The sequence below is a fragment of the Neomonachus schauinslandi genome, chromosome 2 (assembly GCF_002201575.2).
Source record: "Neomonachus schauinslandi chromosome 2, ASM220157v2, whole genome shotgun sequence".
Taxonomy (NCBI): domain Eukaryota; kingdom Metazoa; phylum Chordata; class Mammalia; order Carnivora; family Phocidae; genus Neomonachus; species Neomonachus schauinslandi.
In genome coordinates, this window is record NC_058404.1 from 159,392,757 (window position 1) to 159,514,652 (window position 121,896).

The window sequence follows — 121,896 nt, forward strand, 5'->3', positions numbered from 1 at the left end:
AACATCACTTCCACTGCTAGCCACCAGCAGTGAAACCCGCCAAAGTATTTACTATGGCCTAAAGTTTGACTGCTTGCCAAAGAGTTAAACTGCTAAGATCATAAGAGATAGAGTTGGCTCATTTTGTATACATTTTAATTTGGGGTTATAATAAGTCACATCACTGCCATATGAAGATTCAGAAATCCAGCAAGGTGGGCTGGGGGGTGGGGGGAGGGGACCAAAGGAAAAAAGGAGAAGAAGAAGGAAAGATAAAGAAGGAGGGGGAAGAAGGAAAGATAAAGAAGGAGGGGGAAGAAAGAAGAGAGGAAGTAGAGAAAGGCAGAAGGCAAAGGGAGAATAGAAGAGAGGGGAGAAAGGAACAACTGAAATGGGTCATGTCATCAATTCAGCCAGTCAACCAGTCCATGAGTATGTATGTACAGTGAGGGCTTGGGAAAGGAGATGGCAATCTGCCTGGGACCCAATTTCTATGTGTACTGAAATTCTAGTGCTTAAAGGTAAGCATTTTTCTTTCTTTTCTTTTCTTTTTTTTTTAAGATTTATTTATTTGAGAGAGAGCACAAGTGGGGGGAGAGGGGCAAAGAGAGAGGGAGAGAGAATCTCCAGCAGACTCCCTGATGAGCTAGGAGCCCAAGGGCTCCATCTCACAACCCTGAGACCATGATCTGAGCTGAAATCAAGATCAGATGCTTAACTGATTGAGCCACCCAGGCGTCCCTAAAGGTAAGTATTTTTCAAATAGTAGAGCCCCTAAATGGAAGCCAATTCCTTCAGCTGGTGCTCAACTAAGGAAACAGCTAGGTAAAAAAAAACTGCCTGGTTTGGACCCATGAAAAATGGCACTTGATCTCCAACATTGCACCTTCCTAAGTATTTGCAAGGGTAATAGCACCTGTGTTTGTTTCGTGCCTTTCCCACAAACTTTATCACCTAATCCAATAAGACACAACTCCACTGTACACAATATAAATGCCCCTTTTTGTAACGTGAGTATTAAAAGGAGAGGAGTAAAGCCACATTAATCAAGACAGTGTGGCCCTGACATAAGAATAAACATACAGAACATTGGAATGGAATTGACAGTCTAGAAATAAACCCTCACATTTATGGTCAACTGATTTTCAACCAGGGTGTCAAGATAATTCACTGAGGAAAAGAATAATCTTTTCAACAAACGGTGCCAGACAACTACATATCCACACGCAAAAGAATAAAGTCGATTCTTAATTGCAGGAAACAAACTGAGGGTTGCTAGAGTGGGGGGTGGGGTGGGAAGGATGGGGTGACTGGGTGATAGACACTGGGGAGGGTATGTGCTCTGGTAAGCACTGTGAATTGTGCAAGACTGTTGAATCTCAGATCTGTACCTCTGAAACAAATAATGCAATACATGTTAAGAAAAAAAAAAGAAGAAGAAGGTAGCGGGAGGGGAAGAATGAAGCGGGGGAAATCGGAGGGGTAGACGAACCATGAGAGACGATGGACTCTGAAAAACAAACAGGGTTCTAGAGGGGAGGGGGATGGGAGGATGGGTTAGCCTGGTGGTGGGTATTGAGGAGGGCACATTCTGCATGGAGCACTGGGTGTTATGCACAAACAATGAATCATGGAACACTTCATCTAAAACTAATGATGGAATGTATGGGGATTAACGTAAGAATAAAAAAAATAAATTAATTAAAAAAAAAAAAAGAATAAAGTCGAAGCCCTTCCTTATACCACACACAAAAATTAACAAGAGTGGATCGAAGACCTAAAGGTAAAAGCTAAAACTATATAGCTCTTTTTTTTTTTTAAGATTTTATTGATTTATTTGACAGAGAGAGACAGAGCGAGAGAGGGAGCACAAACAGGGGGAGTGGGAGAAGGAGAAGCAGGCTTCCCGTGGAGCAGGGCACCCAATGCAGGGCTCGATCCCAGGACCCCAGCTGGGATCGGGACCTGAGCCGAAGGCAGACGCTCAACGACTGAGCCACCCAGGTGCCCCTAAAACTATATAGTTCTTAGAAGAAAACATAGGAACAAATCTTTCTGATCACAATTAGGTAATGCTTTCATAACTATGACACCAAAAACACAAATAACAAAATAAAAAATAGACAAATTGAAATACATCACAATTTAAAATTTTGTGCTTCAAAGGACACCATCAGGAAAATGAGAAGACAACCTACAGCATGGAAGAAAATATTTGCAAATCATCTGTCAAAGGACTTATATCTAGAATAAAGAACTCTTACAAAATAATTTTTGAAAAACCAAACATAAAATTGCTAAAGAATCTCAATAGATATTTCTCCAAAAAAGATATAGAACTTATCAAAAGATGCTCAGCATCATTAGCCATCAGGGAAATATAAATGAAAAGCACTGAGATACCACTTCATAGCCACTAGGATGGTCATAATTAAAAAGACCAATACTAATTACCGTTAACAAGGATACAGAGAAATCAGAACCTTCATATACCACTAGGAAGAACGTAAAATGGTACAGCCACTATGGAAAGAAGTCAGGTAGTTCTTCAAAACATTAAACATGGTTGGGGCGCCTGGGTGGCTCAGTCGTTAAATGTCTGCCTTCGGCTCAGGTCATGATCCCAGGGTCCTGGGATCGAGCCCCACATCGGGCTCCCTGCTCCACGGGAAGCCTGCTTCTCCCTCTCCCACTCCCCCTGCTTGTGTTCCCTCTTTTGCTGTGTCTCTGTCAAATAAATAAATAAAATCTTAAAAAAAAAAAAAGAAAACATTAAACATGGTTAATCATATGATCCAGGAACTGACTCTCAGGAATATTCCCAAGAGACAGAAAATATACGCCCATACAAAACCTATACACAAATGTTAACTGCATCATTATTTGTAATACCTAGAAAGTGGAAACAACCCAAATATCTGCCAACTGGTAAACAGATAAATAGAATGTGGTATATGCACATGATGGAATAGTACTCAGCAATAAAACAGACTGGATCACTGACTTTTGCTACAATATGGATAAACCTTGAAAATATCACGCTAAATGAAAGAAACCAGTAGTATGAAATGTCCAGAATAGGCAAATCCAGAGACAGAGAGTAAACTGGTGGTTGCCAGGGGCTGCAGGGACAGAGTAACGAGGGATGACTGCCAAAGGTTTCTTTTTGGTGATGAAGATATTCTGGAATTAGATAGTGCTAATAGCCACACAAGTCTGCAAACACACTGAAAACCACTGAATTGTGCTCTTTAAAAGGTGAATGTTAGGGGTGCCTGGGTGGCTGTTAGTTAAGTGTCTGACTCTTGGTTTGACTCAAGTCATGATCTCAGGGTCATGAGATTGAGCCCCTTGTCGGGTTCCAAGCTGGGCGTGGAACCTGCTTAAGATTTCTTTCCCTCTGCCCCCCCACCCCCCTCATGCACGCTCTCTCTGTCCCTCCCCTCCCCCCCAAAATTTAAAAAAATAAAAAATAAAAAAGCGAATGTTATGGTATGTGAATTAAATCTTTAAAAGCTGAGTTTTTTTTAAAGGGATAAAAGTAGAAATTACATGATAGAACATAAGCGAATTTTCTTTTCTGCTCTTGCTTGTTACCAGACATGAAGCATCACTGACATTAAAGCAAGTAAGTCTTCATTTCCATAAATCATCTTTCATTACTGTCAACAACTTCAAATGAATTACCTTCAAATTAAAAATTGTGAGGGAATACAACTGTGCTATGCTATCAAATATAATGTATCCATTCATTTACTCAGAGTTTAAATGAACACCTTTAAGGTACACAAGATAGAAAGCCTTAAATAAAAATAATTTATGAAAGTGAAAGTACAAACAGAAGCATAATTTATGTTTCTTATACTATGTTCCTTAGTCAGAGTTCATACTTTTTTTTTTTTTTAAAGATTTTATTCACTTATTTGAGCGAGAGAGAGAGAGAACAAGCGGGGGAAGGAGCAGAGGCAGGGGGAGAAGCAGTCTCCCTGCTGAGCAGGGAGCCCGATGTGGGATTCGATTTCAGGACTCCAGGATCATGACCCAAGCTAAAGGCAGATGCCCAACCAACTGAGCCACCCAGGCACCCCAAGAGTTCATACTTTATCTGGACTTAATACATCCCAATTCTGAAACTTTTATAAGAATTAAAGAAATAAATAAATGCAACCTGCACTAAGAGTAATTGTTACAATAACAACATATTAAGGTAGAGGAAAACAACTTAGATCATCTATTGACAAGGTAAATACAATTTTAGACAGAGGAGCTAAGGTAACTATGACCGATCTGTCATTATTGTTACCAAGGAACCTCTGGTATTAGTCTGCCCTGAAGCAAGAAAGCGTCCATCTGAAAAGACTCTGGTTACTGTGGGCATATCACAGTTATCTGTATCTTCCTGCAAGGAATCAAGTTTTTCTCCTTCTGGGTTACCCTAAGTTTATCCTAGTGCAAAAATTTTAGGAGAATAAGAGTCTTACCAAAAGAAGAAACCTATTTGATTCTTAGAAGCTGTCCGTTCAAATAGGGCTATTACACTAGCTATTTCAATTCATAATAATATTATGAAAGGGTCCAACTTTAAAGCCTTACAAGGTCTTTTCACAAGGTAATAATTGATGGCAAATGTTGCACAAGCTGTGCCAGACACAGCACAGAACTTCTGTTTGCAGGGCGTCTGCAGAGGGGCTGCCAAGCAAAAAAGACAGTTCTCGTCTCCTCAAGAGCCCAAAGGTACACAAACACACACGTTTACACACACACACACACACATGCACACGCACACACACTGGGCTGCTTCCCTCAGGATTTACCCAGCAAGCTCTGCTCTGCAACACAGGCTGGAAATGTCTGCAGGAGAGGTATGAGGGACTAGAAGCTAAGCAGTATCCAGACAGCGTCCAGGGAATCCTGCTAGAGAATTTTGAAAAGGAAGAGAGTAGGATGGCTAGGTAGGTCGGGAAAGAATTCACAGGTGTTGTTAGAGCTGTGAAAATGGGCAAGGAACTGGAGGGGGAGAGAGGAAGTGGAAGGGACTGCAGGCAAAGTGGAAAGGATTGAAGGCATGGAATCAAGAGGAAAGCACATGTGCACAGACGGGAGGGAGGTGACTGGACGCACGGAGTCGAGGGTGAGGAGAGCAGTGGGTAAGGAGTTGGAACAGAAATGGAGTTGCAACCAGAAAGCAGAGGGCCTTGGATGCCAAGCTAAGGACTCTTTGCTAATTTCTCCTTTCTGTGTAGATTGAGAGTCACTGTTGGTTCCTGGACATCTGAGTCTCAATTTCCTTATCTGCAAAATGGAAGTTTAGTATTAAAAAATAACAATTAATAATAGTTTCATAAGTTGCTTACCCATTATATGTCAAGCTGTATGCTGAGCTCATACACACATTACCACATTAATTAAGCCCCTTCTAGTCTCAACCTGCTTTGACTACTTGAAAGAGTCTATCTCTCTAATTGATTCTAATTCACCCTTTGATCGGGTACATTCTTTTGGAGTAGGAGGAGAGGGACCAAAGACACAGCTTTCCTGCTGCTCCAGCAGTATTCTGGCAGCTTTCTACTCAAGCTCCTTCTTGAGCAGGATTAAGGGTCCTCCCTCTCCTTTCTTCCTCTCATGATATGAAATGTTCCCTGGTGGAAGATATCTGAGGTTAGTATAGCACAAAAGCTTACCGAGCACCTTAAAAGTAGGAGGTCTCCAATGCAATACGTCATTTTTCCTCTTGGTACTCAGAAAGGGATAGAGTCAGAGCTTCCCTGCAGACTTCTGCCTGAAGGACCTCACCAGCTAGTCTTCCTAAATCCTCTTCACCTGCCCAACCTCTAAACATAGAAGCACCCTGGGGCTCAGTCCCTGGGCCTACTCTCTCGAGACACTTTTCCCTGGGGGTCTCATCTATTTTCACTGCTTTATTTTTCTTTTTAAGATTTTAAGTCATCTCCACACCCAACGTGGGTCTTGAACTCACAACCCTGAGATCAAGAATTCATTGATCCACCAACTGAACCAACCAAGCACCCCTACTCTCATCACTTTAAACATCAACTCTATACTAAAAACTAGCAATTCTATAACTCCTGCCCAGATCTTTTCCCTGAAGTTCGAACTCATTTGTCACATCAACATCACGACATTGATGTCTAACAAATTTCCACAAACTTGGTGGTTTAAAACAACAGAAACTTATTCTCTCACAGTTCTGGAGGCCAGAAGTGTGAAATCAAGATGTCAGCTGCACGGGCGCCTGGGTGGCTCAGTCGTTAAGCGTCTGCCTTCGGCTCAGGTCATGATCTCAGGGTCCTGGGATCAAGTCCCACATCGGGCTTCCCGCTCTGCGGGAAGCCTGCTTCTCCCTCTCCCTCTCCCCCTGCTTGTGTTCCTGCTCTCGCTATGTCTCTCTGTTAAATAAATAAAAGGTTTAAAAAAAAAAAAAAAAGATGTCAGCTGCGCCATGCTTCCTCCAAAGGCTCCAGGGGAGGATCCTTCTTGGCCTCTTCCAGCTTCTCACCACAGCATTCCTGGGCATGCGGCAGCACACCACCACCTCCATCTTCATCTGGCCTTCTCCCTTGTGTCTCTCTGTGTCCTCTCCCTCCAAAACATACCCAGAACCTAACACTTCTCCATCACTATCCCTCCACTATCCCTCCAGTACAAGCTATGAATAACCTTCTAAATGGATTCCGTGAGGGTGAGGACACCCTTAGTCCTTTCAAGTCATGTCACTCTAATTTATTATTATGCAGCACCTACCAAATGCCAACACAGCAGGCACTCAAAAAAAGTGTCTGTTAAAAGAACTGAGATCTTAAGGGAACTGAAATACCTGAGAAAGGTTTGAAAGGCAAGAAGACTATAGTCAGAGAAGGGAGCTCCAGTCTGTAGGATTTAGAACAAGAAGTCCATAGCATGCTGGTAGGTAGAATAAGATGCCCTACGAGTTCATAGCTCAATCCTGAATCCTGATTGCCTAAATATATTGTTTCTACCCTGTACACAGTGCAGAGATATTTAGAGATGTTCAGGAAATAAGGCCTGCTAAAGTCAGGGTCTGGAAGTTTCAATCTGCTGGGAATGGGAAAGTCCTTATTTATTTCTTCTCTTGTTGCAAGTATGGTGGGTGGTATGGAATTTATATTAAACTATTCTTAGCTCTAAGACAGATGCTAACACATTTGTCGTGGCTGAAGAAAGGAGTCCAAAAAATACTGCAAGACTCAATAACCTGAGGCTAGGTACAGAAATGGCTCATTGCCTTATACTGAAACACTACTCAGTGCAATAAAACTCTGAAATATTCTCTGAAGAAATACTTGTTTCCTTATTACCTTTCTGAAGATACTGGCTCTCTAATCAAATACAAATACTAAATTTTGAGAAACTATTTATAAATAAGATTGCATAAGAACAAAGTCATAGGGGCGCCCAGGTGACTCTGTTGGTTAAGCGACTGATTCTTGGTTTCCACTCAGGTTGTGATCTCAGGATCTTGACATAGAGCCCCATGTCAGGCTCTGTGCTCAGCAGGGAGTCTTCTTCTCTCCTTCTCCCTCTGCCCCTCCCCCTGCTTGTGTTCACTCTCTCTCACTCTAAAATAAATATATAAATTTTAAAGAAAATTTCTTTTAAGTCGCATGTATACATACACATTTATACATATAAAAATTTGGTTACTATAAAATTATTCTAGCAAAGCAGCTTTATGATGTTATTATTTTACTTACTAAAAATGAAGATTTGACTGCATCTGAGAACAATTCTTGTTCTCTTATAAAAAGACAAAATTGCCAAAAAAAAAATCTATACTCGTTGAATCTATTTTTGTAATACTGGCATCATGAAATTTATCTGTTTTTAAGAACTGAGATGGAACTCTGGGAGTGGAAAGAAGATGTGATTAATAGTTCCTGCTTTGATGTCAACCTATTTGTCAATGCTAACTCTATAGCAGACCACACTTGGAGTTGATCAGGTACACAAAAAGTGGGTTCTTATATGCACCCATCTTATTAAAAAAATAACTACAGAGGCTAGCTTTCCATCTTCCATGTTTGCACCGCTACAGAGAAACATCAGGAACCACGGCTATTTCTAAACTTCTTAATGACCTTCACTCTCCCTGAGCATTTGTTCTGTTTTGTTTTGGCTTTACTTACTAAAATTAAAAGACGAAGGATCATGTACTGAAAACTTATGCTATCACCTCATGCTATTTCTCCATCTTTCCTGAAAATCTGTGCCGCACGTTTTTTGCTCACTTACTCAGTTTCGCATAATCACCGCAGTCTTTGCCTGACTCAAAGAGCCAACAAGTGCACATTGGTGTTTTCTTCCCATTCTCCTAACTATGGGTTTGGGTAGAGTAGTAATGGCAATTTTCTTTAACAATGAAAACTATAAGCACACTACTGCAGCTTCAATTTATAAACAGTGACAACTCAGGTCAAAAGGGCAAGTTTCTCAAGAAAGTTGGATACAGCAGTTGCAAAAAGAAGACTTAATGAAAAACATCTTGTAGATGGAACTGTAGTGCACAACCCTGTCCCCAAAAGAAATAACCAGAGGGAAAGCTTATCTGTCTACGGACTGAAACAGTGGGTAGTTTTTCTCTCACCAACATGAGCTGCGGGCATACCAGGACAAATGTACAATTAGCAAAATGTACAACTAACAAAGAAGATATGATGGGGAAAACGGTGAATACCACAGGCAAAATATTAGTGCTGAATCAAAGTAGATAGAGATATGGAAGAAAATGAGAAGTATTGGGGTTATTAGCAAAGTTTTGGCAAGCAACATGGAGGAAAAAATACTTGAATTACCTAACTCAACTCCTGTCTATGTCAGATGGCTGGACTGTACGCAGCCCTACATTTCTCAGGATTCACCCTGGCCTTGCCCACTGGCTTCCCAGAAGAAGCACTTGTAAACTCTAAGGGAACATGAATCCAGACTGTGACTCAAAGACTTTGGTCATCTTGTCTTCTCCTGGGAGTCTTCATCAAACAGTGGCAATATTACCATCTACTTGTAGAGCTAGGTCTGTGCTTGCTGCTTGTTTTTTATATTAATCCCTTTTCACCTTAATGTATAACTGTTGTAGTTAAGAAAACATGTGAACACTATCAAGAAAGTGAAAAGACAACTCACAGAAAGAAAGAAAATATCTGCAAATCATGGATCTGATATGTGATTAATATCTAGAATATATAAAGAATTCCTACAACTCAAGACCAAAAAAAGCAAACAACCCAATTCAAAATTGGGCAAAGGGGAAAGGATTCTGGGAGGATGGCAGAAGAGGAAGCACGAGGAATCTGTCTCCCCACCTAGAAAACAACTCACTGTGGCAGAACCTGTCTGATGCAATTATTCTGCAACTCTGGAGTCTGTTGAAGACCTGAAACTTCCAGGGGTAAATCTGAACTATAAAACATAGTTAATTTTGGTCAATTTTAGTTCTTAGCACAGTAGCAGCTAGCCATCCTCCACCCCCAGCCAGGAGTGGCAGGCAGCTGTGCTTGCATGTGTTCCTAGAGCAGCTTGCACAACTGGGAGCTAGGGTGGGCAAAAAAGGACTCTCTCCTACGAATATTGGGGATCTGTGCTCTGATCGCTGACTGCGGCTTCTGACCACGTAAGTGCAGACAAGGAGGCTGGCAGCCACTGTTGTTGCACCTTCCCCTAGTACCGCAAGCCTCTCCCCTTCTGGCTGAAGTGACTTCCAGGGGATTTAAAGGGCCAATGTCTCCCCCCTTCCCCCACTTCACTTTTCACCCTTTCCGCTCCTCCAGGAGCTAGACATTAAAGACTAAGACATTCAAAAAAAAAAAAAGACTAAGACATTCAAAAACAACTGTGAGTTACTCCACACAATGCCAGGGCAGCAGCTCTTTCTCACCACGGGTCGTGCCCCCATGCTTTAATAAAACCACCATTTTGCACCAAGAAAACAAAACAAAACAAACAAACAAACAAAAAACACATACACGGGAAAAATTAGAAAACGATCACACATGCCCAGGGAAAGGCTCAGAAAAGACCTTCAGGTTAATCCTCAGCACAGACACTGCCTACAACAATCAAAAAAACAAAAAAGAGCAAACCCTAGGTAAAGGGGATAATCTGATTTCCAGAATTACCACATTATTAGATTAAAATGTCCAGTGTTCAACCAACCAACTAAACAAAAATCACAAGTCATACAAAGGAACAGAAAAGCATGATACATTCAAAGGAAAAAACAAATCAACAGAAACTGTCCCTGAAAAAAGACCTAATGGCAGATATATTAGACAAAGACGTTAAAGCAAGTGTCTTAAAGATGCTATAAGAACTGAAGGGAGATGTGGAAAGAGTCAAGAAAATGATGTGTTAACAAAATGGAAATATTAAAGAGAGATAAAACCTAAAAAGAAACAAAACAAATTTTGAGCTGAAAAGTACAATAACAGAAATGAAAACGTCACTAAGATGTATTCAAAGGAAGTTATCAGGAAGCAGAAGAATCAGTGGACTTGAAGATAGGACAATGGAAACTATTGTCACTGAGAAACAGAAAAAAAGGGAGCTGAAAGGAAAGAAACAGAGCTTAGGGATGTGTGTGTGTGTGTGTGTGTGTGCGTGTGTGTGTGTGTGTGTGTGTCACCATGGAACAGATGAACATACACATTATGGGAGCGCCAGAAGAAGGAGACAGAAATGAGCAGAAAGAATATTTGAATAATGGCTGAAACTTCCCAAATTTGATAGAAGACATGAATATAAACACTCAAGAATTTCAATGAACTCCAAGTACTTTGAACACTCAGAGACCCACACTATGACACATTATAATGAAACTTTCAAAACACAAAGAGAAAGAGAAAATCTTGAAAACAGTGAGAGAAGTGAATCACTACATACAAGGGATCCTCAATAAGATAACCAGATATCTCACCAGAAACTTTGGAGGCAAGAAGACAATAGACTAATACATTCAAAGTGCTAAAAGAAAAAAACTATCAAGTAAGAATCCTCTATCTGGCAAATCTTAAAAGGTGTGGGAGAAATTAAGACATTTCCAGATAAAAAAAAGTTGAGGGAGTTTGTGACCACTAGACCAGGCTTGCAAGAAATGCTCAAGGGAGTCCTACGGGTGAAATAAAAGACACTACACAGTAACTCAAAACTGTATGGAAAAATAAAGATCTCAATAAAAATAAATATATGGGCAATCATAAAAGCTAGTATTATTGTAACAACGGTTTGTATCTGTATTCTTTGTTTTCCACATGATTTAAGAAACTAATACATTTAAAGAAAAAAGATATTATTAACATGAGAGCTGCTATGACTGTAACTTTAGTATGTGATTCCCAATCTTGTTTTCTACATAGGTTAGGAGACTAATGCATTTAAAAGGATTATTAGTTTATGATTTGGGGCACACAATGTATAAAGATGTAATTTTGTGACAACAACTAAAAGGCGTGGAAACAGAGCTCTAAAAAAAAATGTTTTTGGATGTTATTAAAGTTAAACTATAAAATCATGTTAACATGTTATAACTTTAGAATGTTAAATGTAATCCTCATAGTAATCACAAAGAAAATAGCTATAGAAGAAATGAGAAAGGAATTTAAACACTTTAATACCAAAAAAATTAAACACAAAAGAAGACAGTAATATAGAAAATGAGGGACAAAAAGCTACAGGACATATAGAAAACAAACAGCACAATGACATAAGTCCCTCCTTATCAGTAATCACTTTAAATAAAATTGTATTAAACTCTCCTAATAAAAGAGAGATTGGCAGAGTGGTTAAAAACACAAGACCCAACTATAAGCTGTCTACGAAAGACTCACTTGAGATCCAAAGACACAAACAGGTTACAAGTGAAAGAACAGAAGAAATATTCCATACAAAAAGTAACCAGAAGAGTGCAATGGTAGCTGTACTAGTATTAGACAAAACAGACTTTAAATTTAAAAATACTACAGAAGACAAAGAAGGATATTAAACATTAATAAAAGCTTCAATACAGCAAGAAGATATAATAATTATAAACACATATCTAATGACAGACCACCAAGATATATGAAGCAAAAACTTCACATGGGACATTTTCCAGTATAGACCATATGCTGGGCCACAAATTAAGTCTCAATAGATTCAGAAAGATATATATCAGGGCACCTGGGTGGCTCAGTCAGTTAAGCATCTGCCTTCAGCTCAGGTTATGATCCCAGGGTCCTGGGATCAAGTCCCACACCGGGGTCCCTGCTCTGCAGGGAGTCTGCTTCTCCCTCTTCCCCTCCTCCCACTCAATCTCTTTCTCTTTCTCAAATAAATAAAATCTTTTTTTTTTAAGATTTATTTATTCATTTTGAGAGAGCGAGAATGAGAGAGAGTACATGAGAGGGGGGAGGGTCAGAGGGAGAAGCAGGCTCCCCGCCGAGCAGGGAGCTCAAATAAATAAAATCTTAAAAAAAAAAAAAAAAGATGTCATACAAAGTACCTTCTCTGACCACAATGAGATGAAGTTAGAAATCAAGAACAAAAGTAAAACTGGAAAATTCACAAAATTGTGGAAATTAAACACTACACTTTTTAAACAACCAATGGACCAAAGAAGAAATAACAAGAAAAATTAGAAAATACTTAAGAGATAAATGAAAATATAACACAAGACACCAAAACTTATGGGGTACAGCAAAAGGTGCTAAGAGAAATTTATAGCTATAAACACTTACATTAAAAAACAGGAAAGAATTCAAATCAACAACTTAATTTACAACTTAAGGAACTAGAAAAAGAACAAACTAAACCCAAAGCTACCAGAAGGTAGAAAATAAAAATTAGAGCAGAGATAAATGAAATGGAGAACAGAAAATTTGAAAAAAAAAATCAATGAAACCAAAATTTGGTTCTTTGAAAATATGAATAAAATTGACAAACTTTTAGCTAAATAAACTAAGAAAAAAAGAAAAGACCCAAAATTACTAAAATCAGAAATGAAAGTGGAAACATTACTACTGATTCCACAGAAACGAAAAGGATTAAGAGAGTACTATGAACTGTATGCCAAAAAATTCAATGACCTACATAAAATGGGCAAATTCCTTAAAACACAAAACCTACCAAGATTAAATCATGAAGAAAGAGAAAATCTGAAGAGAACTATGACAGGGAAAGAAATAGAATCAGTAATCAAAAATCTCCCAACAAAGGAGAGTCCTGGACCTGAGAGTTTCACTGGTGAATTCTACCAAACATGTAAAGAACTAATACCAATCCCTCTCAAACTTCTCAAAAGAACTGAAGAGGAGGGAACACTTCATAACTCATTCTATGAGGCCAGCATAACCCTGATACCAAAGCCAGACAAAGACATTAAAAGAAAACTACAGACTAATATCCCTTAGAATCACTGATGCAAAAATCTTCACCAAAATACTAGCAAACAGAATTCAGCAGCATATTAAAAGGATTATATACGTTGACCAAGTAGGATTTATCCCTGAATTGCAAGGATGGTCCAACATAAAAAAATTTATCAGTGTAATATGTCCTATCAATAAAATGAAGGAAAAATACCACATGATTATCTCAATTGATACAGAAAAAATATCTAACAAAACTCAATATTCTTTCATGATAAAAATATTCAACAAACAGAAATAGAAGGAAACTACCTCAACTTAATAAAAGTCATATATTAAAAACCCACAGCAGGGGCGCCTGGGTGGCTAAATCGTTAAGCGTCTGCCTTCGGCTCAGGTCATGATCCCAGGGTCCTGGGATTGAGGCCCGCATCGGGCTCCCTGCTCCGCGGGAAGCCTGCTTCTCCCTCTCCCACTCACCCTGCTTGTGTTCCCTCTCTCGCTGTCTCTCTTTCTCTCTGTCAAATAAATAAATATTAAAAAAAAAAAAAAAACCCCACAGCAGAGTTTTTTGTTTCATAGAGACAAAGACCATGAAGAGTGCTTGACAACTCCTCAGCTGGCTCCCTCCATGAAGGTGAGGGAAAGGAGGGGAGAATTTTTATGTTTTGATTTTAGAACTCTGAATTTAGAGTGATTAGCCTTTACTCAGAAAAATAAAGTGGTGGGGCGCCTGGGTGGCTCAGTTGGTTAAGCGACTGCCTTCAGCTCAGGTCATGATCCTGGAGTCCCGGGATCGAGTCCCACATCGGGCTCCCTGCTCGGCAGGGAGTCTGCTTCTCCCTCTGACCCTCCTCCCTCTCATGCTCTCTGTCTTTCATTCTCTCTCTCTCAAATAAATAAATAAAATCTTAAAAAAAAAAAAAAGAAAAGAAAAATAAAGTGGTGTTTTTATTTCCATTTAAAAAACACAAAACTCACAGCAAACATCATACTCAATCGCGAAAGACTGAAAGCCTTTCCTCTAAAATCAGGAACAAGGCGAGATGTTTGCTTTCATTACATTTATTCAACAAAGTACTGGGAATTCTAGCCAGAGCAATTAGGCAAGCAAAGGAAATAAAAACTAACCAAATTGGAAAGGAAGAAGTACAATTATCTCTGTTTGCAGATGATATGATCTTATATGTAGAAAACCCCAAAGACTACACACACACACACACACACACACACACACACAGAAAAGGTGTTAGAATACATGAATTCAGCAAAGTAGCAGGATACAAACTCAACACATAAAAATCAATTGTATTTCTACACACAATTAACCATGTATAAAGGAAATTACAAAAACAAATCCACTTACAATCATATCAAGAAGAATAAAATACTTAGGGGGCGCCTGGGTGGCTCAGTCAGTTAAGCATCTGCCTTTGGCTCAGGTCATGATCCAGGGTCCTGGGATGGAGCCCAGCATCAGGCTCCCTGCTCAGTGAGGAGTCTGCTTCTCCCTTTCCCCCTGCCCCTGCCTGTGCTTGCTCTCTCTCTCTCTCTCAATATCTCTGTCTCAAAAAAAAAAAAAGAATAAAATACTTAGGAAATAACTTAACCAAAGAGGTGAAAGACTTGTACAATTAAAACTACAGAACAGGGGTGCCTGGCTGGCTGAGTCAGTAGAGCATATGATTCTTGATCTCAGGATCATGAGTTTAAGCCCCACGTTGAGCACAGAGATCACTTAAAATAAACAAATAAAAATAAAACTACAAAATATTACTTAAAGAAATTAAGGAAGCCATAAATATGTGGAAACATATCACATGTTCAAGGGTTGGAAGACTTGATATTGTTAAAATGTCAATACTACCCAAAGTAACTTACAGATTCAATGCACTCCCTATTAAAATCCCAATGTTGTTTTTAGGCAGAAATTGAAAAACTCATCCTAAAATTCACATGGAATTTCTGGGGGCCAGAATAATCAAAACAATCTTGAGAAAGAAGAACAAAACTGGAGGACTCACATTTCCTAATTTCTAAACTTACTACAAAGCTACAGTAATCAAAACAGTATAGTATTGGCATAAAGAGAGACCTAGAAACCAATACAATAGAACAGAAAGCCCAGAAATAAACCCCTGCATATATGGTCAAATGATTTTGGCAAGGGTGCTAAGACCATTCAATGGAGGGAAAACAGTCTTTTCAACAAATGGTGCTAGGAAAACTTAATATCCACATGCAAAAGAAAGAAACTGGATCCTTACCTAACACCATATACAAAAATTAACTCAAAATGGATCAAGGACCAAATGTTTCAGGATGTAAGACCTAAAACAATAAAACTCTTAAAAGAAAACACAGGACAAAAGCTTCACAACATTGAATTTGGCAACAATTTCAACACCAAAGGCACAGGTAACAAAAGAGAAAATAAACTGGATTTCACAAAAATCTTTAAATTTTATACATCAAAAGACAGTATTCATAGAATAAAAAGCAACCACAGAATGGAAGAAAATATTTGCAAATCATACACTGGATGAGGGATTAATACCTAGAATATACAGAGAAATTCTAAAACTCAACAATACAAAAGCAAACAACCTAAATAAAAAACAAAGGACTTGGATAGACATTTCTCCAAAGAAGATATAGGAATGGCCCATGAGCACATGAAAAGATGCTCAACATCACTAATCATTAGAGAAATGTAAATCAAAACTGCAATTAGATATCACCTCACACCTGTCAGGACGGCTATTATCAAAAAACAAGAAAAAAACAAACAACCCCGGCCCCAAAAGACAACAAGTGTTGGCAAGGATGTGCAGAAATTGGAACCCTGTGCACTGTTGGTAGAATGTACAATGGTACAACCACTGTAGAAAACAGTCTGGTGGTTCCTCGAAAAATAAAGAATGGAATTACCGTCTGATCCAGCAATTCCACTTCGAGGTCTACACCCAAAAGAACAAAAAACAGGGTCTTGAAGAGATATTTGTATACCTATGTACATAGCAGCCTTATTTACAATAGCTAAAATATGGAAGCAACCCAAGAATGACTGACAGATGAATGGATAAACAAAATGTGGTATATACATTCAATGTAATAGTTATTCCCCTGCTTTTTTTTTTTTTTTTAAGATTTTATTTATTTATTTGACAGAGAGAGAGGAAACACAAGCAGCGGGAGTGGGAGAGGGAGAAGCAGGCTTCCCGCGGAGCAGCGAGCCCGATGCGGGGCTCGATCCCAGGACCCTGGGATCATGACCAGAGCTGAAGGCAGATGCTTACGGACTGAGCCACCCAGGTGCCCCTCCCCTGCTTTTCAAAAAGTTTATGATATGCCACTTTGCTTTTACCAAAGACTCACATCAATGCCTGTTTTCACTAACTGAAAGAAATTTGAGAAGGATTTTTTATTTTACTAAAAAAAGGCAAAAAGTAAAGATAGTGTTCAGCATCTGTTGTGCAGCGAGCCATTAGAGAGGCAGTGCAGAGCCTGAGCAGCGAGAGTGGTGCTGCCAAGCTCCTTCCCCAGGCACTACACTCAGCCTCTCGGCATCAAACCTCCATAGCTTTGAGCTGTGCCTGCGAGCATCCGTGTTTATCGTGATTTATTGCGTGCATCCGTCAGCAAGAGGTATCACAGGTAACAGTAAACGTAGAAGGTTATTTTTGGGGTCTGGGAATGCTCAAAATAATTTTCAAATTAATCGTAACTGCCTCTTCATTTTATGCCATTTCAGCTTACAAAGGGTTTTATAGGAATACTCTACTTTCGGACAGCAGGAGAAACCCGTATTACTATTATAACAAGTAATAACGAGTGAGGATGTGGAGAAATCAGAACCCTTGTGCAATTGCTGGTGGGATTTTAAAATGGTACGGTCATTATAGAAAACAGTATGGCAGGTCCTCAAAAAGTTAAACATAAAATTACCCTATGATTCCAGCAATTTTACTCCTAGGTAATATCCAGAAGAATAGAAAGCAACAACTCAAAAAGATACACAACAATGTCCATAGCAGTATTATTCACAACCCAAATGTCTATCAACAGATCAATGAATTTTTTAAGATGTGTTACATATATATATATATAATATATATATATGATGTAATTTTATTCAGCCATAAAAAGGAATAAAGGTCTGATACATCCTACAACATGGGTAAATCTTTAAAATATTATACTAAGTGAAGTAAATTAGCCACAAAAGGACAAATATTCTGTGATTCCATTAATTTGAAGTACCTAGGATAGGCAAAATCAGAGAGACAAAGTAGAATAGAGGTTACCAGGGGATGGGGGAATGAGGAGTTACTGTTTAACAGGCCACAAAGTTTCTATTTGGGATAATGAAAAAGTTCTGGAATTGAACAGTGGAGATGGTTGTATGACACTCTAAGTGTACTTAATACCAATGAACTATATACTTAAACTGGTTAAAATGGTGGGGCCCCTGGGTGGCTCAGTCGGTTAAGCATCTGACTCTTGATTTCAGCTCAGGTCACAATCTTGGGGTTGTGAGGTCGGTCACCCCATGTTAGGATCTGCACTCGGCAGAGAGTCTGCTTCTCTCCCTCTGTACTTCCCCCTGCTCACACACAGTGAGCGCACTCTTTCTTTCTCTTTCTCTAAATAAATAAATAAATCTTTTTAAAAAAAGTTTAAAATGGTAAATTTTATATTATATATATTTTGCCACAATAAATATATTTTTAAACATTTGAGAAAAAACAAAATATTGGGAATTCAAATATAATAATCACATACTAACATGACCTGTTAGTACTGTGTCCAAACAGAATTCCCCTTTCTCTCTCCTTTCTCCCCTTCCTTCCTTCCTTCTTTCCTTTCTTCCTTAGGTCTTTCCTTCCTTCTCGCCTCTATACCAAACAGCTAAACATTCTGAGGAAGAGAGATGCATGAGGGAATTTTAATGAGACTTGATAAATCATATTACAACAGGGACTGGCAGAATGAGGAAATCTAGAGCAGGGATTATAAACAACCAGCAGGCAGAACCAAAGACCCAGAAGGTACTTCTATCTTCAGTAAAAGGGAAAATGAAGAAAGAACAAAAATACACGTGCAAGCCCCAAATAATAAATCATTCAGTTCTGTAACAACTGCTTGTAACTATCTTAAAGGATAAGATGAGTTCAGTAATTCAGGCAAGGCCAGTTCCACTGGCTGTGAAGTACTGAGAAAGAAACAAAACCACATAGCCTGGATTCCAGGCCAGCAGAGTTCAGGGATCACATCTTACACCATCTCGAAAAGTACAGCCTACCACCCTGGCTTCCCAACACTGCAGACATCATTTGTGGGAAATCAATTTAAAACTCTTCACGGTCCTCAATAAATAGTAAGTCCAGATTTCCCAACCTAATATCTCATATAAAGAACAAGCCAGTTTTATGCATACTCTTCTGCTGATAACCACTCAACTATTTCACATCTCCAAGAAAAAGGTTATGAGCCAAAGAAAAATGTGTGCATTCTTCAGCCTTTCACTTGATTTGACAAGGATCATCTATCTATATATCAAACTTGGAAGACATCAAGATAGACCTAACTTATTAATGATTCTTTAAAAAAAATCTTAATGCCACTGTTACAATTATAACTGGCAGAAATGGTCTCCTAAGATGCGTTCCAGCCCTAATTAAAACAGGGCTGTCCCAGAGCTCCCACTTAATTTTAATTCATATTAAAATAACTCAGAAGAGCTATTCAATATATGAACAACCTCCTCAAATCCAGTTGGTTAAATGTTAGCATCTTCCCTTTCCATAAGTCGCAAGGTTTGAGATAGATCATGTGAGGAGGGAGAGAGGAGGCATCCAAATTACCAACACAAGTGGCATTTTTTCAGGACACCAAAGAAACTGTTTTCTAAATGAGATTATGCTGTACTAGTCAAGCTATTTAAAAGATGGAGTGCTAAAAAGATCCTGCCCATCAATAACCATATTGGTGGAATTAATCGAAACTGTAAGAACAACATCCATCTGGAAACTGATTTTAATCAATGTTGAAGAGACTGAACTCCCACAGCTTTTCACTTAATTATACCTATGATTTGAAAGCTGGAAGAGATTCCAAATATTCCCACGGCTCTTCTACTTCAAAGTACTCTGGGCTACTCTATCCAGAAACAGTGCCACGTTTCACTCCACTCACTCAGGTTTACTTTAAAGTACTTAGGACAGGGCGCCTGGGTGGCTCAGTCGGTTAAGCGACTGCCTTCGGCTCAGGTCATGATCCTGGAGTCCCGGGATCGAGTCCCGCATCGGGCTCCCTGCTCGGCGGGGAGCCTGCTTCTCTCTCTGACCCTCCCCCCTCTCATGAGCTCGCTCGCTCTCTCATTCTGTCTCAAATAAATAAATAAATAAAATCTTTAAAAAAAAAATAAAAATAAAGTACTTAGGACATTATATTATATACTTACATGTTTACTACTTACTGTCCCTCTCCCACTGGAATATCGCCTCCATCACAAAGGGCCCTGTGTGTCTGCTCTTGTATCCCAGCAACAACAACAGTCCTTGGCACAGACCAAGCCCTCGGTAACTACTGTATCTGTTTACTGACTGACTGGATAATTCTTGCCCCATACCCTTTGATTTTATACATGAGACGATCTGAGGCCCAGAGGAGTAAAGTGACTTGCGCAAGGTCACCAGGCTAATTAGAGGGAAAGCTGCCCTTAGAATCAGGCCTCTTAAATCCCAGTCATCCTTCCAAAGTCAATGCAATCATGCCACTTGCTGCTTAGGATAGCTCTCCATTGCCTAAAAAAATGTCAACGCTCCTTACCTTTTTCAAATCTCTCCAAATTTTGCCTGACCCACTTTTCTAGTCCTGCCTCTACCACTCCCTTCCACGCCAGATGTTCCTGCCACCTCAATATACCATGGCTTTCGTGCTTACTTTCCACCCCCTCTCCATCTGTCAAAATTCTCCCCATCCTTCAAGACCCAGCTCAAATATCACTTCCTCTGTAAGCGACCTCCTTATCTTTCTTTATTCAATCCTTCTTCACCAGAATAATCACTCCGAGTTGCCATAGCATTTTGATGCATCCTAGCACACTTTAAAGTCTGCCTTGTGTTTCTTCTTCACTAGACTGTGAGTCCTTCGTTTTCATATTCACTAGCCACTCCACACTGCCTGATAGAAACAGCTGGATCAGGAGGAAAAGGAGGGAATTCAGGGGAGGTGTACTACCCCTTCCATGCTCAATATGACTCCTGATGCAACAACAGCCTCCCAGCATCCCAACCGGCTGCCCCAATGACAAAGGAAAAAACTTAGTTATTGTTAAAAACGAGAGGTGACATTAAACATGACAGTACATGAAATCAGATAGTGGAATGTAGACCATAAATTATAATGCATTTGTTCTGCAACAGTGTAAAAATGCTACATTCTTAAGTTAGACTGAGACAAGGTGATTAGTACTTTTGCATTCAAGTAATCTGCACTCCCCCAACCTTTGTTCTTCTCATGCTTTACCCATGGTACCCAGCACATGGTGTGTACTCAATACATGTCTGGTGCTATAAGATAAAGTGGGTTTCCGATGACTCAGGCTGGATGGGATGTGGATGGTCATGGTACTTGTGAAAATTAATAAAAGGAGACCTCATTTAGAATGAAGTCTCGAGACCAGCAGGGGGAGTGCTCACACCCAGCACTCCTGCTCAATTTCAGGCCCAAGGGCAAGTGGCACATTGGAGGTGGATACTACTTCTACAATCTCAGCAGCCCAGCCAATGAGAGGCAGTCACAGTTCAGCCAATGAGAAGCACCTCCCAACTTGCCCCTTTCCTCTATAAAAAAGCAGTCCACTGCTTTGTTCTCCAGTCTTGTCTATAGTTCTGCCATAGCTTCCATGTCCCAAACTGCATTCTCTGCTCTTCCCAAATAAGCAAATCTTTTGCTGATAAAATAACTGGCACTTTTATTTTTAAGGTTAACAACCTTGGGCACCTGGATGGCTCAGTTGGTTAAGTGACTGCCTTCCACTCAGGTCATGATCCTGGAGTCCCAAGATTGAGTCCCACATTGGGCTCTCTGTTCAAGAGGGAGTCTGCTTCTCCCTTTGACCCTCCCCCCTCTCATGATCTCTCTCTCTCATTCTCTCTCAAATAAATAAATAAAATCTAAAAAAAAAAAGGTTAACATTCTTTTCATTAAGCTTCATACCACAGGGCACTGTTACATATTTTGGCCTACTCAAAGGTAACCATTAAGAGATTGCTATCTTGTTTTGTTTCTCTAGACCCAGGATCAACCAGGTTTTTGTAACAGACAAAAAGCATAGAAAAATGGTAATCGGGAAATCTTTTTATAAGCCAATCTTCTGGAAGTAATCACGTATCTTCTTTCAACCTCCACACCACCCTTACTTAAAAAGACAAATTCCTGGGGCGCCTGGGTGGCTCAGTCAGTTAAGAGTCTGCTTTGGCTCAGGTCATGATCCCAGGGTCCTGGGATCAAGGCCCATGTCAGGCTTCCTGCTCACGGGGAGCCTGCTTCTCCCTCTGCCTCTCCCGCTCTCCCTTTGCCTCTCCCCCCTGCTCATGCTCTCTCTCTCTCTCAAATAAATAAAATCTTAAAAAAAAACAAAGATAAATTCTTGCACATTTTTAGCTGGATGGATGTATGGATGATGAGATTAACTGAAGTGTCAGAGGTTGCCTGACAAAGTCACTGTTCACTAGCTGTCATTATAACAAACTGATCACTGATCACTGATAACAAACTGATGGTGTCTTAGAACTGTGTGGGCCAGAAAGACTAGATCTAAAGGTGCATAAAGTGAACATCTTTTAGATGTTAATCTGAGCTGCCTGTGCTGATTGAGAAAGCAAAAATCTCAATCAGAAATAATAAAGACAACAAATTTGGTCCTTAGGTTTTCTCCCTTTTTATCATTGCCAATTAAAGACCATAATGTTCACAAAACTGACAGAAAACCCACATTCTGGGGCCAAGGCTTTGTACCAGCCAACTCTGGCTAGTTCTTCCTCAACTGGCACATCAGGAGCATTCACGGTTAAGAGAGAATAACTAACAGCTCATAGCTCTTTCTTCAGAACACAGGCTAAGTAAGCAATGTCTCTTCACTTTAGCTCTTTTCCTTCCAAAAGGGGTACAGCCTGAAAATCTTGCTGCTTTGTCCATCAAGGTTCATTCAAAACTACCTGAAATTTTTATAATAAGAAATACATAGTGAAGTACCTCTTTAATGAGCACCATCTTATTTACCCAAGTTACAGCCGTTAATGTCTAATATCTTAATGCATTTTTCTCAGAAATAAATAAAGCTATAAGACCTCTGACCTACATAGGAAGCTAAAACTGAGTCTAAACACCAACATTATAAACAAACTTTCCCTCCTATATATGAGCGTGCGCACATACACACAAATTGGCATAACACCTAATGTACAGTGACTCAAGCACAGATCTTGCAACTTAATGATAATTGCCATGCACTAAATGGTCTTCTAATGGTTCAAAGAGTTCCATCTTCCAGAGCACCTAACCTATTAGCAAGAAGACATTACAGGCAATGGAAAGAACTCAGCTCAGTTACTTAACCTCTGAACCTTAGCCTTCTCATCTGTAAAATAAGGGGCTGGTTTAGAACAGTGCTTCCCAGTAGAATACAAGCCACAAATGTGAGCTGCATATGCAGTTTTAAATTTTCTAGTGGGTATATTTAAAAAAGTAAAAAGAAACAGGTAAAATTAATTTTAGTAATGTTTTATTGAACCTAACATAACTAAAATATTATTTCAACATATAGTCTATTTTGAAATTATTAATAAGGTACTTTACATTCTTTTTTCATACCAAGTATTTGAAATCTACACCACATCTCCCTTTGGACAAGCCACATTTCAAATACTCAGCAGCCACATGGACCATATGAGACAGCACAAATCCAGATGATCTTTGGTATTTCTCTTGTTATTAGAGGTAATTTCAATAAAGGGAAGAAGAGATGCGTACATCATCGGAGACTCAGAAAAACTGTAAGTGTTCCCCTGTTAAATTCAGTGAAGTTGGATCTGTAAACAACAGAGTAGGTGGTTTGATCTACTACTTGCAGATTTACCCTCTTCTCGCTACCATAGCCACCATCCTACAAACCTAAAGGGACATTAAGAACATTCAAGGAAAATGTACAACTGCTTAATAAATGAGACTCTTAGAAAATCCTAACTAGGAAAAAACAACTGCTAAAATGAGAATTCAACAGAAATGACAAAGAAAAATAACTGACAACACGTTATCTTCCACATATTAAGATAATGCTATGAAACCAATTTGCACATGCTTTTGGGCTTGTTTCTCTAATTACTCAACATCCACTGTTCTAGGAAGAGTCATGCTGCTCCTCTCACACTGTCTTGTTTATTAGTCCCTTTGTGATCAATGATCTGCCTTCGCCAGATGGCTAGTCTGGGTTAAGAGTACAATATGAGATCAGAGAACAAAGCAAAGCTAACTGGCCTTCCCAAGAATTGAACCTGTGACCCTGACCTCATTAACTCTAGAAAACAGTTAACCCAGCACAAACATGCCTGGGCAGCTGCATCACTAAGAGTGCCAAGAAAGTCCACTGCGTCTGTCACAACAATGCACGGGTAGAGAAAAAGTCACTCTATATTTATTAAGAACTTTTCAAAATGAAGAAAATCCTGCATGCATCATTGAAGCAGTCTGGAATTCACCAGCAGCGTCTTCTCTGCTGGATCAGTCACAAGCTTCCCTAAGAACATCAGCTGTGGCCCCTATCTAAGACCACAAATGGCTCTGTCAAGGGCATTCAGTGTACTGATGTTTCCTTTTCCAAAAGAGTGATCATAGGACTATGGCCTTTCCTTTCTATGTCTGTGTGAGGAAACCACTGGTTAACAGTTATAAACCATGGGTTAACAAGAATTTTCACAGATTACATATTGAATCCAGCTTATCTCAGATTTAAATAATAACTGAATTTCTCTATTGCATCCCCCCCACTGCCTGTTCCCTTTTCCCCCTTAGTGCCAGCCAGTCCCTCACCAGGGAGGCCAGTGGGCATCTGGGTGGATTGTTCTTGCCTTCCCTGGTAAAAGCCCGACACCTTTTTAGTAAATTGTCATTCCTTTCTTGTTACTGGGAATAATTCCTCCTAGCAGCTGCTACCTGTTTCACATCCTAACAACCTGTCTCTAATGAGCTGAGTACCTACTTCTGATTTAAATATCTCCCAGAGTGTTTCAGGGATGCAGTTTCTGTGTCTTTTCCTCAAACACTTAATATTTACTATAGTACAAGTTTTAGAAGCAAGTTTATTGAAATTTCCCCTTAAGCCTTAAAGTACGCTTTTGAAAAATTCTAAAAATACCCGAAAGAGCTGGTGAAGATTTTAAAATCTGATTGAATATATTTCTGCTTTTCATTTTCACATTTCAAATGGAATCACCTTTTCACATGCAAACTTATTACAATATAAAAGCTATTACACACGGTCGGCCTGTTTGGCTTCTTAAATGTTTCTGATAACATATAACTATAAGACATTCAACATCTTTTAAAGGTTTTTACTCTGTTTTTTTATTTCCACAAAGTTACTTAAGAATTTTTTAAATTTATGGATTAAGGGGCGCCTGGGTGGCTCAGTCGGTTAAGCGACTGCCTTCGGCTCAGATCATGATCCCAGGGTCCTGGGATCGAGCCCCACATCGGGCTCCCTGCTTGGCGGGGAGCCTGCTTCTCCCTCTCCCACTCCCCCTGCTTGTGTTCCCTCTCTCGCTGTCTCTCTGTCAAATAAAAATAAAATCTTTAAAAATAAATAAATAAAAATAAATAAATAAATTTATTGATTAAGAGTTTATAATCTTGCATTTCTCATATATCTGTAGAAATCACACATGTATGTAAATCTAATATATGCATATGGATCTGCCTCAAAGCCACTAGCATAAACATCTAAATTGACTATACTCTTATCTCTAAGAATTTTCACATTGAGAGTAATAGTTCTATCATTTTGTTATACATCTAAAACTAATAACATTGTATGTCAATTATACTTCAATTAAAAAAACAGTACAAAATGTAATGGTAACCAAGTTTAGTATCAAATTACAATTTGATAGTATCAAATTACAATTCGATAGCTGGAATGTTCCTTGATGCTCTCAGAAACTATACCAATTCACTAAGGGTCAAGTGTTAGACAAAAGGAATGTTAATAAAGCATAAGATGTGAGCTTATTAAATCTGTACGCATTTCACTAGTAGCAAAACAATTTTTTGAGGGCTAACCTAAGGATGAAATCTGATATCCAAAAATAAATAAAGCAATATATTCACTTTTATCTAATCTTAACAGAAAACGAAGACTAATGAACAGAAACATACAGATTTTCAAACCAAATAAACCATGAAACTGCTGTTCTTTGTCTAATATATCATGATCTACACAAACTCTGATTTTAAAATTATCAAATTTGAAAAGACTCACCTTAATTCAACAAATAAACTGTTCAAACATCGAGTTAAAAGTTAAAAGCTCCATGCACAGAGACACTCTAATGCAAAAGCAGGAGCATATTTCTATACTTAAAGGTAGAGAAGATACTTAAGCACCCGGTAATCATCTCGTTATTACACTCCTACATGTCCACAGCAATAGGCAGACCAGTTATAAGAGTCTGAATCTAGAAGATGCAAGTGTGAAAGAAACAGTGAAATCTGCTTTTCCACTGTCATTTAAAATCACCTATTTGTAAATTCTAAGTACTATTTATAAAATATATTCCCTTACAACATGCTTTAATTCTTCCTGACGATAGTTTTAAAAGAGGAAAGTCCCAAAAACCAAAAAATTAAAATTGAAATACTGCTAAAAATTAAGAAACACTTGCAAAGGGCGCCTGGGTGGCTCAGTCGTTAAGCGTCTGCCTTCGGCTCAGGTCATGATCCCAGGGTCCTGGGATCGAGTCCCGCATCGGGCTCCCTGCTCGGCAGGAAGCCTGCTTCTCCCTCTCCCACTCCCCCTGCTTGTGTTCCTGCTCTCGCTATCTCTCTCTCTGTCAAATAAATAAATAAAATCTTAAAAAAAAAAAAAAAACACTTGCAAAGAACTGAAATTAAAAAAAAAAATTTAATAGGGCGGTTAGTTGTGCTTCCTTATAAGTACTTTACAAAATAAATACTTTTACTGCCCGGTGAGTTTGAGACAAATCAATATACTATAAAATACTCTTCGTGGCTCTTAAGTCTTCATTTTGTGCCTTAACAAAAGCTGACATTCATTCGTAATGAAGTCTTTTCATAGTTACACAGCTATTTCATGTCTCTTTTGAAGACATATTAAACCTTTGGGTGCTCAATAAAACTGACCAATTAATTGACTCTATCGTAAAAACCCGAGAAGCTATTCCCAAATATTTACAACAAAGAACAGCCAAAGTCAAAATGAGTTACTAGTCTACCCAATATGTTTTCTTACGTTACTAAGTTGAAAATTTTCTTCAAATGGGTCCTTTCAAAGGAAACTACAAAAGATGTACCACAAGGGGTAAATTCTTGATATTGCCATTCAAATTTACATAAAAAGAATGATAGATCTACAGCAATCACTGTGACAGAATATCGGAACAGGGTAAGACAGCAGAGAACTCTGGGGTCAAACAGAACTCAGTATGAGTTCTTGCTTCATCTCTACTAACTTTATGACCCTGGGCAAGTTAATAAAACCTCTCTGGGTCTTAATCTCAATTATCAAATGGAAACACAGGGCCAAATTACAGGCTGTTGTGAGCCCTAAATTAGATAACATATATAAATAGACTGCTTAGCACAGTACCTAGATCATGATACTCAATAAATGATTGTAATTACTACGAAATATTTAAGAATCTATTTTCAGTTTAATAATACTTCCAAATGATGTAGATGATTAAAAGGAAAAATGTAAAGATTCAATAAAAGATTTTTCTTTCATTTAACTTGATCATCCTTTACATGAACGCTTTTCAAACTTCAGGTCCTACCCATTAATGGAATCTGAAATCATTCAGTGGTTCTTAACCAGCATTTTTAAGTAAGATAGAATAAAAATATAAGAATGAATTGCACATAGGAAGTTTAAGCTTGATTCATGAATTTCTTTTAAACATATTTGTAATGTGTCTGTACACTGGATGGCAACATAAAATTCACCTCTTACTGTGCCAAAAAAAAAAAAAAATTAAAAGCCACTGCTTTAAGGGCGCCTGGGTGGCTTAGTCAGTTGAACATCAGACTCTTGGTTTCGGCTGGGGCATGATCTCGGGGTCATGAGATGGAGCCCTGTCTGGGGCTCCCCGCTTGGCAAGAAGTCTGCTTGAGATTCTTTCCCCCTCCTTCTCCTTCCCTCTCTGCTCCTCCCGACCCCTCGCACGCGCGCTCTCTCTCTCTAAAATAAATAAATAAAATCTTTTTTTAAATAAATAAACAAAAGCCACTGCTTTACATTATAATAGTGGGAATAAAAATAATTAGTTGACACTGAATGCTTTGTTTGTGCTATGCACATACATGATTTCACCTGATCCTTCCTCAGACCCTATAAGATAGGTACTATGACTTCCACCATTTTACAGATGAGGAAACTGAGACTTAGAGATATTTAGTCACTTGCCAAAGATGCAGTGCTAGCAACTTGTTAATCCAGCGTTCAAATTTAGTCACCTGACTCTAGAACTTGCACATTTAACCATTTCAGTAATTACTAGGTTGTAAAATATGTTTTCCTTATATAAAAGTTATTCAAAAGTTTGACTTTCATGAAGCCTAATTTGAGAGTGATTTTCTGGAGTACACTATATCTTGAAAAAGGCAGTGTGGTTCAGAGGTGAAAACACTAGGCATGAGATCCAGCTTCTGTCCCTGGTATTGCTGCTTCAGTGGCAAGGAGTTGGCAAGTCATTTAATCTCACCATGTCTGGATTTCCTCACCTACAAAACAGGAGTGATAATATCTGGCCTGCCTTCCCATAGGCCATTGTGAGAAAGCACATGTACATACAACAAGTGAAATGCTTCAGCGTGCTACGCAGTTATCTGAGATGATCATTAATACCACCCAAGGGGCCCCATTCTTCATAGAAACATACATCAAAAAAGATCAAAAAAGGAAGGTCACCAGGCTTTTATAAACTATATGTGGAAACACTGTGCACAATTTTGACACACAGGAGGCCTTCAGTAATTGTTCATTAAACTAAAAGAAGCAAATCAATTCAATCTGCATGCATGTTGTATCCATTTTTATTTTTCATTAATTCATTCTTTCCGTAACTATTTATTGAACACCTACTATAAGCCACGTTAGAAATGTGGACTACAAAAAAAGACTATCAACTGTCCCTTGCCCTGGAGAATTTCATATTAATTTCAATTAATTTTTGTAAAATACTTCTTCATCCAGCAATAATAGCTTACATTTATTATAGTGTGTTACAGTTTAGAAAAAACTACACGGTAGCTTTTGTTTCCTGCACCAAATGCCTAAGTATGTCAAGTCAGTATTACTATTTTCTTGACTCCAAATTTAGTGCTAAGTACTAAATCTTTTTTTTTTTTTTTAAAGATTTTATCCATTTATTTGACAGAGAGAGAAACACAGCGAGAGAGGGAACACAAGCAGGGGGAGTGGGAGAGGGAGAAGCAGGCTTCCCGCTGAGCAGGGAGGGGCTCGATCCCAGGCCCCTGGGATCATGACCTGAGCCAAAGGCAGACGCTTAACAACTGAGCCACCCAGGCGCCCCAGTACTAAATCTTTAGAGTGAAAGTTTCTCAGTGTCAGAGGTGACTGTAAAAATAAGGTTTTGAAGAAAATACATTTTAATACTGGAAAGGGGCAATCTAGTAGCATGATTTATTCCCTTCACACTTCTGAGTTGAAGTAATCTATACCTACATATACCTACAACCATATCACCTACATAAGATGCATTTTTCTTTTAAAAACCTGCCTTTGAAATTTCTTTTCTTACAGGCAACTTTCTGTTGAATATATTGAACTGGGATTCAGTTTTCTCATAGAATAAAGGAGGCAGTAGTGAAGGTGTATTTCCCTTGTTGACATTTTAAAATAACTCAAAACTGATCGTTGTATTCGGATTCCCGAGTCACATACAATACCAAATAATTGTTAGGCATTTTATATATAATTCAACAACTAAGATAGGTGATTTTTACAGGTGAACATCGATTTACTGACAACTTAATGAATTGAAATTTGCTACAAGATATTTACTAAGAACCGTTTACTAAAATTGCCTTATCCTTTGTATTCTAACCACTCCCTCTCCATCACCACCACCCCCAACATTCTCACACTCCCTCACCTACACCAGATCAGTTTCCAGGCCATTATTCGTAAAACCATATTAAAATTTCACAACACATGGCCCTAGTTACTAGGTTCCCCCCCCCCGCCCCCCTCCACCTACTGAGTCAATATGTCTTTATATATACATTCTTTCTTAAAAATCCAGAATTCAGAAAACATTACGATGCCTCTTTTCTGAGAACAACAAACATAAAATGTAAACGTCTGCCCTTCTGCTTACTGATAACCATGAATAAAAGCCATACCCCACCTACCGTATCCGTAGGGTTAGGAGGTCCAATCTCACCACTACAGACCTCTGCAAGAAATGACGGTTACAGGACCAGGAAAACCATCGCAAGAACGCCTGGGAGAAGATAAGGAAAACACATTTTACACCACTGGCAGTGTGCAGTCTCCCGGCTCCAGCCCTTGGTAAACAGGGAGAACCTTTGTCTTGCCTCAGCCATCAAACTGGTGGCTCATCAGAATTGGGGCAACAAGAGTTTGTGCGAAATGGCTTGGCAGAGGTTAAACAAAGCAATGCAGCTCCGGCGTGGGGAGAGGGCTGAGCACGGTCGGCGTCTGAGATCCCAGACGGCGAGGTCTCGCTCTGCCCCCGCCGCAGCAGGCACCCGACCCCGGGACCCCGGGACAGGATGCCGCTGCGCGGGAAGTAGAAAGGGAATTAGAAGGTCCCACGCTCTCGGCAAGTTCCCGGGGCGCAGCCCGTCCGCAGGTTCCCTCGCGTGAGATCCAAAGCGGCGCACACCCAGCGCCGGTTCCTCGGGGAGGGTCCCTACCGTACCCGCGGGGACACCGCCCCAAAGTCCCCGGGGCGGCCACGCCGAGCCCACGTCCCCAGGGCAAGGGCAAGGTCGGGAATCCCGGGGCGTCGCGGGGGCGCAGCCTGGGGGATCGCGAGTGCAGGGGAGAAGCCCGCCCGCTGCCCCCATTGTCTGGCTCCGGCCGCGGGCCGACAGGGCGCTCACCTGAGTCTCCGCCTGGTGCCGTGGCTGGCGGAGCGACTGGACGGCGACCGGCGGTCCCGTGCGGGCGGCGGACGCGAGCAAGCCGGCGGCTGCCCCGCAGCACCGGCAGCCTCCACAGCAGCACCAGCAGCGCACCCGCCCATCAGGCGGCCGCGGCCTCCATTGCTCTCCCCGCCGCCGCCACCGCGCGGCACTGCGCGCCCAGCCCCGCGCGGCGTGGTCACGTGTTCCGCCGGCGCCTCGGGCGCTCGGACCCGCGCCGCCGCCCCGCCCGGCTTCGCCCCGAAGCGCCGGCAGCCGCCTGGCACTGGGCGCCCGAGCTCTCGCGCCCGCCGGGAAGGGCGCGCATCGGACAGCTCCCCTCCCTGGAGGTGCCCAGGCACCGCGAGCCGGCCGAGCGAAGGGCGTGGGATTGATGAAAGCCTTCCCGGCACTGCAGGGGATGGCTCGAGGGACCACCCAACGCCTGGGGTCTAAGGTTGCTGGCGGAGGGGGGGGGGGCTCGCAGGGAGGCTCGAGTGGGGGCAGAACCCGGGACCATCAGTCATGACCCCGCGACAGGCAAAGCCGCTCCCTGGTACCTGGGCGGGCCAGAGACTAATGGGAGCCACCGGGACTCCAGAGGGAGCTTCCCCCGCAGAGCCCCAGCAGTGAGAGAGAGCACTGGGACTCCTGGAAGTCAAACAAGTTGAAAGATGCCCCACAGAAATAGAAAGGCTCAAAATTGCTTTGCTGAGCCTCTGTACATCAGAACAGAGTGACATTGACGTTGGGCATTATTGTCCCCAGCCATAATGAAATTAAAGATTGAGTTTGATATTTTAAGGAAAATATGTTAACTTTTCATTTTGTGGCCTAACTGGAAACACTGAGACTCTTTCTCCATACTTTTTGCTATGACTGTTTTCAATGGAACTCGGCAATCGTTTTCTAGTGATCTTTTCCTTCACCATGCATGCAAAGATGCTAAAAGTAATTCAGTATCATTATTAGTCAGGAAATTGGAAACAAAGTAAAAAAATCCTCTGTGACAAAAGATGATAGGTCGGGCTTCCTGTTCAGCGGGGAAGCTGCTTCTCCCTCTCCCTCTGCCCCTCCCCCCTGCTAGGTGCTCTCTCTTTCTCTCTCTCTCTCTCTCTCTAATAAATAAATAAATAAAATCTTTAAAGATAACAGGTAACCCTCAGAGGTACTCAATATTCTTCCCATCGAGCAGAGAGCCTGATGCGGGGCTTGATCCCAGGACCCTGGGATGATGACCTGAGCCAAAGGCAGATGCCCAAGCACTGAGCCATCCAGGTGCCGCAAGAGTAAACTTTGATCCTGGGAGAACCTAGTGCATGTTGCTTTATCCAACTGGGTTTTTTTAAAATAAATATTTTAATTAGCAGCATAAAATATGGTTGTGTGTTTTTGTGAATATGGGTAAAATTCAGTTGTTCAGTGCTTGCATATTCTAATTGATGTCTGCTTTATTCCAAGTAAGCATAATGAAGAATTTTACAAGGGGCTGAGCAAGTGCCTTCTGATTTGAGAATCACTATATTGTACACCTGAAACTAACACTGTATGTTAACTATACTGGAATCGAAAAAAAAAAAATCTTTCTGATTTGATCCAGTAGCACTAGGACTTCTCAGAGCCAAAAATTAAATCTGTGTAGGACATATAACTGAGATCTTTTTCTTGACATATTTAGTCTTGCCAACTACATGAAAACATACTCTATAAAAATTCAAATTTGCATTAATCAAGTGTAGATCTACTATCTTTTAAATTTGCAGGGCAAGATACCCCAAATTACACAGCCTTCAAATATTGAAAGAGTTCTAGAGAATTTAATGCTCATGATAGAGCCTTCTAGTTGGACTTTGTGTCTCATGGGCCTCAGAAATCAGAAGCTATCGGGCACCACTTTTGACAGGTGCTGTTTTTTCCCTCACTTTTCAAACACATTGGCTCTTACTACATATGGGGCTATAATAATAGTGTGGCACAGCAAACCGGGTATCAGCCCATTATTCCACTTTTGAAATAACTGCCTTTCAGTTAAGATAGATTTTCAGAGACCATAATATAATACAAAAGATGAAGAACGTTAGGAATTTTTAAAAATATTTAACAACTCACTGCTGTATCAGGGGGTGTGGAAAGGATGTGAGAAAGAGATTATATAGTTAAATCAGTAGTTCTCAATTGTGGGGAATTTTGCCCTCTGGGAGACATTTGGCAGTGTCTGGAGACATTTTTGGTTGTCACAACTGATTAGCAGGCACCACCACGGGCATCTAGTGGGGAGAGGCCAGAGATGCTGCAAACATCCTGCAATGCACAGGACAGCCCCCTTAACCACTAATTATCTAGTCCAAAATGTCAGTAGTGCCAAGGTTAAGAAACCCTCAGTTAGACCATGGACTCCCGAAGCCTCTTGATTCTGTACTCCAGCATGCCTGCTTGTCAATCCTTTCCCTGTATACTAACATCGAATTTTCTTAGTGCTCAGTAAAGGAGTACAATAACAAAATCTTTCACTGGGTGGAGAGACTAATGAACTGAGTGGGACAAAAAATAATTGTGCAAACGAAAGTCATATGGATAATAAATAAAGACAAAAGATAGGAAAAAGCTAAGGTAGTAGAAATATTAGGGTGTAGGAGGATCTTAACTGTCCCTTGCAACTTTTTTTTTTTAAAGATTTTATTTATTTATTTGAGAGAGAGAGAATGAGAGACAGAGAGCATGAGAGGGAGGAGGGTCAGAGGGAGAAGCAGACTCCCTGCCGAGCAGGGAGCCTGATGCAGGACTCGATCCAGGGACTCGATCCGGGGACTCGATCCGGGGACTCGATCCGGGGACTCGATCCAGGGACTCGATCTGGGGACTCGATCCAGGGACTCGATCCAGGGACTCCAGGATCGTGACCTGAGCCGAAGGCAGTCACTTAACCAACTGAGCCACCCAGGCGCCCCTGTCCCTTGCAACTTTTTCAGAGCCCTCTTGTGTCTGCCCAATAGCCTTGACCTCCAAAGTGAGAAAATTGACGTGTATCATCATTTTGAAAGTTTCCGTTAATCAGGCATAAGGTAACTAATTACCTCCTGACCACTCCAGGGGATGAGCTGTTGTGAATATTCAGAATTTATTGTGAGCAAGGTGGGCTTATTTAAATGGCTCGGAGGCTAGGCAATAACTCCTGGGATGGGGTGGGAAATCAGAACGCTTATCCTATCCATTGTACTGACTTTCTGTCTCTCTGCATGGGTCTGTCATTCAACTAGACACTTCATCAAATCTGTAAAATGGGGATAACTGTTGTATCTCACATATCTAACATCTGAATAAAAAGTTATGAGGGTATTCAGGGTGCCTGGGTGGCTCAGTCGTTAAGCATCTGCCTTCGGCTCAGGTCATGATCCCAGGGTCCTGGGATTGAGCCCCGCATCAGGCCCCCTGCTCCGCGGGAAGCCTGCTTCTCCCTCTTCCACTCCCCCTGCTTGGGTTCCCTCTCTCGCTGTGTCTCTCTCTGTCAAATAAATAAATAAAAATCTTTAAAAAAAAAAGTTATGAGGGTATCTAAAAATAAAGTAATAGGTGCGTATACTAGGCAAATATTAATTTTTAAAAAGCCATATGGGACACCTGGATATCCAGATGCAAAAGAATGAAGCTGGACAACTATCTCACAGCACTTACAAAAATTAATTCAAAATGGATCATAAACTTAAAGGTAAGAGTTAAATTATAGAACTCTTAGGAAAAACCATAAGAGTAAATTTTTACATCCCTGGGTCAGACAATAGTTTCTTAGATGACACCCAAAAGCACAAGCAACAACAAAAAAATAAAATTAAACTACATCAAAATTAAAAATTTTTGTGCTACAAATGATACCATCGGGAGAGTAAAAATATATTTGAAAATCATATGTCTGATAAAGGGACTTGTATACAGAACATATAAAGAACTCATACGACTCAATAATTAAAAAGGCAGACATCCAGGGGTACCTGGGTGGCTCAGTCAGTTTAGTGTCTGCCTTCAGCTTGGGGTGTGAGCCTGGGGTCCTGGGATTGAGCCCCGTGTGGGGCTCCCTGCTCACCGGAGAGTCTGCTTCTCCCTCTCCTTCTGCCCCTCCCCCTGCACTCTCTCTCTCAAATAAATAAATAAAAAATCTCTAAAAAAAAAAAAAGGCAAACATCCTAATTTTAAAATGAGCAAAGGATCTAAATAGATATTTCTCCAATGAAGATACACAAATAACCAGTAAGAAAATGAAAAGATGCTCAACACCATTAACTATCAGGCATATGCAAATCAAAATCACAATGAAATACCTATTAAGATAGCTATAATAAAAAATATAATAACGTGTTGGCGAGACTGTAGAATAATTGGAACCCTCATACATTGCTGGTGATGATGTAAGATGGTGCAGCCACTTTAGGAAGCAATTGGCAGTTCCTTACAATGTTAAATATGGAGTTATCATGTGGCCCAGCAATTCCACTCCAAAGTATACACTCAAGAGAAATGAAAACATATCCATACAAAACATGTACATGAATGTTTATGGCCAAAAAGTGGAAACAATCCAAATGTCCATCAACTGATGAATAGATCGAACAAAATGTGCTATTAGCCATACAATGGAATATTATTTGGCCATTAAAAGAAATGAAATACTGATACATGATACTGCATGGATGAACCCTTATGCTAAGTAAAAGAAGCCAGACATAGAGGTCCACATATTGTATGATTCCATTTATACCAAATTAACCTGTATGACAGGTTAATCTATAGAGACAGTAATAGATTCATGGTTGGAGAAGGAAAGTTGGGGGGAAATGGTGAGTAACTCTTGGTATGAGGTTTCTTTGGGGGGTTGATGAAAATGTTCTAAAATTGATTGTGGTAAGGGTTGCACAGCTCTGTGAATATAATAAAAATCATTAAATCATACAATTTGGGTGGCTCAGGTGGTTAGGTGTCTGACTTCGGCTCAGGTCATGATCTCAGGTCCTGGGATCGAGTCTGACTTCAGACTCCCTGCTCAGTGGGAAGTCTGCTTCTCTCTCTCCCTCTGCCCCTCCACCCCACTCATGCTCTCTCTCTCATTAGCTCGCTCTATCTCAAATAAATAAAATCTTTTTTTTTTAAAGATTTTATTTATTTATTTGACAGAGAGATAGACAGAAGAGCACAAGCAGAGGGAGTGGCAGAGGGAGAGGGAGAAGCAGGCTCTGCACTGAGCAGGGAACCCGATGCGGGACTCCATCCCAAGACCCCGAGATCATGACCTGAGCCGAAGGCAGACGCTTAACCATCTGAGCCACCCAGGCGCCCATAAATAAAATCTTTTAAAAAATAATAAAAATAGGGGCGCCTGGGTGGCTCAGTCGTTAAGCATCTGCCTTCAGCTCAGGTCATGATCCTGGGGTCCTGGGATCAAGCCCTGCATCGGGCTCCCTGCTCGGCGGGAAGCCTGCTTCTCCCTCTCCCACTCCCCCTGCTTGTGTTCCCTCTCTCGCTATGTCTCTGTCTGTCAAATAAATAAAATCTTAAAAAAATAATAATAATAAAAATAAAAGATATCAAGAGATGTGTACCCGACAGACAGAAAATACACATTCTGTACAAAACTATTGGAAACAGTCACAAAGACTAATCAAGTTTTAGGCCAAAAAAACCCAAACCTCAATAAATTTTGAAAAACAAGATCCATGCAGACCACATTCATTGATCAAAATTCTATTGAATTTAAAATTTGTAACTACTATGTGAAAAATTAAAAACTTCCTTTTTAATAACTCTTGTGTTAAAAATAGGGTAACCATACGGGGCACCTGGGTGGTGCAGTTGGTTAAGCATCCCACTCTTGGTTTGGGCTCAGGTCATAATCTCAGCCTTACGAGATCAAGCCGCACCCCTCCCCCCTCCCCGGTTGGGCTCCGCACTCAGCGTGGAGTCTGAGATTCTCTCCCCCTTTCCTCTGCCCCTCCCACTCATGCTCTCTCTCTCTCTCTCAAATAAATAAATCTTTAAAAAAAAAAAATAAGGTGACCATATTTCCCAGTTCACTCCAAATAGTCCTGACTTTTACCTATTGTCCTGACATAATATATATATTTCATTGCAAAAGTGTCCCAATTTGGATGATAAACTAGTGATAAAGTAGTGACCCCAGTTAAGAAATAATTCAGAACTGAAATTGGAATCTATTTAGAAAGCAATGACAAATAATGATTAAAAACCCTGTAGGGGTGCAGCCTGAAGTTCTCAGAGGAAATGTTGTAGTCTTTAATGAATATATTAGAAAATAAGAAAGATTGAAAATGAACTAAGTAGGGGCACCTGGGTGGCTCAGTCGTTAAGCGTCTGCCTTTGGCTCAGGTCATGATCCCAGGGTCCTGGGATTGAGCCCCGCATCGGGCTCCCTGCTCCACGGGAAGCCTGCTTCTCCCTCTCCCACTCCCCCTGCTTGTGTGCCCTCTCTCGCTGTGTCTTTCTCTGTCAAATAAATAAATAATCTTTAAAAAAAAAAAAAGGAAAAGAAAAAGAAAATGAACTAAGTGTATAACTCAAGAATGAAAACAAAAACAAAACAAGCAGATATAAGGAAGGAATGAAAAGAGAAGTCAATGAAACAGAAAACAAATCAAGCAGTAGATTTGATCAACAAAAAGTTGATTCTTAGGGAAAAAAATGGCCAATCTCTGGTCAATCAGTGAAGACACACACACACACATTTCACAAGAAAAGAGAAATCACTAAGGTATGGATTTTTTAAAATCTAGATGAAACAGATTTTCCAGAAAAACTGAATTACCAAAACTGACTCAAGATGGGGGAGAATATCTAAATAGATCGATATTTGTTGAAGAAACTGAAAAGGTGGTCAAACATTTTCCTCAAAAAAAGATGGCTGCCCAGGTGAATTCATGAGTCAGCTCTAACAAACTTTCAAGGAGCCAACAATTCCCATGTAATGCAAAGGATTCCAGAACATGGGAAAAGAGACATCTCATAACTCATTCTAGGAAGTCAATATAACTATGATATCAAAGCCAGACAATGCTGCTTTCACGCAAAAGATGACTATGGGCCAGTCCCACTTACAAGCATAGATTAAAAAAAAATCTGAATAAATACTAGAAAATCGAAAGTGCATTAATCAGAGTCTGTATGGTACACTTAAAATGTGTTAATATGGTAAATTTTATGTATATTTTACCACAATAAAAGAAGTTAACATTACAAGTGTTGGGAGGTAATTTTCCACGGAGCTTTCCTTCTGCCTCTGCCTCAGAGGCCCTGACAGTTTTTTGTTCCAGACTATCTTTCAGGGATGTTTGTCTAGCTTTGGAAGATAGAGATAGTGTCACTCCAGACGAGGGAGCAGATCTGTTTGCTGTCCAATTTAAAAAAGATAATGTCTCCCCCCAGGGCAATGGTTGGGCAGGTTTGCTTGAAGCCTCATGTAGAAGATGGAAGTTTCCTAAATTGTCGTTCCTCAGCTGTGATATAAACCCACTCTATGTGCAGCACCCATCTAGGTCTACCTGTGTGGTCCCCATGGGATTTGAGGACATGAGCTTCCTGTTGGTCCCTGGGGGATGTGGGAACATGAGGAATTGGTGTAATTGCTGCCTGCTGTGTGTGCAGTAATAAAGAGCTTTGTTTCTGACCCAGAAGTCTCGTGTCTTCTGCCAGCACTCATGAACCTGTGAAGGCTAACCTGCCAGGTTGTGAACAGCACAGAATCTCAGACCACTCACTGTTCTTCACAGTTTGGACAGCAAGGATAGGCTGCTGTCAGACGTGGCTACCTGGCAGAGAAAGGACAAGGTGAGGGGATATGAGGAGATTACACAGAAACTGGTAGTGAATATTCTCACCCAACAGTCCTATAGTATTTTATTCAGTCCTGTTCGTGAATATTTAGAGTCTGAGCAATAAGAGGTGGGTTTGGAACAAGCTGTCTGAATGGTGTTCTTCTCCTCAGGTGGGCAACGAGACGTCATCTTGACACTGGAGCAGCAAGCCCTGGGGCCCCAGTTAAAAGGCAAATTGACTTTGGCTGCTAGGTCAAGAGAGCTCCAAAGCTGAGATAAATGATGTCAGTAGGAAGGATCCAGAATTTTGGTTTTGTTTGGTCGAGCCTGAGCCACCATCAGCCCCTTGAAAGTAAAAACCAACACAAGCCTTTGCCTGATGAAGAGAGCTGTTCTCTGTGCCCTCTGATTTCTCCCTCCTCTGTCCTGACCTCAGGAAAGTCCTGCTACTTTAAGGAACCAAACGATTGGGTCAAGGTCTCCCTGTTCCCATGGAAGACTGAAGACCATACACCCTCTGTACAAATATACTGAGAAACTTTAGGGACGGAAAGGACTCAAATTTCTTTAGCTCCCTTGGATATAGGCATCCAAGTCACCATCCTACCTGGTCCAAAGGATGCTTAGATTTAACAGATGTGATTTGGACGGGGTTCTGCATGGGGAAGAGAAGCTAATATGACTTATTAGTGAGACTTTTTGGTGTAATTCACTGCAGTGTTGTTGCTTGCACATCTGAATGAATAGTAGGAATTGAGGTGTTATATGCTTATATTCCCATCCTGTAAGTGTCAGAGGAGATTATCCGAATCAGGGAAGAGCAGAAAGTAGAGACACGCTTGTGGGACAAACTTGCTGCCATTTATCACAAGCAGGTGAGCCAAGATTTAGCATGGGTGCCTCTACCCTCTGATTTCACAGTTTTCCACCTGAGGATGATATCCCGTTGGTTGGCAAGTCAGAAGCCTCTGTTTCAAGGCCTCTGACTCTCACACCTTCACCAGCAGGGGTGGCCGATAACCCCCTACAAAATTCAGAGGCCTATTTGCTAAGTGAAGTTTCTTGGGACTGTAAGGGCAGGTTCACAATGCTCAATTCCTCTGGCACCTCAGGAAAAAGTGTTGTATCTCCAGCCATGCCCCAACCAAAAAGGAGGTTGAGCATCTTGTGGGACTTTTTGGGAACAGGAGACAGTATGTGCCTCTATTGGGCATTCTATTAGGTCCTTTATATCTGCTAATCCACAAATCAGCATTCTTTGAGCGGGCCCAAACCAATAGCAATGAATGCTCTCTTTGTCCCCTACAAAGAGCCTACACTGCAGCCTGGCAAAAAATCATATGGTCTGCCTGAATCAAGAAACTGCAGTGGCTGGCAATCTAACCTGCTTCTGTATCTGTCATCCCTGTCCACGTGCTGTGAGAACAGAAAAATTCACATAGGCATGGCTGCTCTTCAACCATCTTGCTATGCCTAATACCAAACATGGACTCTGCCTTGTCTATGTACAAACACACAGACCAGCACAATCTTCTTTTTTTTTTTTTTTTAGTACAATCTTTTAAAAATCTGATTGATGCAAACACATAGGCTTCTGACTGCTGAGCAGACTCGGTTTATGCCATGTATGCCTATCAAGGCTCCAACCACTCAGTGACGTGGTCCATGTTTCTTAACCAAACCAGTGTAATGATGATCCAAATTAAGTTTCAAAATAAACCCCAAACTAGAGTGACTTGTGACTCTTTGGGCTATCTGTAAATGGGGGAGAGATGGCCACAGCCTATCTCTCCATTGTGGATGAGGCTCATCTATTTTTTTGGCTCATCTATTGCCCCATTGACAATGATCCCAGGGATTAGCAGATCAGTCTACATTGCAAGAGTCATAACGAGTAACAGATTGACCTTAGACTATATCCTGGATGTCTAAAATAATACCCACTGCTCCCCATATTTATTCACAGTCGGCCGTGTGTGGGATCCTGGGAAGCATGATTGATGTCAGTACTGCTGGTTAGCCTCTTCCTGCTGCTTAGAATCTTTATTGATATTAGCCTTAACTAATACTATATGCGACAAATTGAATAGGTTTGGTCCCAGCCTCTGTTGGTCAGATTAAACAGCATGGCCAATGGAGTGGTATACTTACATAAAAACTTAAGTTTGGCCAAGAACATATACAGTCCAGGTGGGGGATTATCCTTGGGAGAGGCTGCCATGGATTCTGAACATCCCTGTATATTCCTGGGGGCATGCAAAGAATGCAAAGCCCTAATCGATCTTCACCCACACCATGTTTCAGCATTGTGTTTGCAGTGAGCATTGTGTTTGCAGTGAGCATTGTGTATGCTGTGAGCAACAGGGAGGGATGCGGCAATGTCTCCTTCTCAGACAAAGAGCAGGCTTACTTATTGCTTGTTGTAAAAGAAATGGATTCCCTAAACTTAGTGTTCGTGGGCTGTGACAGGAAACTCTGCATGTTGGTATTCATCTGGGCCATACTTCCTCCCCCCATCGTGTTTGGGGGGCAGTTAAGGAGAACCAGTACAGACATGATGCTTATGCTGCTTGCTGTGCCGTAAGTAATAAAGGCCTTTGTCTCTGACCCAGGAGTCTCCTATTTTCTACCAGCCTCTAGTAAACAGAGATATGTTAATTTATTAGCTTATAACTAAGAAATATACAACCCCACACATTTATATTTGATTGTCTCTCAATTTCTTTATCACATATTGTTCTAGTTGAGTTCTATATTATTTCCTGTACCAAATTTCAGCATTTTTTATTTTCATGGATTTTATGTATTTCACACATTATATTAGCATATAGCCATTCTTCATACTTTCATTTTCTTGATACCTGACATATTTGTAATTATTTTCCTTTTCGTTTTGAATTTTGCAATATTTTTCTTGATAAGTCTTATTTCAAATAAAGTTTATTGATCAGTCCTTTTATAGATCCAACTCTTGGTTTGTTCATCTCAACTTTTGTGGTTGATGTTATTGTTCTTTAACATTGTTTTCTGTTCTTCATTATTTATCTATTATTTTGAGGAGGGGGAGAGAGCAAGGGTCGCCATTACCTTTTCCTAATCTCTTGAATTAAATCCTTGCTCATTTGTTAACAGGTTTTTATTTCCTGAATAACATATTTAAGTTATAGTTTCCCTCTACTCCTACTTTAGCTGTGTCCCACAATTTTGATCCCAGTGGCTTTAATTTAGAAAGACATTTTTTAGTTTCCAAACACAATGATTTTCTAATTTTATGCACTATGGTCAAATAAATGATTTATATGATTTAATCCTTTTGAATTTGAGGCCTTCCTTTAAAGGCTAATATACTGTCTATTTTTATTTTTTAATTTTAATTTTATTTTTTCTAACATATAATGTATTATTTGTTTCAGGGGTACAGGTCTGTGATTCATCAGTCTTACACAATTCACAGCACTCACCATAGTACATACCCTCCCCAGTGTCCATCACCCAGCCACCCCATCCCTCCCAACACCCTCCACTCCAGCAACCCTCAGTTTGTTTCCTAAGATTAAGAGTCTCTTATGGTTTGTCTCCCTCTCTGGTTTCATCTTGCTTCATTTTTCCCTCCCTTCCCCTATGATCCTGTCTTGTTTCTCAAATTCCTTATATCAGTGAGATCATATGATACTTGTCTTTCTCTGATTGACTTATTTTATATGGTCTATTTTTATTTATTTATTTATTTTTAAAGATTTTATTTATTTATTTGCCAGAGAGAGAGAGAGAGAGAGGGAGAGTACAAGCAGGGGGAGTGGCAGGCAGAGGGAGAAGCAGGCTCCTCGCTAAGCAAGGAGCCCGATGTGGGACTCGTTCCCAGGACCCTGAGATTATGACCTGAGCCAAAGGCAGACGCTTAACCATCTGAGCCACCCAGGCGCCCCTATATGGTCTATTTTTAAATGTAAGAGGTGTACTTGAAGAAAATGTGTGTTCTGTTTGTTGGGTGTGAAACTTTCTATATGTACATATACACATATAGTTGTGTGTTTGTGATGGCTGTATCTTTATGTTCTATTGTTGTTCTTGTTCACCAGTATGTAACACCTTGATTTTTTCTTTTTTCTTTTCCCTAAAATCCTATCTAGTCAGATAAGATTAGTACTCTAGTTTTCTTTTGGTTCCCATGTGCCTGGTGAATCTTTTCCTTTTATTTTCAAATTTTCTATGTCTTTTTAAACATCTCTCTCTTGTAGCTGACATACTGTTTTTTAAATCCAATCTGACTCTGCCATTTAATTGAAGAAATTCATCCACTTACATTTATTGTGGCCACTCTTATATAAAGATTTACTTCTGCCATCTTGTTTCACATCTTCTAATATACTTTCTTTTTTTCTGTTTTCTTGCTTTCCACTGCAGGGATCATGTTTTCTTGTGCTGGTTTAAATGTTAAATCACTTAACAAATTGTCTAAAAGTGAATTCACTATTACTAGTTATATGTCCACAGGCAAATCTTGCCTGTGCTCTCGTCTATAAAATGAGAATAAAAAAGAATATGATTGTTGTGGGAATTAAATGAGTTAACATATGTAAAATTCTCAGAATAGCACCTGGGAAGAATAAAGTTCTAGGTAAGTGATTACTGTCATATGATAGTTGCTTTTAAGACTCATAGGTGTGTTATTTCACCCTGTTGACTTCTGAAATATTAGTATTTGTATCTTCTCCCAATAACACAAATATTCAACTTCTCATGTTCTTCCATCTAACATGTTGTCATTATCCAGTTTTGGTCTGAATTGTTACGGATTTTCCTTCCTTCCCTTGTTCCCTCCCTCCCTTCCCCCCTCCCTTCCTTCCCCCCTCCCTCCCTTCCTTTCTCTTGTTTTGTCCTTCCTTCTCTTTTTATTAGTAAAATAGATTTCACCAACAATTCTTGTTCCTTTTCAGGTGAACTGTTTCTCTCTGGGGCTTTTAAAATTTCTTTCCTTGTCTTTAATATTGTATCTAAATGTGGGTTTTTCCCTTCTCTCCTACTTGGCTTTTTCTGAGCCCTTTTAATAAAGACCTCAGACGGTATCCTTTGATTTAGTGACATTTACTTCCATTATTTCTTAAAATAGTTTTTGCATTCCTAATATTTCTCTCTTCTAAGGCTCATTATTGATGAGCCTTAGATGTTGGCACTCTGACACACATCCTCCATAATGCTTTTCTTTTACATTTGCAATCTCTTTTTCTGATGCCTTCTGGAAGAAGTCCTTAATCTTATCTTCAAATGCGTTTATTTTAAAGCTCTATCTATCCCCAGTCCTTCCTCAAAGGAGGACAGAAGCAGTATCAAGTAAGAACAAAATATAGCAAAAAGCACTAATTGGAGACATTATGTGTGAAAAAGGAAATAAAGAACACATAGGGGTTCTTAGTACCTTGACAAAAATGGTTTGGAGTAATGGGAATAAAGCTTGATTGGATAGTTTAAGAAGGAAAGGTGGGTATAAAGAGGGGATGAAGTGAGTATAGATAACACCTTTTAAAGATTTTTTTTTGCTCTGAAGGGTGCAAAAAATGGAATGGTTGGGTCTGGGAGGGTTTTAAAATGGGAGATTAAAAATGGGGGGTATGCACTCAAGTTCGAACAAGCCAATAGAGCCAAAATGACTCAGGAACGTGGGGTTAAATGCAGGAGTCTTTTGAGTAGTAGAAGGAATGAATGCTGATCACAACTAGATAAAATAGCTAGAGGTAGAGATGGTTTGTGTTAGAATAGGAAGTTATAAAGATACGGATGTCTCCAAATCTATTGTTAATAGATTTGGGAGGGTGAGAAAGTTTCCTTACTGTTTCCATTTTCTCAGTGAAAAAGGAAACAACCTGAGAGCAAGAAAGAGGGAGGACTGAAGGTCTGAGAGAAGAAGGTGTGAAATGTTTGTTGAGAGATTGTGAATTGACCAGGAAAATGTGTACAGATCCTCACACAGTGCTGTGGGCCCTTGATTTTCAGGGCCTTAAGTTTCAAGTGAAAAGAGTCCGCATGGTTGGTTTTTTCTCTAGTCCCGTTCAGCTGCTTAGGTACAGATGCAGCGTAGTTGGAATAGTTGGATACAAACAAGATTTGAGTTTTCAGTTTAGAGGGATAAGAGAATTTAGGGTATATGCAAAGAAAATGATGCCTATGCTAGATAAAAAGGAAAGCGAGGGACTTCTAGACAAAGGATAGGTGAGAGAATCGATTGTCTGGAGATCCTGGGAGAGTCAAAGAATTGTTAGACTACGCATGACAGAGTGACCCAGAAAGGGGGGTAAGTAGCATGCTGGAAGTTGAGATTTTTGGAAGTAATGATAAGATCTAGAGCAGTGTTTTCAAACCATAGGTTGAGTCCCATTAGTAGGTGATGAAATCAGTTTGGTGGATCAGTTTCTAAATTAGCATTTTAAATCTGGTGACACATTAGAATCACCTAGAGAACCTAAAACTAAACAAACAAACAAAACCAAAATGTCACACCTAACCCCCAGAGATTCTTATTTGGACTAGTGTAGGGCTCAGAAATCAGTTTTTCATTAAAATTGTCCAGGTAACTCTAATGTGCAGGACTGGTCAATAACCACTGTTCTAAGAAGATACATAAAAAAGACTGATGATAGAACTAATGGTAGAAAGACAGTAAGTCAGGTGCTAAAATCTTCTAAGAACTGGGGAGAGCCTGTTTAATCACTTTGTAGATGGATTTCAAACAACCTTTGACTTCATTTCTTATATTTGAACTACCTAGAAATAAATCAAAGTCAGGAAAAAAAAAAAAGTACCTGGTACATAAGCACAGCAATTTCCCCATATCCTATCATGATAAAGTTTGATTTGAATTAATTGTACTTAACTTTAGAATTAAGAATATTGCTAAAATTTAAGAAAAAACTATTTGTAAGAAAGAGAAAATAAATTGACCGGAAGGTTTATTGGAAAATCTATATCAAGCATAATTTAAAATTACTTGAAACAAAAACATCTATAAAAGGTCAGAACATTCGGTATTTTAGGATAAAACTATTTTTTATTTTTATTTTTATTTTTAAAGATTTTATTTATTTATTTGACAGAGAGAGACACAGCAAGAGAGGGAACACAAGCAGGGGGAGTGGGAGAGGGAGAAGCAGGCTTCCCGCGGAGCAGGGAGCCCAATGCGGGGCTTGATCCCAGGACGCTGGGATCATGACCAGAGCCGAAGGCAGACACGTAACGATTGAGCCACCCAGGCGCCCCAGGATAAAAATAATTTAGAAAAATTGTAACATGGTTAAGAAAATAACAATTAAAGCTATACATTTTTAAATTATGGAAAACATTAAAAATATTAACACAGTATGTCTTGCTGTTGCTTGGGGGGAAAAGGTGGGGACAGATATTTTTAATTTATTTACATATATTTATTAAAAGATTTTTCCGTATGACATTGCAAATAGTCCCATTTCTCTTGTATTTTGCTACATAATACATGAATTCACACAAAGAAGGTGGAATACATAAAATTACAAAGATGGTAGAAAAGTAAACCACATCACAACCAAATATACAGTGAATTATTGCAAAGAGCATAACCCGAACATATAAGGCATATTAGTTTTGGAAAAACAACAGTGCCCACCCCCAGGTACACACTAACACACACACACAAACTCCACTGTAGTAAAGCACAAGAGGAAACAAAACGTATCATAAATAACTGCTCTTCAACTTTCCTATGTTAGTTCTTAAGTTCTTCTTTTTCAATCATAATGAAACCTACAGAGAACAGAATTTTCTTCAAATGTGTATGGTTCAAACACGATTAGTTTTTGTATCTGACATTCTATTTTGTACTTCTGTTCTTCTATTGATGTATGTATATATTTAAATTCCTTAAAATTACAACTTTGAAAATTAATTGTAAAAAGTTGTTTTCTATTTAACATGCCACAGTTCAGTGTTTACTACTATTCTGCAAGACTCATAAATTACAACACACAGGTTTAGAAGCAAAAAACTGCTATTACTGAATGTATATTGGCATTTTAACAGAATACTATATTTACTCCATATACTTTTATACGTATACTGAGATTTTCAATTAATACAGGGAGAAATTTTATTTACTGAAAAAGTGTCCCAAATTTCTGTTCTACTGTCTTACAAAATTCTGAATGCAGCTTTTAGTTTGATTTTGATAGAATCTGTATTATATGAAAAGTCCATGTGATAACCAAAATAATATACTGTATATAATATATAAATGCATCTTTTCCATCACAGTTCTTCAAGTGAGCAATAACAAACTACATATGGTAATCATTATTTTATCAAGACCTCTACTATTTTAAGAATAGACCTGAATATATTACCCTTGATGACAGACAACATACTGGTGAATAATTTTACATTTAGAAGAAAAAAGTTAAGTGAGAGAGCATAGCATCAAAGTTGATAATCCTTATGTGAATGCATTAAAGATATGGGTTATAAACACAGGCATGAAAACTAAAAACACTTTGTTAGAAGTACTGTAAGAATATTTATATACACATTATGAAAAAGATTATTAAAGCATAATGTGAACAATACATTATATTAATTCACAGTATAAACACACACTTTGAGGAGTAATTTAAGTCAGGAATAGTATAAATACAGATAGAACATTAGCACTATTAATACATATTTTGTTCTGTCATATATATAAAAATATACACATAGATATGGCTCTTTTAAACCAAATTTTTTACATAAATATTCACTGATCTAAATAAAAGTTGACAGAGGTAGAATTTGTGTCAATGTTCATGATTTTCAGGAACAAGTACTTGAAATATTTCATTACTGTTCCGTCCTTTAAAAAATCCATATAGCTAACTCATTGATAGCCATCATTCTGAAAAAGAGCGGACAAGAAAGGTGAGTTAAGAGAAAAACGACAAAATTACTTAGAACATTCACAAAAAACTGAGATTGTTTTCAGTTTTAACTGAAACTGTAGTCTCCAATAAAGCCTTTGCCCATAATCAAGTTATAGTTAATAGCTCAGAAGTACTGCTCTACACTTCAAAAAGATATTCCCCTCAAACCACCGAAGTACATCAAAGTATATGAGGACTAAATGAATAGTGAAAAGAAAGGGATAACACAGCATGTTAATTGAGAAAAATCACTCAAACTGAGGAACAATATGACATTTAGGATAATATACAAGTACTGTAAATTGTGTTGAGTCTTAAAACAGCATAGTATGGATAGTCAAATATTTTTTCAAATATTTTAACCTTATGTGCTATTTAATCAGCCTCCCAATTAAAACACACACACACACAAACACACACACACAAATATGAAAAATTCCACAATGGAAACACTGAGAAAGTAATCTAAGTAAATCATGGAATATTCATGTGATGAACTGTTACATAATGATTTTAAAATGGCATTTTTGAAGATTTTATTTATTTATTTGAGAGAGAGAGAATGAGAGAGAGCACATGAGAGGGGGGAGGGTCAGAGGGAGAAGCAGACTCCCTGCCGAGCAGGGAGCCCGATGCGGGACTCGATCCCGGGACTCCAGGATCATGACCTGAGCCGAAGGCAGTCGCTTAACCAACTGAGCCACCCAGGCGCCCCAAAATGGTATTTTTGAAAATACTTTCAATGGTAAGAATAGATGCTCTCGGGACGCCTGGGTGGCTCAGTTGGTTAAGCGACTGCCTTCGGCTCAGGTCATGATCCTGGAGTCCCGGAATCGAGTCCCGCATCGGGCTCCCTGCTCGGCAGGGAGTCTGCTTCTCCCTCTGACCCTCCCCCCTCTCATGCTCTCTCTCTCTCAAATAAATAAATAAAAATATTAAAAAAAAAAAAAAAAAAAGAACAGATGCTCTCAACAATTTATTAAGGGGGAAAAACCCCAAAGAACAAAACAAAACAAAAAATAGGATAAAAACTATTTCGAGTATGATCTCTATTAGAATTATATGTCTATGAATGTGTGTATTTATTACACATCAAACACACGAAGAAAGTATATACCAAAATGATAATTGCTAATTTCTCTGGGTTGTAGGATTAAAAGTGATTTTGATTTGTACATCCATTTTCACAACAGCCAAAAGACAGAAGCAACTTAAGTATCTATCAACTCACGAATGGATAAACAAAACGTGGTGTATTCATACAACAGAATATTGTTCAGCCTCAAAAAAGACGGAAATTCTGACACATGCTCCAACTTCGATGAACCCTGAAAACACTGTAAGTCACAAAAAGGACAAATACTGTATGATTCCAATTATATGAGGTAAACAGAGTAGTCAAATTCATAGAGACAGAAATTTGTAATGGTGGTTGCCAGGAGCTGGGGGGGAGGGAAGGATGGGGAGTTAGTGTTTAATGGGTAAAGAGTTTCAGTTGAAGAAGATAAAAAAGTTCTGGAGATGGACAGTGGACATTATTTTTGCATAATAATGTGAATGTACTAATTGCCAGAGAAATGCACACTTAAAAATGGTTAGAATGATACATTTGATGTTATATATATTTTATAACAATAAAAAAATGTTAAAAAAAGTGATTTTGTTTCCTTCTTTATATTTTTGTATTTTATGTTTTCTCAGTGGGGATATATTATTTAAACACAGAATTACCATATGACCCAGAAACTCTATTCTTAGGTACTCCCAAAAGATTTGAAAACAGGGACTAAAACAGATACCATACACCAATGTTCATAGCAGCATTATTCACAATAGCTAGGAGGTGAAAACAATCCAGGTGTCCATCAACTGATGAGTAGATAAACGAAATGTGGCACAAACACACAAAGGAATATTATTCAACCATAAAAAAGAATCAAGTTCTGACACACACTACAATATAGATGAACCTTGAAAACATGATCCTAAGTGAAACAAGCCCAACACAAAAGGACAAATATACTATGATTTCACTTACATGAAAATCCAGAATAGGCAAATTCATAGAAAAGTAGATTACAGATTTCCAGGGCCTAGGGAGGTAAAGTCAGGCGACTGGAGAGTTATTGCCTAATGGATATAGAGTTTCTGGTTGGGGTGATGAAAAAGTTTTGGAAATAGTGGTTTTGGCTGTACAACATTGTGAATTTAATGCCACTGAGTTGCACACTTTCAAAATAGTTAAGATGGCAAAATTCACGTTATATATATTTTATCGCAATTAAAAAGTTTTGGGATGCCTGGCTGGCTCAGTCGGTGGAACAGGTTACTCTCGATCTCGGGGTTGTGAGTTTGAGCCCCATGTTGGGTGTAGATATTACTTAAAAATAAAAAATCTTTAAAGCAAAACAAAACAGGGGTGCCTGGGTGGCTCAGTCGTTAAGTGTCTGCCTTCGGCTCACGTCATGATCCCAGGGTCCTGGGATCAAGCCCTGCACTGGGCTCCCTGCTCAGCAGGAAGCCTGCTTCTCCCTCTCCCACTCCCCCTGCTTGTGTTCCCTCTCTCGCCGTGTCTCTGTCAAATAAATAAATAAAATCTTTAAAAAAAACAAAAACAAAAAGTTTTCTAATTCAGCTTTAGAGATTGCTGAAATCCAGTATGTTCTATATCAGTGGTTCTTAAAGTAGAATCTGGGGATCTCGTCCCCAAGACCCTTTTGGGGGGTCTTATAAGGTAAAGCCTATTTTCATAAAACTAAAGATTTGTTTTTTCACTCTACTATCTCACGGGTGTACAGCAGAATTTTCTAGAGGCCACAGGATGTGAAAGGCCAGGTAGTAAATATTTTAGATTTGTGGGCCATGGGGTCTCTATTACAACTACTCAATTCAGCCACTGTAGAAAAGCAGTCTTACACGATATATAAACAGCTGTGGCTATGCTCCAATAAAGCTAAATTTACAAAAATAGGCAGTGGAGTACAGTTGGCTCACAGACCTTAGCTTACCAATCCCTGATCTAATATGTAGCTGTGAATCTAGTATGAGAAAATGTATACGTCACAGCTGTTACAAGGCTTTATAAGGAGAAGCTGAACCTCCATCTAATCACATTCAAATTAATACAGCAAAGCTTTGAAGTTCTGAGGACACAGTGTTTGCAGCCAGCATGGAGAAGTGATCTTCAAAGTGAAAAGAGGAAAATACACTTTCTAATCAAACAAACAAACAAACACAAAAGCAAAAGCACAGCAATCAGGCATCATTTAAACCTAGGTCTTACAGGGGTGTGTGGGTGGCTCAGCCGTTAAGCATCTGCCTTCAGCTCAGGTCATGATCCCAGGATCCTGGGATCAAGCCCCACAGTGAGCCCCACAATGAGCCCCACATCGGGTTCCCCACTCGGCGGGAAGCCTGCTTCTCCCTCTCCCACTCCCTCTGCTTGTGTTCCTGCTCTTGCTATCTCTCTCTCAGTCAAATAAATAAATAAATAAAATCTTAAAAAAAAAAACGGGTGCCTGGGTGGCTCAGTCATTAAGCGTCTGCCTTTGGCTCAGGTCATGATCCCAGGGTTCTGGGATCGAGCCCCACATCGGGCTCCCTGCTCCGCGGGAAGCCTGCTTCTCCCTCTCCCACTCCCCCCTGCTTGTGTTCCCTCTCTTGCTGTGTCTCTCTCTGTCAAATAAATAAATAAAATCTTTAAAAAAAAACAACAACAACAAACCTAGGCCCTACAAATACCAATAAACCCTGGGGGCATCAGTATGTTAAAGCACAGCACATAATTAATGTACATAATGAGGATTCTGAGTCATTGAAGAAATGCTTAATTATCTTCTATATACTTCTATTTAAAAAAAGACGAAGAAATGCATATTTTTTAAAAAGACTGACTTTACTCTTTTGGTCAGGGAGCTTGCATTTTTCACAGTCACCTACCTTTCAAGCCCTGGGTCTGACATACTTCTTTCCCATTCATTCCCATCTCCAGTGAATCAGCACATCCCTTTGGCCCTTCCTCTGTCAAATGTATCCTAGCTCTTTACAACCACTTTGCTATAGCTACTTAAATTTGAACATCTGCATGTCCAGTGACCAAACAACCTCAGTCCTGAGTGCATACCCAAAGGAAATGCACATGTCTGTTCACCTACAGGTACTAGAATGTTCATCATAACTCTGTAAGAGCCCAAACTGGAAATTACCAGAAGCCCATCAACAATGGAATGAGTACACACAATGCAGCAACAAGACTGAACAGCCTACAAATACACACAACGGTATGAATGAATCTCACAAATATACTGTGGAAGAAAAGAAGCCAGAAATGTATGATTTCATTTAAAAAATGTCCAAAAACAGGCAAAAGAAATCTGTTTTTAATAGACAGGACAGTTACTTCTGGAGCAGGGCTTACGACCAGGAGAGAGCCCGAGAGAGATAGATTTTGTTTCTTGGTCTGGGTGTAGGTTATACATAGGTGTGTTCTATTTGTGAAAACTCATTGAGCTGTATACTAGGATATGGCACTTTTCTGTATATATATTACAATTTGTTTTTTAAAATCTGTCCTAGCTTTCAATATTATTATACAGATCCTGAGCTGAGTATACTGTTCATTTCATATCTCTTTCTGGTCTCCTTCTGATTTCCACCCTCCCCAATATGGCCCAAATATGAAGTTGATCCACCAGGAGCAGTTCTTTCATCTTAATCCCTCCCTTGTATTCATCCTATACATAGAAGGACCTTCAATGGCTCCCCTTGACTCACAGAATCAAGACTACATAGAATCTCTAATTTTGCCTCACATTCAATATAGCCTGTATGTTCCACCCTACCTTCCATGCCTTCTTCCCTCATCATTTTCCAACCTGCCAATCCTGTCAGATTGAGTCTACTGTGACATGTGCATTCCTATTTTTACATTTTTTTTTTTAAAGATTTTATTTATTTATTTGAGAGAGAGAATGAGATAGAGAGAGCATGAGAGGGGGGAGGGTCAGAGGGAGAAGCAGACTCCCTGCTGAGCAGGGAGCCCGATGCGGGACTCGATCCCGGGACTCCAGGATCATGACCTGAGCTGAAGGCAGTCGCTTAACCAACTGAGCCACCCAGGCGCCCTATTTTTACATCTTTGTCTACACTTCTACCACCTATTATTTGTACCTTGAATTTGGCACTTCATCAAATGTGGTATCTCATACTGTCATTTAGTGTTCTGTTGTGGATGTCTTCTCTTTTTTAAAATGAGGTATAATTTACATACAATAAAAGCATGAACTAATGTTCAGGTCACTGAGTTTTTACAATCATATATACCCATGTAATCATCACCAAAATACAGAACATTCCATTACCTCATAAAGTTCCCGACCACCTTTTCTTTTTTTTTTTTAAAGATTTATTTATTTATTTGACAGAGAGAGACACAGCGAGAGAGGGAACACAAGCAGGGGGAGTGGAGAGGGAGAAGCAGGCCTCCCGCCGAGCAGGGAGCCCGATGTGGGGCTCGATCCCAGGACCCTGGGATCATGACCTGAGCCGAAGGCAGATGCTTAACGACTGAGCCACCCAGGTGCCCCTCCTGACTACCTTGTAGGCAATTTCCCCTCCCCCCATGAGGAAAACTACTTTCTGAATTTTTATAACTACGGATTAGTTTTGCCCGTCCTTGGTGTTACATACATACCTTCTGATAATTAACAGTTTATATGTTCAGGAGAATGTAAAGGAGACCTCAGAGTAGAACAAAGAGGTGGTGTGGGAAGACCATGGCGACGCATCTCTTGGATTGCTCGTTCTCTGTCAGTAAAAAACAAATAAGAGATTATACCAAAAACTAAATTTAAATCCTACGTCCTTATATAATTTTTAAGTACTGAATAAAAGATTTCAATTAAAGGAATATGTACCATAAGAGATTGTTCAAAGCCTCCCTGAATACAGATTTTCAAAGTTGGCTGGTTCCCTCCTCTACCCCACCCCGCTTCCTTTCCCACCTCCTCTTGCACATAAGCCTAGCCTCCTTCCTAACAACTCCCAAACTTTCAGAAGTGAAAGCACTATTTTCTCTGTTATGGTCTCCTTCCCTGTGTCTGAGTCAGCCCCACAAAGCATGGTGACTCTGTTGCTCCCTCTTTTGTGGGCTATTTTGTCTCTGGCCTAGACTTTCTGCCTTATGTTCTTCAGTATCCAGGATTTCTACCTAGTTGGGTGTTTCACAAACTTTTTTTCATTATTATCCCCCTAAAGAAACTTTTTAAGACATTCCCTCCTCCCGGGACGCCTGGGTGGCTCAGTTGGTTAAGCGTCTGCCTTCGGCTCAGGTCATGATCCCAGGGTCCTGGGATCGAGTCCCACATCGGGCTCCTTGCTGAGCAAGGAGCCTGCTTCTCCCTCTGCCTGCCTCTGTCTCTCTCTCTCTGATAAATAAAGAAAATCTTAAAAAAAAAAAAAAAAAGATATTCCCTCCTCCCAAATTAGCTATCTCTCCCCCTGAAATTTTAATACATAGATACGCTATTTATGTACTGAAGCCCTTTAGAGGGCTATAAATCATTGTAATACCTAAAGGTTTTTTTTGCCACTCTCTATTCCCCCAAGAACCAATATTGTTCCCTGGGTGGTGTAAGAATGTATAATCTAGTTGGATGGTAAGGAAAAGGAGACATGGTCATGTCAGCCAAGGTTTCTTTGGGGACCAGGGGCAATGGAAAAAGAAGAATTAATGGGGTCTTATAACCCTAGGCAAAAGACGGCTTGATTTAGGACCCTTGGATTTAAGAAAATTTAAATCATCATTAGGAAATGGAAATCATCATGTATGTACAGTTTAGCACACTGAGAAACTAAATCTTCCCAATTACGAGAAATTAATAACACTGCTTTTATGACACTGATGCATTTCTTCACTACTCAGGCTTCATTTCTCTTTAAAATCATAAATACTTCCTAGCAAATTCTGTCTATGCTCCAAATAGCATATCACTCAAAGTTCTGATGCCAATGGATAATAAGAGAACTCAAAAAATTGACCTGATAAGCAATTTTACCAACTATTTGAGAATGAAATCTCAGGAATGTTGATGTCTATGGTATTAACATAGCAAGAAAGAGTAATGGAGGGGCGCCTAGGTGGCTCAGTCATTAAGCATCTGCCTTCAGCTCAGGTCATGATCCCAGGGTCCTAGGATCGAGTCCCGCATTGGGCAATTTGTTCCATGGGAAGTCTGCTTCTCCCTCCCCAACTCCCCCTGCTTGTGTTCCCTCTCTCGCTGTGTCTCTCTCTGTCAAATAAATAAATAAAATCTTAAAAAAAAAAAAAGAGTAATGGAAGAAAAGTAACTTAAGTGATCTGCAAACTAGATTTTGATTTTAGCTGTGAAAGCAGGTCTCATTTCTCTTTGTAACACTTGGGGATTCAAATTTTCAATATAATAAAGCAAATGAACTGGAATATAAGTGAGTATGAAAATTACTAAGCTATAGGGAATACACTGTATATAAGAGTATGGGATATAAAATTAGATCTGCCTTTCCTTCATTTTAATTAGTTATAATTAATTTTTAAGTAGACTCCACATCCAGCATGGAGCCCAATGCAGGGCTTGAACTCCTAACACTGAGATCAAGATCTGAGCTGAGATCAAGAGTCAGATGCTTAACCGACTGAGCCACCCAGGTGCCCATTAAATTTGTATTTATTTTTTTAATTCAAGTATAATTAATATACATGTTAGTTTCAGGTATACAAGATCTACCCTGATTTTAGTTTTGGTTCTACCATTTACTATTTGTGTGACTTTGGTTTCCTCTAATATAGGCATAAAAATAGATTATTGGTATATGGTATCTGGCACATATTTATCAATTTTTTTTTTTTTTTTTAAGATTTTATTTACTTATTTGTCAGAGAGAGAGAGCACAAGCAGGGGAAGCGGCAGGCAGAGGGAGAAGCAGGCTCCCTGCTGAGCATGGAGCCCGATGTGGGACTTGATCCCAGGACCCTGGAATCATGACCTGAGCCAAAGGCAGACACTTAACCGACTGAACCACTCAGGTGTCCCTTATCAATTGTTCTTATGATCATCATCACTTTTGTTGATGATCTATATTTAGAGTTTCCTATTGGACCATATTGTTTTGGGTTCTTGTAGAATCCTTACCACCTTGCTGATTCCCTACCTATACTCTTTCAAATAATGCCCTAATATGGCCCTGAGAAATGCTATAGAAAACACTGAGACAACACCTGCTACTTTATTTACTATAAGGATATTATCTTCCACAACACTTGTTGCCTTTTTAGGAAGAAATATCAGAAGAAATTTACTTTTGTATAAATGCTAAAAGGAAGTTGTCTTTTTTTTTTAAAGATTTTATTTATTTGACAGAGAGAGACACAGCGAGAGAGGGAACACAAGCAGGGGGAGTGGGAGAGGGAGAAGCAGGCTTCCCGCGGAGCAGGGAGCCCGATGCGGGGCTTGATCCCAGGACCCTGAGATCATGACCTGAGCCGAAGGCAGACGCCCAACGACTGAGCCACCCAGGCGCCCCGGAAGTTGTCTCTTTTTAAGCTATATTAAATCCTTTTTGAAATAGGATAGGGAATAAATAAAAACACTGTCCAGTGCTAAGAATTTTTCTTACCGTTCGTATCTTTCAGTTGAAATCTGCCTTTTCAGAGCATCGTGATCGGTTTGTAATTGTGTCACTTTAGCCCGAAGCATGGTGTTTTCCCGGCCTTGACTAGTTCTTAAAAACAAATTTTAAAAATCAAAGAAATAAATAAATGTGCTGTTTTGTAATCAAGTACTATGGATTTTTGTTTTTGTTATTAATAAATACAAATGGAGGTGATACTTAAGGACAAAAAAAGAAAAGAACAAGACTTTTTAACACAAATTTTCTCAACTTCAGGAGCTTATTTTTTTCAGGGGCTTCTATCACTAAGTTTTCCTTTTCATTCATTCATTCATCTTATTTATTTAACAAATATTTAAACTGAGCTTCCAGTATGTGCTAGGCACTGCAGCAATGTTGGAAATATAAATTTGAACAAGACATGAATTATAACATCAAGATGTAAAGTATCTTCGTTGACTCTTTCTTAACTCCTGCCTCAGAAATATTTTTTTCTTTTCTTTTTTTTTTTTTTAAAGATTTTATTTATTTATTTGACAGAGAGAGAGAGCACAAGCAGGCGGAGTGGCAGACAGAGGGAGAAACAGGCTCCCCGCCCAACAGAGAGCCTGATGTGGGGCTTGATCCCAGAACCCTGGGATCATGACCTGAGCCATGCTTAACCGATTGAGCCACCCAGGCACTCCGAAAAAGAAATATTTCTTAACTTCTTTTAAAACTGTTCTGCTTGTACTATCCGCTCTGGGTTTCTTCCCCTCTTCCATCAAGTATATCCAAACCTGTCCATCTAAAAGACTATCATCAATCTCCTAAAAGGTAATATCACACAGCCTTTTTGAAGTCTTTTTCCTAGTCCATAGCAAGAGACACAGATGGCTCTCCCCATCCTGAAATGCTCTCTCCTTTGCTGACTCCTCTTTGTTCCTCAAATTTAGACATTTTTCTAAAGTTCATTCATTCACTTCCATGGGTGCCATCTCTATGGAGACAGACAAATCTACATTTCCAAACACAATGTCTCTCCTGAACTAAACCCCTAAATTCCAAAAGCAGCCACCACGTAAGTAAGATATTTTGGTTTTGTACCACATTATACACTTCCATCCCCCTCTCCCACCAAAAATTGAAAAATTATTTTTGACAAGCTGTTTTCTTTACATAGGTTGATTTATGGCACTTACAATTTACTTTCTGAAAGGGTTAACTTCTCTTTAAGTAGCTGAATTTCTGTATCCTTCTCGTGGGATGTTAAATGAGAATGAAATTCCTTATCTCTATTTGTAGCCAACAATGATTCAAGGTTTTTAATTGTATGTCTCTCACTTGACAGTTGTTTTTTTAACAGTTCTGCTTCTGATTTTGCATTTTCTAATTCTGCCATGACCTACAGGGAAAACAAAGGAAGATTACTTCAGTAGAATTTTAGACTTATTCTGAAAAATTATTTGCAGAGCTATACACCCATCAGTTATTTGTTTTGGGTACCAGTTAAAGATTTTGAACCATTTCTTTAAGTGTAAGAAAAACTCCAGCCCTCAAATAGTTTCCATTCACACTACCTTGTCAAGAGACGGTCATTAACATAAAATCCTAAAATGTGGCCCATCTTATCAGCAAGGATAAGCCCTTCTGATCTATTTTGTGTCCTCTGACAACAGTCAAACCAGCACTGGGGTTTCTCAGTACCTGAAAATAAACATACTACTAAATGAATGAAAACTGAAAACACCTATGTTTGAAAACACACACTGGGTTGTTTAAAGTAATGCCTCAGTTTGAGAATGGGAAGTTCCAGCTAACTAGACTTTTAAAATTAACTAAGACTTAAATGCCTTGGGATTTTTTTTTTAAGATTTTATTTATTTATTTGAGAGAGAGCGCGCGAGGAGGTGGGGGCAAAGGGAGAGGGAGAAGCAGACTCCCCGCAGAGCAGGAAGCCAACTTGGGGCTCAATCCCAGGACCCGGAGATCATGACCTGAGCCGAAGGCAGTCACTTAACCGACTCAGCCTCCCAGCACCCCTAAATGTCTTGGGATTTTTATAAGAAAAACTACTCCATTTAGGAAGTAATAAACTGCTCAATCCATCATTTAAATCTTACCTTCAAATGGAGAAAAGAAATGTACTGGGATAGGCTCCTATTCTATAATAAGAAGACTCCTATTTTCCTAAATATCCATCTACTCCAAAATGGAGAGCACCTAGTTTCATCACCATGTTTGCCAGAAAAATCCTGGTAAAGAATCTAGTTGTCAAAATCCTGTAGTCAAAAGTAACTCCTTAAAGGGGAACAAATATATTGGGCAGTGCATGATAAAGTAAAACAATGAGGGGAGGGCTTAATAAAATAATGTGCTACAAAACAAAATCTTTTAAGTTCCTACCCTCTCTAACTCCAGGCTTTTGGAATTCAGTTGTTGGGTCATAATATCTTTGCCTGAATCAAGCTTAATGCAAAGTTCTCTAAGAGACGACAGATCATTCAACACCGCTGCTTTTGCATCTTCTTGATGTCTCAGCTCTTCTTCTAATCTAGACATGGTTTTTGCCATTGATGAGATCTGAGATTCATAAGCATGATGTGCATTTATGTGCTGAAAGTAGAAAAAGAAACCGGTAAAAAGTTGAAATAACCCAATAATCTTAAAGGCTTGAGTCTGTGCAGCCACGACCTCCCTTTATGCAAATATGAGAGCCAATTTTTGCATATTTTAAGATACTCTCAGGAAGCTGCCTGCTATTTAAAGGCGGCCTATTTAATGCTTAACCAAATGAATTGTATATAATTATTAGCCACAGTACCTAAGAACCTCATGTATATATTTGGAAGATGCAAAAATGAAAATTATTGTTTTAGGGTGAACAAGAGGGATCTTTGCAGTTAGGTTAAATTTTATCTTTATAAATTGTTATAATACCTTCTCAAGAAAAAGTAACATATATAATCACTCCTTAGCTGTCTTTAAATTTTAAATTTCAAAATGGAGTTTGCTTTAAAATGAAATACCTGAAGTTGTACTTAAACTTAATTTAACCTAATAGTAATAAACAACTTTATAAGATTTTAATAACTGAAATAATAAAGTTTGAAATACTGATACAGCTTTTTCTAGAATAGTCCACATTTTAAGTTTCTCAATTTAAACTGAGTGATAAATACAAACTGATATAAACTCTACTATAGAGTTTAATAAGACTTCCATACTTGAAAAATAAAATTATTTTAATAGGTAATAATGAAATAAGTTGACATTAAAAATCTATCTGTGCTGTGAAGATTTAATAAATTTCAACAGTTACATAAAAGTAAATATTTGGATTTTCCAAGTTAATTAATTTAAAATCAAAGTTCCCTAAACCTAAATATAAATATGTAAAAGTCAATTTTATATACCACATAAAAACATAAACAATGACATAGAACAAAAAAATTAAAGAACAGTTTCTTCTGAGAATTTTTCTGAAGGTTGAAAGCATTCCTTCAGTTATTATACTCTTAATAGGAAAACTCAGAGAGAGAGGGTAGTTTCCTAGCACTGCTGCAACCAATCCCTGCAAATTACTGGGTGGTTTTAAACAACAGAAATTTCTTGTCACAATTCTGGAGGTTGCAAGTCTGAAATTTAGATGTTAGCAGAGCTGGCTTCTTCTGGAGGTTCTAAGAGAGAATCTATTCAATGCCTCTCTCCCAACTTCTGGTGGCTGCTAGCAATCCTTAGTGTTCCCTGCCTTGTAGACACTTCACTCCAGTCTCTGCCTCTGTCTTCATCTGGGGTTCTCCCTTGTATCTTCTGTTTCAGATTTCTCTTACAAAGGACACCAGTCGTTGGATTATGGCCTGCCGTAGTCCAGTATGACCTCATCTTACCTTGATTATACTTGCAAAAACCGTATTTCCAAAAAAGGCCACATTCACAGGTGCTGGGGGTTAGGATTTCAACATAACTTAAGGCCCATAATTCTATCCACCCTTTAGCTCCCCAAAATTCATGTCCTTCCTTTGTGCAAAATATAGTCACTCCATGCCAACATTCTAGCATCAATTCTAAGTCCAACATCTCATCTAAGCATCATCTAAATTAGATATGGGTAAAACTCTGAGTATGGTCCATCCAGGGGCAAAACTACTCTCCTTCCCGAGATCTGTGACACTGGTAAACAAGTTATTTGCTTCGAAAAACAATAGCGAAACAAGCACAGAATAGACATGCCCACTCTGAAAGGGAGAAAACAGAAGGAATGAAAGGGTTACTAGTCTAAAGTAAGTTTGCAACCAAGCAAGGAGAATTCCATTCGGTTTTAAGGCCTAAGAATAATTATCTGTGCCCTGATGGTCTGCCTTCTGGGCCTGCTAGGGTGGCCCCACCTTCTCAACCCTCAGCTACAGCCCCACCCTCTTGGCCCTCAGGGGCAGTGGCCCTGCACTCTGGAACAAGAAGGCAGTATCCCCTGGGCCTGTGGTGACAACAGCAGCCCTGTCAGCCTTTGAGATACCTACAGAGCCACTCTTCCTTTTTCTCTAAGGAGAACTGGTATTTTTAGTCAAGTAACTCTACTAGCCTGTTTTCTGCTGGTAGGATCCCAGATATTCAACAGCCTTCCTTCATTTCACCTTGTTTTTGTCCCTGTTAGTACAAGCTGGCAGTATTTCTCCTGAGATGACTGACTGGCTACGTGAGTCATAGACCTAATGTGTTCACAGAGGGGCTGTGGAGCCACACACCTGGCCCTGTCTTAGCACACTGTCTGGATAGGCTAAGAATTTTCCAAATCATCAAGACCTGGTTCCATTTTTCCTCCTGAATTTTAAGTCTACTATACTTAACATACAGTGTTATATTAGTTTCAGATGTACAATATAGTGACCCAACAATTCTATATACTACTCAATGCTCACCATGATATGTGTACTCGAAATCCCCTTCACCTATTTCACCCCTCCCCCCACCCACCTCCCCTCTGGTAACCATTAGTTTGTTCTCTAGAGTTAAGAGTCTGTTTCTTGGTTTGTCTCTTTTTTCTTTGTTCATTTGTTTTATTTCTTAAATTCTACATTTGAGTGAAATCATATGGTATTTGTCTTTCTCATTTTGCTTAGCATTATACCCTTTAGATCCATCCATGTTGTAAATGGCAAGAATGAAAAGATTTGTTCTTTGTTACGGCTGAGTAGTATTTCATTGTGTGTGTGCGCGTGTGCACGTGTGTATATATACACACACACACACATTGTATATATATGTATATACATACACCAGATCTGCTCCTCCCCTGCTTGTGCTCGCTCTCTCTCTCTCAAATAAAAAAAAAAAAAAATTCTACTTTCCTTCCAAGAGTAGACCATAATTAATTCAGCCGAGTTCTCTGCCATTTTATAACAAGGATCACCTTTCTTTCGGTGTCCAATAACATGTTCCTCAATTGCATCTCAGACCTCACTAGAAGAAACATTAAGATTTCTGGAAAAATTCTGTTCTTGACAATTTATGTATTTTGTAAATGACAGAAGTTTTGTCAATAGCTCTTCTTTCTTTTTTCTGAGCCCTTACTAGAATCCCTTTTATAATATGCATCTTTCTACCAACAAGTTTTTCAAAGCAATCTAGGCTTTTTCGATCAAACACCTCAAAATTCTTTCGGCCTGTATCCATTACCAAATTCCAAAGCCACTTTAATATTTTTATGTTTGTTATAATTTTCCTTGAAGAAAAAAGTATGGCTGGGGTGCCTGGGTGGCTCAGTCAGTTAAGCGGCTGCCTTCGGCTCAGGTCATGATCCCAGGGTCCTGGGATTGAGCCCTGCATTGGGCTCCATGCTCAGTGGGAAGCCTGCTTCTCTCTCTCCCATTCCCCCTACTTGTGTTCCCTATCTCGCTGTCTCTCTCTCTGTCAAATAAGTAAGTAAAATCTTAAAAAAAAAAAAAGGAAAAAAGTATGGCAATTTTTGAAAAAAATCAAACATAAAAAGTTTCACTTCCAGGTATATCCTAAATAACTGAAAGCAAGAACTTGAATAGATATTGTACATTCATGTTCGTAGCAGCATTATTCCTGGTAGCCACAGATGAAAACAAATGAAATGTCCACTAACAGATGAATGGATAAAGAAAATGTGACATATATACACAGTGGAATATTATTCAGCCTTAAAAAGAAATGAAATTTGGACACATGCTACAACATACATGAACCTTGAGGTTAACTGAACCTTAAGCCTAAGTGAAATAAGCCAGTCACAGAAAGACAAATATTGTATGATTCCACTTATATGAGGTACAAAGAATAGTCAGATTCATAGAGAAAAAGTAGGATGCTGGTTGCCAGGGGCTGAGATGGGGAGGGAGGGCGGTGTGAAAGTGAGGAATGGGGAGGAACGGGGAGTTAGTGTTTAATGGGTACAGAGTTTCAGTCAGGAAGATGAAAAAGTTCTGGCGATGGTGGTGACAGCTGTATAACAATGTGAAGTTACTAACTGCCAGAGAACTGTACTCTTAAAAACGGTTCAAGTGGTAAATTTGATGCTATGCATATTTTACTACAATTTAAAAAAAAAGTAATGGGGCTCCTAAGCAAATTATCAGAATTGATAAAAGATTACATTGAACTTGATGTTATCAATGCTTAAATCTCACTTCAATAAAGTATCTTTGAATGCTACTGTTTTAGTAAATAATGTCATCACAAGATAAATGAATATATTACCTCCTGAATTTCTTTTTCTAATAGCTCCACCCTTTCTCGAAGGTGTCTCCTCTCTGTGTCAATAGAAAGAAGTTCCAGTCGAACTGAGCTGCTTTCTCCCTCAGCTTGATGGGCTTTGACCTCCCAGTCTTCAGCACGGTTATGAAGCATCTGAAATCTATCTAACAAATCTTGATTTTCCTTTTCCTGGTTTTAAGCAAAATTAAATTGTTTCTAAATTAGTGACTGTCACCCACTGGAATACTCATATCATAAACATATATAGACACTGGGATTTTTGTTTTAATTAGGAAGCATACACTATTAGCATACTAAGTAAGATCTAGGGGGAAATATAAAAATACAGTAGGCAAGATCTCCACTCTCATATCTTAACATCTAAGAGAGGAGACAGAAAAAATAAATATATAAATGAGGAGACAGAATAAATACACATGAAAATATTTTTTAGATATCAATCTTAAATCCAACCTAAACCATGTTTTTTTACCTTAGCAGCCATTAAGCTCTCCCATCGCGACACCTCAGTTATGTAATTATGAACTCTACTCTTCATTTCTTCTTTTTCTTGCACTGCTGCTTCCAATTCCAGTGAGATTTCCTATAAATCAGAAAATTGAAGACAGATAAATCTACAATGAATGTGGCACTTAATAATGAATTATATTTATATTCAAATAGCTCCTTTTGAATTGGGGGAATAAGAGTAGGAAAAAGGAAAACTGTTCCTAAGAGTTATTTTCACATGTTTTTCCTGACCTCGACTTTTTAATCATATATTACCACCCATCTCCCACAATAGTCTTGACCATGTATCTGGCATTTGTATTATGGGGCTAGCTATGCTCATGGGTTGACATTTTTAAAAATTCATATATCAGCAATATGCTGTATACTGAATACTAAAAGTAATTTTTAAAAAATTTAAAATATTTAAAACAGGAAAACCATTCATCTTCTTGGTATAATCCTTTAATAAACCAGCAGAAAGAAAACCAATACTTTTCAGTATCTGCCATTCTAAAATAGTCATTAATTTACTTATAGGTATATCCCTAAGCTGCTGGCAGGAAGTATGAAAAATTAAAATCTATCCTGGGTCTTTAAAACACATCACTTTGCCCTTGGAGTGAGGCTGAGGGTGACAATGGTATCTGCCACAGAGAAAACCACGCTCTCAGCTTTAGGATTCCCTGTAACACAGACCAAAATGGTACGGAGACCACGGTTGATCAATTAGACACGCTGTGAAATACAGGAGCGTTCTAAACCACATTTTTTTTTTTTTTAAAGATTTTATTTATTTATTTGAGACAGAATGAGAGAGAGAGAGCTCACGAGAGGGGGGAGGGTCAGAGAGAGAAGCAGACTCCCCGCTGAGCAGGGAGCCCGATGCGGGACTCGATCCCGGGACTCCAGGATCATGACCTGAGCCGAAGGCAGTCGCTTAACCGACTGAGCCACCCAGGAGCCCTAAACCACATTTTTTAAATACTCTTATAAATTCCATTCTCCTCAAAGAATTATTTATGTTGTTGATATTTAGATCATTAATATGTTTAAAAAACATATTTAGAGCTTTAAAATTTAGCAAAGAATGAATATGCTGTAAAACAAAGTTTATGCATTGTGCTCATACCTGGTTTTCTCTTGCCATTGTAGCCAGATCATCTTGTAATCTTCTGTTTTCCTTGAAAGACATTTCTTTAGATTTTCCTACCTCATCAAGTTCTTTGTGAGCTGCATCAAGCTGGCGCCGGAGGCTGCTTATTTCTCGGTCCCGATTCGTCAACGTTTCCTTTAGCTGGCTGTTAATACGAGGGATGTGGAAATAATAAAGAAAGCTCTTTGGAATACTGTAAATCATTTAAAAGAAAACTGTTGTACTCTGAATTAGGTATACTAAGAATACAAGAAACCACACTGCCTTAAGATACTGATTAGGTAAAGCAGATATTTTAGATCTCTACCAAACATTATTTAGAAATAGTCATAAAATAAATTTATAATTCCAAAAGTCAAGGAAAAATAGAGGACTTTTTTTTTTTTCTTTTTAAATAGAGGGCTTTCAAATGTTAGGAGCAAAACATAATAGATTGAATTGGCAAATGTTACTTAAGTCCCCACTACTATGAAATGTGTAAGGTATATAAAATAATAATTAGTGACTTTTGTTTTAAGTAGAGACGAGACATAAAATGAAAAATTTTGTAACTGTTCAAGATAGGCTTTGATGTAGAACAAATTCCAGACTGGCTACTAAAGTAATCTAAGTTTTAATGATTAGGGTCTGAACAGAGTAATTATAGTAGAAATAAAAAGCAAATAGGTATGTAAAAGAATCATGAATCAGACATAACTGTTGAGATGCTGATGATGGAGGAGGGGAGAAAGTTGAAGAGGATGGCATGTTCATGTAATAGATTCAGATGCTGTCACAGGCAAAACTGAACAAGGAAATTTTCCTATTGTCAAATTGCTACTTAAAGACATAAACTGCTCTTACTGAAAATTTCTTTAAAGAGCTGGATGCCATTTCATTGATTACTTACTTCATAGAAGATTCATACTCTGAGATTGTCTTCTTCATCTGAGCAATAGCTTTTTCCTACAGAAATTATGAAAATACAGGATTCTAAAACATTCATATAAAAATGTCTTTGCTTGAATTTATAATTTATCACGTTTATATAAATTACGCTATAAAAGAAAGTTTCAAAGTAAACATTTCTATGTCCCAACTGTACTTCACATATTGGCATGTTTCTACCCACTCTAAGAATCTGAATTGTTTCCTTGAGTCTGCTATAATCACATCTGATAAAATTACGTTCTATAAATAGAATTTTTTTTTGAGAGAGAAAGTGCATGCACCCATGACAGCTGGGGAACAGGGGCAGAGGGAGAAAGAGAATATCAAGCAGGGTCCACACCCAGTGCGGAGCCCAACACAGGGCTCAATCTCACAACCCTGAGATCATACCCTGAGCCGAAATCAAGGGTCTGATGCTTAACTGACTGAGCTACTCAGGCACCCCTATAAATAGAATTTTTGCAGATCCGAATTATTGGCATGAAATGAAATTTAAGCATATTAGAAGATATGGCTCTGGGTCTTAGGAACTTGCATATGGAGGAAAGAATTGCATATTTGAGAGAGAGAATGAAATTGTTTCTGCTGAGATGCCGGATAAAGGTATTTAAAAGTCACATACTTTACTAGCCAAGTTTTCTTGCAAGTTTGCAATCTTTTCTGTCTTCTCATCTACAGTCTCCTGAAGAAAGTCTTTTTCTTTGTCAATAACACCAATGGTCTTTTTCATCACATGAGCCTCTTCATTCTGCGAAGTCATCTGAAGGTGCAGTTTACCTATGAATAAAGAGAAATGTTCATTAGACAAAGTAAATTAGGTTTAGCAAAAGCAAAATTTAAAAACACTTACCTATTTTTTCCTCCAGTATGTTAATTTGGGCTTGGGCTGATTCAAGTTCACCTCTTTTCTTGGACAGCCGGTGCTGACAATCATCAAGTGACCTCTGTAGCTGCTCATTTACTATCCTAAAGTATACGGACAAAAACAAATGACATTCTTTATCTCTGGTAGAAATAATTTTCAGAGATCTGAAAAAAGTATTTTCTTATTTTTAAAGTTTCTTTTATTTTTTATTTTAAAGCTCTTCCAGTATAATCAATGATAATTATATTATATATTATTTCTTGCTGTCCACCATTCTTCTCCAAAATGGTTCCACTTCCTAAAAATAATATAGTATGAAAATCAAATTAATTGTATACTCTTTTCTAGAGGTTTTTTGGTAGTTTTAAAGCCCTCCTCAGTTTCCTAATATCAACATTTTCCCTTATAAAATCTATTTGCAATAGCGGAGATAAAGGTGTAGTCATTTTTACAGTATTCCCTGGCACTTCCAAGGATTATCCATAAATCCTGAGCAGTGAGCTTTTAATTTTGCTTTCTATTTTGACTTTTTTGGTGGGTAGTCAACTGGAGGTCATAGTAAACAGGGAAAGTGGACATTTATTGTAGTGCAATGAATATTTAAGAGTAAAGACTTGTTTCAGGGAACAAAATAAAGAAGAAATAAAGACAATTTCAGAGGAATGACTTACTCATCAGTGAGATTATTTTTCAGAAGTAACAAGAATTTGCTCTTCTGTCATCTAGTTCTGGGATGCTTTTAGCCCTAGAGTACTCAACCCTGCTCAGCTGGAAAGAAGTGGTTCTCACCTCAGGCTATTTATTGGGAACTCCCAAATGTTCCTTTTTAGAGTTCTTTTGAGGATAAGACAGGGAAGTAACTACCAAGGGTGGCTCAGTTTAGAACTGCCTAAGGGGGAGGGGCTTTCAATTTCCGAAGCCACAAGTAAGATGGGACATACGGATAGAAATGAGGAAGTTTTACTGGCAATACGAAGTATTCTGAAAGACAAAAGACATGACCTTGATTGCTCTGACCACAGGTGAATAATGGCCCAGACGCAGGGAGGAAAGATGAACTGAGACTGGCTTCTTTAGGGTTGCACAATCAAACAGAACCAAGTCAGAAGGACTCTATGTTCAAGGAATGTTATTTCAAAAAAATTACCTTTGAGGTCCAGGTGACTGCACTGTATTCAAGCTGTTCCTGAAAGCTACAGCTATTGCACTGAGGGATATAACCACAGGGAGCAGAGAAAAAAGAAAGCTAATATTCATTGTATTGATACTTTATACACATTAGCTCTTTCATTCCTAGAACAATCCCATAATTAGAAATATCATCCGAATTTTATAGAAACAAACTAATAACTTGTCCAAGGTGACAAAGCTATTAAAGCAAAGATGTAAATCCAGGTGGGCTAACCTGATATCAATGTTATTCTACTACATGACATTGCCTTCTATGAAGAATTCAGGGAGACCAATATCCTCTATCTGGAAGGGAAAATGTTCAAAATGGAATGGCCCACAGGGTCCCTATGAAGGACACCAAATGGTTGGCAGTGTTTGAAGTCCTAAGTAGAAAGGTAAAGATGTCTTCACATTTAAGGTTCATAAGGAAGGTTAATTCCTAATAAAAGTAGGACTGATAAAGGAAGACAGAGTAACATCTTCACTGTACACAAAAAGTAGGCCCTTGGTGAGTCCTAAAAATAGCTTTACCTTTTCATACTCTAGTGTAGCCAGGAAGGAGCCAATAGAGATTCTATAATTGACCCTGGATGTAACTTTTCTGACAGAAATACTGCTGCTAAGAAAAAGGTCTGCTTAATGAAAGAACCAAGGTATAAATTTCATAAGGACAAATAGTTGAGTGACTATCAAACTATTTGTTCATCATGGTATTTGGAAAGGAAAATTTGAGAACTATGTTGTTAGGAGAAATGAACCAATTTCTTAGCTTTGAAAGTGTCATTAACATAACACAGGGAGTGATGACTTAGCACAAGACAGTGAAGCAGTAAAACAACTTAAAATCAAAGTTCTAGCTCTCTACTTACCAGCCATGTGGCTGGATAGGACCATCTCTCTGAGCCTCAAATTCCTTAGTTATACTACATTACATAGAGGTATACATGATTTCATTTTAGGGGGCAAAAGCGATTACTTCCCTTCATGATGAAATATATTTTATTTTATTTATTTATTAAAGATTTTATTTATTTATTTATTAGAGAGTGAGAGAGAGAGAGAAACAGCATGAGAGAGGAGAGGGTCAGAGGGAGAAGCAGGCTCCCCGCTGAGCCGGGAGCCCGATGTGGGACTCGATCCCAGGACCCTGGGATCATGACCTGAGCCGAAGGCAGTCGCTTAACCAACTGAGCCACCCAGGCGCCTGATGAAATATATTTTAAAGACAGCATCTTAAAGAGTCCTTATTCATAACAAGGGTTCAAGTTCTAAAATGGAGCTGAAGCTCCATCTTACAGGGGTAGGTCTGGAATTTTAATGGTGTATTAGAGGAAAGAGAAACAGTAATGATATCCCTGGTTTGGGTTTTTTTTTTTTTTAATTTGTGGAATATTTACCAAGTTAACCATCTGTAAATGTAAATCAGTGGCATTAAATACATTCACAATCCTGTATACCCATCACCACTATCTATCCAAAACTTTTTCATTATCACCAATATAAACTCTGTTTATATAACCCATTGAACAATAACTCCTCCTCCTCTCTTCCCATTCCCTGGTAACCTCTAATCTACTTCCTGTCTCTATGAATTTGACTACACTAGGTAACTCATATAAGTAAAATCATACGGTATTTGTTCTTTTGTATTTGGCTTACTGCACTTAGTACAGTGTGTTCAAGGTTAATCTATGTTGTAGCAAGTGTCAGAATATCCTTTCTCTTTATGGTCGATCCAGTGTATGTATATACCACAATTTGTTTATCCATCTATTGATGGACATTTGGGCTGTTTCTTTCTTTTGGCTATTGTGAATAGCGCTGCTAAGAACATTTGTGTACATACACTGGTCTGTTTTTAATTCTTTTAGGTATATACCTAAAATTGCTGGGTCAGATGGTAATTCTGTGTTTAGCTTTTTAAAGACCTGATAAATTGTTTTCCACAGCGGCTGAGCCATTTTATATTCCCACCAGCAATATGAGAGTTTTAGTTTCTCTACATCCTTGCCAACACTTGTATTTTCTTTCTCATTTATAGCCATGCTAGGGGATGTGAAGTGGTACCTCATTGTGGTTTTGGTTTGCATTTTCCTAATGAGCATCTTTTCATATGCTTGCTGGTTATTTACGTATCTTCCTTGGAGAAGTGCCTGTTTGAGTCCTTTGCCCATTTATTTTTTTAAAGATTTTTTATTTATTTATTTGACAGAGAGAGAGTGAGCACAGGCAGGGGGAGCAGCAGGCAGAGGGAGAGCGAGAAGCAGGCTCCCTGCCAAGCGGAGAGCCCGATGTGGGGCTCGATCCCATGATCCTGGGATCATGACCTGAGCCAAAGGCAGACACTTAACGACTGAGCCACCCAGGTGCCCCAAGTCCTTTGCCTATTTAAAAAAGACTGGTTGCGTCTTTTTGTTCAGTTATAAGAGTTCTTTATACATTCTGGACACTAGACCCTTATCAGAGATATGATTTGAAAATATTTTCTCCCATTCTGCAAGTTGTCACTTTCTTGATAAGGTCCTTTGATACACAAAATTTTTTATTTTGTTGGAAGTCTAATTTACCTACTTTTTCTTTTGTTGCTCATTCTTATTAGTGTCCCATCTAAGAATCCATTGCCAAACCCAAAGTCATAAAGATTTATTCCTATGTTTTCTTCTAAGAGTTTTATGGCTTTAGCTCTTCTATTTAGGTCACTGATCCATTTTGAGTTAATTTTTATAATTAGTGTGAGGTAGGGGTCCAGTTTCATTCTTTTGCATGTGGATATCCAGCTATTCTAGCACCATTTATCAATGAGACTACTCTTTCTCTATTGAATGCTCTTGGCACCCTTGTTGAAATCCATAGATACATGGGTTGGCCATAGATACATGGGTTTATTTCTGGACTTTCAGTTCTATTCAATTGGTCCATCTTTATGGCTATCTTTTTGCCAGTTACCACACTGTTTTGAATACTATACCTTTTTTTTTTTTTTTAAAGATTTTATTTATTTGACAGAGAGAGAGAGAGAAAGCACACAAGCAGAGGGAGGGTCAGGGAGAGGGAGAATCAGACCTGCTGAGCAAGGAGCCCAACATTGGGCTTGATTCCAGGCCCCTGGGATCATGACCTGAGCCAAAGGCAGACGCTTAACCAACTGAACCACCCAGGCACCCTGCTTTCTTTTTGATATACAATAGTATATTAGCTTCAAGTATACAACATAGTGATTTGACAGTTTATACATTACAAAATGACCACAATAGATCTGGTTCCCACCTGTTACCAAAGTTATTACAATATTGCTGATTATATCCCCTCTGCTGTACTTTCCATTCCTGTGACTTATTTCTCTTTCTCTGTCTGCCCTTCGTCACTTAGTATAATAGCCTCTAGGTCCATCCATGTTGTCACAAAATGACAAAATCTCATTCTTTTTTATGGTAATATTCAACTGTATATGTATATACCATATCTTTTTTTTAAACCATATTTTCTTTATCCACTTATCTATCAATGGACACTTGGGTTGCTTCCCTATCTTGGCTACTGTAAATAATGCTGCAATAAACATAAGAATGCATATATCTTTTTGAATTAGTGCTTTAGTTTTCTTTGGGAATCACTGGATCATATGGTATGTCGTTCTTAGTTTTTTGAGGACCCACCATACTGTTTTCCACAGTGGCTGTATCAATTTACATACCCACCAACAGTGCATGAGAATTCTTTTTTTCTCCGCATCCTCACCAACACTTATTTCTTGTCTTTTTGATTCTAGCCATTTTGACTAGCCTGAGGTGATATCTCACTGTGGTTTTGATTTGCATTTCCCTGATGATTAGTGACGTGGAGCATCTTTTTATGTATTTCTTGTGTATCTTCTTTGGAAAAATGTCTATTCATGTCCTCTGCCCATTTTTTAATCGATTGCTTTTTTTGGTGTTCAGTTGTATGAGTTCTTGATATTATTTTGGATATTAACCCCTTATGAGATATATGATTTGCAGATATTTTTCCCATTCAGTACACTGCCTTTTCATTTTGTTGATGGTTTCCTTTACTGTGCAAAAGCTTTTGTCTGATATAGTTGCAAGTGTTTATTTTTGCTTTTATTGCCCTGTCTCACACAGATCCAAAAAAATACTGCTAACACCAATATCCAAGAGTTTCCTGTTTTAAGAGTTTTATGGTTTCAGGTCTTACATTTAAGTCTTTAATCAATTTTATTTTTTGTATGTGGTATAGGAAAGCAGTTCAGTTTCCCCAACACCATTAATTGAAGAGACTATCTTTTCTCCATTGTATATTCTGGCCTCCTCTGCCATAGATTAATGGACCATAGAAGTGTAGATTTATTTCCAGGCTTTCTATTCTGTTCCATTGACCTATGTGTTTTTGTGCCAGTACCATACTGTTTTGATTACTATAGCTTTGTAGTATAGTTTGAAATCTGGGAACATGATACCATCAGCTTTGTTCTTTCACAAAATTGCTTTGACTACTTGGGGGCTTTGCGGTTCTGTACAAATTTTAAGATTATTCATTCTAGTTCTGTAAGAAGATGCTTGTGGTATTTTGATTAGGATGCACTGAATCTGTACATTGATTTGGGTAGTATGAACATTTTAACAATATTCTTCAAATCCATGAACACAGTGTATCTTTCCCTTTATTCTGTCAATCTTCAATTTCCTTCATCAAAGTCTTACAATTTTCAGAGTATAGGTCTTTTACCTCCTTGGTTAAATTTATTCCTAGGTATTTCATCCTTTCTGATGCAACTATAAAAGGAATTGTTTTCTTGATATCACCTTCTGCTTGTTTGGTATTAGTGTACAGTAACCCAACAGATTTCTATATATTAATTTTGTATCCTGCAACATTACTGAATTCATTTATTAGTTTTTTTTTTTTTAAGAGTTTGTCAGAGAGAGAGAGAGAAAGCACAAGCAGGGGGAGAAGCAGGAAGAGGGAGAAGCAGGCTTCCCGCTGAGCAGGGAGCCCAATTTGGGGCTCGATCCCAGGACCCTGGGATCATGACCTGAGCCGAAGGCAGACGCTTATCCAACTGAACCACTCAGGCGCCCCGAAGTCATTTATTAGTTTTAATAGTTTTTTGTTTCTTTAGGGTTTTCTATGTATAGCATTATTTCATCTGCAAACAGTGAGTATTTCTTCCTTACCAATCTGGATGCCTTTTATTATTAATCCTTTTCTTCTCTGGTGTGTCTGTATGAGGAGGTGAGCTCAAGATCCTCCTACTCTGCCATACTGATTGGGATCTCTCCTTTGTTTTATTTCAGATGTCTCCCAAGAGTCTATGTTTATGGCCCTCCACTAATTGAGATAGGCTGGCTAGTATGAAGCATCATCTCTTGGTGAGCCAGAGAGGGGAAAAGGGATCAGCACTGGCTTTTCTTTGCCTTTTTACAAAGGGATGATGATTTGAATACGGTGACCCTAATTTCCCTTGGCCCTTCCAAGTCCATCTCCATGAGCTCATTGTCCTCACTTGGGGCTCTGGCTCCTCTTCCTGTCTTTGTAGAAAAAAATGTTAGCATGCCCAGAAGACACTTGGTAGGCATTCAAAGGAGTCTGTGAACCTTCCTTCCCATATCTAAAATGGTTCTCAGTTCCTTTAACAAATAAAAACTTCTCAAGGGAGACCAGTTATATTTGGTTGTCTGAATATACCTAAATTTTCCTGTAACAACTGATACCCATTGCCATAATATTAACTTCAACCAGAGTTTTCTGGGCCCTTTCCAGGAAAATCTGTTAATGCATTTATTTGATACTGGATAAGTATATAACCTTCTAGTTTTGAAAAAGGTACAGAGATAACTAAAGACTAAGGTAAACTGAAAACAGTCCGAGGGTATTTTCAGCTGTAAGAATCTAAACGTTTAGAGCCTCATTGCTAGCAGTTGTAGGAACTAAGGCTTTTTACTATGGGGTTGATTGAGAAAAGTCAGTTGTCTAATTGGGCGGGAAACTATCCCCAAGCAGGGGTTGGCAAAACTACAGCCTGCTACCTGTTTCTGTAAGGCCCAAGAGGTAAGAATGATTTTTACATGTTTACATGATTGACAAAAATTTCAACAGAAGACTGATATTTTGTGACATATGAAAATTATATGAAGTTCAAATTTCAGTGCCCATAAAGTCGTACTGACCATAGCCACACTCCTCCAGTTATATATTGCCTGTGGTTGCTTTTGTGCTATAAAGGCGGGATTGAGTAGATGAGGCAGGGACTGGGTGGTGCGTAGAGTCTGAAACACTGACTCTCTGTTCCTTTACAGAAAAAGTTTACTGACCCTAGCTCCCGAGGATGGCTAACATGCTCTGAGGGACTAAGACCATCTTCCCTGGGTAGAATAAAGTCGCTTTATAGCACTATGGAGTTTTGAATTGGGGCATTAAATGCCAGGTCTCATTAAATGCTAAAATTCAAAGAAGACAAGAATCATTTGTTTAACGTTAATGGCAGTCTTAAAGTGGGATTTTGTATTACATCCTCAGATGCTGTATTTGAACAATTAGAAACTGTGCTTGATACAGAAAAGACTGTTTGGTGGCACTGAAATTTGTTTAAAGATGCCTGACCCAGGACAGGGAAAAGAAAATGGGTCACCAGGTGGATGAAAAGGAACATATGCTTCATCTATCTGAGTATCAGCTGCTGCTTTTTTTTTTTTTTTAAAGATTTTATTTATTTATTTGATACAGAGAGAGAAAGTACACAAGCAGGGAGAGAGGGAGAAGTAGGCTCTCCACTGAGCTGGGAAGAGCCCCACGTGGGACCTGATCCCAGGACCCGAGATCATGACCTGAGCTGAAGGCAGACGCTTTACCAACTGAGCCACCCAAGCACCCCTGAGTATCAGCTTCTTAAATGTCTCCATGTCAAGGTAAGATAACTTTATGTGATTAAAGGAGCAGAAAGATCTCTACTAATGGTATCGAAAGTGGCATGAGGTTTGGGTAATGTGGCTTTGCTTGCACAGAGTGCTTGCCATCATGGTTTGTATTCGGTTTACAATTTGGATTGTACCTGAAGCTAGAGCTCATGGTTCTACTAGGAGAATGATATGGAGAATGTGACTGACAAACTTTTCTCAGAGATAAGTCAGTTTTTTCTGTCAGAGCAAAATAAAGTTATGGAACCATGCAATTTCCCCAGGTGGTACAAGGTAGACAGTAAAGTCTTCACAATCCCTTCCTATAACACAGTGTCTATGAGGGAAGTAGCATATTGAGCTCACAAGAGAAAAGGACATTATTATAACAGAAAATGTGAAAGGAACTGTAGGCTAGGGGATCCAAGAAAGGGCACTGAAAGCTCTGCCTTATAAGACTGAGAAGGGCCTTCTGTGAGGAAAGGAAAGGAGAGTTGCGGCTACAGTCTGAAGGAGAAAGCAAAATGGATTAAATGCAGATCCAGCCAGCTCAACACAACAGGGAAACAGGTAGACTAGTAATTCTGGGTGACAGAAATATACCATAGTATCTATACTTTGGAGTTGAGGATAGGCATGAACCAGAAGAAGAGAGGCTGGTCCATTCAGCTAGCTTTCCAGAGGATGTATGTAGCTCTCACAAAAAGAAAAAAGTAAAAATGCAGCTTTCACTTTAGTTCTTCCTAAAGTCTAACTTATCAAGACTTGTAGTCAGAGCAGCAAAAGGGCAAAAATTAGAGATACCCTACATGAGTCCCTAAAATAGTATTCCTTAATTAATCAGACACAACGAGCTCTTGATCTTATTTCATTAAATTTGTTTGATAATCACAGACCCCCTTATGAACAAATTCAGGCCTTTTTTTCCCTAATTATTCCTCGGATTTTCAATCCTACTGTTTATTTTACTATATATTTTGCAATTCTCAGTATTTGTATATTAGATCTGTGTCTTTTCTCTCATTTCTTTTTATTCTTCCTGGTTCTGAATTCTAGATGAATTTCTTGAGTTTGTTTTTCTATTTCACTAACTCAGTTTTCAGAAATATCCATTCTACTGTTCACTTACACTTTCAGTTCTAATTTATCAATCTTCTTTTTTTTTTTTTTTAAAGATTCTATCTATTTGAGAGAGAGAGAGAAAGCACTTCTGCGCACGCAAGCACAAGAGGGCACGAACAAGGGAGGGGGCAAAGGGAGAGGGAGAACGGGCTCCCTGTTCAACAGGGAGCCCACACAGGACTCAGTCCTGGGAGCCATGGATCTTGACCTGAGCTGAAGGCAGATGCTTAGCTGACTGAGCCACCCAGGTGCCCCTGTCAATCTATTTTTTTTTTCCCAATCTTCTTTCTAATCATCACTGCTACAATCCTTTCTGATCTCAAGTTGTTATTATTTCATGACTGATTTAGTTTCACATATGCAAGGTCATGTTGGCATCTGAAAATCTTTTCCTGATCTTTACTGCAAATGTAATTTAGAGAGGAATATCTCTTCTGATTCTTCAGTGATCTCCTTCTTCTGATCATAAGTTTTTACTTATTGCAGCTACGCAGTCCAGAGAAAAACTTGAATTTTTGTTTCCTTCAATGTTCTGTATTTTAACTTTACTAATGGCTAACCAACAACCCCGACTCCTAAGGCAAACACTTTCTGCATTCTGTATCTTTCTTTCATTCTCATATAAACCATCCAATCCTTTCGATTTTATGAAGAAATGTTTCCTAAATCTAGCCTCTGTTCATGTTCATTGTCACTGTTTCTAGTCCAGACACATGGTCTCCATCGTTTGCCATCAGTCTCTTAACACTCCAAATCCATCTTCCCAATTTCTGCCAGAGTTCATCCTAAAAGGCATGTTAATAACATTACCTCTTCGGTTAAAAATTTGTTCTCCATATTTATAAGGTAAAATCCAGACACTCCTGGTTATCATACCATATTCTTCATAACCTGACTCTAACCTATAGATACAGCCTATTTTTCCATAGTGACTGTTTTACCTTTCAGACACCTCAGCTTTTTAGACTCTGTATATGCATATTGATTTTACATTTTTTAAAAGAGAAAGGACAGCTCTCTACTCTCCAGGCATCCTTGTGAGAGTGACATTGTGGCAATCCCTGACGCACCGCCGTGATGCCCAGGGAAGACAGGGCGACCTGGAAGTCCAACTACTTCCTTAAGATCATCCAACTTTTGGATGATTATCTGTAATGCTTCATTGTGGGTTCATAGCAGATACAGCAGATCCGCATGTCCCTCCGCGGGAAGGCTGTCGTGCTGATGGGCAAGAACACCATGATGTGCAAGGCCATCCAAGGGCATCTGGAGAACAACCCAGCTCTGGAGAAACTGCTGCCTCCTATCCGGGGGAATGTGGGCTTTGTGTTCACCAAGGAGGACCTCACTGAGATCAGGGACATGCTGCTGGCCAATAAGGTGCCAGCTGCCACCCGTGCTGGTGCCATAGCCCCCTGTGAAGTCACTGTGCCAGCCCAGAACGCTGGTCTGGGGCCCGAGAAGACCTCCTTCTTCCAGGCTTTAGGCATCACCACTAAAATCTCCAGAGGCACCATTGAAATCTTGAGTGATGTGCAGTTGATTAAGACCAGAGACAAAGTGGGAGCCAGCAAAGCCACACTGCTGAACATGCTGAACATCTCCCCCTTCTCCTTTGGGCTGATCATCCAGCAGGTGTTTGACAATGGCAGCATCTACAACCCTGAAGTGCTTGACATCACAGAGGAGACTCTGCATTCTTGCTTCCTGGAGGGTGTCCGCAGTGTTGCCAGCATATGTCTGCAGACAGGTTACCCGACTCTTGCATCAGTGCCCCATTCTATCATCAGTGGATACAAGGGGTCCTGGCTTTGTCTGCGGAGACTGATTACACCTTCCCACTTGCTGAAAAGGTCAAGGCCTTCTTGGCTGATCCATTGGGGGCAGTTCCTGCTGATCCAGTGGGGGCAGTTCCTGCTGCCCCCACTTCTGCACCTGTTGCCGCCACGGCCCCAGGCAAGGTTGAAGCAAAGGAGGAGTCGGAGGAGTTGGACGAGGATATGGGATTTGGTCTCTTTGACTAATCACCAAAAAGCAACCAATTCAGCCAAGTTTATTTGTGAAACAAGGAAATAAAGGCTTACTTCGCTTAAAAAAAAAAGAGAAAGGACAATGACAAGCAAAGAATTCTGTAATTTTCAGCAATCCTACAGTAGGGAGTACAAATAATCCTAAGTATCTAAGGGGAATTTCTGAAGGAAGTAGGTATAAAAACTTGTCTGCAATCATATCTGTGAGAGTCTTTAAAAATATAGATACTCAACACCTACCCAGGTTTGCTCAGTGAATAAGAACCTCCAGAGACTTGCCCTTAAATTCATACTTTTCAAAATCTCCACAGGTGGTTCTGCTGCAAGGCCAACTTTCACTGCTTAAAGGCCTAATCCAAAATGCCATCACTAAGAACCTTACATAGCAACTAATTTGTTCCCAGAAGTGAAATAACAAAACTTTCAATAAACTTACCTAAGCGAGTTCATCTCTGTCTTCCGATGAGATGAGTCACCAGCCACATGGCTAAGTTTTTGAGCTTGGAGTTTTGCTTTGTTCTCTAATGACTCTACTGTTTCTTTCATTATTAACACTTTAGACTTTAAATCACATTTTTCATCCTCAAGCTATAATTTAAATTAAAAAAATTAATAGATGTCTCAGTTTTGTCTTCCTTCAGCACTCTTTAAAATATTTCTAGAGAAAAACTAAAGAAATAAATTATATTTATTTAACAATACTTCAAAAGTCATGTGTACAGTTTAGGTTCTAGATGTCAGAATGGGCATACACATTTATTCCTCCTTATCAATATCAGTGAAATGAAAATAAAGGATACAAAATAAAAAAAAAACAAGAAAGGAAGAAAAGAATATATCCACAACAGCAGTGAAAAAAGGAAGGGAAACAATTAGTCAACAGAGCAAACATTGTGAAGAATTTCTAAAAAACAGTAAGTACATAGGACTAAAAGAAAAATCAGAGCAGAAAATACTGTAACCCAAACAAAAAATGGGTAAGATTTAGATGAAGAAACAAAAATTTTCCTGAAAGACATAAAACACAACCCGATTTAATGTAAAGACATAACACATTTCTGAATGGAAACACAATATTGGAAATGTATTAAAAGTTCCTGAAATAATCGTAAATTCAATGAAATTTCAGTAAGAATCCTAACAGAACCTTTTTTAAATAAGGAAGGTTGGCTCAGAATTCATTCTAAAGTTCATTTAGGAAAAAAAGTTAAGAAAACAGGAAAAATTGTGGGGGATTTATGAAATATTAGAATAAATTACAAGCTACTATTAAACAGTGTGGATTTCACATGAATGAGCAAATTTACACAGATGTAAATTCAGAAAAGGTGGAATTTTAAGGGATGTGGGAAAAGAAAAAGCTCTTTAAAAATAGAGTTGGGACAGCCACTCATTGAAGAAAAAAAACGAGATTTCTATTTTATTTTATATACAAAAATAAAATCTAAATGGAATAATGATCTGTATGTACAACTCAAAATCAAGAAATATTTGTGGGGTGCCTGGATGGCTCAGTCGTTAAGTGCCTGCCTTCAGCTCAGGTCATGATCCCAGAGTCCTGGGATCATGCCCCGCATCGGGCTCCCTGCTCGGCGGGAGGCCTGCTTCTCCCTCTTCCCACCCCCTCTGCTTGTGCTCCCTCTCTTGCTGTGTCTCTCTCTCTGTCAAATAAATAAATAAATAAATCTTAAAAAAAAAAAAAAAAAGAAATATTTGTGTTAAATAGAAGTCTTCCAGTTAAAACTGTAGACTGACTATACACATTTGATCTTCCCTCCCTCTTGAAATGACAGTAAAGGAACAGAAAGTTATACACTCATAAGGACATAGAGAACAAGAAAGAAAACAACAGTGGATAAATGATGTCAATAACTTGTGGAAGACAAAGAGTAGATAGAATAGTGATGCAGAGTGGAAGGATACAATCTAAAGCAAAGCTTCTGAACCTAGGAACTACTGATATTTGGGACCAGATAATCCTTTGCTGTGGGGGGCTGACCTGTGCATTGTGCACTGTAGGATGTTTAGCAGCATCCCAGTCTCTTGAGTAGGCAAGACCCTCTAGTAGAATTTCTAGGTATGAAAAGCACTTTTTCCTCTAGTGTCAACCGCATTCTCCAGGTATTGCCAAATATCTCCTAGGAGGCAAAACTGACCCCAGTTGAGGAACACTGATCTAAAGTGACCACAGTTAGCAATCAGCTGATCTGCCTTGAAGAAACTCAACACATGAAGGCACCAGGTGGTGGGCTGGGGTCAAGAACAGAACAAGGAGACTGGCTGAAAATCTATACTGGGAGCATCACACCCCAGAGAGCTATCTCTTTCTAGAAAATTCTCCTGGAAACCAAAAATATAAATTTTAAAATAAATCAATAGAAGAGTTAGAAGATAAAGTTACGGAAATCTCCCAGAAAGAACAAAAAATCAAAGAGAAAATAAGGGAAAAAGGATAAGAACCTCAGATCTCTTTAGGAGGTCCAAAACCAACTAATAAAAGTTCCAGAAGGGTGCCTGGCTGGCTCAGTAGGTAGAGCATGTGACTCTTGATCTCGGGGTCATGAATTCAAGCCCCATGCTGAGTGTAGAGCTTACTTAAAAAAAAAGAGTTCCAGAGAGAGAAAATAGTACAGTAAATTACCCAAGAAATTGAAAATAAGAAGGAGGAAATTCTAAAAGTTTTCAGAAATAAAAACATGTACAAAGGACTAGGATATAGAATAGCATCAGACTTCTCAAAGAAAGTTAAGAGACAATGGAAGACAGTATTCAAAATTTTTAGGGAAAATAATTTTCTAATCTAGATTCCCATATACCAAGCCAAATCATAAATCAATTATGAAATCTGAATAAAGACATTTTCAGACACGTAGTGTACCAAAAAAATCTCCTCCCATGTACTTTTTTCCAGGAAACCACTGGAGAAGGTGCTATACCAGAATGAAGGAAAGAAAACACGAGATTCAATACAGGAGAGGGGCAGAGAGAAATTCTTAAGAGGAGGACATAGTCCACAATGGAGCAAGATGATGGAAAGCTCAAGGGAAGTCTTCAGTGGAAAACAACAGAACTGATAGGTTTGAGCATGTGCTAGAGATATTGGAGTTCTTGACAAAAATTAGCAACGGGTTTAATGAAAACAGAAAAGAAAAAATAAAATGAAACAAAACAAAAGCAATTATTAATTCCAGGAAAAAGATCTGTAAGAGAAAAGGCAAGAGTAGTACTATCTCATTTGGCTGACCCATGGGCCACTAGAAGTCATAATAATATAAACAGTTACTACTAAAGTAAGTATAATATGTAATAAAACTATGAAGTAATGGAGGAAGAAAAAGGAAAGAGTGCCAAGTCATCATCTAACATCACAGATACTCAAATAATCTTGAATCGATAAAGTAAGGCAAGTAAGACTAAGCAGTTAGAAGCACATTATTTAGGGGCACCTGGGTGGCTCAGTTGGTTAAGCGACTGCCTTCAGCTCAGGTCATGGTCCTGGAGTCCCGGGATCGAGTCCCGCATCGGGCTCCCTGCTCAGCGGGGAGTCTGCTTCTCCCTCTGACCCTCCCCCCTTCTCATGTGCTTGCTCTCTCTCATTCTCTCTCTCTCAAATAAATAAATAAAATCTTTAAAAAAAAAAAAAAGAAGCACATTATTTAGAAACAGGGAGGAATTAGAATTGTGGGTAGTAGTTTTGGGGATAAAGAGGTGGGAAATGAAACTGGGTGTTTATTGCATTAAAAATCTTCCAAAATCCCTTGGGTATACCTTGTACAAACAAGAATATATGTATAGTATAAAGAACAACAACAACAAAAGTTACCTGGCTTAAAAATATTACCTATTACCTGAACCTTGAAACTACTGGTGAGCAGTCTCCAATCACCAATCACATCCCCCAAACCCTGCCACAATAACCATTATCATGAGTCTCGTGTTTCTCATTTCTTACTTTTTTGTTAGTGTACCATATCCGTATGAATCCCTAAATAATATACAGTTTAGGTCTGTATATTTTTGAACTCTACACAAGTAGAATCATACTGCATGTTCTTTGACACTGTATTTATAAGATTCAAGTACACTGATGTTTGCAGCTACTGCACACTCATTTTCACTGCTCTGTAATACCTCACTGTATGAATTATTACCACTATTTCTCTATTTTCCTCATAACTGACATCAAGATTGTTTCTTGTTTTCTACCAGGGAGTTAAATATTTTAGGCTTTGTGAGCCCTGTGGTCTGCTGCCACCACTCCGTGGTAACATAAAAACAGCCATGGGCAATGTGTAACAAATGAATATGGTTGTGTTCCAATAAAAATTTTACTACAAAGACAAACTAGAGGCCAGATTTGGTCTGGGGGCCACAGTTTGCTGACTTCCAACCAGGGTTCTTACCTAGAAATGGATTTGCTGGCTCACAGAATATGCCTTTGCTAGGCAATGCCAAATTATCCTCCAAAGAGGTACCAATTTGCATTCCCTAACCCTACATGTATTTGCTAAATTTGTGTGTTATAACTTGTTAATTTCTTTTTTTAAAATTTTTTAAAAAGTAATCTGTACACCCAACATGGGGTTGAACCTATAACCCTGAGATCAAGAGTCACATGCTCTACTGACTGAGCCAGCCAGGAGCCCCTAACTTTTTAATTTCTGATGCCCTGATGGATATGAAATGTTTTTACTATGGTTTTAATTTGTATTTCCTCTCTTATTGATGTAGAACACCTTTTTATGTTTATTAGCCATTTGTAATTTCTTCTGCCATGAAGTGTCAATTCATATCTTCTGTAAGTTTTTTTTTAGGTTAAATGTATAGCAAATCCTCTGTTAGTGGCCTGTTTTTTCAACCTATGACTATTTGATGAACAAAGAAGTTCTTGTCAATATAGTCCTATTTATTTGTTTTCTTTCATTTGTATTTAGGAGCTTACATTCTGGCAACAGACACTTGCTAGCTGTGTGATGTTAGGCAAACTGTCCCCCCCACCCCCGCCCTCAGTTTCTTTATGTGTGAAATAAGGATAATATTAGCCTTTACTTCATATGATTGTTATCAGAATTAAAATTATATAAAATGTTGAGAAAGTGCCTGACACAAAGTAAATGCTATATGAATTGCTATTATTATTATTTCTCCAAAGTCACAAAGATTTTCTCCTGGACATGGAGCTCAATATGGGGTGTGAACACACGACCTGAGATCAAGACTTGAGCTGAGATCAAGAGCAGACCTTTAACCACTGAGCCATCCAGGTGCCCCATCTCCTGTATTTTCTTTAAAAAATTGTAGCTATTTCTTGAACATTCAAGATTGCAACTATTTTTGGATATGGTATACTTGAAGTAGGATGTAATTCCTTCTTAATATAGACATATACATATATATATGTGTGCGTGTATATATATACACACACATACATACACATGAATAGCCAATTTTCCCAGAAATAATTATTGAATAATCCTTTTCCCATTGATCTGAGTCCTTGATAGATCAAGTTGCCATATATTTGTGGTTTTGTGGGTTTGCGCTCTACTGGATTTTATCATTTTCCTTTAATCCTTGTGAACTACCCCTTTATATTAATTACTAACTCTAAAGCTTTCATACTTGGTAGGCTAAGTTCCACACCATGTTCTTCTTTAAAATTTCTTTGTGATTCTTAGCTCTGTTTCCATGTAAAATTTAAATCCATTGTTAGGGGCACCTGGGTGGTTTAGTCGTTACGAGTCTCCTTCAGCTCAGGTCATGATCCCAGGGTCCTGGGATCCCAGAGCCCGCATCAGGCTCCCTGCTCAGCAGGAAGCCTGCTTCTCCCTCTCCCGCACCCCCTGCTTGTATTCCCTCTCTCGCTGTCTCTCTCTGTCAAATAAATATATAAAATCTTAAAAAAAATAAATGAATAAAATAAATAAAATCCATTGTTAATTTACACACACACACACACCATCTTGGAATTTCAACTGGAACTACATCAATTCTACAGATCAATTTGGGGAGAATTTATATTCTTTTTATAAACATGTCTGTCACCTTTTTTATAAACCTGATATATCTCTTCACTTATTTGGGTCTTCTTTAATGTCTTTCAATAAGGTTGTATTATATTTTCTATTAAGATCCAGCAAATTCATACATAAGTATCTTACATTGCTTATCTCTAGTAAATGGTTTGGATTTTTCTTTTTTTTTCTCTTCTTTGGGATCTGTTAAACTTCCAGCATTCATTGTGCATTTTGAATCTGAGAACTCCTGTGTTTTTATAAGACCTAGAAAATTATCAGTCATTATCTTTTCAAATACTGCCTCTCTCACACATTCTATTACATTCTCCTAGAATTTTGACAAATATATGTTAGACTTTCTTACTTTATTCTCTAAAGCTTTAACTTATTTTACATTTTCCATATCCTAGTCTCTTTCCAATGACTTCTAGTACTTTAGATATATTTTTTATATTTTTCAGTTCATTAATTCTCACTTTCAGCTTCTGGGCAAGCTGGACCGTTCTACCTGAAATAATTAAAAATTGGACAAGATACATAAAACAATGGTTTTCAAGACACTGAGCATCAGGTAGTGATGGACAGTGACCCCTAAGGGACAAGAAATAAATGAGGTGAGCCCTATGACAGCTCCAGCTTACTGCTTCAAGAATTTCTAGGCTGTGGCACAGGGAAAGGAACTCAGGTGAAGCCTGGTGGTTCCCCTAAGTTCAGAAGACACGACTGAAAGTCAAGGGAGGCCAAGGCAGTTAGGGTTTGCAGAGCAGACACTGGAGGAGAGCTACACAGACAGAGCTCCAGAGATCTATAAAAGGTGCCCCTTGAGTGTTCAGCTGAGCAGAGCTCAGCACAGAGGAAGTTACCCAAGGCCAGAGAAAGAACCATCAAAAAGTTAAAGGGAATACTCAGGGCTCATGTAGGCCAGGAGTAACTCCTGTTCCCATCAGTCATTTGAAAACCTCATAATTCATAGGGCAATAGATAGCATACTCAAAACAGTTTTGTCCCAGTAATGAAACAAAATTAGTCCAGGACTAAATGCTACTCTGGTCCCACCTAATGAAGCTTAAAAGCAAAACTGAAAGGGCTCAAGCTACTTCCATCTGCCTTAACTGTATCCCAGAACAAACCTCAAGAGTATTTATAGGGATACAAGCCATCCAGCAACCAAGAAGATAAAACTCACAATGTCTGACATCTAAAATTACCAGGCATGCAGAGAATCAGGAAAATATAACCGATGAGGAGGAGGAAAAAAAAAAATCAACTGACTCAAAGTTGATAGAAACAGATGATAGCATATGTAGACGTAAATAAAAGCAGTGAAGACATAGTAAAGGAAACTAGTCAAAATGAAACACCAAGAAAAAAAAAGGATTCAGAACACATAATAATTTGATTAAAAAATTCTATCTCTAGAGAGAGCAATAAGGAATGAAAATGAATTTCATTTTTTCCACTATGTCTGTATTATGATTTTTTAACAAGAACAAAACAACAATAATCATAACTAACACCTACTGAGTGCCTACAACATGCCAGCAACTCTTCTAAGTTCTTGACATGTACTAACATGTTTAATCGTCACAAAAACTTTAGAAGTACTACCACCATTCCATTTTACAAATAAAGAAACCGAGGGATAGGAAGTTTGAGTAGCCTGTCTACAGGTAATAGGTGACAGAGAAGGATATGAACGCACGTAGTCGACCTTCAGAGTATATACTCCTAACCAGCATCTCTAGCATACTATTTTGTAATTTTAAAAACATAGAGCATATTGAAACTATAATTGAAATTCATATAACATAATTTACCCCAAATCTAGTTTGATAAATTACCTGATGGTTAATACATGTCAAATGTTCAATAGTTTTCTCTAATTTTGATTTTTCAAAAATACTCATTTCCTGGAGATCCTGAAAAAGAATTTTATGGAAGATGTTTATTCACAGCAGATAACAAAACAAAATTAGCAAAGTAAGCAACACAAGTCTACAGGATTATTCTATTTGTCTTTTTAATAACATGGAAATGATTTAGAAAGAAAATCATTAGACATTTTATGATAATGATGCTTTTGGTTGAAAAAAAAAAGGGACAAGAGTTTCTTACCCTTTATATACAACTTCCATGTGCAATTGTAATAGAAGACACAGAATGGCATGGATTTGTTTTTAAAGATTTATACAGGTCAATCCATTAGTACAAGTATAAAAGGAAAAAGCAGCAGGTTAAGTCTGATCAGGAGTACACCCTCATGAGAAGTGTGAGAGGAGCACAGGGCAAAGAAGAAATGAGGTCACAAAGACACAGGAAGGACTACTACAGGGCCATGCAAGAGATGAGAATTTCAAGAATAGGCTGGTCAACAGTGTAAACACAAGCACTATTTCTTTGGTTAGGTTACCTTATCCAACTCTTGCTGATGCTAAGTGTAGGACAAATGATATAAGCTGGTATTCCCTGAGAATTTTTCTAGTGCAGATTCATACTTCTATCCATGTTACTCATTAAAAACAAATCAATTAAGACACCTGGACACTTGAATTATATATCTGGTTGGAAGGGTCACTGTGCTATATGCATTTTTTATTAGATCATTCAACCAGTATTGAGTACATACTACATATCAAGCACCCAGCAAGGTGTTAGGAAAACATAGTGAGTAAAATGGATAAAGCCTCTGACATCACAGTTACTAAAGCCTAGTAGAAAAGACAAACCTTAAACAAGATACCATAATAAAACCATGAATATTCTGCTAGAAAAAATGAACTTTATGGCAACATACTGAAGGGAATCTAGAGTCCTGGGTTCATTGCTTGTGTGAGGAAACGATGTTTAACCTGGCTCTAAAGGATGTATAGGAATTAGCCAGGTGAAAGTACTGTAAGGGGTAAAAGATTTTTCAATAGCCTATGCAGAAAATTGGGGGTAAGAAAAAGTCCATTAAGCTTGGAGTTGAGAAAATGAGATGTGGGAAATGGGGGAGATGAGTTTGGGGAAAAGAAGCTAGACCTTGAAGTAGGCAAAAGCCAATCACTGAAGTCTTTGAAAACAGTTCATATATATATATATATATATATATATTTAAAGATTTATTTGTGTGAGACAGAGAGAGAGAGCACAAGCAGGGGGAGCGGCAGGCAGAGGGAGAGGGAGAAGCAGGCAGAGGGAGAGGGGGAAGCAGGCTTCCCGCTGAGCAGGGAGCCCGATGTGGGACTTGATCCCAGGACGCTGGGATCATGACCTGAGCTGAAGGCAGACACTTAACCGACTAAGCTACCCAAGCGTCCCCAGTTGATAGATTTTAAATCTGATCAGATTTATCTCTCTGAAAGACAAACTCTGCCTTTGGTGTAAAATACAGATTTGAGAGGCTGCTGATACACTAATGCAGTTGGGAGAAAATAATGGCCAGAATGGGATGGCAGCAGGGGAACAGAAAAAAGTACACAGAGTCGAGAGAAACTAACGTAAGCTCAGGAGTCAGACTCCATCTGACTTCACCGTTAGGTGATCTTGGACAGATTATTTAAACTCTGTAACTCAAAGACCACATCTGTAAGCATTAGCTATCTGAAAAGGTAATTGTGAAGATTTACTGAGATAGCCCATGTAAAAAGCACTTAGAACAGAGCCTCCCACATGAAAAGACCTCAGTAAGTGTTAAATATTATTTAAGAGGTAGCACACATAGGACTTGGTGATTAGTTGAGAGAAAAGAGCTTTACAGGAGAGAGGAGCAGTGATGATGCCTGGTTTGACAACTGGGTAGGGTAGATAGCTGAATAACAGGAAACTACTAGAGGAGGCTTTAGGATTGAGATGATTAATTTAGTTTTTAAGTAAAAGACCTACTGTAAACTCATAAATCTTGCCTTCTACAATCTAGAAAGATTCTGGTAATAGGAATTTCACTTTTTCTGAGCTTTCAGTACTACTGCATTTTAAAATCCTGTTTCTACAGTCCTTGGTCCTTTCAACAAATATGGAAAAGAATAAATCAGAAGCTTGTGCTAAACGCTGCCATATTGCACAGAAATTTTCCATTTGGTAATTTTAACACTTATTTTTATAAGAAAGCACATTCTGCAGGGCAGTATTCCAAAAGAACCCAATTAAAAATATTCCGCTGGGGTAAAATTTCAACTGAAAATGTATGACATAAAGACTACCCTTATAATGCTTAAATATTCTTATTCCTAACTTGAGCTGCTAATTTCTAAGTATTAATTCAATAATACTTATTGGAAGCAAACTATGAAACCAAAATAGTAACAGTAATAGCTAACATTGAGTTCTTATAATGTTCTAGGCACTATTAAGTGCTTTATGTACTTTCACACATTTTTTTGGAGATTATAAAAGAAAGTATAAGATATTGCCACTAAATAGCACACCAAAAGCACAAGAGACAAAAGAAAAAAATACATAAACTGGACTTTATCAAAATTAAAAACTCTTGTGCTTTAAAGGACTCCATTAAGAAAATGAAAAGGCAACCCACAGAATGGGGACAAGTACTTGTAAATCATGTATCTGATAAGGAGCTTGTATCAAGAATATATAAAATACTCTTACAGTTCAGTAACAATGAGGCAATAACCCAATGTAAATATGGGCAAAGGATCTGAATAGACATTTCTCCAAAGAAGATACACAAATGGCCAAATAAGCACATGAATAGATGCCCGATGTCATTAGCCATCAAGGAAATGCAAATCAAGACCACAGTGGATACTACTTCATACCCACCAGCATGATGATAACAAAGAAGACAGATAATAACAAGTGTTGGTGAGGATGTGGAGAACCTAGAACTCTTATACACTGCCGGTGAGAATATAAATGGTACAGCTGATTTGGAAAACAGCCTGGCAGTTGCTCAAATGGCTATGGTTATCATATGAATCTAGGTATATACCCAAGATAAATGAAAACCTACATCAACAAAAAGTTGTACATGAATGTTCACAGCATCATTTTTCATAACAGTCAAAAAGTAAAAACCACATAAATGAAAATTAAAATGTTTTCTATCTATCCATAGAATGGAATATTATTCTACAATAAAAAGGAATAAAGTATTGATACATACTACATGGATGAACTTGAAAACATTATGCAAAGTGAGAGAAGCCAAGAGATAAAAAACTACACACTAAGTGTTTCAATTATATGAAATGTTCAGAGTAGGCAAATCTGTAGAGACAGAAAGTAGTTTTGTGGCTGCCTAGGCCTGAGGAGGCTAGGGTGAAATGGAGAACCGCTACTAAGGGGTTTCAGGGTCTCTTTTCGAGGTAATGAAAATGCTCTAAAATTGACTGTGGTGGTAGGCTGAACAGGTCTATGAATATATTAAAAAGCACTGAACTGTACACTATAAATGGGTGAACTGAATGTTATGTGAGTAACTCAGTCAAGTTGTTTTACATTTAAAAAAAAAAGATAATGTCCTTCCACATGACGAAGGAACCTCCTATTGAGATCAGAGGTCAGTAATTTTCTCTAAAGAACCAGATAATAAGTATTTTAGGATTTGTGGGCCACTTTCTGCTGCAAATACTCAATTCTGCCACTGCAGCACGACAGAAGCCACACAGAAAACTATGGGCCACAAATGAGCATGGTATTCCAATAACACTGACCGAAGATGCAACCTGAATTTCACAGTTTTCATGTGTCATGAAATACTCTCCTTTATTTTTCAATGACTTAAAATGTAAAAACCATTTTTAGCACATGGTCATACAAAAACACAATGGTCTAGATTTGGTTCATGTGTCATTGTTTGCCAACCTCTTGATCTAGCTGTACATCCTAAATAAGTCACTTCACAGGAAAACATAAAGGCCTCCCTTTTCCCTATAAATTACCTTTCAAAAATAAGTCAATCTTATTACTTACTTTTAACTTTTCTTTTAAAGCTTCTTTTTCTGACATAATCCTTCTTAAGTCAGATAATGCAAGTTCTTTTTCTTTCTCCATAAGACTCACAATATTATGCGAGACTGTGGTTTTGGTAGACTCTTGTCTTAGTGCACATAACTGTTCCTGAGCCTTAAAGAATTAAAAGATATAAATAAAAAACATTTTGGATATGCTCCAAAGGTTAAAAAAAAAAAAAAAAGGCAAACTAAACACATACTACCCTTGCTCTCTTCCCAAATCCCAACAAAATGAGTAAAAGGATTAAAACAACAACAAAATCCCAAAAGACAAGGAGATTGAGGGGAAACGCCAGCTACAAAATTTTGGAAACCAGACAGCAGATGGACAATGAGTAATTAACTAAGCAGACTCGAGAAAGCTGAAATCCAAGTCAATAGTGGGGAAAGCCCAGAAATGAATCAATTTGCAAATGCAGATTCCAAGAAAAATCTCCAAAAGTAAGAACAGCTTTTTCAACTTGACCTTTTAACTTACATGTCCTTCTCCCTCTCTCAAAGTAGCATTAGAACCTCATGGGAAATTGGTATGGAACAAATTTAGACACTTTGCTGTGTTTATATTCACCTTGCTCTCTGACAACTGAGGCTTTGAAACTGGGCCAAGCTGTATCAATTCTCAAATTACAGGCTAAGTCCTTAATATCCAGTATCTCCAAATCGTGGGCGCTACCCACTGTTTGACAGACTCCTAACATGTCTGAATCCCAAGGATAAACTTGGCTCAGAGTAGGCTAAGACCTGTTTCAGGTAGCTTTAGAAGTAGGAGATTATTTCTAACAGACTTAACACAGAGATAAACTGGAAGAGAAGAAGAATAAATATGGAAAAAATTATAGAAATCTCTGCTTTGGGAACAGGACAATAACAGAAACTACTACCATACTTAGATAACTCTAATTACGAAGGAATATAACAAGGTCCATATATTACAGTAATTTAAAAGATTTATACTGGTTCCCTTATATTTAACTTGTTCTATATAATGTTGGCTTAATCAATTTCTTACTTCATTATATAAGACACTTAGTTTATCTCTTTCTGCTGTCAATAATTTAACATTGGACTGTATGTCCTCCATATGTTTTTCAAATCTTTCCAGCATACGCTGAAGTTCATCTCTTTCTCTTGTGACCAGATGAATTTCTGAGTTGTAATCACCCTGAAACATAATTTAAAAACAAGTTATCATTGTTATAATTATCACCATATGGTTGTCACAGGATGTTGGTAATGACAGTGACTGAATAATGTTAACAGACAAAAGGAACACAATTTTTTTATCCATAGTGAGAGCAGCAGATGATAGAGTGCAGGCAGTACTGGGGCAAATTTCCCAGCCTTCAAATGCCCAAAAGGACCCCCCCACCCCCACCCCCCGCTGCCAATAATACCACTTGATCAGATCCTGTCAAACACTTCAACTGTCATTCTCCTGGAGTTATAATGGTAGTAACTAAAGTGTAATCCCCAGAGCAGAAGCATCAGCAGCATGTAGGAACTTGTTACACATGCAAGTTGGTGGGCCCACCCCAGACATACTAAATCAGAAACTGTGGGCATAGGGCCAGTAACCACGGTCTATCAAGCCCTCCAGGTGATTCTCACGCATGCTAATTGTTGGGAACCACTAGTTTACAAACCTCTCCAGGGAAGAGACTAGGAGGATATGTGTGTGCCTGCTCACCCAGTATAAGTAACTATTATAGCCTAGCACATTCTTCAGTGTTTTCTGATTGAATCTAAGATCAATTTCCCAGCCACACCAACCTCCGCAACCATCCCAGCCCCAACCTATGTGAAGTCTATTTTTGCAATGAGAGAAATATAAACATTTCTACCAGGCAGTATACACTAAGGATGTTCACCAAATAAGCAAATACTTCCAACATTTCTAAAACAAGATGATGCTTATTATTTTAGTCCGATTCAACAGATCCACTATCTTCACAACTATGTGGAAAATAAAGGTGATAAATGTAGACTTGGGATCTAGGTCTTTTTTTTTAGAGCATGAGCAAGCAAGCGAGCAATCAGGGGAGAGGGAGAATCTTAAGCAGGTTCTAGGCCCAGCACAAGCTTGACGCAGGGCTTGATCTCACAACCCCGAGGGGATGTAAGGTACCTTAATATTAAAGTACTAAATGCAGAAGCCCCAGGAAGAGATAATCTGATATATGTTAAGCATCCTGATATATGTTATTCATTATCTACTGTGCACATAACCATGTCTAATGTAGACTTGGTATCTGTGAGGTAAATTTAACCTGCCACTTGGAAGTAAGTTATCATCTTGGTAAACAAGCAAAACCAAAGCATAATGGATGAGGTCAGTTATCTGGACACCTTAAAGGGTAAGATATTTTATAGGACAAAAGCAGATTAGGGGGGTGCCTGGGTGGCTCAGTCGTTAAGTGTCTGTCTTCAGCTCAGGTCATGATCCCAGGATCCTGGGATCAAGCCCCGCATCGGGCTCCCTGCTCCGCAGGCAGCCTGCTTCTCCCTTTCCCACTCCCCCTGCTTGTGTTCCCTCTCTCGCTGTGTCTTTCTCTGTCAAATAAATGAATACAATCTTAAAAAAAAAAAAAAAGCAGATTAGGGTTTGAGGACTTAAGGCTTAGATAGCTATAAAAGAAAATCTGTAACCTAATTATATCTACATAAAAATATCTTACAAAAAGGAGGTGGTCTGCATAGATTTTAGAAAAGGAGTACTCAGTAAATAAAGATTTGACAGTAGTGCAGATGTGGTCACTGAGCACTGGAACAAAGCAGAGCTGAGCCTTGTACTGTCCCACTGCCCTGGAATCACAGAGTTTGCCCATGGCTGACAAAATTCAGCGGGCTAGGGCAAAAGCCCAGAGGGGCTCCTGAGCTCAAGGCTTGGCAGAAGTGTCACTGCTCATCCAGCTTCTCCCCCAGAGCTAAGCTGAGGACCTGGGATGGGGTGGGAGCTGGGGGTCTGGTTATAAATAAAGTTGGGACATTAAAAAACAAAAAAGATTTGACAGTCTATTTTCATTACTGTCTAGGTCTCAGCTTAAATGTCACTTTCTCTCAGGAGTTTCTGACTCTTCAGTCTAATTTAGATCTCCCTCTTTGTATTCTTAAGAGCATTCTGAAACCTTGTATCCTTTTTTCACTAACACTTACTATAAACGAGCTTATAAAGTTATTAACATGATTAGGTGTTTAATATACGTCTTTACCACTAAAATGTAAGCTCAATGAGAGACACAGTAGGTATCTGGTCTGACCACACCACCTTCAGTGCCTAGCATGGTACCTAAAATGAACGAATTCTCCAACATTACTGACTGGCCTTCTTAAGCAGGAACTCTAGCTCTTTTCTAAATATATCCTATACAGACATAAATATACAGATATATTTGTGTTCATATGTAATTGTTAATAATTCCCTTTTACCATTCCATTGTTCCTGACAACACACACACACAAGCTCATGCACATACATACACAATACTAAAGGCTACATGCACAGAAACTATGTCTTCTTTATCTCACATCCAGTGCCTCATTCAGAGCGGGCACTTAATATGTACCTGTTGAACTGAATTTAACTTTGTACCTAGACCTGATGTGTTTTGAACCAGCAAATAATAAGGGCATGAAATATTTACTAGGCACTGGGTGTAATGCTGGGCCCTTATTATCTCATGTAACCTTTGGAAACGGGTTTCATGAAGTGAGGTAACCTGTCCAAGGTCATAAAGGCAGTTTGTGTCTCTAACTCCAAAGCCCTTTCAACTCTACTATACTTGAAACTCATGATTGGAACCATAGTGAATATAAGCACAAGGAGAAGGAGGCAGTGCTCACGCTACACACACAATAGAGTATCAATGGGTGTATCTTTGACAAAGATCATTGATATTAAAAATATCAATATTTTTTTCTGAGTACTGCAATCCTAAGGAAACTGTGCCTAACAGTTTGCCATAAAGCAGGATTTGAAAACTCATGTGTACCATAGTTTGCTATGTAGTTTCTAAACATGTTTAAAATACCCAAGTTTAGGTGCAGATGCACACTTCACCCATTTCACTCACGTACACACCTACTCTTCCCTGCCATTCCTGCAACTTATTACTGGAACTCTAAAATGCTCTGAATACCCTACCTTTCTAAACTTTAGAAAAGGAATTCTTGATCTGTGTCAGGTAACATTAGAACATTTTAAGAAAATACGTAAGTTGAAAAGGGATAAAAGTCTCTTCTAATTTTACCAGTACCTCAAACATACCTCATTTGTTTTTCAACTGGAAATCCATACTGAGGAGTTAAATCAAATATCTAGGTTAAAAGCTTTAAGATATTTGTCTACTCAGTTTTACTGAATAAATACGTGATTAAACTAATCAACCATTTTATGGAAGATTCTCCTATGCAATAAAGGTGATCAATTCAGTGATTCATTTTTTCTGAGTCCTAAGTATATATGGGGCTTAAAAAACAACTCAGTAACACAAAGATTAACTTATACAGCATTTTCCCACCAATTCATTCTGCTTATAACAGATAACATAGGGTAGTGTTTTTACTAACACCTGTAAATCAAATTCAGCCATTAGCCAATGAAGTTAAAAAACAGTCCAATCAGAAAACAACCCCAAACCATCTGACAATGGACACAGGATCTTCAGGAAAAAAAATGATGAAACTAGTAAACTCAGCCAAGTCTGAATTTTTTCTAACCTATTATCTTCATGTATATGTCACAGTGACTTGGTATTTTTAAACATTTGAAATTAAATGTTTTGAGTTTTAATTTTAGTCCCAACTTCCCCTAATTTTATCTAGTGTGTAGATAATGTTAGAATCATAAGTCTCCAGGACTCCTATAGCTCCGAAGCTTAAAAAAAAAAGAAAAACATGAATGAAGAAGTCAAATGATACTCATAAAACACTGAAAATAATTAAGACCGAAAATAGAGATACATGATTTTAATCTCTCAAGAAACATGGTTAACTTTACCTAATATACATCTTTAGACTACCAACTTATAAATGTGTTGTAGCAGACAAATGGGAAGACCTGCCCTGCATGCACTTCCACACTCTACCTGCTCCCGCTGAGTGGTTAACATGGAAGATGTCTGGTGCGCACAATGTGACCAGCCCTTCTGACTGGTCCAAGGCTGGGAATAGCAAGAAGCCATGTCATCTGCCATGTGGATGAAGCCACTCTGCTTTGAGAGAAAATGCAGCTGATACCAAGAGTAAAGGATAGAAAGAAAGGAAATGTCCAGTAGCATGAATTACTAGTTCCAGTTTCTGGAAGCCCAGATGTCCCTGTACTTACCCTACATACATAATGAACTATTCATCTTTCCTTAATTTCCAAAAATCAGTATGTTATGCTTTGTTCTTAAGTAGTTTTCCTAATAAATGCAATGTTTCTACAGTACAGGTTGTGTAAAAAAAAATCAAAATTGAGAAAAACCTTTTTTTTTGAGAGAGAGTAAGTGCATACATGAGCAAGGGGGAGGGGCAAAGGGATAGAGAGGAAGACTCTGAAGCAGGCTCCATGCCCAGCGAGGAGCCCGACTTGGGGTTCAATCTCACGACCCCGTGATTATGACATGAGCCTTTAAAATCAAGAGTCTGATGATGCTTAACCAACTGAGCCACCCAGGTGCACCACCCCACGCTTTTAAGTAAGCGCCACATCCAGCACAGAGCCCAAGGCAGGGCTTGAACTCATGACTCTGAGATCAAGACCTGAGCTGAGACCAAGAGTCAGACGTCTAACTGAATGAGCCACCCAGGCGCCCCAAGAAAAACTTTTAAAAAACAAATATTATAAGTTATATTTAATATAATAATCACATCAGAAAAGTTTGTTCATAAAGACACACTTTTGATTATCAATCATCCTTAAAAAGAGATATTACCTTTTCTAGTGTTTTAAATATTGGAATTTTTTCACGTGTAGAATAATTTATAGAGCAAGATCTTCGCTGTATTATATGTTGGAGTCTTTCTAGTTCTTTCTTATAAAAATCTCGTTCTTCTTCTATACCTTTCAGAAATGTATCTAAACGAGAGGGTGACTTGTCTCGACGTTTTATTCCATGTTCTAGCCTCATCCTTTCAACTTCCAGAGTAAGTTCTCTTTCTGTAAATTAAAGTAATTAAATATTAAAAGTGTCGCATATAAATTATACAATTACCCAAATACATTATATCAATAAGTTTTAGAATACAAGCTATTAAAAATCATTAACTTTTGTATATCACCTAGCACTGGCTGATATCAAAGAGGTAAATATTGAGAAAAATGAAGAAAAAGAGCACAAATTACATTAAAAGTTTAAATAAAATCTAGTAAGTCAAAGTCCTCCTACTTTTGTCTTCTCACAAGGTTGGTATCATTTAGTACTATAGAATGAATAAACTACCACATGGTACTTTCTGGTGACCTGAAAATGCATTAAAAGAAAATTTATCTAAAAGCAATTAATCATAATATGCATGATTTTTAACATTAAGTTTGAATTTAATACAGTATTACACAAAGAGATCAAAACAGCTCATCTTTCTCCAAATAAGTACAACTATTAACTTTTACAACAAAAGTTACCTTTTCATGAGTCACAAGTACGCTAATACTGGTAATTTCACATGGTTCAATCTAATTTAACTCTGAGGCATGAAATGATTTTCTAGACATATTCTGATTCACTCATCTCTTCTTTCATTCATTTGACAGGTATTTGTGGAGCATTTACTCTATGCCCACACGTATGAAAAATATAGCTAAGGTCAAACAGTTATTCTGTGTAGTGGGATAAAATCTACAAAAGAATAGCATGCAATGCAATCTGGAGGATGAATTGGCAAATTCATCTCAAGGAGTGACCAGAGAGGTAAGAAGAAAGTAGGAGAGTGGGAAGGAATGGGCTACTGGGTTAAATGCTAAGAAGTCAAATAAAGTAATGAATGAAAAGTGTCCACTGCATTTAGCATAATGGGGATGAGAGAAGCCCTTCCGAGAGTAGCTCAGGTGGGGACGGAAGCCAACTGGAGCAGATTGAGGAGCTAAAGGGTAGTAGTGATCAAGCAGAAACAGCAAAGGTGGATGACCTTTCAAAATGTTAAAACTGTGAAAAAGAAAAAGGGTGGCTGGAGGGGAATGGGTCAAAGTTTTTGTTATAGAATGGGAAAAGGGTAAGCATGGGTTTGTTGTTTAAATTTCAGTTAGTTAGCATACAGTGTAATATTAGTTTCAGGTGTACAATACAGTGATTCAACACTTCCATACATCACCCCATGCTCATCAAGACAAGTGCACTCCTTAATCCCCATCACCTATTTCACCCATCCCTCCACCTACCTCCCCTCTGCTAACCAGCAGTTTGTTCTCTTGAGTTGAGTCTGTTTCTTTTTTCTTTTCTTTAAAGATTTTTTTTAAGTAATCTCTACACCCAACGGGGGGGGCTCAAACTCACAACTCTGAGATCAAGAGTCACATGCTCTTGTGACTGAGCCAGAGAGGTGCTCCAAGAGTCTGTTTCTTTGCCTCTCTTTCTCTTTTTCCCCTTGCTCATTCGTCTTCTTAAATTCCACACATAAGCGGGGCGCCTGGGGGGCTCAGTCGGTTGGGCGTCTGCCTTTGGCTCAGGTCATGATCCCAACGTCCTGGGATCGGGTCCTGCATTGGTCTCCCTGCTCAGCGGGGATTCTGCTTCTCCCTCTTCCTTCTACCCCTCACTCCTGCTTGTGCTCTCTCTCAAATAAATAAAATCTTTAAAAAAAAATCCCACATGAGTGAAATCATATGATATTCATCTTTCTCTGACTTATTTCACTTAGCATAATATTCTCTAGCTCCATCTATGTCATTGCAAATGGCAAGATTTCATTCTTTTTTATGGCTAATATTCCATGGTATACAGATACACATTTTCCTCATCCACTCTTCAGTCGATGGGGCACTTGTGCTGTTTCCATAATTTGGTTATTGTAGATAATGCTGCTATAAACATCAGGGTGCATGTATCCCTTTGAATTAGTATTTTTGTGTTCTCTGGGTAAATACCTAGTAGTGCGATTGCTGGATTATAGGAGAGTTCTATTTTTAACTTTTTGAGGAAGCTCCATACTGTTTTCCACAGTGGCTGCATCAGTTTGCATTCCCATCAACAGTACAAGAGGGTTCCCCTTTCTTCACATCCTCGCCAACACCTGTTGTTTCTTTTGTTGTTGATTTTAGCCATTCTGACAGGTTTGAGGTGATATCTCACTGTAGTTTTGACTTGCATTTTCCTGATGGCAAGTGATGATGAGCAGCTTTTCATGCATCTATTGGCCATCTGTATGTCTTCTTTGGAAAGATGTCTATTCATGTCTTCTACCCTTTTAAATGGATTATTTCTTTTTCAGGTGTTGAGTTTTATATGTTCTTTATATATTTTAGATACCAATCCTTTGTCAGATATGTCATTTATAAATATCTTCTCCCATTCTGTAGGCTGCTTTTTAGTTTTGTTGATTGTTTTCTTTGCTGGGCAGAAGCTTTTTATTTTGATGTAGTCCCAGTGGTTTATTTTTGCTTTTGTTTTCCTTGCCTCAAGAGACATATCAGGGTAAGTATGCTTAAATGCCAATGGACAAAAACAGTACAGACTTAAGTTATAGAAAAGAGATAATTAATATGCGAGGTTTTAAAATTAGAAAGGACAGGACCCAGAGAACATTCGGAGGCAGTGGCCTTTCCTAAGAGGGACACACTTCCATAGTAACAGGAAGGAAGATAAAAATGGACAGTTTAAGATCTTGGGACAGGAAAATGACAGAAAGCCTCACTGATGGCTTCCATTCTCTTAGGAAACCTGAAGATCGCCCACTCAGAATGGGAGGTGGAATGAGAGTCATAGGCTTATTGAGAATGGAAAACATTTGAAATGTTCCCTGCAGAGAGTAGGAGATCAAGTGGTAAGAAATATAGAGTAAAATTTCCATACATCACTGAGTGCTGGACCATCTAATTTACAGTGCTACTGATGTGTTTGGTGCACACACAAGCAGTACTTAGTTGCTCATGTGCAAATGTGTAGAAGGTAAATATTTTGGTTGACCTGTGGTTGGATTTTTGGTAGGCTGGTGCATTTGCAACACAGAGAAGCAGGGAGTTTCAGATATGAAAGATCACACTGAAATGATAGGTCACAGCTAGGTATGAAAGGAAGTAAATTACAAACTTTTATACATAGGTCTAAGCACTTTAATGTATTAACTCATTTAATCCTCAGAATAATCTTTTGGGTAGGTGCCATCATTAACCCCATAGACAGGGAAACTAAAGCATAGAGAGGTTAAGTAATGTGCTCAAGTCATAAAGGCAGTGAATGGAGAAGGGGTCAAACAGATTATCCATATGGATGCTGAAGAGCCTAGGATATAGCCTCTTTTTAACACAGCACACTGGCTTTCTTTTACTTCTGAAGACGCATGGGGCTTCTGCTCTTAAGTAATCTCTACACCCAACGGGGGGGCTCTGCTCTTGACAGCACCGGGCTTCTGCTCTTGCCATTCCCTTTGTCTGGAAAAAACTGCCCCAAATCTTCATTTGGCTGGTGTCTTGTCTCTGAGACCTTGGGTTAGTCAATCTCTAGCATATCTTCCCCCATTTTCATACCTCTTATCATCTAAAATTGGCTTTTTCATTTATGTGCTACTAATTTGTCCAACTGGAACAAAGGCTCCACAAGAGCAGGGACCTTGCGTATTTTGTTTACCATCATATACGCCAGTACCCAAAACAGAGCCTGGCACACGAAAGGCTCATAAACATTTGTCAAATAGAATGGATGAGTGGATGAATTCTTACATGTTTCTTAAACTAGCTTATTTAGGGCTGATACCTGGCAGAAAGTTGCCCTACTGGGAGAAAGAGAGAAAGAGAATATGTTCTTTCAGGTGATATACGTGCATCTCCTTATAAAGATTCTGCATTTCAATTTTTCACCATTTCAGAAGTTTTCCTCTTAGTCTTAATTAATTCTATTATCTGCTTCAAAAAAGCATATACTTCTATTGGAAAATACTCAAGCAGGGTGTCCTGTACCAACTAGTCAAAATATAAAAGAATCCTGTAAGGTCGTTGAAGATTTTCCACTCTATCTACAGCATCCAGTATGGTTTCTGATATATTAACAAGCACTCTACAAATATTTATTGAGTGAATGAATGAATGAAAGATAATCTACTAAGAAAAATAATATGTTAAGAGGAAATAACACTTTTTAAGTTATCAACATTTTATATTTTACCTGTAACTGCAAAACTTTCCATTTTTTTGTTAAGTCTTTGCTTTTCTTGTTCAAGCTGATGAACAACAGTTTCCAGGTCTGACTTTATAAGTAGTTCATCACTCAGTCTCTCCTTTTCTTTATGGCATAAGTTTAATTCCTGCAAATTTTAATACTATAATTAAGATTTCTAACAACTTGATAAAATATTATAGAACTTAAAGTAGATATTCTGGTAAGTACATTTAATTAAGAGTAAGTCACAGACACACTTTTAGTTAGTAAAATATATGGGTTCAACTAAAGTTCATTCTCAACTGTGGCTAAAAGGACCATAAAACCCAAATATGAATAGGGCTCCTTTCTGAGTAGAATTATTAGATTTTATTTTCTCTTAATTTGTTTAGCATACTGTCTACTTTTTAAAATGAATATGTACTTGTGCAATAAAAAGCTTTAAAGCCTTTTTATTTTTAAAAGAAGGCGGAAGGAAGCCATAGTGCTCTCAGACTATCATAGGTATCAGTAACTATGCTGGTTATTGTCTCAGGCTCATCTGGACAATGGGGATAAGAGCAGTATCTGGACACCGAGGACTCACTGGTGAGGATGAAACTAAGGATGTGAAGCACTCTGCACAGTGTCTAGAACATGGCAAGTGCTTAATAAATGCTAGCTATTAATATCATTAGTATTTATCCTAAAAATACATAATATCATACTAATGAAAAAAATAAGAAAGGTCAGAAAGTAACTATAGCATCTGACTGTCATCCAATACTACTGAGACTTGGTCAGAGTCCGAGACAAGCATTACGAATCACACTCAACTGTTGATAGGATACATACAATGCAGCGAACAAAAATTCCTGCCCTCACGGAGTTTACGCTGTCAGTAAAAACATCATCAAAACATCTACTTTCTGTTTACTGACCTCATGGAAGATTTTCACAATATCTATGAGACTCAAGAGTAGACAACATCAAAAAAAAAAAAAGAGTGGACATTTATCAGGTTTAGTTAATTCAGTTATTTAATACTGAATTGAGTAGCTGCAAGTGAATAAAAAGGAAGCCACTGTGATTCACAGTGAGCATATAAAAGTCAGCAAGTATTCAAGCACCTACAGTGTGGCAGCATATCATAATGGCTTCATTTTTTAATTTGCCTTATGCCACCAGAACATTGCTGCTATACTGTATAAGACTATAAATAATAAGAAAACTTGAAAATTAGTATTAGTCTTAGTTTCCAATCTTAAAAGAAACTCATCCAATTTAATAAGCTATTAAAAAAAAATCCCCAATCATCTTTTAGGTGACCACCCAGGAGTTTCTAACTGGAAGCAAGGCATGACTATAGAACTATATGCTACATCTAGGCTTATGCTGGGACGATTACTATTTTTCTTATTTGAAGAAGACTACCAGAACAAATATTATCTAGAAAGATGGTTTTCACTACCAGACAAAGCTATTTTTATAAGAGGATGGAATTTTTTTTTTTTTTAATTTTATTTTTAAGTAATCTCTATACCTGACGTGGGGCTCAAACTCACAATCCTGAGATCAAGAGTCATGTGCGCTCTAGAGGCGCCGGGGTGGCTCAGTTAAGTGTCCAACTCTTGATTTTTGCTTAGGTCATGATCTTAGGGTTGTGAGACTGGGCCCTGCAATGGGCTCGTATCTGTTTGTTATCCTCTCCCAGACTCTACCTTTCCCCCCACTCACATACACACGTGCTCTTTCTCTAAAATAAATAAATAAAAAAATCTTTAAAAAAAAAAAAAAAGAGTTGCATGCCTCAACTGAGCCAGCCAGGTACCACAGATTGAGTGCTTTTAATAAAAGTCAACAATTTTAACAAGTAATTATCAATTTCTAATTTTAATATTAGTAAACTTACAAGTCATGAAGTAGTTAAAAGAATATAAAATTCCTAACAGGTTTTCCAAATTCAAATTTAACTTGCCATCTACTGTATATAAAATTAAAGAATTATAAAAACAGAAATGAAATTAAATACATCCATACAGTGGAATATTACCCAGCCATAAAAAGGAAGTACTTGGATACATGCTACAACAAGCATGAAACTAGAAAACACTGTGCTAAATCAAAGAAGCCAGACACAAAAGGCCACATATTGTATGATTCCATTGGTATAAACTGTCCAGAATATGCAAGTCTATAGAAATAGAAAGATTAGTGGTTGTCAGAGGCTGAGCAGAGGAAAATGGGGAGGGACTGCTAAATGGGTATAACGTTTCTTTTTGGAGTGATGAAAATGTTCCTTTACTTGATGGTCAGAATGGTTGCAGTACTTCATAACTACACCAATACCAATGAAATAAATGCTTAAGAGTGAATATTATAATGTGTAAATTATATCTCAATTAAAAAATATATGTAAAATACAGCATGCAGATTTTCTTACCAAAAGTTCTGGCAATTTAACATGACATCTACTTACCAGTTGAAGTTTTGCCATTGTTTCTTCAAGATCCCGCATTTCAGAAAGCTTTCTTTTAATCTCTTTCTAGGAATAAAAAACTTATTAGGTACAGACCTAAAAGTCAAGAATATTTATCACTAAGTCACAATGCAAATAAGACCAAGTCATTTTTTTGAGTAGTCTTCCTTCTCAGCAGTGAGATGGGAGGTTTTAGCAGTTTTAAGGCTCAATTTCAGTGAAGAGGAGACAAAGTCCAGGCTTCTCTTTAATTTCTTGGTATCCTGAATGCTTAGAGGGAGCTATTTGTAACATCTGAAACAAGAGGGCCCACTTAAAAACCTATTTTGCCTATATACTTGCAGGACCTTCCTTGAACCTTGATTTTTGGGCTCTTCTTATGGCACTGTCATTTCCTAATTTTCCCATCTTATTTGATTTCCCTCCACCTGCTACTACCAATGTGGAACCTCTATACAGCAAATAAGAGCACTGAATGCCAATATTAAAATATTTTGACCCAACAGGAATCTTTTGCGAGCCAAACTGTCATTCTTTTTTTTTTTTTTTAAAGATTTAATTTATTTATTTGAGAGAGAGAATGAGATAGAGAAAGCATGAGAGGGGGAGGGTCAGAGAGAGAAGCAGACTCCCCGCCGAGCAGGGGGCCCGATGCGGGACTCAATCCCGGGACTCCAGGATCATGACCTGAGCCGAAGGCAGTCGCTTGACCAACTGAGCCACCCAGGCACCCCCAAACTGTCATTCTTGAGCACTGCCAATGGGACCTGAGAAGCTATATTCAGTATGTTGTGTGCATGAGCAGAGAAGATGTAAAAGAAGTGGAAAAAGAGAGGAATGAGATATAGGAATGTTGCAATGAAACTAGAGCCGCCAAAAATTAAAACTGCACTAATTATGTTCTTCATTTTTCTTAAGTTTATTTTTTTTAGTAGTCTCTATACCCAATGTGGGGCTGGAACTCATGACCCTGAGATCGAGAGTCACATGCACTTCCAAATGAGCTAGGCAGGCACCCCTATATTCTTCATTTTCAAGACTCTTTTGGCTATCCTGGGGCCCCTTGAGATTTTATAATTTTTTTCCATTTCTATAAAAAATGCCGTTGGGATTTGGATAGGGATTGTACTGAATCTGTAGATTGCTTTGGGTACCATGGACATTTGAACAATATTAAGTCCTCCAATCCATGAACATAGGATGTCTTTCCATTTATTTCTGTCTTATTCAAATTTTTTCAAGAATGTTTTATAGTTTTCAGCAGTCTTTCACCTCCTTGGTTAAGTTTATTCCTAAGTTATTTTATTCTTCTTGATGCTACTGCAAATGGGATTATTTTCTTAATTTGCTTTTGGATTTTAATTATTTGCATATTGAAACACACCTGATTATTGTGCATTGATTTTTGTATCCTGCAACTCTGCTGAATGTATTAGTTCTATTTTTTTGTGAAATCTTTAGGATCTTCTACATACAAGATCATGTCATCTGGAAACAATTTCAGTTCTTTCTTTCCAATTTGGGTGCCTTTTATTTCTTTTTCTTGCCTAACTGCTTTGGCTAGGACTTCCAGTACTACACTGAACAGAACTGGTAAGAATGGGCATACTTGCATTGCTGCTGATTCTAGAGGAAAAGCTTCAATCTTTCACCACTGGGTATGATATACTGTGGGCTTTTCATATATGGCCTTCACTATGTTGAGGTATGCTACTTTTATTCCACTAATTAGTGGAAATGACATGGTACAAAATTGATTCAATGATGAAGAGTACTGATCCTCAGGCTAGCTTATATCCATTCCTGGGATAACATAAATACTTCCCAAGTATTATGTAAAACTACTGTATACGTGCAGTTTTAATGTATCCATATCTGCATTCTTAATTTGCATGTACAGTCCTTTTTAAGAATTATCTACCTGAAAACCTGTGTGTGGTCTAAGTATCTCATGATCTTTCCTCTCTCACCTTCCCTTTCACAACTGTTTTCCTCCCACTTTTTAAAGCAAAGTCATGCATCTAATGTCACTCAAAATATGAAAAATTTCTGAAGCACCAAACAAAAAGATAATTGAAGTTTATGAAAGATATGTATTAAGAAATGTATTAATAAGATATGTATCTTATTAAGAGATGTATTTCCAATAAAATTTTACTTTTTAATTCAGTAAGTATCAACATTTGTGCTGTATTTGTCACTTTGATCCACTAATTACTAATAATTATAATGATAACACTATTCAAAGGAAAATGTTAACACTTTGAACCTTGTAGTCAAAGGACATTTTTTAAAGTAAAAAAATTTCTAAATAAATAAATGCTTTCAATTTATGTATTTTTTTATTGCAGAGATGTTTGATAGGGTGATCATGAAAAGATATCCAAGCATAAATATATTAAAATAGGATAAAACTTTGTGAAGATTTCAAGAAGAAAGGGTCATTTAGCTATATTTAAAAGAACGATGTGACAGTTTAAGAGATCAATACTTACAATACATTGAAAATTACATCTTTCAGAATATCTATTTATTTACTCATTATTATTTTTAAAAGATTTTATTTTTAGGTAATCTCTACACCCAATTTGGGGCTCGAACTCACAATCCTGAGATCAAGAGTTGCATGCTCCTCCCACCACACCAGCCAGGTGCCCCCTTTCATACCTATTTAAACTTAAAGATGAAAAAATGTTAGCTACCAACTTAAAAATGTGTAAGGACATACACTATTTCAGAAAATACTTTTAAAGGGAACATGAGCACAGAATGACACAGAGGACAAACTTCCAAAGCTCATTCACAATGCAGAGATGAAAATCTTGAGGGAAAATAGGACAAAATCTGGAGAGCTATCCTAAGAAAAGGTGTGCTTCAGAAACATAACCAATTTTAGAGAGTGTGAACGACACTTTGGGAAAACTGGAATTATGAAACAAACAAACCAAAAGACCAAATCAGATATCAAAGGGGCTTAAGCTCACGATGTTCCAGGAGGATTAACAAATGCTCCCACAACCTAGACATACCTTTGCTTCCTCAAGTTCTTTATCGGCAGTCTCAAGCACTTCTTCTTTATGTCTCTCTAACTGCTGTGCTAACTGATCTATTTCAGTTAATTCCTGGCAGAGTTTTTCATTTTTGTTACTTAGATTAACAACTTCAGTAGTCACTGTTTCCTTGGTTTCCATAAGCTCCTGTATATGCTTCTCCAGGTCTTTATTAGCTCGCTGAAGAAAGTCAACCTAAATTGAATTTGCAATTCACAGGTATATGAATTGGAAAATTATCCTAAATACTGGACTTCCAAAAATATTTCAAAATACCGTATTTTTTAAAATACTGAACATTTAAACCAGAGCTATTTTACATTTGTAATCTTACACTGCTTTGATTCACAAAACTGACAATGTGGGGTGTAATAAAAATATTAGCCATTGGCTTCCAATTTTTAAACATGGAAGGAAAGGAAAAGCAAAACATTTGTGTGAACTTTTTCCCAACAGAGAGTTCTAAAATTACGACAAGAATATCACTACCATGATACTACTACTCTAGACTGTGCTGTTCAATACAGCAGTCACTAGTATCCACATGTTCATACTGTGGCTCGTCTGAACTGAGATGCGCTATAAATGTAAGACAGACACAAGATTCTAAAGACTTGGTGCAAAAAAGAAAGAATGTAAAAGATCTCAGCATCAATTTTACAACATTAATTGTACATTGAAATTATATTTTGGATATACTGAGATAAATACATTATTAAAATTAATTTCACCTGTTTATTTTTACTTTCTTAATCTAGTTACTAGAAAATTTTATAGTTTCATGTTTTACATTTTGATCTGAGATTTTCTTTTTTTTTTTTAAGTGGGCTCCATAGAATCTTGAACTCATGACCCTGGTATCAAGACCTGAGCTGAGAGCAAGAGTTGGTCAGACGCTTAACCAACTGAGTCACCCACGTGCCCCTAGAAAATTTTAAATTACATTATGTGGCTCATATCATATTTGTATTGGATAGCACTGCTCTAGAGCTACTGCTGATATTCGTGATTTACTCTATTTTTGTTACAGCCCAGGCAGCAACGACATGTCTAAATTTCTAAAGGTAACATAACATGCTTTATATAACTCTCGTGTTCTTTTACTCTTAGGTCAAATGCATGGCAAGGGAATCTATTACATGTTTAGCTTTTATATTTCTTTTTAAAAATCTTTTCTTTTTTTACATTTTTATAAAACAAAAGTTTTGAAAATAAAATCAAAAAGAATATCTCATCACACAAAGATAGACTGTTAGTATACTTTGGTGTCTTCTCTTCCAATGTTTTCTCTAAGTTCATATGCACATTTTTAAAAAGCAAACTGAACATCACTTGTGTCTACAGTTTATTCTCCTCTTTTAAATATTTAACATTATGGTGTATGTATTTTTCTGCCTCATTAAATATTCTTTTTTTTCATTATACATTCTTTAAAAACATGATTTTTCAATAGCCGCATCCTATTTCTGGATACTCTGGCTCTATCAAAATTTTCCTATTGTAAATAATACACTACTGAACCACTCTGTCACTTTTACAAATCCATGGACTGTTATAAACACTTAATGATTTTATATACTCAGTGAAATAATTATAAAAGTCATTACCTGAATATTTAAATGAGCAATAAGTTTTTCATTGGTTTTATTTCTAGTCTCCAGAGAGAGAATATCAGGGGAACGGCCACTGTCCAATGCTACTGATAGTCGTTCTATCTCTCGTTCTCTTAGCTCAATCTGAAGACATAAAGTCATGTTATCACTTAAAAAAATCTGCTTTGAACTGAAATAACACTGTACAAACACTTATTTAGATATACTTTCATTTTTCTTATGTTTTACAGTGTGTACAAGAGATTAACATTCATATATGTACCATATTATGAAATACATATACACAAGCAAAAATAAACACAGAAAATTTCAAAATAATGTCAACAAAGCTTTCATGAGTATTTTTTTTTTTTAAAGATTTTATTTATTTATTTGACAGAGAGATAACACAAGTAGGCAGAGTGGCAGGCAGAGGGAGAGGGAGAAGCAGGCTCTCTGCTGAGCAGGGAGCCGGACGTGGGGCTCGATCCCAGAACCCCAGGATCATGACCTGAGCCGAAGGCAGCCGCTTAACCGACTGAGCCACCCAAGTGCCCCTCATAAGTATTTCTATTGAATAGATTCTTCCCAATTATTTTTAATTTTTGGTTTTTTCCCCCCCTCCCTCCTCCATAGATTAGGCAATGTTTATATAAAAAGAAACTACTGGGGGCGCCTGGGTGGCTCAGTCGGTTAAGCGGCTGCCTTCGGCTCAGGTCATGATCCTGGAGTCCCGGGATCGAGTCCCGCATCGGGCTCCCTGCTCGGCGGGGAGTCTGCTTCTCCCTCTGACCCTCGCCTCTCTCATGCTCTCTGTCTCATTCTCTCTCTCAAATAAATAAATAAAATCTTAAAAAAAAAAAAAAAAAAAAGAAACTACTGGGTACTAGAACTGAGTCTGAGCTACTTCAGTGCCTGGCGGAATAAATGTAGAATGAACAAATGGATGTAGGACACAAAGAATTGCTACTGAAACTCAATATGGAAAAGGATAGGAAGTTGGGGTGAATTTAATTATTATTTAGAAAATAACACACATAAAATCACAGAGAGCACTATCAACCATGAATTCACACTTATTCACATTCATGAATTTGGAAAAACCCAAACACTTTACAGCTTTGGGTTTTGCGGCTTTTGTTTTTTCAAAAAAATTGAAAACTAAAACCAAGCATTCAATGCAACAATTATGGAACACAATTTTTGGTATATGAAGATGAGTAAAATATGGTCTCTGACTTTCAGGAACACAGCTTTACAGGGAAAACTAGCAAGTAAACCAATAATTGCTATATAATATGTTGTTCAATGGTAGAATAAAGTAAAGAGGTATATGGCACCAAAGAAGTTAAGGGAATAAAAGGATTTACTCTCCATGATATATTCATATGCCTATTGAAATTAGTGAAGGCTTTACCAAATACATATGCCCAAAAAGGTTATAAATGATGCTATGAAGAGAGGAAAGGAGGAATGTTTCAGGCAGTGACACAGAAGTATAAAGCCACATGGTATGATCGAAGGAGCAGAAATGGCTCAGTAAGACGATCAGTAAGACGATTGTAACGTGCAAGGGAACTTATGGTGGGTCTGAAGAATCAGGCAGGAATTAATTATGTTAAGCTCTGAATACTTTGCTAAGGAGAAAGATTGCTCTGGATTAAAAGATAAATAAGAATAAAGCCAGAGGAAGGGAGACCTATTGGAGGAATGTATGAGAAATGAATAAGGCATAAAACAGTAGATAGGTTAAAGCAGAAAAAGTAAGTTTACAAAGTACTTAGAAGTGACAGAACTTGGTAAGTGGTATGTGAAGGGAAGAGAATGAGATCTAGAAAGACTATAGAATGTTGGCTTGGGCAGATGGTGATGCTACCAACCAAAGTAGAGAATATAAGAGGGAAAACAGATTTGAGGCAGAAGATAACAAGTTTAGTACTAGGTATATGGTATGAAGAGCTTTCATCCAAGTGGAAACGCCCAATATGAAATTGGATATATGGGTCTGGAGCTCTATAGAGATTTGAGCCAGAAAGACTGAAAAGTCATTAACTACAGGGAATATCTTAAACCAAAAGAGTAAATGAAACCTTCTGAGAAAGTATACTGGGAAAGAAGGGGTCAAAGACAAGATCCTGAAAAACAGTAACATTTCAGGGAACAGGTAGAGGAAATAAGCAAAGAAGAAATGATGATAGATTTTTAAAAAAGGGAAAACTGAAAGAAAATGAAAGCGTTTTAAAGAGAAATTATCAATAATGACAAATACTACAGAGGAGTCAAGAAAATAAAGACTAAAGTATCCTTTTGGATCTAGCAATTAATGTCACTGGTGTCATTAACTAGACCAATTTATGTAATGGGAGGCAGAAGCCAGAACGCAATAGGACAGCAGGAGGTGAAGAAGTGGAGACAGAAGAGTAAGATACTCTTTAGAGAAGTTTGCATGAGGGAGGAGAAGGCATCAGCAAGAGGGAGAGGTAATTAAAGGAGATCTTTTTAGGGGAGGTTAGTAACGACCATAATAGCACCTCTTTCTAGGACAGTTAGGGAGATTAAAAGCATTACTAGTTGTAAAGTGGCCATTTAAGTGTTTGTTAAAGAAGGAAAAAATATCAATGAAAGCAAAAAAAAGAAGAAGAGGGCTGCCTGGGTGGCTCAGTTGTTGGGCATCTGCCTTCAGCTCAGGTCATGATCCCAGTGTTCTGGGATCAAGCCCCAGGTCTGGCTCTCTGCTCAGTGGGGAGCCTGCTTCTCCCTCTCCCTCTGCCACTTCCTGCTTGTGCCCTCTCTCTCTCTCTCTAATAAATAAATAAAATCTTGAAAAAAAAAAAAGAAGAGAGGAAATAGAGCCAAGAGCACAGGTACAAAGACTAAGCCTTAAATAGGAAGAATGCCACACTACCCATTAAGTCTGGAGAGCCTCAGTGTGAACATTGCTAATTTTAAAGGTAGAAACAAAGTTGAGACAAGGTGATATCTTGAGGAGAGTATTTATTATAGGCTGGGGAAAGAGCTTGCAGAGAACAGCAACATTTGGAATACAAACTGAGAAAAACAGAACAAACTTAAGCAAAAAAACCCAAAAAACAAAAACCAAACACCCAGATAGGCAGCAGAGTTTCAATGAGAATGATCAGGCTATTTTCTCCAAACACCTCAACTACCTCACAGAGATTACCAAGATTGGTCAGCTTATGTTCATAAAGTACTTGGGGAAAATGTGATGAAAGTGTGATTATAAATTGAAAAATACCAACAATATTCAACTTATGCATATTTGATATTTTCAATCTCTCTCCATATTATAAGTTTTTTGGTTGATGTGATCACAATTCCTTTTTACTCCATTTTTATTCAAATATCTTCAAAGTACTTTACAAACTTAACAGTTATACCAACACATAAGTTACATTTATATTTGTATGTGCAGATCACTTCACTCCAAAAAAAATGCAGTCACATGCAGAAAATGAAAAAACGTGTTACCCAATTTAAGCTTCAATAAGCATTTTAAGAAAGCAAGCCTGTAATTATACAAATCAGAATTTAGCCAAACACCGACAGAAGGTATGAAAGAATAAAGCTTATTATGGTTATGATCTAACCCTGCATATATTAATTCCCCTGCTTCTTCAGAAAACTCTTTTACTAGTTCTTGTAGCGAAAACACACAACAAATATGGTGCCACAAAAGAGTAACTATCAAGAAGACTTATGTTCCAAATAACAAAATCTATAGTAAGAGTAAAAAAATTATTTATGTTACCACTGTAAAGCATAGTACACTTCAGTAAAATACCTCCCAAGATGAAAACAAGTAATATGGTTACAATATTTGGGGAGACAGATGATTCACCTAAAGAAACCAAAAAAAACTAGTATTTGCCTCAGTGCATAATGGACTGGACTGTTTGCTCTAAAGCCATCTAAGCCACTCCAGCTATTATCTCTATTAACAAATTGGTGGAAAAGATAAAAGCTGTATAAAAATTCAGTATCAGTAATACCAAATATAACCCAACTTTATTTACAATCACAGCATACCCATCTCAACAATGCAATCATGCATCCCTGTTATGGAAGTAAAAAAAAAAAATCCTACCTGCTCCGTATAATCTCTCAGTCCACTTTCCATCATTGCTAACTTTTCTTGTAACTGGTGGACTTCCAGCTGCAGTTCTTGAATTCTGAAACACATGTATAACTAATGTCAATATACTTTTTTAAGAAATACAAAAAAAACAAGAAATGAAACTAGATGTGTTCTCCTATAAGTTCTCTATTTTCTATTTCTCAATAAGGTATGAAGTACTGTACCAAAGGGTTCCAAACCACATCATAAGGAGAGTACATCATCTTGGAGATATAATTTTATAAGAATAGATTAAAGAAACTGAGTGTTAAATAATTTGAAATTCAGATACATCATGCCTACTGTTGCATTTTGATCTTTAAAACTCTTTGAGGTATTGCTGCTAATTCTTAGGTTCAGTTCAGGAAACTAGAGGGTCTAGCCCAGAATTCACATTCTGAAGTGAAATAAGGGACTAAAGTTTGTCTTCTGACCCTAAATGACCCTGTATTTTCTAATGAACTACCCTGTAATCCTGGAGAAAAGAAAAATATCAAGAAATACTATAATTCACCAAATAACTACAGCAAAAACCTACTCCTTTCTGGAACTTGTTAATTCTAACAAAATCAAGATTTGTCCAAATTATCTCAATTCTACAACTATCCAAATGTATTTATATTACATCAAACTTTGCCAAACATTAACATAAATATGACATAACCACTTTCATATTGGAAAAATAAAGCCTGAAGCCAGGTCTGCTTTTAAGAGAGATTTTCTGTGAAGTAGAGTAAGTGAGGCTGGCACACCTTGTCCATGCTGTTACTGGAACCAGTATTTTCTACTACTCTAGGTTTAGGAGAAAAGTATGTATGTGATTGCACTCATATGTATGCACACGAATTACTCTGAATACAAACAAAATGTGTATGTGCAAAAGGAAACAAACAAGATCATCAAGAGACTAATGCCACCTATGATGGTTTGATAGAAAAGAAAGATGTTAAGGAAAAAGATTAAAGACAGAAAATGACAAACATGCAGACCAAAAAACTCCTTAAATACACTATCACACTGCTGAGAAGTCCTAGATTACAACTGTAACAGAAAAAAAGAACCCCACAAAATATTTCACAAGTTCAGATAACTGTATAAACATAGTTATGTAATACTGTGTGAGAATAACTAAGAGATCCTAATCAGTACCTCCACCAATGTTCCTTTAGATTGTTATGAGATTAATGAAGTGGAAAAACTCCCCCATATACTCTGTATAATCTACAAAATAAAAAGTTATCCATACTAACCATTTTTACTAGTGTAGTACATATTTTAGAATGCTTTTCCAGCTATGACCACAGATGCTGTCACGAGTGTTCTTTTGCTACTTTGAACCTCTTAAAATTTTCTTAATGGCATTCTGTGTATTTATCTCATCTTTACTATTAGAATGTAAGTTTCTCAAGAGCAGCAGTACCATCTTACTCATCTTTACAACCCCAGGACACTTACATAGTGCCTTTCCCAGAGACCTTTTCTATATAAAAAAGAATTTATATCTGATTCCAATTTAAGGAAAAACAAGCACACAGAGCTAGAGAATCATGAAGCAAGAATTTCAAAGCCAGTTACAAATCTATTCATGTTCATTGGCATTTGACATATCTGAAGTGAGAGAGTCCTGCAAAAAGACGAATTGGGTGATAAAACTAAATATTAAAGCAACTCTACTAAAATAGGTTCTAGATGGCACTAAATTATTTTAAAGTAAACATGGACAGAAACATCAGATTTATGATCTGAGATCAAAGTTCCAAAACAAATAAAAACTTTTTTTTTTTTTTAAGATTTTATTTATTTATTTGACAGAGACAGACATAGCGAGAGAGGGAACACAAGCAGGGGGAGTGGGAGAGGGAGAAGCAGGCCTCCCACTGAGCAGGGAGCCCGATGCGGGGCTCGATCCCAGGACCCTGGGATCATGACCTGAGCCAAAGGCAGGCGCTCAACGACTGAGCCACCCAGGCGCCCCAAGTAAAAACATTCTATATTTAGGATACATTCAGAAAGTACTTCCTCAGTGCTCATGCAAAGTTCTGTCCTAGGCCCTGGAGATACAACAGCAAAGACTGGAGCCCTAGCATCAAGAAACTTATTAGAGTTAATCAAGTGATTAACTGAAACCAACAAAAAATTATTTAATGCACCTGTTATCAGCCACCTGCAGGAGGTCTGCAATGTAAGGGTCATCAGGCTGCGGAACTGGATATGAACTGACTTCGGAGGGAGGGACTGGTTCATCAATCTGCATACGCTGGCGCCTGAAAGCAATACTTCTTTTTTTGCCACCTAAAACACAATGTGTGTTTCAAAAACATTTAAAAGAAACAAATATTAGAAATAAATATTCCAGAAGGTTAGGCTTTTTGTTATAAAGGGTGTCTCTAGCTCATATTACCTAGCGATAAAATACCTCCTCCCTTATATATACTCACACCCTCATCTTTAACTAAACAATGCATTCCTGAAAACCTCAACAAGACATGGTTATAAAACAAGTTTTATTTTTGGCATGCTTGGTACATATATCCAGATGCAATCTGTTCCTCCATTAGATGGGAACAAGACTTTGGCAAGATTAAAAGTTGAGCATGCCTTGTGGTATTTGCTCTTATGAACTCAAGAAATCATCACCAGCAGAAAACTGTCAAATGAGAAGCTTAAAGCAGTGATAACTAAAATAAACTTGTTTATTAAGCAATGCCAGAAGAGCAGGTAACAGAAACTTTATGCAGCAAAATTAGTATACAATGAATGAATGTCATCTGTAATATAAAATGATGCTATAACTGAATTAGTGGGGAATGTCTACCTAATTATCCTTTTTTTTTCCTTTTTTTTTAAAGATTTTATTTATTTATTTGAGAGAGAGAGAATGAGAGACAGAGAGCATGAGAGGGAGGAGGGTCAGAGGGAGAAGGAGACTCCCTGCCAAGCAGGGAGCCCGATGTGGGACTCGATCCCCGGACTCCAGGATCATGACCTGAGCTGAAGGCAGTCGCTTAACCAACTGAGCCACCCAGGCGCCCTACCTAATTATCCTTAAAACCATCAGGAGTAATTTCTTTTTATGGACATATACATCCAAATTACACGGATAATTTACCTTTCCCAGCACCTGGCCAAGATTAGACATGCACTTGAAAAATGAATTTATCCACATGAAGAACAAACACAATCTACAATTGTGTCTTTATTAGAATCCTGACACATTTTGTATACATATATCTCTTGTGTTGAGGATGAAGAAACTGGATCAAAAGTATTTAAATGATTTGCTTGTAGTTACACACCTAAAGAAAGTAAACCATTTTCTCCTTCCCTTACTTCCTGGTTTTCCTCCTTGGTTGTTCCTTCTCAGTTTCTTTTAAAGACCCTCTCCTTCCACCAGTCCTTTAATTACCAACCTCTCCTCAGGATCTGTTCTCTCTTCCCAGTCTACATAATCTTACTAGATAATTCCCACCGCATCCATAGCTTCAATTCCCACCAAACTCCAATGACTCCCAAATTTGAATTTCCATCTGGGACCACACATCTAAAATCAGATCCACATATCCTACTGCGTACTAGAAATCTCAGTGCGGATGTTCCATGGGTATAATATTTGACACATGCAAAAGTGAACTCCTGCTCTGCTTTCCACCTTCTCTAAAAAATAGTACCATCATTCACCCGCTCATTCACTTGAAACAGAAATCTGGGAATTCCTCTACCTCCCAAGTCTTCCACATTCAGTCACTGAATTCTATAGATTACACCACCTGAATCTCTCTGGAATCTGCCCCATTCCTCTCTCAGGAAACCTGATTATCCTCATTTTTCCCCTTAATCTTCTAGTTACTTCTAAGACCTTCTTCCATGTTTCTTGATCTTTTGTGCCTTTAGCCCACAGTCCCCCTCTCCATCTCATTTCCTGACATTTCCATCTTCCCCTGATTCCGCTTGGCTACAGGCACACCGTAAGATGACTGTGTGTGGCCTCCATCACCACTTCAAACTGTGCCAGCGTCTAGAACTCCAACTCCCTTCTGATCTCAGTCTTCATGCTCCTAATCCCTCAGCCTCCACCTCATCTCATAATCCAGCACTTTCCTACACCTCACTCACTCCCATCATCTTCAGCCCATAATTCACACATCTTGACGATCTTGTCACTGGTACTGGAGATTCTTCCACCAACTTTATGCCTTGACCACCCTTAACTCTGGATATGACCCTTCCTTTCTTTTCTCTTGCTACAGAACTACCGAACATAAAGCTAAAAAAAGTAAAATAAACTAAGAAATACTGAAAACACATTTCCAATTTTTTTAATGAGTATAGATTACCTTTATAACTAAAATAATAATGATAACATTGAGATGGCATCCCTCAAAAGAGTTCCTTTTTTAGCTTGTGGATCTTCAGATTGATAATTCTGCCATTTTCATTTCATTTCCTGAAAGTCTGGGCCGGCTTGTAAGAAGTTGTTAAACAACACCCTAAGTGTAACTGTCAACCCTCACCCTAAACCTCCCCTGTTCAGAGCACCACATGAAGACTTCACTGGGTTTTATAGTGGCCTCTGATGATGGTAGTCCACTGGAGACTGGAGTTTGAAAGCTGCTGTATACTGCTAGTGGCTGTGTGCCCATGTCCTCCCTGAAGTACCAGGATTGTTTATGACAAGTATTTTTAATAAAGCTGAATACAGTTTGACTTGGAAAAAAAAGAATACTAAAATAATAATAATAATTTAAAAAAGAAGTTAAAATAACGATTAAGGAAATAAAACTCTAGGCACTGAAGTTAGACTACTTGTATCTAAGAAACTACTATAAAGTTTCTAAGTGCCTGTATAAAATACTACCTAGATCTTAAGAAATAAATTTAAAAGTTTATGTGACAATCCAAAATCATCTTTACAAATACTAAAGTCTAAGCATGAAAATCCAAAGTCTTATTTTAGTCAACAGCTTTAGTATCTTTAAAAGATTAGACGTGTATAATTTGTTTTGAGACACGGCAGACTCACCTGGAGTTTGTACTACAGCATGCAAATTCTTTTCTTGAAGTTGTTGAATTCTTTCATTCTTAGCTTTGCTCTCTTTCTCCAAAAGTTTGAGTTTATGAACATATTGGTTATTTAGAAATTTCAGATCAGCTGTTTCACGTGCACACTTCTTCAACGTAGTTTTCAACTCTTAAAATGAAAAAGATTCAAAAACCATTTTACAGATCAGGAAATCTATCAAATCTTTCCATTTCACAAAATACAAAAGTCACATTAATTTGAAAGGCTCCATCTGATTCTTACCCAAGCCTTTGTCTGAAAGGTTATTACCTCTTCCACCATTATTAACAAAACTACAAGTCAGTCACTAAACAAAAAAGGGAATCATATTTTTCTTCTGCTATATGGCTTAATATAAATTATGGCATTTGCTCCAATCCAGTAAGCTGGGTATGTAGCTGAGGGATTATATATTCATGCCAGGTATCAGACAGGGCTTTCTACTGATAAAAGAAAAATTTATAGTAAGATAGCCATACAATTACCCTCTGTCCAGTACCTTTGAAATCATTCTATTCAATCTTCCAGCTCGAAGACAGGGGTATTAAAGAATCAGAATGATACAAGGCTTTCACCTCATTTTAGTCCTCTTACTTTTAGTAAGGGAAAAATGAAAGTTGTTTCAAGGACATTTCTTTAGTTTCAGCATTTAATATTTCCTAGAGCAATTTTTTTATTAATTAAAAGATTTATTGAGTATAGTTGACACATGTTATATTGATTTCAGGTGTACAACATAGTGATTCAACTTCTCTGTAAGTTATGTTACGCACACCACAAACGTAGTTATCATCTGTCACCGTGCAACGCTATTACAATATCATTGACTATATTTCCTATGCTGTGCATCTTTCTACAGCAATTTTAATTCTAAAAATTTAATCTACTTATAGTGAGGATGATTATAGCTATGAATTGTAAATTTATTTTCCTTATTGGGAACTCTTCAATGCACTCTACATTATTTCAAAACTGTTAGCAGGAAGACTATCACAATATTATATATAAGCTTTTCCTACAGAAAAAACTTTTTAGGCAAAAAATACAGCATTTTAAAAAGTCACAATATTTTACCTTTAATGTGTTGACCTGATTGTTCTCTCAGTTTCATTAATTCCAGGTATAATTCATTATTTTCCTTGATCAATCTTGCATTTTCAAGTTTATAAGGTTCCAAAACAAAATCAAAATTGGCACTTTCTTTTTCAGCTTTCACAGTAGATAATTTTGATTTCCGAAGACTTTCTGTTGTATGAACTAGGTCACTGAAATTAAAGAACAGAAAATATAAATACAAGGAAACATTCCATTAACTTTTAATAACTAAAAATATATTTCAAGAAAGACTTAAATATTAACACTAAGTGAGATCAAATCTAAAAACAAAAACACTAGGTGTCTTTCAAGGTACCAGGTGCTCAAAAATTTCTCAAAACAAGATTAAAAGTTATGAAACATACACATAGTTAGAATCATCTTTCAATCTCTCCTCTCATTCATCCCCCATGTCCAATTAATCACCTTATCCTGTGGAACCTGTGAAACTTACCTGTACATTCAGCAAAGATTTACTGAATGCCTGCTATATGCTAAATGCTAGCATAGAAGAAAAGAATTGATTCCTTACCTCTAAGAACACAGACCAGTAGAATATTCACTCCATCAGTATTTACCGAGCAGGGAACACAATATAGAACACAGCATCATAGAGCTTATATCCTACTGACAGTTTGTCAAAAGTTATAATACTGTGTGATAAATTCAACAACTATGTGTTCAGCCTATACTAGATAGAGCAGAGATAAAGTCAGTCTCTAGTCTTATGGAGTTTACATTCTAAAGGAAACACAAAAACAAGTTTCCAACAATGATAAGTAGTGAAGGTAACACGTAGCAGATGTGACAATCTTGCAGGCCATAGAGCTAAACAAGCATAGGGCAGGAGGGAGAGGTCAGACAGACTTCCCAGGCAGACAGAATAGCACATGGAGAGACCAAGGGGAGAGACTGGTGGGGAGTGTTTATGTTTAGGGAGCTCCAAATGGTTAAATACATGGGAGATGAAGGTGTCGGGAGTATAAGATCACTGTGGAAAAAGTCTGCCAGTTTCTTAGAAAATTAAACATACTTCACCCACCCTCCAACCTTGAATCACAGAGCTAGAACTAGATCATGAAGGGTTCTGGAGGCCATAATAAAGAGCACCAAATATCTTTCCTCCATTCTTTCCTTACCATCATCATAGCTTGTAGCCCTACTGCAAAAGCTTTCTAAGCAATTTCCCTGCTCCAGTCTCAAGGAAAGAACAAAAAATGGAAAAGAACAAAATCACATAGAATCTTTCAGTTAAAGTAACATGTAACTGCTAAAGTAATGACCAACCACATATGAGAGAACCTTTATCAAATAACAGTAATTAAAGACTAGTGAGGCAGACATAGAATACCCAAGGATATCAGAAAATCACATTAAAAAATTGTAATTCTATTCACGGAGAACTCTCAGAAACATCTACTCTGAACAGTAGAATATGAAAGGTGACCCCTAGAGTTTTGCAATGTGGAGGCCCTGAACTGATGATCTGGGAGTAGGATCTAAAAATAGATGAGCTTCAGATGACTGAAGGACTTAAAAAAAACCCAAAAAACCTACCCATTTCTTTACTGGAACATGAAGTTTAACAGAAACTAGATAAATGGGATTAAGGATCACATGGGTTTAGAACTGTATTTTCATCTTTACCTGAAAAGTTTTTCTACCAATGGTAAACACTCCACTGTCAGAGTCTGGCGGTATCCCAACTGATCCAATCTTTTTCTAATATTAATGTACTTTCTTTCTGCAGCTGCAGTCATCTTGTCTTCCAAGACTAGTTTTATTCACTCCCCAAAATTAAAGTCCTAAAATAAAAGAGTAAAACATTATTCTGTTATTATGGCTATTATTACTATTTCATGGTAAGAAGAAAAGATTCTTTCAATATGAAGCAACTTTTTTTTGTTTCTCTTCAGGTAGGCAGCCTTCTGGAATATTTAGACTTGACTTAAATGCAATGCTTATGATAGTCATGTTGCTGCATTAATAAACATTAATAAACCTATACGTAAAAGTTAAAAAAAAAAAATGGAGAAAACAAAGAATATTTTCCCAAGCCTGAGGTAGGCAGAGAATCTTTAGAGAAGCCTCTTTTGAAAGACTAAATACAAAAGAAAAACCTGATAAGTTTTTGAACTTCATCAAATTAAAAATGTCTGCTCATCAAAATATTCCATTAAGAAAACAAAAAGATAAAGGAAAGAGTGGGAGAAAATATCTGACAAAGGATTTGTATATGGAATACATAAATAACACTTCCAGTTCAGTAATTACAGTCCGGTAAGAAAATGGGCTAAAGACTTGAACAGGCACCTTGCAAAGATAACTGAACAGGAATAATCATATGAAAAGGTGCTCACCACCATTAGTTATATGGGAAATATGAACTAAAACCACAATGAAGTACAATTTCACTCATACTAGAATGGCTAAAATATCGAAACAAAAGAGTAAAATCCCTCCAAGAAGAACAAAAAACATCCTCACCTACGGGCTGCTGTCTTCCCCCACCTACATCACCCAAACACTGTGCTATATTTAAAGTTTCTAGCACAACATAAAAGCTTAGGTTTGGAGGTCCCCCGCGCATACGTGTTTAGAACTACTCACTAGCTTACCTCTGGGAAGGTGGGTGTCTGAAAGCCAGTACATCTTATTTTTACAAAAGGAACCTGTGTGTATGTATGCACAGGGGCTCAAAACAAAACAAAACACCAACCTTAACTTAGGTTAAGTCCTTCCACACTTAACTTAAAATAGTAGTGACTGGAAGGTAAAGGGGATGTTTTCGAAGATGCAGGGCAAAGGTTAACAAATGGCTCCCGTCCTACATTTTTGGGTACTTTGTTTTTACAAAGAGCCTGTAAGATTCTTACACGAGAGAGCACTTTAACTTTTAAATCAACCCATCAGTCGGCGGTAGGCGGGTGTGCACACACCGCACAGACTCCCGCAGCGAGCGGCGCGGAAGGAAATAGGGAGGCTCGAGCGGCCCCCGGTCGACCTCCGGACCGCAGCTTCACTGCCGGGTTTCGAAGGGGAGGAGTGTCGGACGCGGAGCCGGCGACGAATCTCCGCGCCGCGCCCCGCCCGGCCGGGCCCCACTTCCTCCCCAGCCGCGCGGCCTCCCTCCCGGCAGCACCCGGGCCCGGCCCGCGGGGACCTCCCGGGAGGCTACGGCGAGAGTGCCGCCGCCACGCCCGGGCCTCCCGCCCCGACAGCGGCACCCACCCCCAGCTCCAGCCGCCGCTTCCTCCGCCTGCGGCCGCATCGCCCCTCGCGCGTCGCCTCCCTCGCTGGCTCCTTCCGCCCCAGACTCCGGCACCGGCGCTAGGACAGTTTGAAAATGGCGCCGAGAGACGATCCCAGCCGGCGCGGAGTCGGCGCCGCGGTTGCCTCGGTAACGGGAGCGGCGCAGGCGATGCGCGGCGCGCGGCGGGGGCGCGCGCGGCGGCGATGGCGGCGCTGGGCCCAAGTGCCCGGAAACGCAACGGCCGGACAGCGCGCGGCCACGGCGCCTCCTGCCGGTCGGCAAACCCCGCACTTCAGCGGATGCCAGAAATGATCCCTCCCCATTGCGGGATTCGTTGCTTGTCTACCCCGCGCAGGGTTAAAACGCTGTCCAGCCCTTGGTCCCTGCAGCGGATAAGCCTTCACCCGTCAGGTGAACGCCTGCTGACCACGAAATATCCAACCTAATAATCACGTTGCTTTGCAACTTACCCTGACAACCGCCCAATAAAATTAACTATTGTTGCCACACCCCTCTCCCTGTAAAGCGGTGTAGACACATTTATTATACTCATCCCATCATGAGTATAATATTAAGTTTTGATTCCATGAATTATGGCTCATCCCATCAAAACGTAGTTAGCTGTATGTCTCTCCCTGGCCACCTCACAACTGAATTTTTTGAGTCAGAGATTATTTTACTCAGTTATGTTTCTTTAGCACCTACCACAATAAACATTTGTGAAGGGAATTCAATTAAAATAAACTGGTTGTGGGGTAGAGAGCTTGCTCACTTAAAGAAACCATATAGGTCAAATCCTAGAATTCCACGTCTCCTCTGAAGATTTCTGTATAATCAGAGAGGAGCTCAAGTCCTTTCTGTTCACTACTCTCCCGAGTAGGCCTTACAGTCAGAAAAGGTACTTAATCTTTGCATGTCATATAACTGCTCTGTGGGTTGTGAATAACTTTGTACCCATTCATATATTGACATAACACATACGTTTCCATTATGTCTACTTGGTTTCCCCACATGTCTTAATGAGTTGTTTTATGGAATTTCTAGGAGACAGTGACTTAGGTACTACTGTAAATGGCTTTCATAGTCTTGAACATATATAATAAACACATTTTTTTTGCTGAACAAATATCTCTTTTGGAAACAGCGAGGCATAAATAAATTAATAACATAACAAAATAGCTGTGCAACAGCCTCTAGTCCAGAAGACTGCTTGGTTTCCTTTTGCCCCCAAAACACAGTAATTAAAACAAAAATCAAAATCAAATTCAAAAGGTGGGCGAAACACTGATGTTATGGCCCTGTTTTGCCCCAGGGGACATGAAAGACCAGAGTCAGGTTAACTGCTGGACTCCAGGGCCTAAGGTCAGGGTCCCTAGCACACACATACATATCTCTAGGAGGGCTACCATTCAACCCACTACACTCCCTTAGTTCTTGACATTTAGTCTGGGTGAGCAGGAAAACAAAC

At 38.4% G+C, this 121,896-nt stretch overlaps 1 protein-coding gene and 1 pseudogene across 1 annotated transcript; one reads left to right on the forward strand and one right to left on the reverse strand.

The window, feature by feature from the left end:
* Positions 1-53,204: 53,204 nt before the first annotated feature.
* Positions 53,205-120,608, reverse strand: CEP135 (centrosomal protein 135). The gene is made up of 25 exons (XM_021701623.1): positions 120,407-120,608; positions 118,823-118,980; positions 117,155-117,345; positions 116,042-116,209; positions 113,172-113,313; positions 110,992-111,076; positions 106,902-107,030; positions 105,274-105,489; positions 102,245-102,310; positions 99,793-99,931; positions 95,413-95,636; positions 90,507-90,659; positions 89,457-89,609; positions 85,385-85,462; positions 77,963-78,114; positions 66,294-66,409; positions 66,066-66,220; positions 65,403-65,458; positions 64,490-64,658; positions 63,341-63,451; positions 62,851-63,036; positions 58,534-58,743; positions 57,330-57,532; positions 56,155-56,259; positions 53,205-53,307 (listed from the first exon to the last, which is right to left on the reverse strand). Exons 2-25 carry the CDS (start codon positions 118,933-118,935, stop codon positions 53,205-53,207), a joined length of 3,423 nt encoding a protein of 1,140 aa, XP_021557298.1. The 5' UTR covers positions 118,936-118,980; positions 120,407-120,608.
* LOC110590770 lies at positions 76,558-77,597 on the forward strand (annotated as a pseudogene).
* Positions 120,609-121,896: the final 1,288 nt, after the last annotated feature.

Bases quoted from the DNA above. Each gene is read 5' to 3' on its own strand.
- CEP135 (XM_021701623.1), bottom strand. From the start codon at position 118,935: ATGACTGCAGCTGCAGAAAGAAAGTACATTAATATTAGAAAAAGATTG. The intron at 105,490-106,901 runs GTAATGACTTTT...AATTCAATTTAG, and splicing joins TTGCTCATTTAAATATTCAG to GTTGACTTTCTTCAGCGAGC. The intron at 63,037-63,340 runs GTAAAAAAACAT...GCTTAAAACCAG, and splicing joins AGAGCTTAATGGCTGCTAAG to GAAAAGGAAAATCAAGATTT.